This window comes from Crinia signifera, chromosome 7 (assembly GCF_055691185.1).
Source record: "Crinia signifera chromosome 7, ASM5569118v1, whole genome shotgun sequence".
In the NCBI taxonomy this organism is placed as follows: Eukaryota; Metazoa; Chordata; class Amphibia; order Anura; family Myobatrachidae; genus Crinia; species Crinia signifera.
The window spans coordinates 89600769-89744947 of record NC_139223.1 but is presented as its reverse complement, the minus strand read 5'-3'; positions in this window follow the sequence as shown (position 1 = coordinate 89744947).

Sequence of the window (144179 nt, the reverse complement as noted above, 5' to 3'; positions counted from 1 at the left end):
ATCAGAATACGGGGACGGGGCTTCACTGGTGTCGTGGGTGGAGCTATGCTCCGTGTCCCAGGAAATAGCAAAACAAAACTAGTAGTTTGAGCTTGACATTGATTGTGTGAAACCATCTGGTTCAACCCGATCGATGTCAAAACTAAGGAACATCGACCATAACCCATCGATGGTTTATAAACATCGATGGCCGATGGCCATCCCTAATGAGAATTGCTTCAGCCAATCAGATGGTCTAATTTCCAAACTAATTTGCATAAGGAATTTATTTGCTCTCCATAACTTACTTAGGTCCTTCCTCACCCTAGTCTAAATGAAAACCTTCAAAACCAGCCAAAGATGGTTGAAAACAAAAACATTCTTGACCAATTGGCTTCCTGGTTGAAGACTATTGCATGATGGTCCCATCAAAAGTAGTAAAATAGAAAACTGTTGACTGACAGTACATAAACCAATCAGAAAGGATTGTTTTGAATGAGTATTAATGATGGCCATTGTGGCCTTTGCCATCAATGTTGTTACATATCAGTGGTCATTCATTATATTTGACTGACTGGCCTGTGGGCCAATCAGAATACGGGGGCGGGGCTTCACTGGTGTCGTGGGTGGAGCTATGCTCCGTGTCCCAGGAAATAGCAAAACAAAACTAGTAGTTTGAGCTTGACATTGATTGTGTGAAACCATCTGGTTCAACCCGATCGATGTCAAAACTAAGGAACATCGACCATAACCCATCGATAGTTTATAAACATCGATGACCGATGGCCATCCCTAATGAGAATTGCATCAGCCAATCAGATGGTCTAATTTCCAAACTAATTTGCATATGGAATTCATTTGCTCTCCATAACTTACTTACGTCCTTCCTCACCCTAGTCTAATTGAAAACCTTCAAAACCAGTCAAAGATGGTTGATAACAAGAACATTCTTGACCAATTGGATTCCTGGTTGAAGACTATTGCATGATGGTCCCATCAAAAGTAGTAAAATAGAAAACTGTTGACTGACAGTACATAAACCAATCGGAAAGGATTGTTTTGAATGAGTATTAATGATGGCCATTGTGGCCTTTGCCATCAATGTTGTTACATATAAGTGGTCATTCATTATATTTGACTGACTGGCCTGTGGGCCAATCAGAATACGGGGGCGGGGCTTCACTGGTGTCGTGGGTGGAGCTATGCTCCGTGTCCCAGGAAATAGCAAAACAAAACTAGTAGTTTGAGCTTGACATTGATTGTGTGAAACCATCTGGTTCAACCCGATCGATGTCAAAACTAAGGAACATCGACCATAACCCATCGATGGTTTATAAACATCGATGGCCGATGGCCATCCCTAATGAGAATTGCTTCAGCCAATCAGATGGTCTAATTTCCAAACTAATTTGCATAAGGAATTTATTTGCTCTCCATAACTTACTTAGGTCCTTCCTCACCCTAGTCTAATTGAAAACCTTCAAAACCAGCCAAAGATGGTTGATAACAAAAACATTCTTGACCAATTGGCTTCCTGGTTGAAGACTATTGCATGATGGTCCCATCAAAAATGGTAAAATAGAAAACTGTTGGCTGACAGTACATAAACCAATCGGAAAGGATTGTTTTGAATGAGTATTAATGATGGCCAATGTGGCCTTTGCCATTAATGTTGTTACATATCAGTGGTCATTCATTATATTTGACTGACTGGCCTGTGGGCCAATCAGAATACGGGGGCGGGGCTTCACTGGTGTTGTGGGTGGAGCTATGCTCCATGTCCCAGGAAATAGCAAAACAAAACTAGTAGTTTGAGCTTGACATTGATTGTGTGAAACCATCTGGTTCAACCCGATCGATGTCAAAACTAAGGAACATCGACCATAACCCATCGATGGTTTATAAACATCGATGGCCATCCCTAATGAGAATTGTATCAGCCAATCAGATGATCTAATTTCCAAACTAATTTGCATAAGGAATTTATTTGCTCTCCATAACTTACTTAGGTCCTTTCTCATCCTAGTCTAATTGAAAACCTTCAAAACCAGCCAAAGATGGTTGATAACAAGAACATTCTTGACCAATTGGCTTTCTTTTTGAAGACTATTGCATGATGGTCCGATCAAAAGTAGTAAAATAGAAAACTGTTGACTGACAGTTCATAAACCAATCGGAAAGGATTGTTTTGAATGAGTATTAATGATGGCCATTGTGGCCTTTGCCATCAATGTTGTTACATATCAGTGGTCATTCATTATATTTGACTGACTGGCCTGTGGGCCAATCAGAATACGGGGACGGGGCTTCACTGGTGTCGTGGGTGGAGCTATGCTCCATGTCCCAGGAAATAGCAAAACAAAACTAGTAGTTTGAGCTTGACATTGATTTTGTGAAACCATCTGGTTCAACCCGATCGATGTCAAAACTAAGGAACATCGACCATAACCCATCGATGGTTTATAAACATCGATGGCCGATGGCCGATGGCCATCCCTAATGAGAATTGCATCAGCCAATCAGATGGTCTAATTTCCAAACTAATTTGCATAAGGAATTTATTTGCTCTCCATAACTTACTTAGGTCCTTCCTCACCATAGTCTAATTGAAAACCTTCAAAACCAGCCAAAGATGGTTGATAACAAGAACATTCTTGACCAATTGGCTTCCTGGTTGAAGACTATTGCATGATGGTCCCATCAAAAGTAGTAAAATAGAAAACTGTTGACTGACAGTACATAAACCAATCGGAAAGGATTGTTTTGAATGAGTATTAATGATGGCCATTGTGGCCTTTGCCATCAATGTTGTTACATATAAGTGGTCATTCATTATATTTGACTGACTGGCCTGTGGGCCAATCAGAATACGGGGGCGGGGCTTCACTGGTGTCGTGGGTGGAGCTATGCTCCGTGTCCCAGGAAATAGCAAAACAAAACTAGTAGTTTGAGCTTGACATTGATTGTGTGAAACCATCTGGTTCAACCCGATCGATGTCAAAACTAAGGAACATCGACCATAACCCATCGATGGTTTATAAACATCGATGGCCGATGGCCATCCCTAATGAGAATTGCTTCAGCCAATCAGATGGTCTAATTTCCAAACTAATTTGCATAAGGAATTTATTTGCTCTCCATAACTTACTTACGTCCTTCCTCACCCTAGTCTAATTGAAAACCTTCAAAACCAGCCAAAGATGGTAGATAACAAGAACATTCTTGACCAATTGGCTTCCTGGTTGAAGACTATTGCATGATGGTCCCATCAAAAGTAGTAAAATAGAAAACTGTTGACTGACAGTACATAAACCAATCGGAAAGGATTGTTTTGAATGAGTATTAATGATGGCCATTGTGGCCTTTGCCATCAATGTTGTTACATATAAGTGGTCATTCATTATATTTGACTGACTGGCCTGTGGGCCAATCAGAATACGGGGGCGGGGCTTCACTGGTGTCGTGGGTGGAGCTATGCTCCGTGTCCCAGGAAATAGCAAAACAAAACTAGTAGTTTGAGCTTGACATTGATTGTGTGAAACCATCTGGTTCAACCCGATCGATGTCAAAACTAAGGAACATCGACCATAACCCATCGATGGTTTATAAACATCGATGGCCGATGGCCATCCCTAATGAGAATTGCTTCAGCCAATCAGATGGTCTAATTTCCAAACTAATTTGCATAAGGAATTTATTTGCTCTCCATAACTTACTTAGGTCCTTCCTCACCCTAGTCTAATTGAAAACCTTCAAAACCAGCCAAAGATGGTTGATAACAAAAACATTCTTGACCAATTGGCTTCCTGGTTGAAGACTATTGCATGATGGTCCCATCAAAAATGGTAAAATAGAAAACTGTTGGCTGACAGTACATAAACCAATCGGAAAGGATTGTTTTGAATGAGTATTAATGATGGCCAATGTGGCCTTTGCCATTAATGTTGTTACATATCAGTGGTCATTCATTATATTTGACTGACTGGCCTGTGGGCCAATCAGAATACGGGGGCGGGGCTTCACTGGTGTTGTGGGTGGAGCTATGCTCCATGTCCCAGGAAATAGCAAAACAAAACTAGTAGTTTGAGCTTGACATTGATTGTGTGAAACCATCTGGTTCAACCCGATCGATGTCAAAACTAAGGAACATCGACCATAACCCATCGATGGTTTATAAACATCGATGGCCATCCCTAATGAGAATTGTATCAGCCAATCAGATGATCTAATTTCCAAACTAATTTGCATAAGGAATTTATTTGCTCTCCATAACTTACTTAGGTCCTTCCTCACCCTAGTCTAATATAAAACCTTCAAAACCAGCCAAAAATGGTTGATAACCAGAACATTCTTGACCAATTGGCTTCCTGGTTGAAGACTATTGCATGATGGTCCCATCAAAAGTAGTAAAATAGAAAACTGTTGACTGACAGTTCATAAACCAATCGGAAAGGATTGTTTTTAATGATGGCCATTGTGGCCTTTGCCATCAATGTTGTTACATATCAGTGGTCATTCATTATATTTGACTGACTGGCCTGTGGGCCAATCAGAATACGGGGGCGGGGCTTCACTGGTGTCGTGGGTGGAGCTATGCTCCGTGTCCCAGGAAATAGCAAAACAAAACTAGTAGTTTGAGCTTGACATTGATTGTGAAACCATCTGGTTCAACCCGATCGATGTCAAAACTAAGGAACATCGACCATAACCCATCGATGGTTTATAAACATCGATGGCCGATGGCCATCCCTAATGAGAATTGCATCAGCCAATCAGATGGTCTAATTTCCAAACTAATTTGCATAAGGAATTTCTTTGCTCTCCATAACTTACTTAGGTCCTTCCTCACCCTAGTCTAATATAAAACCTTCAAAACCAGCCAAAAATGGTTGATAACCAGAACATTCTTGACCAATTGGCTTCCTGGTTGAAGACTATTGCATGATGGTCCCATCAAAAGTAGTAAAATAGAAAACTGTTGACTGACAGTACATAAACCAATCGGAAAGGATTGTTTTGAATGAGTATTAATGATGGCCATTGTGGCCTTTGCCATCAATGTTGTTACATATCAGTGGTCATTCATTATATTTGACTGACTGGCCTGTGGGCCAATCAGAATATGGGGGCGGGGCTTCACTGGTGTCGTGGGTGGAGCTATGCTCCGTGTCCCAGGAAATAGCAAAACAAAACTAGTAGTTTGAGCTTGACATTGATTGTGTGAAACCATCTGGTTCAACCCGATCGATGTCAAAACTAAGGAACATCGACCATAACCCATCGATGGTTTATAAACATCGATGGTCGATGGCCGATGGCCGATGTCCATCCCTAATGAGAATTGCATCAGCCAATCAGATGGTCTAATTTCCAAACTAATTTGCATAAGGAATTTATTTGCTCTCCATAACTTACTTAGGTCCTTCATCACCATAGTCTAATTGAAAACCTTCAAAACCAGCCAAAGATGGTTGATAACAAAAACATTCTTGACCAATTGGCTTCCTGGTTGAAGACTATTGCATGATGGTCCCATCAAAAATGGTAAAAAAGAAAACTGTTGGCTGACAGTACATAAACCAATCGGAAAGGATTGTTTTGAATGAGTATTAATGATGGCCAATGTGGCCTTTGCCATTAATGTTGTTACATATCAGTGGTCATTCATTATATTTGACTGACTGGCCTGTGGGCCAATCAGAATACGGGGGCGGGGCTTCACTGGTGTTGTGGGTGGAGCTATGCTCCATGTCCCAGGAAATAGCAAAACAAAACTAGTAGTTTGAGCTTGACATTGATTGTGTGAAACCATCTGGTTCAACCCGATCGATGTCAAAACTAAGGAACATCGACCATAACCCATCGATGGTTTATAAACATCGATGGCCATCCCTAATGAGAATTGTATCAGCCAATCAGATGATCTAATTTCCAAACTAATTTGCATAAGGAATTTATTTGCTCTCCATAACTTACTTAGGTCCTTTCTCATCCTAGTCTAATTGAAAACCTTCAAAACCAGCCAAAGATGGTTGATAACAAGAACATTCTTGACCAATCGGCTTTCTTTTTGAAGACTATTGCATGATGGTCCGATCAAAAGTAGTAAAATAGAAAACTGTTGACTGACAGTTCATAAACCAATCGGAAAGGATTGTTTTGAATGAGTATTAATGATGGCCATTGTGGCCTTTGCCATCAATGTTGTTACATATCAGTGGTCATTCATTATATTTGACTGACTGGCCTGTGGGCCAATCAGAATACGGGGGCGGAGCTATGCTCCGTGTCCCAGGAAATAGCAAAACAAAACTAGTAGTTTGAGCTTGACATTAATTGTGTGAAACCATCTGGTTCAACCCGATCGATGTCAAAACTAAGGAACATCAACCATAACCCATCGATGGTTTATAAACATCGATGGCCGATGGCCGATGGCCATCCCTAATGAGAATTGCATCAGCCAATCAGATGGTCTAATTTCCAAACTAATTTGCATAAGGAATTTATTTGCTCTCCATAACTTACTTAGGTCCTTCCTCACCCTAGTCTAATTGAAAACCTTCAAAACCAGCCAAAGATGGTTGATAACAAAAACATTCTTGACCAATTGGCTTCCTGGTTGAAGACTATTGCATGATGGTCCCATCAAAAGTAGTAAAATAGAAAACTGTTGACTGACAGTACATAAACCAATTGGGAAGGATTGTTTTGAATAAGTATTAATGATGGCCATTGTGGCCTTTGCCATCAATGTTGTTACATATCAGTGGTCATTCATTATATTTGACTGACTGGCCTGTGGGCCAATCAGAATATGGGGGCGGGGCTTCACTGGTGTCGTGGGTGGAGCTATGCTCCGTGTCCCAGGAAATAGCAAAACAAAACTAGTAGTTTGAGCTAGACATTGATTGTGTGAAACCATCTGGTTCAACCCGATCGATGTCAAAACTAAGGAACATCGACCATAACCCATCGATGGTTTATAAACATCGATGGCCGATGGCCATCCCTAATGAGAATTGCATCAGCCAATCAGATGGTCTAATTTCCAAACTAATTTGCATAAGGAATTTATTTGCTCTCCATAACTTACTTAGGTCCTTCCTCATCCTAATCTAATTGAAAACCTTCAAAACCAGCCAAAGATGGTTGATAACAAGAACATTCTTGACCAATTGGCTTCCTGGTTGAAGACTATTGCATGATGGTCCCATCAAAAGTAGTAAAATAGCAAACTGTTGACTGACAGTACATAAACCAATCGGAAAGGATTGTTTTGAATGAGTATTAAGGATGGCCATTGTGGCCTTTGCCATCAATGTTGTTACATATCAGTGGTCATTCATTATATTTGACTGACTTGCCTGTGGGCCAATCAGAATACGGGGGCGGGGCTTCACTGGTGTCGTGGGTGGAGCTATGCTCCGTGTCCCAGGAAATAGCAAAACAAAACTAGTAGTTTGAGCTCGACATTGATTGTGTGAAACCATCTGGTTCAACCCGATCGATGTCAAAACTAAGGAACATCGACCATAAGCCATCGATGGTTTATAAACATCGATGGCCGATGGCCATCCCTAATGAGAATTGCTTCAGCCAATCAGATGGTCTAATTTCCAAACTAATTTGCATAAGGAATTTATTTGCTCTCCATAACTTACTTAGGTCCTTCCTCACCCTAGTCTAATTGAAAACCTTCAAAACCAGCCAAAGATGGTTGAAAACAAAAACATTCTTGACCAATTGGCTTCCTGGTTGAAGACTATTGCATGATGGTCCCATCAAAAGTAGTAAAATAGAAAACTGTTGACTGACAGTACATAAACCAATCAGAAAGGATTGTTTTGAATGAGTATTAATGATGGCCATTGTGGCCTTTGCCATCAATGTTGTTACATATCAGTGGTCATTCATTATATTTGACTGACTGGCCTGTGGGCCAATCAGAATACGGGGGCGGGGCTATGCTCCGTGTCCCAGGAAATAGCAAAACAAAACTAGTAGTTTGAGCTTGACATTGATTGTGTGAAACCATCTGGTTCAACCCAATCGATGTCAAAACTAAGGAACATCGACCATAACCCATTGATGGTCTATAAACATCGATGGCCGATGGCCATCCCTAATGAGAATTGCATCAGCCAATCAGATGGTCGAATTTCCAAACTAATTTGCATAAGGAATTTATTTGCTCTCCATAACTTACTTAGGTCCTTCCTCACCCTAGTCTAATTGAAAACCTTCAAAACCAGCCAAAGATGGTTGATAACAAGAACATTCTTGACCAATTGGCTTCCTGGTTGAAGACTATTGCATGATGGTCCCATCAAAAGTAGTAAAATAGAAAACTGTTGACTGACATTACATAAACCAATCGGAAAGGATTGTTTTGAATGAGTATTAAGGATGGCCTTTGCCATCAATGTTGTTACATATCAGTGGTCATTCATTATATTTGACTGACTGGCCTGTGGGCCAATCAGAATACGGGGGCGGGGCTTCACTGGTGTCATGGGTGGAGCTATGCTCCGTGTCCCAGGAAATAGCAAAACAAAACTAGTAGTTTGAGCTTGACATTGATTGTGTGAAACCATCTGGTTCAACCCAATCGATGTCAAAACTAAGGAACATCGACCATAACCCATCGATGGTTTATAAACATCGATGGCCGATGGCCGATGGCCATCCCTAATGAGAATTGCATCAACCAATCAGATGGTCTAATTTCCAAACTAATTTGCATAAGGAATTTATTTGCTCTCCATAACTTACTTATGTCCTTCCTCACCCTAGTCTAATTGAAAACCTTCAAAACCAGCCAAAGATGGTTGATAACAAGAACGTTCTTGACCAATTGGCTTCCTGGTTGAAGACTATTGCATGATGGTCCCATCAAAAGTAGTAAAATAGAAAACTGTTGACTGACAGTACATAAACCAATCGGAAAGGATTGTTTTGAATGAGTATTAATGATGGCCATTGTGGCCTTTGCCATCAATGTTGTTACATATCAGTGGTCATTCATTATATTTGACTGACTGGCCTGTGGGCCAATCAGAATACGGGGGCGGGGCTTCACTGGTGTCGTGGGTGGAGCTATGCTCCGTGTCCCAGGAAATAGCAAAACAAAACTAGTAGTTTGAGCTTGACATTGATTGTGTGAAACCATCTGGTTCAACCCGATCGATGTCAAAACTAAGGAACATCGACCATAACCCATTGATGGTTTATAAACATCGATTGCCGATGGCCATCCCTAATGAGAATTGCATCAGCCAATCAGATGGTCTAATTTCCAAACTAATTTGCATAAGGAATTTATTTGCTCTCCATAACTTACTTAGGTCCTTCCTCACCCTAGTCTAATTGAAAACCTTCAAAACCAGCTAAAGATGGTTGATAACAAGAACATTCTTGACCAATTGGCTTCCTGGTTGAAGACTATTGCATGATGGTCCCATCAAAAGTAGTAATATAGAAAACTGTTGACTGACAGTACATAAACCAATCGGAAAGGATTGATTTGAATGAGTATTAAGGATGGCCATTGTGGCCTTTGCCATCAATGTTGTTACATATCAGTGGTCATTCATTATATTTGACTGACTGGCCTGTGGGCCAATCAGAATACGGGGGCGGAGCTATGCTCCGTGTCCCAGGAAATAGCAAAACAAAACTAGTAGTTTGAGCTTGACATTAATTGTGTGAAACCATCTGGTTCAACCCGATCGATGTCAAAACTAAGGAACATCGACCATAACCCATCGATGGTTTATAAACATCGATGGCCGATGGCCGATGGCCATCCCTAATGAGAATTGCATCAGCCAATCAGATGGTCTAATTTCCAAACTAATTTGCATAAGGAATTTATTTGCTCTCCATAACTTACTTAGGTCCTTCCTCACCCTAGTCTAATTGAAAACCTTCAAAACCAGCCAAAGATGGTTGATAACAAGAATATTCTTGACCAATTGGCTTCCTGGTTGAAGACTATTGCATGATGGTCCCATCAAAAGTAGTAAAATAGAAAACTGTTGACTGACAGTACATAAATCAATAGGAAAGGATTGTTTTGAATGAGTATTAATGATGGCCATTGTGGCCTTTGCCATCAATGTTGTTACATATCAGTGGTCATTCATTATATTTGACTGACTGGCCTGTGGGCCAATCAGAATATGGGGGCGGGGCGTCACTGGTGTCGTGGGTGGAGCTATGCTCCATGTCCCAGGAAATAGCAAAACAAAACTAGTAGTTTGAGCTTGACATTGATTGTGTGAAACCATCTGGTTCAACCCGATCGATGTCAAAACTAAGGAACATCGACCATAACCCATCGATGGTTTATAAACATCGATGGCCGATGGCCATCCCTAATGAGAATTGCATCAGCCAATCAGATGGTCTAATTTCCAAACTAATTTGCATAAGGAATTTATTTGCTCTCCATAACTTACTTAGGTCCTTCCTCACCCTAGTCTAATTGAAAACCTTCAAAACCAGCCAAAGATGGTTGATAACAAGAATATTCTTGACCAATTGGCTTCCTGGTTGAAGACTATTGCATGATGGTCCCATCAAAAGTAGTAAAATAGAAAACTGTTGACTGACAGTACATAAATCAATCGGAAAGGATTGTTTTGAATGAGTATTAATGATGGCCATTGTGGCCTTTGCCATCAATGTTGTTACATATCAGTGGTCATTCATTATATTTGACTGACTGGCCTGTGGGCCAATCAGAATACGGGGGCGGGGCTTCACTGGTGTCGTGGGTGGAGCTATGCTCCGTGTCCCAGGAAATAGCAAAACAAAACTAGTAGTTTGAGCTTGACATTGATTGTGTGAAACCATCTGGTTCAACCCGATCGATGTCAAAACTAAGGAACATCGACCATAACCCATCGATGGTTTATAAACATCGATGGCCGATGGCCATCCCTAATGAGATTTGCTTCAGCCAATCAGATGGTCTAATTTCCAAACTAATTTGCATAAGGAATTTATTTGCTCTCCATAACTTACTTAGGTCCTTCCTCACCCTAGTCTAATTGAAAACATTCAAAACCAGCCAAAGATGGTTGATAACAAAAACATTCTTGACCAATTGGCTTCCTGGTTGAAGACTATTGCATGATGGTCCCATCAAAAGTGGTAAAATAGAAAACTGTTGGCTGACAGTACATAAACCAATCGGAAAGGATTGTTTTGAATGAGTATTAATGATGGCCATTGTGGCCTTTGCCATTAATGTTGTTACATATCAGTGGTCATTCATTATATTTGACTGACTGGCCTGTGGGCCAATCAGAATACGGGGGCGGGGCTTCACTGGTGTTGTGGGTGGAGCTATGCTCCGTGTCCCAGGAAATAGCAAAACAAAACTAGTAGTTTGAGCTTGACATTGATTGTGTGAAACCATCTGGTTCAACCCGATCAATGTCAAAACTAAGGAACATCGACCATAACCCATCGATGGTTTATAAACATCGATGGCCATCCCTAATGAGAATTGTATCAGCCAATCAGATGATCTAATTTCCAAACTAATTTGCATAAGGAATTTATTTGCTCTCCATAACTTACTTAGGTCCTTCCTCACCCTAGTCTAATTGAAAACCTTCAAAACCAGCCAAAGATGGTTGATAACAAGAACATTCTTGACCAATTGGCTTCCTGGTTGAAGACTATTGCATGATGGTCCCATCAAAAGTAGTAAAATAGAAAACTGTTGACTGACATTACATAAACCAATCGGAAAGGATTGTTTTGAATGAGTATTAAGGATGGCCTTTGCCATCAATGTTGTTACATATCAGTGGTCATTCATTATATTTGACTGACTGGCCTGTGGGCCAATCAGAATACGGGGGCGGGGCTTCACTGGTGTCGTGGGTGGAGCTATGCTCCGTGTCCCAGGAAATAGCAAAACAAAACTAGTAGTTTGAGCTTGACATTGATTGTGTGAAACCATCTGGTTCAACCCAATCGATGTCAAAACTAAGGAACATCTACCATAACCCATCGATGGTTTATAAACGCCGATGGCCGATGGCCATCCCTAATGAGAATTGCATCAACCAATCAGATGGTCTAATTTCCAAACTAATTTGCATAAGGAATTTATTTGCTCTCCATAGCTTACTTATGTCCTTCCTCACCCTAGTCTAATTGAAAACCTTCAAAACCAGCCAAAGATGGTTGATAACAAGAACATTCTTGACCAATTGGCTTCCTGGTTGAAGACTATTGCATGATGGTCCCATCAAAAGTAGTAAAATAGAAAACTGTTGACTGACAGTACATAAACCAATCGGAAAGGATTGTTTTGAATGAGTATTAATGATGGCCATTGTGGCCTTTGCCATCAATGTTGTTACATATCAGTGGTCATTCATTATATTTGACTGACTGGCCTGTGGGCCAATCAGAATACGGGGGCGGAGCTATGCTCCGTGTCCCAGGAAATAGCAAAACAAAACTAGTAGTTTGAGCTTGACATTAATTGTGTGAAACCATCTGGTTCAACCCGATCGATGTCAAAACTAAGGAACATCGACCATAACCCATCGATGGTTTATAAACATCGATGGCCGATGGCCGATGGCCGATGGCCATCCCTAATGAGAATTGCATCAGCCAATCAGATGGTCTAATTTCCAAACTAATTTGCATAAGTAATTTATTTGCTCTCCATAACTTACTTAGGTCCTCCCTCACCCTAGTCTATTTGAAAACAGTCAAAACCAGCCAAAGATGGTTGTTAACAAGAACATTCTTGACCAATTGGCTTTCTAGTTGAAGACTATTGCATGATGGTCCCATCAAAAGTAGTAAAATAGAAAACTGTTGACTGACAGTACATAAACCAATTGGAAAGGATTGTTTTGAATGAGTATTAATGATGGCCATTGTGGCCTTTGCCATCAATGTTGTTACATATCAGTGGTCATTCATTATATTTGACTGACTGGCCTGTGGGCCAATCAGAATATGGGGGCGGGGCTTCACTGGTGTCGTGGGTGGAGCTATGATCCGTGTCCCAGGAAATAGCAAAACAAAACTAGTAGTTTGAGCTTGACATTGATTGTGTGAAACCATCTGGTTCAACCCGATCAATTTTAAAACTAAGGAACATCGACCATAACCCATTAATGGTTTATAAACATCGATGGCCGATGGCCATCCCTAATGAGAATTGCATCAGCCAATCAGATGGTCGAATTTCCAAACTAATTTGCATAAGGAATTTATTTGCTCTCCATAACTTACTTAGGTCCTTCCTCACCCTAGTCTAATTGAAAACCTTCAAAACCAGCCAAAGATGGTTGATAACAAGAACATTCTTGACCAATTGGCTTCCTGGTTGTAGACTATTGCATGATGGTCCCATCAAAAGTAGTAAAATAGAAAACTGTTGACTGACAGTACATAAACCAATCGGAAAGGATTGTTTTGAATGAGTATTAATGATGGCCATTGTGGCCTTTGCCATTAATGTTGTTACATATCAGTGGTCATTCATTATATTTGACTGACTGGCCTGTGGGCCAATCAGAATACGGGGGCGGGGCTTCACTGGTGTTGTGGGTGGAGCTATGCTCCATGTCCCAGGAAATAGCAAAACAAAACTAGTAGTTTGAGCTTGACATTGATTGTGTGAAACCATCTGGTTCAACCCGATCGATGTCAAAACTAAGGAACATCGACCATAACCCATCGATGGTTTATAAACATCGATGGCCATCCCTAATGAGAATTGTATCAGCCAATCAGATGATCTAATTTCCAAACTAATTTGCATAAGGAATTTATTTGCTCTCCATAACTTACTTAGGTCCTTTCTCATCCTAGTCTAATTGAAAACCTTCAAAACCAGCCAAAGATGGTTGATAACAAGAACATTCTTGACCAATTGGCTTTCTTTTTGAAGACTATTGCATGATGGTCCGATCAAAAGTAGTAAAATAGAAAACTGTTGACTGACAGTTCATAAACCAATCGGAAAGGATTGTTTTGAATGAGTATTAATGATGGCCATTGTGGCCTTTGCCATCAATGTTGTTACATATCAGTGGTCATTCATTATATTTGACTGACTGGCCTGTGGGCCAATCAGAATACGGGGGCGGGGCTTCACTGGTGTCGTGGGTGGAGCTATGCTCCGTGTCCCAGGAAATAGCAAAACAAAACTAGTAGTTTGAGCTTGACATTGATTGTGTGAAACCATCTGGTTCAACCCGATCGATGTCAAAACTAAGGAACATCGACCATAACCCATCGATGGTTTATAAACATCGATGGCCGATGGCCATCCCTAATGAGAATTGCATCAGCCAATCAGATGGTCTAATTTCCAAACTAATTTGCATAAGGAATTTATTTGCTCTCCATAACTTACTTAGGTCCTTCCTCACCCTAGTCTAATTGAAAACCTTCAAAACCAGCCAAAGATGGTTGATAACAAGAATATTCTTGACCAATTGGCTTCCTGGTTGAAGACTATTGCATGATGGTCCCATCAAAAGTAGTAAAATAGAAAACTGTTGACTGACAGTACATAAATCAATAGGAAAGGATTGTTTTGAATGAGTATTAATGATGGCCATTGTGGCCTTTGCCATCAATGTTGTTACATATCAGTGGTCATTCATTGTATTTGACTGACTGGCCTGTGGGCCAATCAGAATACGGGGGCGGGGCTTCACTGGTGTCGTGGGTGGAGCTATGCTCCGTGTCCCAGGAAATAGCAAAACAAAACTAGTAGTTTGAGCTTGACATTGATTGTGTGAAACCATCTGGTTCAACCCGATCGATGTCAAAACTAAGGAACATCGACCATAACCCATCGATGGTTTATAAACATCGATGGCCGATGGCCATCCTTAATGAGAATTGCTTCAGCCAATCAGATGGTCTAATTTCCAAACTAATTTGCATAAGGAATTTATTTGCTCTCCATAACTTACTTAGGTCCTTCCTCACCCTAGTCTAATTGAAAACATTCAAAACCAGCCAAAGATGGTTGATAACAAAAACATTCTTGACCAATTGGCTTCCTGGTTGAAGACTATTGCATGATGGTCCCATCAAAAGTGGTAAAATAGAAAACTGTTGGCTGACAGTACATAAACCAATCGGAAAGGAGTGTTTTGAATGAGTATTAATGATGGCCATTGTGGCCTTTGCCATTAATGTTGTTACATATCAGTGGTCATTCATTATATTTGACTGACTGGCCTGTGGGCCAATCAGAATACGGGGGCGGGGCTTCACTGGTGTTGTGGGTGGAGCTATGCTCCGTGTCCCAGGAAATAGCAAAACAAAACTAGTAGTTTGAGCTTGACATTGATTGTGTGAAACCATCTGGTTCAACCCGATCGATGTCAAAACTAAGGAACATCGACCATAACCCATCGATGGTTTATAAACATCGATGGCCATCCCTAATGAGAATTGTATCAGCCAATCAGATGATCTAATTTCCAAACTAATTTGCATAAGGAATTTATTTGCTCTCCATAACTTACTTAGGTCCTTCCTCACCCTAGTCTAATTGAAAACCTTCAAAACCAGCCAAAGATGGTTGATAACAAGAACATTCTTGACCAATTGGCTTCCTGGTTGAAGACTATTGCATGATGGTCCCATCAAAAGTAGTAAAATAGAAAACTGTTGACTGACATTACATAAACCAATCGGAAAGGATTGTTTTGAATGAGTATTAATTATGGCCATTGTGGCCTTTGCCATCAATGTTGTTACATATCAGTGGTCATTCATTATATTTGACTGACTGGCCTGTGGGCCAATCAGAATACGGGGGCGGGGCTTCACTGGTGTCGTGGGTGGAGCTATGCTCCGTGTCCCAGGAAATAGCAAAACAAAACTAGTAGTTTGAGCTTGACATTGATTGTGTGAAACCATCTGGTTCAACCCGATCGATGTCAAAACTAAGGAACATCGACCATAACCCATCGATGGTTTATAAACATCGATGGCCGATGGCCATCCCTAATGAGAATTGCATCAGCCAATCAGATGGTCTAATTTCCAAACTAATTTGCATAAGGAATTTATTTGCTCTCCATAACTTACTTAGGTCCTTCCTCACCCTAGTCTAATTGAAAACCTTCAAAACCAGCTAAAGATGGTTGATAACAAGAACATTCTTGACCAATTGGCTTCCTGGTTGAAGACTATTGCATGATGGTCCCATCAAAAGTAGTAATATAGAAAACTGTTGACTGACAGTACATAAACCAATCGGAAAGGATTGATTTGAATGAGTATTAAGGATGGCCATTGTGGCCTTTGCCATCAATGTTGTTACATATCAGTGGTCATTCATTATATTTGACTGACTGGCCTGTGGGCCAATCAGAATACGGGGGCGGAGCTATGCTCCGTGTCCCAGGAAATAGTAAAACAAAACTAGTAGTTTGAGCTTGACATTAATTGTGTGAAACCATCTGGTTCAACCTGATCGATGTCAAAACTAAGGAACATCGACCATAACCCATCGATGGTTTATAAACATCGATGGCCGATGGCCGATGGCCATCCCTAATGAGAATTGCATCAGCCAATCAGATGGTCTAATTTCCAAACTAATTTGCATAAGGAATTTATTTGCTCTCCATAACTTACTTAGGTCCTTCCTCACCCTAGTCTATTTGAAAACAGTCAAAACCAGCCAAAGATGGTTGGTAACAAGAACATTCTTGACCAATTGGCTTCCTAGTTGAAGACTATTGCATGATGGTCCCATCAAAAGTAGTAAAATAGAAAACTGTTGACTGACAATACATAAACCAATTGGAAAGGATTGTTTTAAATGAGTATTAATGATGGCCATTGTGGCCTTTGCCATCAATGTTGTTACATATCAGTGGTCATTCATTATATTTGACTGACTGGCCTGTGGGCCAATCAGAATATGGGGGCGGGGCTTCACTGGTGTCGTGGGTGGAGCTATGCTCCGTGTCCCAGGAAATAGCAAAACAAAACTAGTAGTTTGAGCTTGACATTGATTGTGTGAAACCATCTGGTTCAACCCGATCAATGTCAAAACTAAGGAACATCGACCATAACCCATCGATGGTTTATAAACATCGATGGCCGATGGCCGATGGCCATCCCTAATGAGAATTGCATCAGCCAATCAGATGGTCTAATTTCCAAACTAATTTGCATAAGGAATTTATTTGCTCTCCATAACTTACTTAGGTCCTTCCTCACCCTAGTCTAATTGAAAACCTTCAAAACCAGCCATAGATGGTTGATAACAAGAATATTCTTGACCAATTGGCTTCCTGGTTGAAGACTATTGCATGATGGTCCCATCAAAAGTAGTAAAATAGAAAACTGTTGACTGACAGTACATAAATCAATCGGAAAGGATTGTTTTGAATGAGTATTAATGATGGCCATTGTGGCCTTTGCCATCAATGTTGTTACATATCAGTGGTCATTCATTATATTTGACTGACTGGCCTGTGGGCCAATCAGAATATGGGGGCGGGGCTTCACTGGTGTCGTGGGTGGAGCTATGCTCCATGTCCCAGGAAATAGCAAAACAAAACTAGTAGTTTAAGCTTGACATTGATTGTGTGAAACCATCTGGTTCAACCCGATCGATGTCAAAACTAAGGAACATCGACCATAACCCATCGATGGTTTATAAACATCGATGGCCGATGGCCATCCCTAATGAGAATTGCATCAGCCAATCAGATGGTCTAATTTCCAAACTAATTTGCATAAGGAATTTATTTGCTCTCCATAACTTACTTAGGTCCTTCCTCACCCTAGTCTAATTGAAAACCTTCAAAACCAGCCAAAGATGGTTGATAACAAGAATATTCTTGACCAATTGGCTTCCTGGTTGAAAACTATTGCATGATGGTCCCATCAAAAGTAGTAAAATAGAAAACTGTTGACTGACAGTACATAAATCAATCGGAAAGGATTGTTTTGAATGAGTATTAATGATGGCCATTGTGGCCTTTGCCATCAATGTTGTTACATATCAGTGGTCATTCATTATATTTGACTGACTGGCCTGTGGGCCAATCAGAATACGGGGGCGGGGCTTCACTGGTGTCGTGGGTGGAGCTATGCTCCGTGTCCCAGGAAATAGCAAAACAAAACTAGTAGTTTGAGCTTGACATTGATTGTGTGAAACCATCTGGTTCAACCCGATCGATGTCAAAACTAAGGAACATCGACCATAACCCATCGATGGTTTATAAACATCGATGGCCGATGGCCATCCCTAATGAGAATTGCTTCAGCCAATCAGATGGTCTAATTTCCAAACTAATTTGCATAAGGAATTTATTTGCTCTCCATAACTTACTTAGGTCCTTCCTCACCCTAGTCTAATTGAAAACATTCAAAACCAGCCAAAGATGGTTGATAACAAAAACATTCTTGACCAATTGGCTTCTTGGTTGAAGACTATTGCATGATGGTCCCATCAAAAGTGGTAAAATAGAAAACTGTTGGCTGACAGTACATAAACCAATCGGAAAGGATTGTTTTGAATGAGTATTAATGATGGCCATTGTGGCCTTTGCCATTAATGTTGTTACATATCAGTGGTCATTCATTATATTTGACTGACTGGCCTGTGGGCCAATCAGAATACGGGGGCGGGGCTTCACTGGTGTTGTGGGTGGAGCTATGCTCCGTGTCCCAGGAAATAGCAAAACAAAACTAGTAGTTTGAGCTTGACATTGATTGTGTGAAACCATCTGGTTCAACCCGATCGATGTCAAAACTAAGGAACATCGACCATAACCCATCGATGGTTTATAAACATCGATGGCCATCCCTAATGAGAATTGCATCAGCCAATCAGATGGTCTAATTTCCAAACTAATTTGCATAAGGAATTTATTTGCTCTCCATAACTTACTTAGGTCCTTCCTCACCCTAGTCTAATATAAAACCTTCAAAACCAGCCAAAAATGGTTGATAACAAGAACATTCTTGACCAATTGGCTTCCTGGTTGAAGACTATTGCATGATGGTACCATCAAAAGTAGTAAAATAGAAAACTGTTGACTGACAGTACATAAACCAATCGGAAAGGATTGTTTTGAATGAGTATTAATGATGGCCATTGTGGCCTTTGCCATCAATGTTGTTACATATCAGTGGTCATTCATTATATTTGACTGACTGGCCTGTGGGCCAATCAGAATACGGGGACGGGGCTTCACTGGTGTCGTGGGTGGAGCTATGCTCCGTGTCCCAGGAAATAGCAAAACAAAACTAGTAGTTTGAGCTTGACATTGATTTTGTGAAACCATCTGGTTCAACCCGATCGATGTCAAAACTAAGGAACATCGACCATAACCCATCGATTGCTTATAAACATTGATGGCCGATGGCCGATGGCCATCCCTAATGAGAATTGCATCAGATAATCAGATGGTCTAATTTCCAAACTAATTTGCATAAGGAATTTATTTGCTCTCCATAACTTACTTAGGTCCTTCCTCACCATAGTCTAATTGAAAACCTTCAAAACCAGCCAAAGATGGTTGATAACAAGAACATTCTTGACCAATTGGCTTCCTTTTTGAAGATTATTGCATGATGGTCCGATCAAAAGTAGTAAAATAGAAAACTGTTGGCTGACAGTACATAAACCAATCGGAAAGGATTGTTTTGAATGAGTATTAATGATGGCCATTGTGGCCTTTGCCATCAATGTTGTTACATATCAGTGGTCATTCATTATATTTGACTGACTGGCCTGTGGGCCAATCAGAATATGGGGGCGGGGCTTCACTGGTGTCGTGGGTGGAGCTATGCTCCGTGTCCCAGGAAATAGCAAAACAAAACTAGTAGTTTGAGCTTGACATTGACTGTGTGAAACCATCTGGTTCAACCCTATCAATTTTAAAACTAAGGAACATCGACCATAACCCATTGATGGTTTATAAACATCGATGGCCGATGGCCATCCCTAATGAGAATTGCATCAGCCAATCAGATGGTCGAATTTCCAAACTAATTTGCATAAGGAATTTATTTGCTCTCCATAACTTACTTAGGTCCTTCCTCACCCTAGTCTAATTGAAAACCTTCAAAACCAGCCAAAGATGGTTGATAACAAGAACATTCTTGACCAATTGGCTTCCTGGTTGTAGACTATTGCATGATGGTCCCATCAAAAGTAGTAAAATAGAAAACTGTTGATTGACAGTACATAAACCAATCGGAAAGGATTGTTTTGAATGAGTATTAATGATGGCCATTGTGGCCTTTGCCATTAATGTTGTTACATATCAGTGGTCATTCATTATATTTGACTGACTGGCCTGTGGGCCAATCAGAATACGGGGGCGGGGCTTCACTGGTGTTGTGGGTGGAGCTATGCTCCATGTCCCAGGAAATAGCAAAACAAAACTAGTAGTTTGAGCTTGACATTGATTGTGTGAAACCATCTGGTTCAACCCGATCGATGTCAAAACTAAGGAACATCGACCATAACCCATCGATGGTTTATAAACATCGATGGCCATCCCTAATGAGAATTGTATCAGCCAATCAGATGATCTAATTTCCAAACTAATTTGCATAAGGAATTTATTTGCTCTCCATAACTTACTTAGGTCCTTTCTCATCCTAGTCTAATTGAAAACCTTCAAAACCAGCCAAAGATGGTTGATAACAAGAACATTCTTGACCAATTGGCTTTCTTTTTGAAGACTATTGCATGATGGTCCGATCAAAAGTAGTAAAATAGAAAACTGTTGACTGACAGTTCATAAACCAATCGGAAAGGATTGTTTTGAATGAGTATTAATGATGGCCATTGTGGCCTTTGCCATCAATGTTGTTACATATCAGTGGTCATTCATTATATTTGACTGACTGGCCTGTGGGCCAATCAGAATACGGGGGCGGGGCTTCACTGGGGTCGTGGGTGGAGCTATGCTCCGTGTCCCAGGAAATAGCAAAACAAAACTAGTAGTTTGAGCTTGACATTGATTGTGTGAAACCATCTGGTTCAACCCGATCGATGTCAAAACTAAGGAACATCGACCATAACCCATCGATGGTTTATAAACATCGATGGCCGATGGCCATCCCTAATGAGAATTGCATCAGCCAATCAGATGGTCTAATTTCCAAACTAATTTGCATAAGGAATTTATTTGCTCTCCATAACTTACTTAGGTCCTTCCTCACCCTAGTCTAATTGAAAACCTTCAAAACCAGCCAAAGATGGTTGATAACAAGAATATTCTTGACCAATTGGCTTCCTGGTTGAAGACTATTGCATGATGGTCCCATCAAAAGTAGTAAAATAGAAAACTGTTGACTGACAGTACATAAATCAATCGGAAAGGATTGTTTTGAATGAGTATTAATGATGGCCATTGTGGCCTTTGCCATCAATGTTGTTACATATCAGTGGTCATTCATTATATTTGACTGACTGGCCTGTGGGCCAATCAGAATATGGGGGCGGGGCTTCACTGGTGTCGTGGGTGGAGCTATGCTCCATGTCCCAGGAAATAGCAAAACAAAACTAGTAGTTTGAGCTTGACATTGATTGTGTGAAACCATCTGGTTCAACCCGATCGATGTCAAAACTAAGGAACATCGACCATAACCCATCGATGGTTTATAAACATCGATGGCCGATGGCCATCCCTAATGAGAATTGCATCAGCCAATCAGATGGTCTAATTTCCAAACTAATTTGCATAAGGAATTTATTTGCTCTCCATAACTTACTTAGGTCCTTCCTCACCCTAGTCTAATTGAAAACCTTCAAAACCAGCCAAAGATGGTTGATAACAAGAATATTCTTGACCAATTGGCTTCCTGGTTGAAAACTATTGCATGATGGTCCCATCAAAAGTAGTAAAATAGAAAACTGTTGACTGACAGTACATAAATCAATCGGAAAGGATTGTTTTGAATGAGTATTAATGATGGCCATTGTGGTCTTTGCCATCAATGTTGTTACATATCAGTGGTCATTCATTATATTTGACTGACTGGCCTGTGGGCCAATCAGAATACGGGGGCGGGGCTTCACTGGTGTCGTGGGTGGAGCTATGCTCCGTGTCCCAGGAAATAGCAAAACAAAACTAGTAGTTTGAGCTTGACATTGATTGTGTGAAACCATCTGGTTCAACCCGATCGATGTCAAAACTAAGGAACATCGACCATAACCCATCGATGGTTTATAAACATCGATGGCCGATGGCCATCCCTAATGAGAATTGCTTCAGCCAATCAGATGGTCTAATTTCCAAACTAATTTGCATAAGGAATTTATTTGCTCTCCATAACTTACTTAGGTCCTTCCTCACCCTAGTCTAATTGAAAACATTCAAAACCAGCCAAAGATGGTTGATAACAAAAACATTCTTGACCAATTGGCTTCCTGGTTGAAGACTATTGCATGATGGTCCCATCAAAAGTGGTAAAATAGAAAACTGTTGGCTGACAGTACATAAACCAATCGGAAAGGATTGTTTTGAATGAGTATTAATGATGGCCATTGTGGCCTTTGCCATTAATGTTGTTACATATCAGTGGTCATTCATTATATTTGACTGACTGGCCTGTGGGCCAATCAGAATACGGGGGCGGGGCTTCACTGGTGTTGTGGGTGGAGCTATGCTCCGTGTCCCAGGAAATAGCAAAACAAAACTAGTAGTTTGAGCTTGACATTGATTGTGTGAAACCATCTGGTTCAACCCGATCGATGTCAAAACTAAGGAACATCGACCATAACCCATCGATGGTTTATAAACATCGATGGCCATCCCTAATGAGAATTGCATCAGCCAATCAGATGGTCTAATTTCCAAACTAATTTGCATAAGGAATTTATTTGCTCTCCATAACTTACTTAGGTCCTTCCTCACCCTAGTCTAATATAAAACCTTCAAAACCAGCCAAAAATGGTTGATAACAAGAACATTCTTGACCAATTGGCTTCCTGGTTGAAGACTATTGCATGATGGTACCATCAAAAGTAGTAAAATAGAAAACTGTTGACTGACAGTACATAAACCAATCGGAAAGGATTGTTTTGAATGAGTATTAATGATGGCCATTGTGGCCTTTGCCATCAATGTTGTTACATATCAGTGGTCATTCATTATATTTGACTGACTGGCCTGTGGGCCAATCAGAATACGGGGACGGGGCTTCACTGGTGTCGTGGGTGGAGCTATGCTCCGTGTCCCAGGAAATAGCAAAACAAAACTAGTAGTTTGAGCTTGACATTGATTTTGTGAAACCATCTGGTTCAACCCGATCGATGTCAAAACTAAGGAACATCGACCATAACCCATCGATTGCTTATAAACATCGATGGCCGATGGCCGATGGCCATCCCTAATGAGAATTGCATCAGATAATCAGATGGTCTAATTTCCAAACTAATTTGCATAAGGAATTTATTTGCTCTCCATAACTTACTTAGGTCCTTCCTCACCATAGTCTAATTGAAAACCTTCAAAACCAGCCAAAGATGGTTGATAACAAGAACATTCTTGACCAATTGGCTTCCTTTTTGAAGATTATTGCATGATGGTCCGATCAAAAGTAGTAAAATAGAAAACTGTTGGCTGACAGTACATAAACCAATCGGAAAGGATTGTTTTGAATGAGTATTAATGATGGCCATTGTGGCCTTTGCCATCAATGTTGTTACATATCAGTGGTCATTCATTATATTTGACTGACTGGCCTGTGGGCCAATCAGAATATGGGGGCGGGGCTTCACTGGTGTCGTGGGTGGAGCTATGCTCCGTGTCCCAGGAAATAGCAAAACAAAACTAGTAGTTTGAGCTTGACATTGATTGTGTGAAACCATCTGGTTCAACCCTATCAATTTTAAAACTAAGGAACATCGACCATAACCCATTGATGGTTTATAAACATCGATGGCCGATGGCCATCCCTAATGAGAATTGCATCAGCCAATCAGATGGTCGAATTTCCAAACTAATTTGCATAAGGAATTTATTTGCTCTCCATAACTTACTTAGGTCCTTCCTCACCCTAGTCTAATTGAAAACCTTCAAAACCAGCCAAAGATGGTTGATAACAAGAACATTCTTGACCAATTGGCTTCCTGGTTGTAGACTATTGCATGATGGTCCCATCAAAAGTAGTAAAATAGAAAACTGTTGATTGATAGTACATAAACCAATCGGAAAGGATTGTTTTGAATGAGTATTAATGATGGCCATTGTGGCCTTTGCCATTAATGTTGTTACATATCAGTGGTCATTCATTATATTTGACTGACTGGCCTGTGGGCCAATCAGAATACGGGGGCGGGGCTTCACTGGTGTTGTGGGTGGAGCTATGCTCCATGTCCCAGGAAATAGCAAAACAAAACTAGTAGTTTGAGCTTGACATTGATTGTGTGAAACCATCTGGTTCAACCCGATCGATGTCAAAACTAAGGAACATCGACCATAACCCATCGATGGTTTATAAACATCGATGGCCATCCCTAATGAGAATTGTATCAGCCAATCAGATGATCTAATTTCCAAACTAATTTGCATAAGGAATTTATTTGCTCTCCATAACTTACTTAGGTCCTTTCTCATCCTAGTCTAATTGAAAACCTTCAAAACCAGCCAAAGATGGTTGATAACAAGAACATTCTTGACCAATTGGCTTTCTTTTTGAAGACTATTGCATGATGGTCCGATCAAAAGTAGTAAAATAGAAAACTGTTGACTGACAGTTCATAAACCAATCGGAAAGGATTGTTTTGAATGAGTATTAATGATGGCCATTGTGGCCTTTGCCATCAATGTTGTTACATATCAGTGGTCATTCATTATATTTGACTGACTGGCCTGTGGGCCAATCAGAATACGGGGGCGGGGCTTCACTGGTGTCATGGGTGGAGCTATGCTCCGTGTCCCAGGAAATAGCAAAACAAAACTAGTAGTTTGAGCTTGACATTGATTGTGTGAAACCATCTGGTTCAACCCGATCGATGTCAAAACTAAGGAACATCGACCATAACCCATCGATGGTTTATAAACATCGATGGCCAATGGCCATCCCTAATGAGAATTGCATCAGCCAATCAGATGGTCTAATTTCCAAACTAATTTGCATAAGGAATTTATTTGCTCTCCATAACTTACTTAGGTCCTTCCTCACCCTAGTCTAATTGAAAACCTTCAAAACCAGCCAAAGATGGTTGATAACAAAAATATTCTTGACCAATTGGCTTTCTGGTTGAAGACTATTGCATGATGGTCCCATCAAAAGTAGTAAAATAGAAAACTGTTGACTGACAGTACATAAATCAATCGGAAAGGATTGTTTTGAATGAGTATTAATGATGGCCATTGTGGCCTTTGCCATCAATGTTGTTACATATCAGTGGTCATTCATTATATTTGACTGACTGGCCTGTGGGCCAATCAGAATATGGGGGCGGGGCTTCACTGGTGTCGTGGGTGGAGCTATGCTCCATGTCCCAGGAAATAGCAAAACAAAACTAGTAGTTTGAGCTTGACATTGATTGTGTGAAACCATCTGGTTCAACCCGATCGATGTCAAAACTAAGGAACATCGACCATAACCCATCGATGGTTTATAAACATCGATGGCCGATGGCCATCCCTAATGAGAATTGCATCAGCCAATCAGATGGTCTAATTTCCAAACTAATTTGCATAAGGAATTTATTTGCTCTCCATAACTTACTTAGGTCCTTCCTCACCCTAGTCTAATTGAAAACCTTCAAAACCAGCCAAAGATGGTTGATAACAAGAATATTCTTGACCAATTGGCTTCCTGGTTGAAGACTATTGCATGATGGTCCCATCAAAAGTAGTAAAATAGAAAACTGTTGACTGACAGTACATAAATCAATCGGAAAGGATTGTTTTGAATGAGTATTAATGATGGCCATTGTGGCCTTTGCCATCAATGTTGTTACATATCAGTGGTCATTCATTGTATTTGACTGACTGGCCTGTGGGCCAATCAGAATACGGGGGCGGGGCTTCACTGGTGTCGTGGGTGGAGCTATGCTCCGTGTCCCAGGAAATAGCAAAACAAAACTAGTAGTTTGAGCTTGACATTGATTGTGTGAAACCATCTGGTTCAACCCGATCGATGTCAAAACTAAGGAACATCGACCATAACCCATCGATGGTTTATAAACATCGATGGCCGATGGCCATCCCTAATGAGAATTGCTTCAGCCAATCAGATGGTCTAATTTCCAAACTAATTTGCATAAGGAATTTATTTGCTCTCCATAACTTACTTAGGTCCTTCCTCACCCTAGTCTAATTGAAAACATTCAAAACCAGCCAAAGATGGTTGATAACAAAAACATTCTTGACCAATTGGCTTCCTGGTTGAAGACTATTGCATGATGGTCCCATCAAAAGTGGTAAAATAGAAAACTGTTGGCTGACAGTACATAAACCAATCGGAAAGGAGTGTTTTGAATGAGTATTAATGATGGCCATTGTGGCCTTTGCCATTAATGTTGTTACATATCAGTGGTCATTCATTATATTTGACTGACTGGCCTGTGGGCCAATCAGAATACGGGGGCGGGGCTTCACTGGTGTTGTGGGTGGAGCTATGCTCCGTGTCCCAGGAAATAGCAAAACAAAACTAGTAGTTTGAGCTTGACATTGATTGTGTGAAACCATCTGGTTCAACCCGATCGATGTCAAAACTAAGGAACATCGACCATAACCCATCGATGGTTTATAAACATCGATGGCCATCCCTAATGAGAATTGTATCAGCCAATCAGATGATCTAATTTCCAAACTAATTTGCATAAGGAATTTATTTGCTCTCCATAACTTACTTAGGTCCTTCCTCACCCTAGTCTAATTGAAAACCTTCAAAACCAGCCAAAGATGGTTGATAACAAGAACATTCTTGACCAATTGGCTTCCTGGTTGAAGACTATTGCATGATGGTCCCATCAAAAGTAGTAAAATAGAAAACTGTTGACTGACATTACATAAACCAATCGGAAAGGATTGTTTTGAATGAGTATTAAGGATGGCCTTTGCCATCAATGTTGTTACATATCAGTGGTCATTCATTATATTTGACTGACTGGCCTGTGGGCCAATCAGAATACGGGGGCGGGGCTTCACTGGTGTCGTGGGTGGAGCTATGCTCCGTGTCCCAGGAAATAGCAAAACAAAACTAGTAGTTTGAGCTTGACATTGATTGTGTGAAACCATCTGGTTCAACCCAATCGATGTCAAAACTAAGGAACATCGACCATAACCCATCGATGGTTTATAAACATCGATGGCCGATGGCCGATGGCCATCCCTAATGAGAATTGCATCAACCAATCAGATGGTCTAATTTCCAAACTAATTTGCATAAGGAATTTATTTGCTCTCCATAACTTACTTATGTCCTTCCTCACCCTAGTCTAATTGAAAACCTTCAAAACCAGCCAAAGATGGTTGATAACAAGAACATTCTTGACCAATTGGCTGCCTGGTTGAAGACTATTGCATGATGGTCCCATCAAAAGTAGTAAAATAGAAAACTGTTGACTGACAGTACATAAACCAATCGGAAAGGATTGTTTTGAATGAGTATTAATGATGGCCATTGTGGCCTTTGCCATCAATGTTGTTACATATCAGTGGTCATTCATTATATTTGACTGACTGGCCTGTGGGCCAATCAGAATACGGGGGCGGGGCTTCACTGGTGTCGTGGGTGGAGCTATGCTCCATGTCCCAGGAAATAGCAAAACAAAACTAGTAGTTTGAGCTTGACATTGATTGTGTGAAACCATCTGGTTCAACCCGATCGATGTCAAAACTAAGGAACATCGACCATAACCCATCGATGGTTTATAAACATCGATGGCCGATGGCCATCCCTAATGAGAATTGCATCAGCCAATCAGATGGTCTAATTTCCAAACTAATTTGCATAAGGAATTTATTTGCTCTCCATAACTTACTTAGGTCCTTCCTCACCCTAGTCTAATTGAAAACCTTCAAAACCAGCTAAAGATTGTTGATAACAAGAACATTCTTGACCAATTGGCTTCCTGGTTGAAGACTATTGCATGATGGTCCCATCAAAAGTAGTAATATAGAAAACTGTTGACTGACAGTACATAAACCAATCGGAAAGGATTGATTTGAATGAGTATTAAGGATGGCCATTGTGGCCTTTGCCATCAATGTTGTTACATATCAGTGGTCATTCATTATATTTGACTGACTGGCCTGTGGGCCAATCAGAATACGGGGGCGGAGCTATGCTCCGTGTCCCAGGAAATAGCAAAACAAAACTAGTAGTTTGAGCTTGACATTAATTGTGTGAAACCATCTGGTTCAACCTGATCGATGTCAAAACTAAGGAACATCGACCATAACCCATCGATGGTTTATAAACATCGATGGCCGATGGCCGATGGCCATCCCTAATGAGAATTGCATCAGCCAATCAGATGGTCTAATTTCCAAACTAATTTGCATAAGGAATTTATTTGCTCTCCATAACTTACTTAGGTCCTTCCTCACCCTAGTCTATTTGAAAACAGTCAAAACCAGCCAAAGATGGTTGGTAACAAGAACATTCTTGACCAATTGGCTTCCTAGTTGAAGACTATTGCATGATGGTCCCATCAAAAGTAGTAAAATAGAAAACTGTTGACTGACAATACATAAACCAATTGGAAAGGATTGTTTTGAATGAGTATTAATGATGGCCATTGTGGCCTTTGCCATCAATGTTGTTACATATCAGTGGTCATTCATTATATTTGACTGACTGGCCTGTGGGCCAATCAGAATATGGGGGCGGGGCTTCACTGATGTCGTGGGTGGAGCTATGCTCCGTGTCCCAGGAAATAGCAAAACAAAACTAGTAGTTTGAGCTTGACATTGATTGTGTGAAACCATCTGGTTCAACCCGATCGATGTCAAAACTAAGGAACATCGACCATAACCCATCGATGGTTTATAAACATCGATGGCCGATGGCCGATGGCCATCCCTAATGAGAATTGCATCAGCCAATCAGATGGTCTAATTTCCAAACTAATTTGCATAAGGAACTTATTTGCTCTCCATAACTTACTTAGGTCCTTCCTCACCCTAGTCTTATTGAAAACCTTCAAAACCAGCCAAAGATGGTTGATAACAAGAACATTCTTGACCAATTGGCTTCCTGGTTGAAGACTATTGCATGATGGTCCAATCAAAAGAAGTAAAATAGAAAACTGTTGACTGACAGTACATAAACCAATCGGAAAGGATTGTTTTGAATGAGTATTAATGATGGCCATTTTGGCCTTTGCCATCAATGTTGTTACATATCAGTGGTCATTCATTATATTTGACTGACTGGCCTGTGGGCCAATTAGAATACGGGGGCGTGGCTTCACTGGTGTCGTGGCTGGAGCTATGCTCCATGTCCCAGGAAATAGCAAAACAAAACTAGTAGTTTGAGCTTGACATTGATTGTGTGAAACCATCTGGTTCAACCCGATCGATGTCAAAACTAAGGAACATCGACCATAACCCATCGATGGTTTATAAACATCGATGGCCATCCCTAATGAGAATTGTATCAGCCAATCAGATGATCTAATTTCCAAACTAATTTGCATAAGGAATTTATTTGCTCTCCATAACTTACTTAGGTCCTTTCTCATCCTAGTCTAATTGAAAACCTTCAAAACCAGCCAAAGATGGTTGATAATAAGAACATTCTTGACCAATTGGCTTTCTTTTTGAAGACTATTGCATGATGGTCCGATCAAAAGTAGTAAAATAGAAAACTGTTGACTGACAGTTCATAAACCAATCGGAAAGGATTGTTTTGAATGAGTATTAATGATGGCCATTGTGGCCTTTGCCATCAATGTTGTTACATATCAGTGGTCATTCATTATATTTGACTGACTGGCCTGTTGGCCAATCAGAATACGGGGGCGGGGCTTCACTGGTGTCGTGGGTGGAGCTATGCTCCGTGTCCCAGGAAATAGCAAAACAAAACTAGTAGTTTGAGCTTGACATTGATTGTGTGAAACCATCTGGTTCAACCCGATCGATGTCAAAACTAAGGAACATCGACCATAACCCATCGATGGTTTATAAACATCGATGGCCGATGGCCATCCCTAATGAGAATTGCATCAGCCAATCAGATGGTCTAATTTCCAAACTAATTTGCATAAGGAATTTATTTGCTCTCCATAACTTACTTAGGTCCTTCCTCACCCTAGTCTAATATAAAACCTTCAAAACCAGCCAAAAATGGTTGATAACAAGAACATTCTTGACCAATTGGCTTCCTGATTGAAGACTATTGCATGATGGTCCCATCAAAAGTAGTAAAATAGAAAACTGTTGGCTGACAGTACATAAACCAATCGGAAAGGATTGTTTTGAATGAGTATTAATGATGGCTATTGTGGCCTTTGCCATCAATGTTGTTACATATCAGTGGTCATTCATTATATTTGACTGACTGGCCTGTGGGCCAATCAGAATATGGGGGCGGGGCTTCACTGGTGTCGTGGGTGGAGCTATGCTCCGTGTCCCAGGAAATAGCAAAACAAAACTAGTAGTTTGAGCTTGACATTGATTGTGTGAAACCATCTGGTTCAACCCTATCAATTTTAAAACTAAGGAACATCGACCATAACCCATTGATGGTTTATAAACATCGATGGCCGATGGCCATCCCTAATGAGAATTGCATCAGCCAATCAGATGGTCGAATTTCCAAACTAATTTGCATAAGGAATTTATTTGCTCTCCATAACTTACTTAGGTCCTTCCTCACCCTAGTCTAATTGAAAACCTTCAAAACCAGCCAAAGATGGTTGATAACAAGAACATTCTTGACCAATTGGCTTCCTGGTTGTAGACTATTGCATGATGGTCCCATCAAAAGTAGTAAAATAGAAAACTGTTGACTGACAGTACATAAACCAATCGGAAAGGATTGTTTTGAATGAGTATTAATGATGGCCATTGTGGCCTTTGCCATTAATGTTGTTACATATCAGTGGTCATTCATTATATTTGACTGACTGGCCTGTGGGCCAATCAGAATACGGGGGCGGGGCTTCACTGGTGTTGTGGGTGGAGCTATGCTCCATGTCCCAGGAAATAGCAAAACAAAACTAGTAGTTTGAGCTTGACATTGATTGTGTGAAACCATCTGGTTCAACCCGATCGATGTCAAAACTAAGGAACATCGACCATAACCCATCGATGGTTTATAAACATCGATGGCCATCCCTAATGAGAATTGTATCAGCCAATCAGATGATCTAATTTCCAAACTAATTTGCATAAGGAATTTATTTGCTCTCCATAACTTACTTAGGTCCTTTCTCATCCTAGTCTAATTGAAAACCTTCAAAACCAGCCAAAGATGGTTGATAACAAGAACATTCTTGACCAATTGGCTTTCTTTTTGAAGACTATTGCATGATGGTCCGATCAAAAGTAGTAAAATAGAAAACTGTTGACTGACAGTTCATAAACCAATCGGAAAGGATTGTTTTGAATGAGTATTAATGATGGCCATTGTGGCCTTTGCCATCAATGTTGTTACATATCAGTGGTCATTCATTATATTTGACTGACTGGCCTGTGGGCCAATCAGAATATGGGGGCGGGGCTTCACTGGTGTCGTGGGTGGAGCTATGCTCCGTGTCCCAGGAAATAGCAAAACAAAACTAGTAGTTTGAGCTTGACATTGATTGTGTGAAACCATCTGGTTCAACCCTATCAATTTTAAAACTAAGGAACATCGACCATAACCCATTGATGGTTTATAAACATCGATGGCCGATGGCCATCCCTAATGAGAATTGCATCAGCCAATCAGATGGTCTAATTTCCAAACTAATTTGCATAAGGAATTTATTAGCTCTCCATAACTTACTTAGGTCCTTCCTCACCCTAGTCTATTTGAAAACAGTCAAAACCAGCCAAAGATGGTTGATAACAAGTACATTCTTGACCAATTGGCTTCCTAGTTGAAAACTATTGCATGATGGTCCCATCAAAAGTAGTAAAATAGAAAACTGTTGACTGACAGTACATAAACCAATTGGAAAGGATTGTTTTGAATGAGTATTAATGATGGCCATTGTGGCCTTTGCCATCAATGTTGTTACATATCAGTGGTCATTCATTATATTTGACTGACTGGCCTGTGGGCCAATCAGAATATGGGGGTGGGGCTTCACTGGTGTCGTGGGTGGAGCTATGCTCCGTGTCCCAGGAAATAGCAAAACAAAACTAGTAGTTTGAACTAGACATTGATTGTGTGAAACCATCCGGTTCAACCCGATCGATGTCAAAACTAAGGAACATCGACCATAACCCATCGATGGTTTATAAACATCGATGGCCGATGGCCATCCCTAATGAGAATTGCATCAGCCAATCAGATGGTCTAATTTCCAAACTAATTTGCATAAGGAATTTATTTGCTCTCCATAACTTACTTAGGTCCTTCCTCACCCTAGTCTAATTGAAAACCTTCAAAACCAGCCAAAGATGGTTGATAACAAGAATATTCTTGACCAATTGGCTTCCTGGTTGAAGACTATTGCATGATGGTCCCATCAAAAGTAGTAAAATAGAAAACTGTTGACTGACAGTACATAAACCAATCGGAAAGGATTGTTTTGAATGAGTATTAAGGATGGCCATTGTGGCCTTTGCCATCAATGTTGTTACATATCAGTGGTCATTCATTATATTTGACTGACTGGCCTGTGGGCCAATCAGAATACGGGGGCGGGGCTTCACTGGTGTCGTGGGTGGAGCTATGCTCCGTGTCCCAGGAAATAGCAAAACAAAACTAGTAGTTTGAGCTTGACATTGATTGTGTGAAACCATCTGGTTCAACCCGATCGATGTCAAAACTAAGGAACATCGACCATAAGCCATCAATGGTTTATAAACATCGATGGCCGATGGCCATCCCTAATGAGAATTGCTTCAGCCAATCAGATGATCTAATTTCCAAACTAATTTGCATAAGGAATTTATTTGCTCTCCATAACTTACTTAGGTCCTTCCTCACCCTAGTCTAATTGAAAACCTTCAAAACCAGCCAAAGATGGTTGATAACAAGAACATTCTTGACCAATTGGCTTCCTGGTTGAAGACTATTGCATGGTGGTCCCATCAAAAGTAGTAAAATAGAAAACTGTTGACTGACAGTACATAAACCAATCGGAAAGGATTGTTTTAAATGAGTATTAATGATGGCCATTGTGGCCTTTGCCATCAATGTTGTTACATATCAGTGGTCATTCATTATATTTGACTGACTGGCCTGTGGGCCAATCAGAATACGGGGGCGGGGCTTCACTGGTGTCGTGGGTGGAGCTATGCTCCGTGTCCCAGGAAATAGCAAAACAAAACTAGTAGTTTGAGCTTGACATTGAGTGTGAAACCATCTGGTTCAACCCGATCGATGTCAAAACTAAGGAACATCGACCATAACCCATCGATGGTTTATAAACATCGATGGCCGATCACCATCCCTAATGAGAATTGCATCAGCAAATCAGATGGTCTAATTTCCAAACTAATTTGCATAAGGAATTTATTTGCTCTCCATAACTTACTTAGGTCCTTCCTCAGCCTAGTCTAATTGAAAACCTTCAAAACCAGCCAAAGATGGTTGATGAGAACATTCTTGACCAATTGGCTTCCTGGTTGAAGACTATTGCATGATGGTCCCATCAAAAGTAGTAAAATAGAAAACTGTTGACTGACAGTACATAAACCAATTGGAAAGGATTGTTTTGAATGAGTATTAATGATGGCCATTGTGGCCTTTGCCATCAATGTTGTTACATATCAGTGGTCATTCATTATATTTGACTGACTGGCCTGTGGGCCAATCAGAATACGGGGGCGGGGCTTCACTGGTGTCGTGGGTCGGAGCTATGCTCCGTGTCCCAGGAAATAGCAAAACAAAACTAGTAGTTTGAGCTTGACATTGATTTTGTGAAACCATCTGGTTCAACCAGATCGATGTCAAAACTAAGGAACATCGACCATAAGCCATCAATGGTTTATAAACATCGATGGCCGATGGCCATCCCTAATGAGAATTGCTTCAGCCAATCAGATGGTCTAATTTCCAAACTAATTTGCATAAGGAATTTATTTGCTCTCCATAACTTATTAGGTTCTTCCTCACCCTAGTCTAATTGAAAACCTTCAAAACCAGCCAAAGATGGTTGATAACAAGAACATTCTTGACCAATTGGCTTCCTGGTTGAAGACTATTGCATGGTGGTCCCATCAAAAGTAGTAAAATAGAAAACTGTTGACTGACAGTACATAAACCAATCGGAAAGGATTGTTTTAAATGAGTATTAATGATGGCCATTGTGGCCTTTGCCATCAATGTTGTTACATATCAGTGGTCATTCATTATATTTGACTGACTGGCCTGTGGGCCAATCAGAATACGGGGGCGGGGCTTCACTGGTGTCGTGGGTGGAGCTATGCTCCGTGTCCCAGGAAATAGCAAAACAAAACTAGTAGTTTGAGCTTGACATTGATTCTGTGAAACCATCTGGTTCAACCCGATCGATGTCAAAACTAAGGAACATCGACCATAACCCATCGATGGTTTATAAACATCGATGGCCGATGGCCGATGGCCATCCCTAATCAGAATTGCATCAGCCAATCAGATGGTCTAATTTCCACACTAATTTGCATAAGGAATTTATTTGCTCTCCATAACTTACTTAGGTCCTTCCTCACCCTAGTCTAATTGAAAACCTTCAAAACCAGCCAAAGATGATTGATAATCGGAGGGAGAGGTGAGGGGAAGTTGCATGAGGGCCCCAGTGGTAGGCCCCACTGCTCAGTGCTGGCAGGATCATGTGCTCCAGCTCTCATCCCCAGGAGAGAGACTTCAGTCTCGGCCCAGGGCCCAACTTCATCTCCCAGGCCTCACTGACCCTGCCCAGGCCCCACTGACTCTCTCTCCCCCCCCCCCTCCAACTCCAGCCCCAGTCCTGACTGACTCTGCCCAGGCTTCAGTGACTCTCTCTCTCTCTTCCCCCATCGCCGCCACCACCAGCACACGGCTCTCCCTACAGGAAGATTCAAGATGGCGCCGCAATGGCTGCCTAGGAACTGTGCACTCAGCCATATGTATCCCGTGTCCCCTGTGTGATAACTGTACTGTCTCTGTTACAACTGTGCTGTCTTTGCTCATACTGTTACCTCATACAGTTACCCACCTGGCTGCTGCAACGACCAGCGGCGCCGCTGATGGCTGCCTAGGCGCTGTGCAGCTCGGCGGGTATGTGTTCCCATGTGATAACTGTACTGTCCCTGCTTATACTGCTACCTGGCTGCTGCAACGACCAGTGGCGCCGCTGATGGCTGCCTAGGCGCTGTGCAGCTCGGCAGGTATGTGTTCCCTGTGTGATAACTGTACAGTCCCTGCTTATATTGCTACCTACCTGGCTGCTGCAACGACCAGTGGCGCCGCTGATGGCTGCCTAGGCGCTGTGCAGCTTGACGGGCATGTGTTCCCCGCAAGTGATGTCTTAATGCTCTCAATGTTATGCGTTTAATGTCTCAATGGAATGTGTAAAATGTCTCAATGGTATGCATGTAATGTGTCGTCGTCCCCCCCATTTCATCCCCGCTGATGCTGCACTGTAATCCACAAAAAATTCCTAGTGTGCGCAATCACACATGGCCAATAAAGTTGATTCTATTCTATTCTATTCTATAAGAAGAACATTCTTGACCAATTGGCTTCCTGGTTGAAGACTATTGCATGATGGTCCCATCAAAAGTAGTAAAATAGAAAACTGTTGATTGACAGTACATAAACCAATCGGAAAGGATTGTTTTGAATGAGTATTAATGATGGCCTTTGCCATCAATGTTGTTACATATCAGTGGTCATTCATTATATTTGACTGACTGGCCTGTGGGCCAATCAGAATACGGGGGCGGGGCTTCACTGGTGTCGTGGGTGGAGCTATGCTCCGTGTCCCAGGAAATAGCAAAACAAAACTAGTAGTTTGAGCTTGACATTGAGTGTGAAACCATCTGGTTCAACCCGATCGATGTCAAAACTAAGGAACATCGACCATAACCCATCGATGGTTTATAAACATCGATGGCCGATGACCATCCCTAATGAGAATTGCATCAGCCAATCAGATGGTCTAATTTCCAACTAATTTGCATAAGGAATTTGTTTGCTCTCCATAACTTACTTAGGTTCTTCCTCAGCCTAGTCTAATTGAAAACCTTCAAAACCAGCCAAAGATGGTAATAACAAGAACATTCTTGACCAATTGGCTTCCTGGTTGAAGACTATTGCATGATGGTCCCATCAAAAGTAGTAAAATAGAAAACTGTTGACTGACAGTACATAAACCAATCGGAAAGGATTGTTTTGAATGAGTATTAATGATGGCCATTGTGGCCTTTGCCATCAATGTTGTTACATATCAGTGGTCATTCATTATATTTGACTGACTGGCCTGTGGGCCAATCAGAATACGGGGGCGGGGCTTCACTGGTGTCGTGGGTGGAGCTATGCTCGACGTCCCAGGAAATAGCAAAACAAAACTAGTAGTTTTAGCTTGACATTGATTCTGTGAAACCATCTGGTTCAACCCGATCGATGTCAAAACTAAGGAACATCGACCATAACCCATCGATGGTTTATAAACATCGATGGCCGATGGCCATCCATAATGAGAATTGCATCAGCCAATCAGATGGTCTAATTTCCAAACTAATTTGCATAAGGAATTTATTTGCTCTCCATAACTTACTTAGGTCCTTCCTCACCCTAGTCTAATTGAAAACCTTCAAAACCAGCCAAAGATGGTTGATGAGAACATTCTTGACCAATTGGCTTCCTGGTTGAAGACTATTGCATGATGGTCCCATCAAAAGTAGTAAAATAGAAAACTGTTGACTGACAGTACATAAACCAATTGGAAAGGATTGTTTTGAATGAGTATTAATGATGGCCATTGTGGCCTTTGCCATCAATGTTGTTACATATCAGTGGTCATTCATTATATTTGACTGACTGGCCTGTGGGCCAATCAGAATACGGGGGCGGGGCTTCACTGGTGTCGTGGGTGGAGCTATGCTCCGTGTCCCAGGAAATAGCAAAACAAAACTAGTAGTTTGAGCTTGAAATTGATTGTGTGAAACCATCTGGTTCAACCTGATCGATGTCAAAACTAAGGAACATCGACCTTAACCCATTGATGGCCAATGGCCATCCCCAATGAGAATTGCATTAGCCAATCAGATGGTCTAATTTTCAAACTAATTTGCATAAGGAATTTATTTGCTCTCCATAACTTACTTAGGTCCTTCCTCAGCCTAGTCTAATTGAAAACCTTCAAAACCAGCCAAAGATGGTTGATGAGAACATTCTTGACCAATGGGCTTCCTGGTTGAAGACTATTGCATGATGGTCCCATCAAAAGTAGTAAAATAGAAAACTGTTGACTGACAGTACATAAACCAATCGGAAAGGATTGTTTTGAATGAGTATTAATGATGGCCATTGTGGCCTTTGCCATCAATGTTGTTACATATCAGTGGTCATTCATTATATTTGACTGACTGGCCTGTGGGCCAATCAGAATACGGGGGCGGGGCTTCACTGGTGTCGTGGGTGGAGCTATGCTCCGTGTCCCAGGAAATAGCAAAACAAAACTAGTAGTTTGAGCTTGACATTGATTTTGTGAAACCATCTGGTTCAACCAGATCGATGTCAAAACTAAGGAACATCGACCATAACCCATCGATGGTTTATAAACATCGATGGCCGATGGCCATCCCTAATGAGAATTGCATCAGCCAATCAGATGGTCTAATTTCCAAACTAATTTGCATAAGGAATTTGTTTGCTCTCCATAACTTACTTAGGTCCTTCCTCAGCCTAGTCTAATTGAAAACCTTCAAAACCAGTCAAAGATGGTTTATAACAAGAACATTCTTGACCAATTGGCTTCCTGGTTGAAGACTATTGCATGATGGTCCCATCAAAAGTGGTAAAATAGAAAACTGTTGGCTGACAGTACATAAACCAATCGGAAAGTATTGTTTTGAATGAGTATTAATGATGGCCATTGTGGCCTTTGCCATTAATGTTGTTACATATCAGTGGTCATTCATTATATTTGACTGACTGGCCTGTGGGCCAATCAGAATACGGGGGCGGGGCTTCACTGGTGTCGTGGTGGAGCTATGCTCCGTGTCCCAGGAAATAGCAAAACAAAACTAGTAGTTTGAGCTTGACATTGATTGTGTGAAACCATCTGGTTCAACCCGATCGATGTCAAAACTAAGGAACATCGACCATAACCCATCGATGGTTTATAAACATCGATGACCGATGGCCATCCCTAATGAGAATTGCATCAGACAATCAGATGGTCTAATTTCCAAACTAATTTGCATAAGGAATTTATTTGCTCTCCATAACTTACTTAGGTCCTTTCTCACCCTAGTCTAATTGAAAACCTTCAAAACCAGCCAAAGATGGTTGATAACAAGAACATTCTTGACCAATTGGCTTCCTGGTTGAAGACTATTGCATGATGGTCCCATCAAAAGTAGTAAAATAGAAAAATGTTGACTGACAGTACATAAACAAATCGGAAAGGATTGTTTTGAACGAGTATTAATGATGGCCATTGTGGCCTTTGCCATCAATGTTGTTACATATCAGTGGTCATTCATTTTATTTGACTGACTGGCCTGTGGGCCAATCAGAATACGGGGGCGGGGCTTAGTGTCCCAGGAAATAGCAAAACAAAACTAGTAGTTTGAGCTTGACATTGATTGTGTGAAACCGTCTGGTTCAACCCGATCGATGTAAAAACTAAGGAACATCGACCATAACCCATCGATGGTTTATAAACATCGATGGCCGATGGCCATCCCTAATGAGAATTGCATCAGCCAATCAGATGGTCTAATTCCCAAACCAATTTGCATAAGGCATTTATTTGCTCTCCATAACTTACTTAGGTCCTTCCTCATCCTAGTCTAATTGAAAACCTTCAAAACCAGCCAAAGATGGTTGATAACAAGAACATTCTTGACCAATTGGCTTCCTGGTTGAAGACTATTGCATGATGGTTCCATCAAAAGTAGTAAAATAGAAAACTGTTGACTGACAGTACATAAACCAATCGGAAAGGATTGTTTTGAATGAGTATTAATGATGGCCATTGTGGCCTTTGCCATCAATGTTGTTACATATCAGTGGTCATTTATTATATTTGACTGATTGGCCTGTGGGCCAATCAGAATACGGGGGCGGGGCTTCACTGGTGTCGTGGGTGGAGCTATGCTCCGTGTCCCAGGAAATAGCAAAACAAAACTAGTAGTTTGAGCTTGACATTGATTGTGTGAAACCATCTGGTTCAACCCGATCGATGTCAAAACTAAGGAACATCGACCTTAACCCATCGATGGTTTATAAACATTGATGGCCAATGGCCATCCCCAATGAGAATTGCATTAGCCAATCAGATGGTCTAATTTTCAAACTAATTTGCATAAGGAATTTATTTGCTCTCCATAACTTACTTAGGTCCTTCCTCACCCTAGTCTAATTGAAAACCTTCAAAACCAGCCAAAGATGGTTGATAAAAAGAGCATTCTTGACAAATTGGCTTCCTGATTGAAGACTATTGCATGATGGTCCCATCAAAAGTGGTAAAATAGAAAACTGTTGGCTGACAGTACATAAACCAATCGGAAAGGATTGTTTTGAATGAGTATTAATGATGGCCATTGTGGCCTTTGCCATTAATGTTGTTACATATCAGTGGTCATTCATTATATTTGACTGACTGGCCTGTGGGCCAATCAGAATACGGGGGCGGGGCTTCACTGGTGTCATGGGTGGAGCTATGCTCCGTGTCCCAGGAAATAGCAAAACAAAACTAGTAGTTTGAGCTTGAAATTGATTTTGTGAAACCATCTGGTTCAACCCGATCGATGTCAAAACTAAGGAACATCGACCATAACCCATCGATGGTTTATAAACATCGATGGCCATCCCTAATGAGAATTGCATCAGCCAATCAGATGGTCTAATTTCCAAACTAATTTGCATAAGGAATTTATTTGCTCTCCATAACTTACTTAGGTCCTTCCTCACCCTAGTCTAATTGAAAACCTTCAAAACCAGCCAAAGATGGTTGATAACAAGAACATTCTTGACCAATTGGCTTCCTGGTTGAAGACTATTGCATGATGGTCCCATCAAAAGTAGTAAAATAGAAAACTGTTGACTGACACTACATAAACCAATCGGAAAGGATTGTTTTGAATGAGTATTAATGATGGCCATTGTGGCCTTTGCCATCAATGTTGTTACATATCAGTGGTCATTTTTTATATTTGACTGACTGGCCTGTGGGCCAATCAGAATACGGGGGCGGGGCTTCACTGGTGTCGTGGGTGGAGCTATGCTCCGTGTCCCAGGAAATAGCAAAACAAAACTAGTAGTTTGAGCTTGACATTGATTGTGTGAAACCATCTGGTTCAACCCGATCGATGTCAAAACTAAGGAACATCGACCATAACCCATCGATGGTTTATAAACATCGATGGCCGATGGCCATCCCCAATGAGAATTGCATTAGACAATCAGATGGTCTAATTTCCAAACTAATTTGCATAAGGAATTTATTTGCTCTCCATAACTTACTTAGGTCCTTCCTCACCCTAGTCTAATTGAAAACCTTCAAAACCAGCCAAAGATGGTTGATAACAAGAACATTCTTGACCAATTGGCTTCCTGGTTGAAGACTATTGCATGATGGTCCCATCAAAAGTAGTAAAATAGAAAACTGTTGACTGACAATACATAAACAAATCGGAAAGGATTGTTTTGAATGAGTATTAATGATGGCTATTGTGGCCTTTGCCATCAATGTTGTTACATATCAGTGGTCATTCATTTTATTTGACTGACTGGCCTGTGGGCCAATCAGAATACGGGGGCAGGGCTTCACTGGTGTCATGGGTGGAGCTATGCTCCGTGTCCCAGGAAATAGCAAAACAAAACTAGTAGTTTGAGCTTGACATTGATTGTGTGAAACCATCTGGTTCAACCCGATCGATGTAAAAACTAAGGAACATCAACCATAACCCATCGATGGTTTATAAACATCGATGGCCGATGGCCATCCCTAATGAGAATTGCATCAGCCAATCAGATGGTCTAATTTCCAAACCAATTTGCATAAGGAATTTATTTGCTCTCCATAACTTACTTAGGTCCTTCCTCATCCTTGTCTAATTGAAAACCTCAAAACCAGCCAAAGATGGTTGATAACAAGAACATTCTTGACCAATTGGCTTCCTGGTTGAAGACTATTGCATGATGGTCCCATCAAAAGTAGTAAAATAGAAAACTGTTGACTGACAGTACATAAACCAATCGGAAAGGATTGTTTTGAATGAGTATTAATGATGGCCATTGTGGCCTTTGCCATCAATGTTGTTACATATCAGTGGCCATTCATTATATTTGACTGACTGGCCTGTGGGCCAATCAGAATACGGGGGCGGGGCTTCACTGGTGTCGTGGGTGGAGCTATGCTCCGTGTCCCAGGAAATAGCAAAACAAAACTAGTAGTTTGAGCTTGACATTGATTGTGTGAAACCATCTGGTTCAACCCGATCGATTCAACCCGATCGATGTCAAAACTAAGGAACATCGACCATAACCCATCGATGGTTTATAAACATCGATGGCCGATGGCCATCCCTAATGAGAATTGCATCAGCCAATCAGATGGTCTAATTTCCAAACTATTTTGCATAAGGAATTTATTTGCTCTCCATAACTTACTTAGGTCCTTCCTCACCCTAGTCTAATTGAAAAACCTTCAAAACCAGCCAAAGATGGTTGATAACAAGAACATTCTTGACCAATTGGCTTCCTGGTTGAAGACTATTGCATGATGGTCCCATCAAAAGTAGTAAAATAGAAAACTGTTGACTGACAGCACATAAACCAATCGGAAAGGATTGTTTTGAATGAGTATTAATGATGGCCATTGTGGCCTTTGCCATCAATGTTGTTACATATCAGTGGTCATTCATTTTATTTGACTGACTGGCCTGTGGGCCAATCAGAATACGGGGGCGGGGCTTCACTGGTGTCGTGGGTGGAGCTATGCTCCGTGTCCCAGGAAATAGCAAAACAAAACTAGTAGTTTGAGCTTGACATTGATTGTGTGAAACCATCTGGTTCAACCCGATCGATGTCAAAACTAAGGAACATCGACCATAACCCATCGATGGTTTATAAACATCGATGGCCGATGGCCATCCCTAATGAGAATTGCATCAGCCAATCAGATGGTCTAATTTCCAAACTAATTTGCATAAGGAATTTATTTGCTCTCCATAACTTACTTAGGTCCTTCCTCACCCTAGTCTAATTGAAAACCTTCAAAACCAGCCAAAGATGGTTGATAACAAGAACATTCTTGACCAATTGGCTTCCTGGTTGAAGACTATTGCATGATGGTCCCATCAAAAGTGGTAAAATAGAAAACTGTTGGCTGACAGTACATAAACCAATCGGAAATGATTGTTTTGAATGAGTATTAATGATGGCCATTGTGTCCTTTGCCATTAATGTTGTTACATATCAGTGGTCATTCATTATATTTGACTGAATGGCTTGTGGGCCAATCAGAATACGAGGGCGGGGCTTCACTGGTGTCATGGGTGTAGCTATGCTCCATGTCCCAGGAAATAGCAAAACAAAACTAGTAGTTTGAGCTTGACATTGATTGTGTGAAACCATCTGGTTCAACCCGATCGATGTCAAAACTAAGGAACATCGACCATAACCCATCGATGGTTTATAAACATCGATGGCCGATGGCCATCCCTAATGAGAATTGCTTCAGCCAATCAGATGGTCTAATTTCCAAACTAATTTGCATAAGGAATTTATTTGCTCTCCATAACTTACTTAGGTCCTTCCTCACCCTAGTCTAATTGAAAACCTTCAAAACCAGCCAAAGATGGTTGATAACAAGAACATTCTTGACCAATTGGCTTCCTGGTTGAAGACTATTGCATGATGGTCCCATCAAAAGTAGTAAAATAGAAAACTGTTGACTGACAGCACATAAAACAATTGGAAAGGATTGTTTTGAATGAGTATTAATGATGGCCATTGTGGCCTTTGCCATCAATGTTGTTACATATCAGTGTTCATTCATTTTATTTGACTGACTGGCCTGTGGGCCAATCAGAATACGGGGGCGGGGCTTCACTGGTGTCGTGGGTGGAGCTATGCTCCGTGTCCCAGGAAATAGCAAAACAAAACTAGTAGTTTGAGCTTGACATTGATTTTGTGAAACCATCTGGTTCAACCCGATCAATGTCAAAAATAAGGAACATCTACCATAACCCATCGATGGTTTATAAACATCGATGGCCGATTTCCATCCCTAATGAGAATTGCATCAGCCAATCAGATGGTCTAATTTTCAAACTATTTTGCATAAGGAATTTATTTGCTCTCCATAACTTACTTAGGTCCTTCCTCACCCTAGTCTAATTGAAAACCTTCAAAACCAGCCAAAGATGGTTGATAACAAGAACATTCTTGACCAATTGGCTTCCTTTTTGAAGACTATTGCTTGATGGTCCCATCAAAAGTGGTAAAATAGAAAACTGTTGGCTGACAGTACATAAACCAATCGGAAAGGATTGTTTTGAATGAGTATTAATGATGGCCATTGTGGCCTTTGCCATTAATGTTGTTACATATCAGTGGTCATTCATTATATTTGACTGACTGGCCTGTGGGCCAATCAGAATACGGGGGCGGGGCTTCACTGGTGTTGTGGGTGGAGCTATGCTCCATGTCCCAGGAAATAGCAAAACAAAACTAGTAGTTTGAGCTTGACATTGATTGTGTGAAACCATCTGGTTCAACCCGATCGATGTCAAAACTAAGGAACATCGACCGTAACCCATTGATGGTTTATAAACATTGATGGCCATCCCTAATGAGAATTGTATCAGCCAATCAGATGATCTAATTTCCAAACTAATTTGCATAAGGAATTTATTTGCTCTCCATAACTTACTTAGGTCCTTCCTCACCCTAGTCTAATATAAAACCTTCAAAACCAGCCAAAAATGGTTGATAACAAGAACATTCTTGACCAATTGGCTTCCTGGTTGAAGACTATTGCATGATGGTCCCATCAAAAGTAGTAAAATAGAAAACTGTTGACTGACAGTACATAAACCAATCGGAAAGGATTGTTTTGAATGAGTATTAATGATGGCCATTGTGGCCTTTGCCATCAATGTTGTTACATATCAGTGGTCATTCATTATATTTGACTGACTGGCCTGTGGGCCAATCAGAATACGGGGACGGGGCTTCACTGGTGTCATGGGTGGAGCTATGCTCCGTGTCCCAGGAAATAGCAAAACGAAACTAGTAGTTTGAGCTTGACATTGATTTTGTGAAACCATCTGGTTCAACCCGATCGATGTCAAAACTAAGGAACATCGACCATAACCCATCGATGGTTTATAAACATCGATGGCCGATGGCCATCCCTAATGAGAATTGCATCAGCCAATCAGATGGTCTAATTTCCAAACTAATTTGCATAAGGAATTTATTTGCTCTCCATAACTTACTTAGGTCCTTCCTCACCATAGTCTAATTGAAAACCTTCAAAACCAGCCAAAGATGGTTGATAACAAGAACATTCTTGACCAATTGGCTTCCTTTTTGAAGACTATTGCATGATGGTCCGATCAAAAGTAGTAAAATAGAAAACTGTTGGCTGACAGTACATAAACCAATCGGAAAGGATTATTTTGAATGAGTATTAATGATGGCCATTGTGGCCTTTGCCATCAATGTTGTTACATATCAGTGGTCATTCATTATATTTGACTGACTGGCCTGTGGGCCAATCAGAATATGGGGGCGGGGCTTCACTGGTGTCGTGGGTGGAGCTATGCTCCGTGTCCCAGGAAATAGCAAAACAAAACTAGTAGTTTGAGCTTGACATTGATTGTGTGAAACCATCTGGTTCAACCCGATCAATTTTAAAACTAAGGAACATAGACCATAACCCATTGATGGTTTATAAACATCGATGGCCGATGGCCGATGGCCATACCTAATGAGAATTGAATCAGCCAATCAGATGGTCGAATTTCCAAACTAATTTGCATAAGGAATTTATTTGCTCTCCATAACTTACTTAGGTCCTTCCTCACCCTAGTCTAATTGAAAACCTTCAAAACCAGCCAAAGATGGTTGATAACAAGAACATTCTTGACCAATTGGTTTCCTGGTTGAAGACTATTGCATGATGGTCCCATCAAAAGTAGTAAAATAGAAAACTGTTGACTGACAGTACATAAAGCAATCGGAAAGGATTGATTTGAATGAGTATTAAGGATGGCCATTGTGGCCTTTGCCATCAATGTTGTTACATATCAGTGGTCATTCATTATATTTGACTGACTGGCCTGTGGGCCAATCAGAATACGGGGGCGGAGCTATGCTCCGTGTCCCAGGAAATAGCAAAACAAAACTAGTAGTTTGAGCTTGACATTGATTGTGTGAAACCATCTCGTTCAACCCGATCGATGTCAAAACTAAGGAACATCGACCATAAGCCATCGATGGTTTATAAACATCGATGGCCGATGGCCATCCCTAATGAGAATTGCATCAGCCAATCAGATGGTCTAATTTCCAAACTAATTTGCATAAGGAATTTATTTGCTCTCCATAACTTACTTAGGTCCTTCCTCACTCTAGTCTAATTGAAAACCTTCAAAACCAGCCAAAGATGGTTGATAACAAGAATATTCTTGACCAATTGGCTTCCTGGTTGAAGACTATTGCATGATGGTCCCATCAAAAGTAGTAAAATAGAAAACTGTTGACTGACAGTACATAAACCAATCGGAAAGGATTGTTTTGAATGAGTATTAAGGATGGCCTTTGCCATCAATGTTGTTACATATCAGTGGTCATTCATTATATTTGACTGACTGGCCTGTGGGCCAATCAGAATACGGGGCGGGGCTTCACTGGTGTCGTGGGTGGAGCTATGCTCCGTATCCCAGGAAATAGCAAAACAAAACTAGTAGTTTGAGCTTGACATTGATTGTGTGAAACCATCTGGTTCAACCCGATCGATGTCAAAACTAAGGAACATTGACCATAACCCATCGATGGTTTATAAACATCGATGGCCGATGGCCATCCCTAATGAGAATTGCATCAGCCAATCAGATGGTCTAATTTCCAAACTAATTTGCATAAGAAATTTATTTGCTCTCCATAACTTACTCAGGTCCTTCCTCACCCTAGTCTAATTGAAAACCTTCAAAACCAGCCAAAAATGGTTGATAACAAGAACATTCTTGACCAATTGGCTTCCTTTTTGAAGTCTATTGCATGATGGTCCGATCAAAAGTAGTAAAATAGAAAACTGTTGGCTGACAGTACATAAACCAATCGGAAAGGATTATTTTGAATGAGTATTAATGATGGCCATTGTGGCCTTTGCCATCAATGTTGTTACATATCAGTGGTCATTCATTATATTTGACTGACTGGCCTGTGGGCCAATCAGAATATGGGGGCGGGGCTTCACTGGTGTCGTGGGTGGAGCTATGCTCCGTGTCCCAGGAAATAGCAAAACAAAACTAGTAGTTTGAGCTTGACATTGATTGTGTGAAACCATCTGGTTCAACCCGATCAATTTTAAAACTAAGGAACATAGACCATAACCCATTGATGGTTTATAAACATCGATGGCCGATGGCCATACCTAATGAGAATTGAATCAGCCAATCAGATGGTCGAATTTCCAAACTAATTTGCATAAGGAATTTATTTGCTCTCCATAACTTACTTAGGTCCTTCCTCACCCTAGTCTAATTGAAAACCTTCAAAACCAGCCAAAGATGGTTGATAACAAGAACATTCTTGACCAATTGGTTTCCTGGTTGAAGACTATTGCATGATGGTCCCATCAAAAGTAGTAAAATAGAAAACTGTTGACTGACAGTACATAAAGCAATCGGAAAGGATTGATTTGAATGAGTATTAAGGATGGCCATTGTGGCCTTTGCCATCAATGTTGTTACATATCAGTGGTCATTCATTATATTTGACTGACTGGCCTGTGGGCCAATCAGAATACGGGGGCGGAGCTATGCTCCGTGTCCCAGGAAATAGCAAAACAAAACTAGTAGTTTGAGCTTGACATTGATTGTGTGAAACCATCTCGTTCAACCCGATCGATGTCAAAACTAAGGAACATCGACCATAAGCCATCGATGGTTTATAAACATCGATGGCCGATGGCCATCCCTAATGAGAATTGCATCAGCCAATCAGATGGTCTAATTTCCAAACTAATTTGCATAAGGAATTTATTTGCTCTCCATAACTTACTTAGGTCCTTCCTCACTCTAGTCTAATTGAAAACCTTCAAAACCAGCCAAAGATGGTTGATAACAAGAATATTCTTGACCAATTGGCTTCCTGGTTGAAGACTATTGCATGATGGTCCCATCAAAAGTAGTAAAATAGAAAACTGTTGACTGACAGTACATAAACCAATCGGAAAGGATTGTTTTGAATGAGTATTAAGGATGGCCTTTGCCATCAATGTTGTTACATATCAGTGGTCATTCATTATATTTGACTGACTGGCCTGTGGGCCAATCAGAATACGGGGCGGGGCTTCACTGGTGTCGTGGGTGGAGCTATGCTCCGTATCCCAGGAAATAGCAAAACAAAACTAGTAGTTTGAGCTTGACATTGATTGTGTGAAACCATCTGGTTCAACCCGATCGATGTCAAAACTAAGGAACATTGACCATAACCCATCGATGGTTTATAAACATCGATGGCCGATGGCCATCCCTAATGAGAATTGCATCAGCCAATCAGATGGTCTAATTTCCAAACTAATTTGCATAAGAAATTTATTTGCTCTCCATAACTTACTCAGGTCCTTCCTCACCCTAGTCTAATTGAAAACCTTCAAAACCAGCCAAAAATGGTTGATAACAAGAACATTCTTGACCAATTGGCTTCATGATTGAAGACTATTGCATGATGGTCCCATCAAAAGTAGTAAAATAGAAAACTGTTGACTGACAGTACATAAACCAATCGGAAAGGATTGTTTTGAATGAGTATTAATGATGGCCATTGTGGCCTTTGCCATCAATGTTGTTACATATCAGTGGTCATTCATTATATTTGACTGACTGGCCTGTGGGCCAAACAGAATACAATGGCGGGGCTTCACTGGTGTCGTGGGTGGAGCTATGCTCCGTGTCCCAGGAAATAGCAAAACAAAGCTAGTAGTTTGAGCTTGACATTGATTGTGTGAAACCATCTGGTTCAACCCGATCGATGTCAAAACTAAGGAACATCGACCATAACCCATCGATGGTTTATAAACATCGATGGCCGATGGCCATCCCTAATGAGAATTGCTTCAGCCAATCAGATGGTCTAATTTCCAAACTAATTTGCATAAGGAATTTATTTGCTCTCCATAACTTACTTAGGTCCTTCCTCACCCTACTCTAATTGAAAACCTTCAAAACCAGCCAAAGATGGTTGATAACAAAAACATTCTTGACCAATTGGCTTCCTGGTTGAAGACTATTGCATGATGGTCCCATCAAAAGTAGTAAAATAGAAAACTGTTGACTGACAGTACATAAACCAATCAGAAAGGATTGTTCTGAGTGAGTATTAATGATGGCCATTGTGGCCTTTGCCATCAATGTTGTTACTTATCAGTGGTCATTCATTATATTTGACTGACTGGCCTGTGGGCCAATCAGAATACGGGGGCGGGGCTTCACTGGTGTCGTGGGTGGAGCTATGCTCCGTGTCCCAGGAAATAGCAAAACAAAACTAGTAGTTTGAGCTTGACATTGATTGTGTGAAACCATCTGGTTCAATCCGATCGATGTCAAAACTAAGGAACATCGACCATAACCCATCGATGGTTTATAAACATCGATGGCCGAAGGCCATCCCTAATGAGAATTGCTTCAGCCAATCAGATGGTCTAATTTCCAAACTAATTTGCATAAGGAATTTATTTGCTCTCCATAACTTACTTAGGTCCTTCCTCACCCTAGTCTAATTGAAAACCTTCAAAACCAGAAAAAGATGGTTGAAAACAAAAACATTCTTGACCAATTGGCTTCCTGGTTGAAGACTATTGCATGATGGTCCCATCAAAAGTAGTAAAATAGAAAACTGTTGACTGACAGTACATAAACCAATCAGAAAGGATTGTTTTGAATGAGTATTAATAATGGCCATTGTGGCCTTTGCCATCAATGTTGTTACATATCAGTGGTCATTCATTATATTTGACTGACTGGCCTGTGGGCCAATCAGAATACGGGGGCGGGGCTTCACTGGTGTTGTGGGTGGAGCTATGCTCCGTGTCCCAGGAAATAGCAAAACAAAACTAGTAGTTTGAGCTTGACATTGATTGTGTGAAACCATCTGGTTCAACCCGATCGATGTCAAAACTAAGGAACATCGACCATAACCCATCGATGGTTTATAAACATCGATGGCCGATGGCCATCCCTAATGAGAATTGCATCAGCCAATCAGATGGTCTAATTTCCAAACTAATTTGCATAAGGAATTTATTTGCTCTCCATAACTTACTTAGGTCCTTCCTCACTCTAGTCTAATTGAAAACCTTCAAAACCAGCCAAAGATGGTTGATAACAAGAATATTCTTGACCAATTGGCTTCCTGGTTGAAGACTATTGCATGATGGTCCCATCAAAAGTAGTAAAATAGAAAACTGTTGACTGACAGTACATAAACCAATCGGAAAGGATTGTTTTGATTGAGTATTAAGGATGGCCTTTGCCATCAATGTTGTTACATATCAGTGGTCATTCATTATATTTGACTGACTGGCCTGTGGGCCAATCAGAATACGGGGGCGGGGCTTCACTGGTGTCGTGGGTGGAGCTATGCTCCGTGTCCCAGGAAATAGCAAAACAAAACTAGTAGTTTGAGCTTGACATTGATTGTGTGAAACCATCTGGTTCAAACCGATCGATGTCAAAACTAAGGAACATCGACCATAACCCATCGATGGTTTATAAACATCGATGGCCGATGGCCATCCCTAATGAGAATTGCTTCAGCCAATCAGATGGTCTAATTTCCAAACTAATTTGCATAAGGAATTTATTTGCTCTCCATAACTTACTTAGGTCCTTCCTCACCCTAGTCTAATTGAAAACCTTCAAAACCAGCCAAAGATGGTTGATAACAAAAACATTCTTGACCAATTGGCTGCCTGGTTGAAGACTATTGCATGATGGTCCCATCAAAAGTAGTAAAATAGAAAACTGTTGACTGACAGTACATAAACCAATCAGAAAGGATTGTTTTGAATGAGTATTAATGATGGCCATTGTGGCCTTTGCCATCAATGTTGTTACATATCAGTGGTCATTCATTATATTTGACTGACTGGCCTGTGGGCCAATCAGAATACGGGGGCGGGGCTTCACTGGTGTCGTGGGTGGAGCTATGCTCCGTGTCCCAGGAAATAGCAAAACAAAACTAGTAGTTTGAGCTTGACATTGATTGTGTGAAACCATCTGGTTCAACCCGATCGATGTCAAAACTAAGGAACATCGACCATAACCCATCGATGGTTTATAAACATCGATGGCCGATGGCCATCCCTAATGAGAATTGCTTCAGCCAATCAGATGGTCTAATTTCCAAACTAATTTGCATAAGGAATTTATTTGCTCTCCATAACTTACTTAGGTCCTTCCTCACCCTAGTCTAATTGAAAACCTTCAAAACCAGCCAAAGATGGTTGATAACAAAAACATTCTTGACCAATTGGCTTCCTGGTTGAAGACTATTGCATGATGGTCCCATCAAAAGTGGTAAAATAGAAAACTGTTGGCTGACAGTACATAAACCAATCGGAAAGGATTGTTTTGAATGAGTATTAATGATGGCCATTGTGGCCTTTGCCATCAATGTTGTTACTTATCAGTGGTCATTCATTATATTTGACTGACTGGCCTGTGGGCCAATCAGAATACGGGGGCGGGGCTTCACTGGTGTCGTGGGTGGAGCTATGCTCCGTGTCCCAGGAAATAGCAAAACAAAACTAGTAGTTTGAGCTTGACATTGATTTTGTGAAACCATCTGGTTCAACCCGATCGATGTCAAAACTAAGGAACATCGACCATAACCCATCGATGGTTTATAAACATCGATGGCCGATGGCCATCCCTAATGAGAATTGCATCAGCCAATCAGATGGTCTAATTTCCAAACTAATTTGCATAAGGAATTTATTTGCTCTCCATAACTTACTTAGGTCCTTCCTCACCATAGTCTAATTGAAAACCTTCAAAACCAGCCAAAGATGGTTGATAACAAGAACATTCTTGACCAATTGGCTTCCTTTTTGAAGACTATTGCATGATGGTCCGATCAAAAGTAGTAAAATAGAAAACTGTTGGCTGACAGTACATAAACCAATCGGAAAGGATTATTTTGAATGAGTATTAATGATGGCCATTGTGGCCTTTGCTATCAATGTTGTTACATATCAGTGGTCATTCATTATATTTGACTGACTGGCCTGTGGGCCAATCAGAATATGGGGGCGGGGCTTCACTGGTGTCGTGGGTGGAGCTATGCTCCGTGTCCCAGGAAATAGCAAAACAAAACTAGTAGTTTGAGCTTGACATTGATTGTGTGAAACCATCTGGTTCAACCCGATCAATTTTAAAACTAAGGAACATAGACCATAACCCATTGATGGTTTATAAACATCGATGGCCGATGGCCATACCTAATGAGAATTGAATCAGCCAATCAGATGGTCGAATTTCCAAACTAATTTGCATAAGGAATTTATTTGCTCTCCATAACTTACTTAGGTCCTTCCTCACCCTAGTCTAATTGAAAACCTTCAAAACCAGCCAAAGATGGTTGATAACAAGAACATTCTTGACCAATTGGTTTCCTGGTTGAAGACTATTGCATGATGGTCCCATCAAAAGTAGTAAAATAGAAAACTGTTGACTGACAGTACATAAAGCAATCGGAAAGGATTGATTTGAATGAGTATTAAGGATGGCCATTGTGGCCTTTGCCATCAATGTTGTTACATATCAGTGGTCATTCATTATATTTGACTGACTGGCCTGTGGGCCAATCAGAATACGGGGGCGGAGCTATGCTCCGTGTCCCAGGAAATAGCAAAACAAAACTAGTAGTTTGAGCTTGACATTGATTGTGTGAAACCATCTCGTTCAACCCGATCGATGTCAAAACTAAGGAACATCGACCATAAGCCATCGATGGTTTATAAACATCGATGGCCGATGGCCATCCCTAATGAGAATTGCATCAGCCAATCAGATGGTCTAATTTCCAAACTAATTTGCATAAGGAATTTATTTGCTCTCCATAACTTACTTAGGTCCTTCCTCACTCTAGTCTAATTGAAAACCTTCAAAACCAGCCAAAGATGGTTGATAACAAGAATATTCTTGACCAATTGGCTTCCTGGTTGAAGACTATTGCATGATGGTCCCATCAAAAGTAGTAAAATAGAAAACTGTTGACTGACAGTACATAAACCAATCGGAAAGGATTGTTTTGAATGAGTATTAAGGATGGCCTTTGCCATCAATGTTGTTACATATCAGTGGTCATTCATTATATTTGACTGACTGGCCTGTGGGCCAATCAGAATACGGGGCGGGGCTTCACTGGTGTCGTGGGTGGAGCTATGCTCCGTATCCCAGGAAATAGCAAAACAAAACTAGTAGTTTGAGCTTGACATTGATTGTGTGAAACCATCTGGTTCAACCCGATCGATGTCAAAACTAAGGAACATTGACCATAACCCATCGATGGTTTATAAACATCGATGGCCGATGGCCATCCCTAATGAGAATTGCATCAGCCAATCAGATGGTCTAATTTCCAAACTAATTTGCATAAGAAATTTATTTGCTCTCCATAACTTACTTAGGTCCTTCCTCACCCTAGTCTAATTGAAAACCTTCAAAACCAGCCAAAAATGGTTGATAACAAGAACATTCTTGACCAATTGGCTTCCTGGTTGAAGACTATTGCATGATGGTCCCATCAAAAGTAGTAAAATAGAAAACTGTTGACTGACAGTACATAAACCAATCGGAAAGGATTGTTTTGAATGAGTATTAATGATGGCCATTGTGGCCTTTGCCATCAATGTTGTTACATATCAGTGGTCATTCATTATATTTGACTGACTGGCCTGTGGGCCAATCAGAATACGGGGGCGGGGCTTCACTGGTGTCGTGGGTGGAGCTATGCTCCGTGTCCCAGGAAATAGCAAAACAAAACTAGTAGTTTGAGCTTGACATTGATTGTGTGAAACCATCTGGTTCAACCCGATCGATGTCAAAACTAAGGAACATCGACAATAACCCATCGATGTTTTATAAACATCGATGGCCGATGGCCATCCCTAATGAGAATTGCTTCAGCCAATCAGATGGTCTAATTTCCAAACTAATTTGCATAAGGAATTTATTTGCTCTCCATAACTTACTTAGGTCCTTCCTCACCCTAGTCTAATTGAAAACCTTCAAAACCAGCCAAAGATGGTTGATAACAAAAACATTCTTGACCAATTGGCTGCCTGGTTGAAGACTATTGCATGATGGTCCCATCAAAAGTAGTAAAATAGAAAACTGTTGACTGACAGTACATAAACCAATCGGAAAGGATTGTTTTGAATGAGTATTAATGATGGCCATTGTGGCCTTTGCCATCAATGTTGTTACATATCAGTGGTCATTCATTATATTAGACTGACTGGCCTGTGGGCCAATCAGAATACGGGGGCGGGGCTTCACTGGTGTCGTGGGTGGAGCTATGCTCCGTGTCCCAGGAAATAGCAAAACAAAACTAGTAGTTTGAGCTTGACATTGATTGTGTGAAACCATCTGGTTCAACCCGATCGATGTCAAAACTAAGGAACATCGACCATAACCCATCGATGGTTTATAAACATCGATGGCCGATGGCCATCCCTAATGAGAATTGCTTCAGCCAATCAGATGGTCTAATTTCCAAACTAATTTGCATAAGGAATTTATTTGCTCTCCATAACTTACTTAGGTCCTTCCTCACCCTAGTCTAATTGAAAACCTTCAAAACCAGCCAAAGATGGTTGATAACAAAAACATTCTTGACCAATTGGCTGCCTGGTTGAAGACTATTGCATGATGGTCCCATCAAAAGTAGTAAAATAGAAAACTGTTGACTGACAGTACATAAACCAATCAGAAAGGATTGTTTTGAATGAGTATTAATGATGGCCATTGTGGCCTTTGCCATCAATGTTGTTACATATCAGTGGTCATTCATTATATTTGACTGACTGGCCTGTGGGCCAATCAGAATACGGGGGCGGGGCTTCACTGGTGTCGTGGGTGGAGCTATGCTCCGTGTCCCAGGAAATAGCAAAACAAAACTAGTAGTTTGAGCTTGACATTGATTGTGTGAAACCATCTGGTTCAACCCGATCGATGTCAAAACTAAGGAACATCGACCATAACCCATCGATGGTTTATAAACATCGATGGCCGATGGCCATCCCTAATGAGAATTGCTTCAGCCAATCAGATGGTCTAATTTCCAAACTAATTTGCATAAGGAATTTATTTGCTCTCCATAACTTACTTAGGTCCTTCCTCACCCTAGTCTAATTGAAAACCTTCAAAACCAGCCAAAGATGGTTGATAACAAAAACATTCTTGACCAATTGGCTTCCTGGTTGAAGACTATTGCATGATGGTCCCATCAAAAGTGGTAAAATAGAAAACTGTTGGCTGACAGTACATAAACCAATCGGAAAGGATTGTTTTGAATGAGTATTAATGATGGCCATTGTGGCCTTTGCCATCAATGTTGTTACTTATCAGTGGTCATTCATTATATTTGACTGACTGGCCTGTGGGCCAATCAGAATACGGGGGCGGGGCTTCACTGGTGTCGTGGGTGGAGCTATGCTCCGTGTCCCAGGAAATAGCAAAACAAAACTAGTAGTTTGAGCTTGACATTGATTTTGTGAAACCATCTGGTTCAACCCGATCGATGTCAAAACTAAGGAACATCGACCATAACCCATGGATGGTTTATAAACATCGATGGCCGATGGCCATCCCTAATGAGAATTGCATCAGCCAATCAGATGGTCTAATTTCCAAACTAATTTGCATAAGGAATTTATTTGCTCTCCATAACTTACTTAGGTCCTTCCTCACCCTAGTCTAATTGAAAACCTTCAAAACCAGCCAAAGATGGTTGATAACAAGAACATTCTTGACCAATTGGTTTCCTGGTTGAAGACTATTGCATGATGGTCCCATCAAAAGTAGTAAAATAGAAAACTGTTGACTGACAGTACATAAAGCAATCGGAAAGGATTGATTTGAATGAGTATTAAGGATGGCCATTGTGGCCTTTGCCATCAATGTTGTTACATATCAGTGGTCATTCATTATATTTGACTGACTGGCCTGTGGGCCAATCAGAATACGGGGGCGAAACTATGCTCCGTGTCCCAGGAAATAGCAAAACAAAACTAGTAGTTTGAGCTTGACATTGATTGTGTGAAACCATCTCGTTCAACCCGATCGATGTCAAAACTAAGGAACATCGACCATAAGCCATCGATGGTTTATAAACATCGATGGCCGATGGCCATCCCTAATGAGAATTGCATCAGCCAATCAGATGGTCTAATTTCCAAACTAATTTGCATAAGGAATTTATTTGCTCTCCATAACTTACTTAGGTCCTTCCTCACTCTAGTCTAATTGAAAACCTTCAAAACCAGCCAAAGATGGTTGATAACAAGAATATTCTTGACCAATTGGCTTCCTGGTTGAAGACTATTGCATGATGGTCCCATCAAAAGTAGTAAAATAGAAAACTGTTGACTGACAGTACATAAACCAATCGGAAAGGATTGTTTTGAATGAGTATTAAGGATGGCCTTTGCCATCAATGTTGTTACATATCAGTGGTCATTCATTATATTTGACTGACTGGCCTGTGGGCCAATCAGAATACGGGGCGGGGCTTCACTGGTGTCGTGGGTGGAGCTATGCTCCGTATCCCAGGAAATAGCAAAACAAAACTAGTAGTTTGAGCTTGACATTGATTGTGTGAAACCATCTGGTTCAACCCGATCGATGTCAAAACTAAGGAACATTGACCATAACCCATCGATGGTTTATAAACATCGATGGCCGATGGCCATCCCTAATGAGAATTGCATCAGCCAATCAGATGGTCTAATTTCCAAACTAATTTGCATAAGAAATTTATTTGCTCTCCATAACTTACTCAGGTCCTTCCTCACCCTAGTCTAATTGAAAACCTTCAAAACCAGCCAAAAATGGTTGATAACAAGAACATTCTTGACCAATTGGCTTCCTGATTGAAGACTATTGCATGATGGTCCCATCAAAAGTAGTAAAATAGAAAACTGTTGACTGACAGTACATAAACCAATCGGAAAGGATTGTTTTGAATGAGTATTAATGATGGCCATTGTGGCCTTTGCCATCAATGTTGTTACATATCAGTGGTCATTCATTATATTTGACTGACTGGCCTGTGGGCCAAACAGAATACAATGGCGGGGCTTCACTGGTGTCGTGGGTGGAGCTATGCTCCGTGTACCAGGAAATAGCAAAACAAAGCTAGTAGTTTGAGCTTGACATTGATTGTGTGAAACCATCTGGTTCAACCCGATCGATGTCAAAACTAAGGAACATCGACCATAACCCATCGATGGTTTATAAACATCGATGGCCGATGGCCATCCCTAATGAGAATTGCTTCAGCCAATCAGATGGTCTAATTTCCAAACTAATTTGCATAAGGAATTTATTTGCTCTCCATAACTTACTTAGGTCCTTCCTCACCCTACTCTAATTGAAAACCTTCAAAACCAGCCAAAGATGGTTGATAACAAAAACATTCTTGACCAATTGGCTTCCTGGTTGAAGACTATTGCATGATGGTCCCATCAAAAGTAGTAAAATAGAAAACTGTTGACTGACAGTACATAAACCAATCAGAAAGGATTGTTCTGAGTGAGTATTAATGATGGCCATTGTGGCCTTTGCCATCAATGTTGTTACTTATCAGTGGTCATTCATTATATTTGACTGACTGGCCTGTGGGCCAATCAGAATACGGGGGCGGGGCTTCACTGGTGTCGTGGGTGGAGCTATGCTCCGTGTCCCAGGAAATAGCAAAACAAAACTAGTAGTTTGAGCTTGACATTGATTGTGTGAAACCATCGGGTTCAATCCGATCGATGTCAAAACTAAGGAACATCGACCATAACCCATCGATGGTTTATAAACATCGATGGCCGAAGGCCATCCCTAATGAGAATTGCTTCAGCCAATCAGATGGTCTAATTTCCAAACTAATTTGCATAAGGAATTTATTTGCTCTCCATAACTTACTTAGGTCCTTCCTCACCCTAGTCTAATTGAAAACCTTCAAAACCAGAAAAAGATGGTTGAAAACAAAAACATTCTTGACCAATTGGCTTCCTGGTTGAAGACTATTGCATGATGGTCCCATCAAAAGTAGTAAAATAGAAAACTGTTGACTGACAGTACATAAACCAATCAGAAAGGATTGTTTTGAATGAGTATTAATGATGGCCATTGTGGCCTTTGCCATCAATGTTGTTACATATCAGTGGTCATTCATTATATTTGACTGACTGGCCTGTGGGCCAATCAGAATACGGGGGCGGGGCTTCACTGGTGTTGTGGGTGGAGCTATGCTCCGTGTCCCAGGAAATAGCAAAACAAAACTAGTAGTTTGAGCTTGACATTGATTGTGTGAAACCATCTGGTTCAACCCGATCGATGTCAAAACTAAGGAACATCGACCATAACCCATCGATGGTTTATAAACATCGATGGCCGATGGCCATCCCTAATGAGAATTGCATCAGCCAATCAGATGGTCTAATTTCCAAACTAATTTGCATAAGGAATTTATTTGCTCTCCATAACTTACTTAGGTCCTTCCTCACTCTAGTCTAATTGAAAACCTTCAAAACCAGCCAAAGATGGTTGATAACAAGAATATTCTTGACCAATTGGCTTCCTGGTTGAAGACTATTGCATGATGGTCCCATCAAAAGTAGTAAAATAGAAAACTGTTGACTGACAGTACATAAACCAATCGGAAAGGATTGTTTTGATTGAGTATTAAGGATGGCCTTTGCCATCAATGTTGTTACATATCAGTGGTCATTCATTATATTTGACTGACTGGCCTGTGGGCCAATCAGAATGCGGGGCGGGGCTTCACTGGTGTCGTGGGTGGAGCTATGCTCCGTGTCCCAGGAAATAGCAAAACAAAACTAGTAGTTTGAGCTTGACATTGATTGTGTGAAACCATCTGGTTCAACCCGATCGATGTCAAAACTAAGGAACATTGACCATAACCCATTGATGGTTTATAAACATCGATGGCCGATGGCCATCCCTAATGAGAATTGCATCAGCCAATCAGATGGTCTAATTTCCAAACTAATTTGCATAAGAAATTTATTTGCTCTCCATAACTTACTTAGGTCCTTCCTCACCCTAGTCTAATTGAAAACCTTCAAAACCAGCCAAAAATGGTTGATAACAAGAACATTCTTGACCAATTGGCTTCCTGGTTGAAGACTATTGCATGATGGTCCCATCAAAAGTAGTAAAATAGAAAACTGTTGACTGACAGTACATAAACCAATCGGAAAGGATTGTTTTGAATGAGTATTAATGATGGCCATTGTGGCCTTTGCCATCAATGTTGTTACTTATCAGTGGTCATTCATTATATTTGACTGACTGGCCTGTGGGCCAATCAGAATACGGGGGCGGGGCTTCACTGGTGTCGTGGGTGGAGCTATGCTCCGTGTCCCAGGAAATAGCAAAACAAAACTAGTAGTTTGAGCTTGACATTGATTGTGTGAAACCATCTGGTTCAACCCGATCGATGTCAAAACTAAGGAACATCGACCATAACCCATCGATGGTTTATAAACATCGATGGCCGATGGCCATCCCTAATGAGAATTGCTTCAGCCAATCAGATGGTCTAATTTCCAAACTAATTTGCATAAGGAATTTATTTGCTCTCCATAACTTACTTAGGTCCTTCCTCACCCTAGTCTAATTGAAAACCTTCAAAACCAGCCAAAGATGGTTGATAACAAAAACATTCTTGACCAATTGGCTTCCTGGTTGAAGACTATTGCATGATGGTCCCATCAAAAGTGGTAAAATAGAAAACTGTTGGCTGACAGTACATAAACCAATCGGAAAGGATTGTTTTGAATGAGTATTAATGATGGCCATTGTGGCCTTTGCCATCAATGTTGTTACTTATCAGTGGTCATTCATTATATTTGACTGACTGGCCTGTGGGCCAATCAGAATACGGGGGCGGGGCTTCACTGGTGTCGTGGGTGGAGCTATGCTCCGTGTCCCAGGAAATAGCAAAACAAAACTAGTAGTTTGAGCTTGACATTGATTGTGTGAAACCATCTGGTTCAATCCGATCGATGTCAAAACTAAGGAACATCGACCATAACCCATCGATGGTTTATAAACATCGATGGCCGATGGCCATCCCTATTGAGAATTGCTTCAGCCAATCAGATGGTCTAATTTCCAAACTAATTTGCATAAGGAATTTATTTGCTCTCCATAACTTACTTAGGTCCTTCCTCACCCTAGTCTAATTGAAAACCTTCAAATCCAGCCAAAGATGGTTGATAACAAAAACATTCTTGACCAATTGGCTTCCTGGTTGAAGACTATTGCATGATGCTCCCATCAAAAGTGGTAAAATAGAAAACTGTTGGCTGACAGTACATAAACCAATCGGAAAGGATTGTTTTGAATGAGTATTAATGATGGCCATTGTGGCCTTTGCCATTAATGTTGTTACATATCAGTGGTCATTCATTATATTTGACTGACTGGCCTGTGGGCCAATCAGAATACGGGGGCGGGGCTTCACTGGTGTCGTGGGTGGAGCTATGCTCCGTGTCCCAGGAAATAGCAAAACAAAACTAGTAGTTTGAGCTTGACATTGATTGTGTGAAACCATCTGGTTCAACCCGATCAATGTCAAAACTAAGGAACATCGACCATAACCCATCGATGGTTTATAAACATCGATGGCCGATGGCCATCCCTAATGAGAATTGCATCAGCCAATCAGATGGTCTAATTTCCAAACTAATTTGCATAAGGAATTTATTTGCTCTCCATAACTTACTTAGGTCCTTCCTCACTCTAGTCTAATTGAAAACCTTCAAAACCAGCCAAAAATGGTTGATAACAAGAACATTCTTGACCAATTGGCTTCCTGGTTGAAGACTATTGCATGATGGTCCCATCAAAAGTAGTAAAATAGAAAATTGTTGACTGACAGTACATAAACCAATCGGAAAGGATTGTTTTGAATGAGTATTAAGGATGGCCTTTGCCATCAATGTTGTTACATATCAGTGGTCATTCATTATATTTGACTGACTGGCCTGTGGGCCAATCAGAATACGGGGGCGGGGCTTCACTGGTGTTGTGGGTGGAGCTATGCTCCATGTCCCAGGAAATAGCAAAACAAAACTAGTAGTTTGAGCTTGACATTGATTGTGTGAAACCATCTGGTTCAACCCGATCGATGTCAAAACTAAGGAACATCGACCATAACCCATCGATGGTTTATAAACATCGATGGCCATCCCTAATGAGAATTGTATCAGCCAATCAGATGATCTAATTTCCAAACTAATTTGCATAAGGAATTTATTTGCTCTCCATAACTTACTTAGGTCCTTCCTCACCCTAGTCTAATATAAAACCTTCAAAACCAGCCAAAAATGGTTGATAACAAGAACATTATTGACCAATTGGCTTCCTGGTTGAAGACTATTGCATGATGGTCCCATCAAAAGTAGTAAAATAGAAAACTGTTGACTGACAGTACATAAACCAATCGGAAAGGATTGTTTTGAATGAGTATTAATGATGGCCATTGCGGCCTTTGCCATCAATGTTGTTACATATCAGTGGTCATTCATTATATTTGACTGACTGGCCTGTGGGCCAATCAGAATACGGGGGCGGGGCTTCACTGGTGTCGTGGGTGGAGCTATGCTCCGTGTCCCAGGAAATAGCAAAACAAAACTAGTAGTTTGAGCTTGACATTGATTGTGTGAAACCATCTGGTTCAACCCGATCAATGTCAAAACTAAGGAACATCGACCATAACCCATCGATGGTTTATAAACATCGATGGCCGATGGCCGATGGCCGATGGCCATCCCTAATGAGAATTGCATCAGCCAATCAGATGGTCTAATTTCCAAACTAATTTGCATAAGGAATTTATTTGCTCTCCATAACTTACTTAGGTCCTTCCTCACTCTAGTCTAATTGAAAACCTTCAAAACCAGCCAAAAATGGTTGATAACAAGAACATTCTTGACCAATTGGCTTCCTGGTTGAAGACTATTGCATGATGGTCCCATCAAAAGTAGTAAAATAGAAAATTGTTGACTGACAGTACATAAACCAATCGGAAAGGATTGTTTTGAATGAGTATTAAGGATGGCCTTTGCCATCAATGTTGTTACATATCAGTGGTCATTCATTATATTTGACTGACTGGCCTGTGGGCCAATCAGAATACGGGGCGGGGCTATGCTCCGTGTCCCAGGAAATAGCAAAACAAAACTAGTAGTTTGAGCTTGACATTGATTGTGTGAAACCATCTGGTTCAACCCGATCGATGTCAAAACTAAGGAACATTGACCATAACCCATTGATGGTTTATAAACATCGATGGCCGATGGCCATCCCTAATGAGAATTGCATCAGCCAATCAGATGGTCTAATTTCCAAACTAATTTGCATTAGAAATTTATTTGCTCTCCATAACTTACTTAGGTCCTTCCTCACCCTAGTCTAATTGAAAACTTTCAAAACCAGCCAAAAATGGTTGATAACAAGAACATTCTTGACCAATTGGCTTCCTGGTTGAAGACTATTGCATGATGGTCCCATCAAAAGTAGTAAAATAGAAAACTGTTGACTGACAGTACATAAACCAATCGGAAAGGATTGTTTTGAATGAGTATTAATGATGGCCATTGTGGCCTTTGCCATCAATGTTGTTACATATCAGTGGTCATTCATTATATTTGACTGACTGGCCTGTGGGCCAATCAGAATACGGGGGCGGGGCTTCACTGGTGTCGTGGGTGGAGCTATGCTCCGTGTCCCAGGAAATAGCAAAACAAAACTAGTAGTTTGAGCTTGACATTGATTGTGTGAAACCATCTGGTTCAACCCGATCGATGTCAAAACTAAGGAACATCGACCATAACCCATCGATGGTTTATAAACATCGATGGCCGATGGCCATCCCTAATGAGAATTGCTTCAGCCAATCAGATGGTCTAATTTCCAAACTAATTTGCATAAGGAATTTATTTGCTCTCCATAACTTACTTAGGTCCTTCCTCACCCTAGTCTAATTGAAAACCTTCAAAACCAGCCAAAGATGGTTGATAACAAAAACATTCTTGACCAATTGGCTGCCTGGTTGAAGACTATTGCATGATGGTCCCATCAAAAGTAGTAAAATAGAAAACTGTTGACTGACAGTACATAAACCAATAAGAAAGGATTGTTTTGAATGAGTATTAATGATGGCCATTGTGGCCTTTGCCATCAATGTTGTTACATATCAGTGGTCATTCATTATATTTGACTGACTGGCCTGTGGGCCAATCAGAATACGGGGGCGGGGCTTCACTGGTGTCGTGGGTGGAGCTATGCTCCGTGTCCCAGGAAATAGCAAAACAAAACTAGTAGTTTGAGCTTGACATTGATTGTGTGAAACCATCTGGTTCAACCCGATCGATGTCAAAACTAAGGAACATCGACCATAACCCATCGATGGTTTATAAACATCGATGGCCGATGGCCATCCCTAATGAGAATTGCTTCAGCCAATCAGATGGTCTAATTTCCAAACTAATTTGCATAAGGAATTTATTTGCTCTCCATAACTTACTTAGGTCCTTCCTCACCCTAGTCTAATTGAAAACCTTCAAAACCAGCCAAAGATGGTTGATAACAAAAACATTCTTGACCAATTGGCTTCCTGGTTGAAGACTATTGCATGATGGTCCCATCAAAAGTGGTAAAATAGAAAACTGTTGGCTGACAGTACATAAACCAATCGGAAAGGATTGTTTTGAATGAGTATTAATGATGGCCATTGTGGCCTTTGCCATCAATGTTGTTACTTATCAGTGGTCATTCATTATATTTGACTGACTGGCCTGTGGGCCAATCAGAATACGGGGGCGGGGCTTCACTGGTGTCGTGGGTGGAGCTATGCTCCGTGTCCCAGGAAATAGCAAAACAAAACTAGTAGTTTGAGCTTGACATTGATTGTGTGAAACCATCTGGTTCAATCCGATCGATGTCAAAACTAAGGAACATCGACCATAACCCATCGATGGTTTATAAACATCGATGGCCGATGGCCATCCCTAATGAGAATTGCTTCAGCCAATCAGATGGTCTAATTTCCAAACTAATTTGCATAAGGAATTTATTTGCTCTCCATAACTTACTTAGGTCCTTCCTCACCCTAGTCTAATTGAAAACCTTCAAAACCAGCCAAAGATGGTTGATAACAAAAACATTCTTGACCAATTGGCTTCCTGGTTGAAGACTATTGCATGATGCTCCCATCAAAAGTGGTAAAATAGAAAACTGTTGGCTGACAGTACATAAACCAATCGGAAAGGATTGTTTTTAATGAGTATTAATGATGGCCATTGTGGCCTTTGCCATTAATGTTGTTACATATCAGTGGTCATTCATTATATTTGACTGACTGGCCTGTGGGCCAATCAGAATACGGGGCGGGGCTTCACTGGTGTCGTGGGTGGAGCTATGCTCCGTGTCCCAGGAAATAGCAAAACAAAACTAGTAGTTTGAGCTTGACATTGATTGTGTGAAACCATCTGGTTCAACCCGATCGATGTCAAAACTAAGGAACATTGACCATAACCCATTGATGGTTTATAAACATCGATGGCCGATGGCCATCCCTAATGAGAATTGCATCAGCCAATCAGATGGTCTAATTTCCAAACTAATTTGCATAAGAAATTTATTTGCTCTCCATAACTTACTTAGGTCCTTCCTCACCCTAGTCTAATTGAAAACCTTCAAAACCAGCCAAAAATGGTTGATAACAAGAACATTCTTGACCAATTGGCTTCCTGGTTGAAGACTATTGCATGATGGTCCCATCAAAAGTAGTAAAATAGAAAACTGTTGACTGACAGTACATAAACCAATCGGAAAGGATTGTTTTGAATGAGTATTAATGATGGCCATTGTGGCCTTTGCCATCAATGTTGTTACATATCAGTGGTCATTCATTATATTTGACTGACTGGCCTGTGGGCCAATCAGAATACGGGGGCGGGGCTTCACTGGTGTCGTGGGTGGAGCTATGCTCCGTGTCCCAGGAAATAGCAAAACAAAACTAGTAGTTTGAGCTTGACATTGATTGTGTGAAACCATCTGGTTCAACCCGATCGATGTCAAAACTAAGGAACATCGACCATAACCCATCGATGGTTTATAAACATCGATGGCCGATGGCCATCCCTAATGAGAATTGCTTCAGCCAATCAGATGGTCTAATTTCCAAACTAATTTGCATAAGGAATTTATTTGCTCTCCATAACTTACTTAGGTCCTTCCTCACCCTAGTCTAATTGAAAACCTTCAAAACCAGCCAAAGATGGTTGATAACAAAAACATTCTTGACCAATTGGCTGCCTGGTTGAAGACTATTGCATGATGGTCCCATCAAAAGTAGTAAAATAGAAAACTGTTGACTGACAGTACATAAACCAATCAGAAAGGATTGTTTTGAATGAGTATTAATGATGGCCATTGCCATCAATGTTGTTACATATCAGTGGTCATTCATTATATTTGACTGACTGGCCTGTGGGCCAATCAGAATACGGGGGCGGGGCTTCACTGGTGTCGTGGGTGGAGCTATGCTCCGTGTCCCAGGAAATAGCAAAACAAAACTAGTAGTTTGAGCTTGACATTGATTGTGTGAAACCATCTGGTTCAACCCGATCGATGTCAAAACTAAGGAACATCGACCATAACCCATCGATGGTTTATAAACATCGATGGCCGATGGCCATCCCTAATGAGAATTGCTTCAGCCAATCAGATGGTCTAATTTCCAAACTAATTTGCATAAGGAATTTATTTGCTCTCCATAACTTACTTAGGTCCTTCCTCACCCTAGTCTAATTGAAAACCTTCAAAACCAGCCAAAGATGGTTGATAACAAAAACATTCTTGACCAATTGGCTTCCTGGTTGAAGACTATTGCATGATGGTCCCATCAAAAGTGGTAAAATAGAAAACTGTTGGCTGACAGTACATAAACCAATCGGAAAGGATTGTTTTGAATGAGTATTAATGATGGCCATTGTGGCCTTTGCCATCAATGTTGTTACTTATCAGTGGTCATTCATTATATTTGACTGACTGGCCTGTGGGCCAATCAGAATACGGGGGCGGGGCTTCACTGGTGTCGTGGGTGGAGCTATGCTCCGTGTCCCAGGAAATAGCAAAACAAAACTAGTAGTTTGAGCTTGACATTGATTGTGTGAAACCATCTGGTTCAATCCGATCGATGTCAAAACTAAGGAACATCGACCATAACCCATCGATGGTTTATAAACATCGATGGCCGATGGCCATCCCTAATGAGAATTGCTTCAGCCAATCAGATGGTCTAATTTCCAAACTAATTTGCATAAGGAATTTATTTGCTCTCCATAACTTACTTAGGTCCTTCCTCACCCTAGTCTAATTGAAAACCTTCAAAACCAGCCAAAGATGGTTGATAACAAAAACATTCTTGACCAATTGGCTTCCTGGTTGAAGACTATTGCATGATGCTCCCATCAAAAGTGGTAAAATAGAAAACTGTTGGCTGACAGTACATAAACCAATCGGAAAGGATTGTTTTGAATGAGTATTAATGATGGCCATTGTGGCCTTTGCCATTAATGTTGTTACATATCAGTGGTCATTCATTATATTTGACTGACTGGCCTGTGGGCCAATCAGAATACGGGGCGGGGCTTCACTGGTGTCGTGGGTGGAGCTATGCTCCGTGTCCCAGGAAATAGCAAAACAAAACTAGTAGTTTGAGCTTGACATTGATTGTGTGAAACCATCTGGTTCAACCCGATCGATGTCAAAACTAAGGAACATTGACCATAACCCATTGATGGTTTATAAACATCGATGGCCGATGGCCATCCCTAATGAGAATTGCATCAGCCAATCAGATGGTCTAATTTCCAAACTAATTTGCATAAGAAATTTATTTGCTCTCCATAACTTACTTAGGTCCTTCCTCACCCTAGTCTAATTGAAAACCTTCAAAACCAGCCAAAGATGGTTGATAACAAAAACATTCTTGACCAATTGGCTTCCTGGTTGAAGACTATTGCATGATGGTCCCATCAAAAGTGGTAAAATAGAAAACTGTTGGCTGACAGTACATAAACCAATCGGAAAGGATTGTTTTGAATGAGTATTAATGATGGCCATTGTGGCCTTTGCCATCAATGTTGTTACTTATCAGTGGTCATTCATTATATTTGACTGACTGGCCTGTGGGCCAATCAGAATACGGGGGCGGGGCTTCACTGGTGTCGTGGGTGGAGCTATGCTCCGTGTCCCAGGAAATAGCAAAACAAAACTAGTAGTTTGAGCTTGACATTGATTGTGTGAAACCATCTGGTTCAATCCGATCGATGTCAAAACTAAGGAACATCGACCATAACCCATCGATGGTTTATAAACATCGATGGCCGATGGCCATCCCTAATGAGAATTGCTTCAGCCAATCAGATGGTCTAATTTCCAAACTAATTTGCATAAGGAATTTATTTGCTCTCCATAACTTACTTAGGTCCTTCCTTACCCTAGTCTAATTGAAAACCTTCAAAACCAGCCAAAGATGGTTGATAACAAAAACATTCTTGACCAATTGGCTTCCTGGTTGAAGACTATTGCATGATGCTCCCATCAAAAGTGGTAAAATAGAAAACTGTTGGCTGACAGTACATAAACCAATCGGAAAGGATTGTTTTGAATGAGTATTAATGATGGCCATTGTGGCCTTTGCCATTAATGTTGTTACATATCAGTGGTCATTCATTATATTTGACTGACTGGCCTGTGGGCCAATCAGAATACGGGGGCGGAGCTATGCTCCGTGTCCCAGGAAATAGCAAAACAAAACTAGTAGTTTGAGCTTGACATTGATTGTGTGAAACCATCTGGTTCAACCCGATCAATGTCAAAACTAAGGAACATCGACCATAACCCATCGATGGTTTATAAACATCGATGGCCGATGGCCATCCCTAATGAGAATTGCATCAGCCAATCAGATGGTCTAATTTCCAAACTAATTTGCATAAGGAATTTATTTGCTCTCCATAACTTACTTAGGTCCTTCCTCACTCTAGTCTAATTGAAAACCTTCAAAACCAGCCAAAAATGGTTGATAACAAGAACATTCTTGACCAATTGGCTTCCTGGTTGAAGACTATTGCATGATGGTCCCATCAAAAGTAGTAAAATAGAAAATTGTTGACTGACAGTACATAAACCAATCGGAAAGGATTGTTTTGAATGAGTATTAAGGATGGCCTTTGCCATCAATGTTGTTACATATCAGTGGTCATTCATTATATTTGACTGACTGGCCTGTGGGCCAATCAGAATACGGGGGCGGGGCTTCACTGGTGTTGTGGGTGGAGCTATGCTCCATGTCCCAGGAAATAGCAAAACAAAACTAGTAGTTTGAGCTTGACATTGATTGTGTGAAACCATCTGGTTCAACCCGATCGATGTCAAAACTAAGGAACATCGACCATAACCCATCGATGGTTTATAAACATCGATGGCCATCCCTAATGAGAATTGTATCAGCCAATCAGATGATCTAATTTCCAAACTAATTTGCATAAGGAATTTATTTGCTCTCCATAACTTACTTAGGTCCTTCCTCACCCTAGTCTAATATAAAACCTTCAAAACCAGCCAAAAATGGTTGATAACAAGAACATTATTGACCAATTGGCTTCCTGGTTGAAGACTATTGCATGATGGTCCCATCAAAAGTAGTAAAATAGAAAACTGTTGACTGACAGTACATAAACCAATCGGAAAGGATTGTTTTGAATGAGTATTAATGATGGCCATTGTGGCCTTTGCCATCAATGTTGTTACATATCAGTGGTCATTCATTATATTTGACTGACTGGCCTGTGGGCCAATCAGAATACGGGGGCGGGGCTTCACTGGTGTCGTGGGTGGAGCTATGCTCCGTGTCCCAGGAAATAGCAAAACAAAACTAGTAGTTTGAGCTTGACATTGATTGTGTGAAACCATCTGGTTCAACCCGATCAATGTCAAAACTAAGGAACATCGACCATAACCCATCGATGGTTTATAAACATCGATGGCCGATGGCCATCCCTAATGAGAATTGCATCAGCCAATCAGATGGTCTAATTTCCAAACTAATTTGCATAAGGAATTTATTTGCTCTCCATAACTTACTTAGGTCCTTCCTCACTCTAGTCTAATTGAAAACCTTCAAAACCAGCCAAAAATGGTTGATAACAAGAACATTCTTGACCAATTGGCTTCCTGGTTGAAGACTATTGCATGATGGTCCCATCAAAAGTAGTAAAATAGAAAATTGTTGATTGACAGTACATAAACCAATCGGAAAGGATTGTTTTGAATGAGTATTAAGGATGGCCTTTGCCATCAATGTTGTTACATATCAGTGGTCATTCATTATATTTGACTGACTGGCCTGTGGGCCAATCAGAATACGGGGCGGGGCTATGCTCCGTGTCCCAGGAAATAGCAAAACAAAACTAGTAGTTTGAGCTTGACATTGATTGTGTGAAACCATCTGGTTCAACCCGATCGATGTCAAAACTAAGGAACATTGACCATAACCCATTGATGGTTTATAAACATCGATGGCCGATGGCCATCCCTAATGAGAATTGCATCAGCCAATCAGATGGTCTAATTTCCAAACTAATTTGCATAAGAAATTTATTTGCTCTCCATAACTTACTTAGGTCCTTCCTCACCCTAGTCTAATTGAAAACCTTCAAAACCAGCCAAAAATGGTTGATAACAAGAACATTCTTGACCAATTGGCTTCCTGGTTGAAGACTATTGCATGATGGTCCCATCAAAAGTAGTAAAATAGAAAACTGTTGACTGACAGTACATAAACCAATCGGAAAGGATTGTTTTGAATGAGTATTAATGATGGCCATTGTGGCCTTTGCCATCAATGTTGTTACATATCAGTGGTCATTCATTATATTTGACTGACTGGCCTGTGGGCCAATCAGAATACGGGGGCGGGGCTTCACTGGTGTCGTGGGTGGAGCTATGCTCCGTGTCCCAGGAAATAGCAAAACAAAACTAGTAGTTTGAGCTTGACATTGATTGTGTGAAACCATCTGGTTCAACCCGATCGATGTCAAAACTAAGGAACATCGACCATAACCCATCGATGGTTTATAAACATCGATGGCCGATGGCCATCCCTAATGAGAATTGCTTCAGCCAATCAGATGGTCTAATTTCCAAACTAATTTGCATAAGGAATTTATTTGCTCTCCATAACTTACTTAGGTCCTTCCTCACCCTAGTCTAATTGAAAACCTTCAAAACCAGCCAAAGATGGTTGATAACAAAAACATTCTTGACCAATTGGCTGCCTGGTTGAAGACTATTGCATGATGGTCCCATCAAAAGTAGTAAAATAGAAAACTGTTGACTGACAGTACATAAACCAATCAGAAAGGATTGTTTTGAATGAGTATTAATGATGGCCATTGTGGCCTTTGCCATCAATGTTGTTACATATCAGTGGTCATTCATTATATTTGACTGACTGGCCTGTGGGCCAATCAGAATACGGGGGCGGGGCTTCACTGGTGTCGTGGGTGGAGCTATGCTCCGTGTCCCAGGAAATAGCAAAACAAAACTAGTAGTTTGAGCTTGACATTGATTGTGTGAAACCATCTGGTTCAACCCGATCGATGTCAAAACTAAGGAACATCGACCATAACCCATCGATGGTTTATAAACATCGATGGCCGATGGCCATCCCTAATGAGAATTGCTTCAGCCAATCAGATGGTCTAATTTCCAAACTAATTTGCATAAGGAATTTATTTGCTCTCCATAACTTACTTAGGTCCTTCCTCACCCTAGTCTAATTGAAAACCTTCAAAACCAGCCAAAGATGGTTGATAACAAAAACATTCTTGACCAATTGGCTTCCTGGTTGAAGACTATTGCATGATGGTCCCATCAAAAGTGGTAAAATAGAAAACTGTTGGCTGACAGTACATAAACCAATCGGAAAGGATTGTTTTGAATGAGTATTAATGATGGCCATTGTGGCCTTTGCCATCAATGTTGTTACTTATCAGTGGTCATTCATTATATTTGACTGACTGGCCTGTGGGCCAATCAGAATACGGGGGCGGGGCTTCACTGGTGTCGTGGGTGGAGCTATGCTCCGTGTCCCAGGAAATAGCAAAACAAAACTAGTAGTTTGAGCTTGACATTGATTGTGTGAAACCATCTGGTTCAATCCGATCGATGTCAAAACTAAGGAACATCGACCATAACCCATCGATGGTTATAAACATCGATGGCCGATGGCCATCCCTAATGAGAATTGCTTCAGCCAATCAGATGGTCTAATTTCCAAACTAATTTGCATAAGGAATTTATTTGCTCTCCATAACTTACTTAGGTCCTTCCTCACCCTAGTCTAATTGAAAACCTTCAAAACCAGCCAAAGATGGTTGATAACAAAAACATTCTTGACCAATTGGCTTCCTGGTTGAAGACTATTGCATGATGCTCCCATCAAAAGTGGTAAAATAGAAAACTGTTGGCTGACAGTACATAAACCAATCGGAAAGGATTGTTTTGAATGAGTATTAATGATGGCCATTGTGGCCTTTGCCATTAATGTTGTTACATATCAGTGGTCATTCATTATATTTGACTGACTGGCCTGTGGGCCAATCAGAATACGGGGGCGGGGCTTCACTGGTGTCGTGGGTGGAGCTATGCTCCGTGTCCCAGGAAATAGCAAAACAAAACTAGTAGTTTGAGCTTGACATTGATTGTGTGAAACCATCTGGTTCAACCCGATCAATGTCAAAACTAAGGAACATCGACCATAACCCATCGATGGTTTATAAACATCGATGGCCATCCCTAATGAGAATTGTATCAGCCAATCAGATGATCTAATTTCCAAACTAATTTGCATAAGGAATTTATTTGCTCTCCATAACTTACTTAGGTCCTTCCTCACCCTAGTCTAATATAAAACCTTCAAAACCAGCCAAAAATGGTTGATAACAAGAACATTATTGACCAATTGGCTTCCTGGTTGAAGACTATTGCATGATGGTCCCATCAAAAGTAGTAAAATAGAAAACTGTTGACTGACAGTACATAAACCAATCGGAAAGGATTGTTTTGAATGAGTATTAATGATGGCCATTGTGGCCTTTGCCATCAATGTTGTTACATATCAGTGGTCATTCATTATATTTGACTGACTGGCCTGTGGGCCAATCAGAATACGGGGGCGGGGCTTCACTGGTGTCGTGGGTGGAGCTATGCTCCGTGTCCCAGGAAATAGCAAAACAAAACTAGTAGTTTGAGCTTGACATTGATTGTGTGAAACCATCTGGTTCAACCCGATCAATGTCAAAACTAAGGAACATCGACCATAACCCATCGATGGTTTATAAACATCGATGGCCGATGGCCATCCCTAATGAGAATTGCATCAGCCAATCAGATGGTCTAATTTCCAAACTAATTTGCATAAGGAATTTATTTGCTCTCCATAACTTACTTAGGTCCTTCCTCACTCTAGTCTAATTGAAAACCTTCAAAACCAGCCAAAAATGGTTGATAACAAGAACATTCTTGACCAATTGGCTTCCTGGTTGAAGACTATTGCATGATGGTCCCATCAAAAGTAGTAAAATAGAAAATTGTTGACTGACAGTACATAAACCAATCGGAAAGGATTGTTTTGAATGAGTATTAAGGATGGCCTTTGCCATCAATGTTGTTACATATCAGTGGTCATTCATTATATTTGACTGACTGGCCTGTGGGCCAATCAGAATACGGGGCGGGGCTATGCTCCGTGTCCCAGGAAATAGCAAAACAAAACTAGTAGTTTGAGCTTGACATTGATTGTGTGAAACCATCTGGTTCAACCCGATCGATGTCAAAACTAAGGAACATTGACCATAACCCATTGATGGTTTATAAACATCGATGGCCGATGGCCATCCCTAATGAGAATTGCATCAGCCAATCAGATGGTCTAATTTCCAAACTAATTTGCATAAGAAATTTATTTGCTCTCCATAACTTACTTAGGTCCTTCCTCACCCTAGTCTAATTGAAAACCTTCAAAACCAGCCAAAAATGGTTGATAACAAGAACATTCTTGACCAATTGGCTTCCTGGTTGAAGACTATTGCATGATGGTCCCATCAAAAGTAGTAAAATAGAAAACTGTTGACTGACAGTACATAAACCAATCGGAAAGGATTGTTTTGAATGAGTATTAATGATGGCCATTGTGGCCTTTGCCATCAATGTTGTTACATATCAGTGGTCATTCATTATATTTGACTGACTGGCCTGTGGGCCAATCAGAATACGGGGGCGGGGCTTCACTGGTGTCGTGGGTGGAGCTATGCTCCGTGTCCCAGGAAATAGCAAAACAAAACTAGTAGTTTGAGCTTGACATTGATTGTGTGAAACCATCTGGTTCAACCCGATCGATGTCAAAACTAAGGAACATCGACCATAACCCATCGATGGTTTATAAACATCGATGGCCGATGGCCATCCCTAATGAGAATTGCTTCAGCCAATCAGATGGTCTAATTTCCAAACTAATTTGCATAAGGAATTTATTTGCTCTCCATAACTTACTTAGGTCCTTCCTCACCCTAGTCTAATTGAAAACCTTCAAAACCAGCCAAAGATGGTTGATAACAAAAACATTCTTGACCAATTGGCTTCCTGGTTGAAGACTATTGCATGATGGTCCCATCAAAAGTGGTAAAATAGAAAACTGTTGGCTGACAGTACATAAACCAATCGGAAAGGATTGTTTTGAATGAGTATTAATGATGGCCATTGTGGCCTTTGCCATCAATGTTGTTACTTATCAGTGGTCATTCATTATATTTGACTGACTGGCCTGTGGGCCAATCAGAATACGGGGGCGGGGCTTCACTGGTGTCGTGGGTGGAGCTATGCTCCGTGTCCCAGGAAATAGCAAAACAAAACTAGTAGTTTGAGCTTGACATTGATTGTGTGAAACCATCTGGTTCAATCCGATCGATGTCAAAACTAAGGAACATCGACCATAACCCATCGATGGTTTATAAACATCGATGGCCGATGGCCATCCCTAATGAGAATTGCTTCAGCCAATCAGATGGTCTAATTTCCAAACTAATTTGCATAAGGAATTTATTTGCTCTCCATAACTTACTTAGGTCCTTCCTCACCCTAGTCTAATTGAAAACCTTCAAAACCAGCCAAAGATGGTTGATAACAAAAACATTCTTGACCAATTGGCTTCCTGGTTGAAGACTATTGCATGATGCTCCCATCAAAAGTGGTAAAATAGAAAACTGTTGGCTGACAGTACATAAACCAATCGGAAAGGATTGTTTTGAATGAGTATTAATGATGGCCATTGTGGCCTTTGCCATTAATGTTGTTACATATCAGTGGTCATTCATTATATTTGACTGACTGGCCTGTGGGCCAATCAGAATACGGGGCGGGGCTTCACTGGTGTCGTGGGTGGAGCTATGCTCCGTGTCCCAGGAAATAGCAAAACAAAACTAGTAGTTTGAGCTTGACATTGATTGTGTGAAACCATCTGGTTCAACCCGATCGATGTCAAAACTAAGGAACATTGACCATAACCCATTGATGGTTTATAAACATCGATGGCCGATGGCCATCCCTAATGAGAATTGCATCAGCCAATCAGATGGTCTAATTTCCAAACTAATTTGCATAAGAAATTTATTTGCTCTCCATAACTTACTTAGGTCCTTCCTCACCCTAGTCTAATTGAAAACCTTCAAAACCAGCCAAAGATGGTTGATAACAAAAACATTCTTGACCAATTGGCTTCCTGGTTGAAGACTATTGCATGATGGTCCCATCAAAAGTGGTAAAATAGAAAACTGTTGGCTGACAGTACATAAACCAATCGGAAAGGATTGTTTTGAATGAGTATTAATGATGGCCATTGTGGCCTTTGCCATCAATGTTGTTACTTATCAGTGGTCATTCATTATATTTGACTGACTGGCCTGTGGGCCAATCAGAATACGGGGGCGGGGCTTCACTGGTGTCGTGGGTGGAGCTATGCTCCGTGTCCCAGGAAATAGCAAAACAAAACTAGTAGTTTGAGCTTGACATTGATTGTGTGAAACCATCTGGTTCAATCCGATCGATGTCAAAACTAAGGAACATCGACCATAACCCATCGATGGTTTATAAACATCGATGGCCGATGGCCATCCCTAATGAGAATTGCTTCAGCCAATCAGATGGTCTAATTTCCAAACTAATTTGCATAAGGAATTTATTTGCTCTCCATAACTTACTTAGGTCCTTCCTTACCCTAGTCTAATTGAAAACCTTCAAAACCAGCCAAAGATGGTTGATAACAAAAACATTCTTGACCAATTGGCTTCCTGGTTGAAGACTATTGCATGATGCTCCCATCAAAAGTGGTAAAATAGAAAACTGTTGGCTGACAGTACATAAACCAATCGGAAAGGATTGTTTTGAATGAGTATTAATGATGGCCATTGTGGCCTTTGCCATTAATGTTGTTACATATCAGTGGTCATTCATTATATTTGACTGACTGGCCTGTGGGCCAATCAGAATACGGGGGCGGAGCTATGCTCCGTGTCCCAGGAAATAGCAAAACAAAACTAGTAGTTTGAGCTTGACATTGATTGTGTGAAACCATCTGGTTCAACCCGATCAATGTCAAAACTAAGGAACATCGACCATAACCCATCGATGGTTTATAAACATCGATGGCCGATGGCCATCCCTAATGAGAATTGCATCAGCCAATCAGATGGTCTAATTTCCAAACTAATTTGCATAAGGAATTTATTTGCTCTCCATAACTTACTTAGGTCCTTCCTCACTCTAGTCTAATTGAAAACCTTCAAAACCAGCCAAAAATGGTTGATAACAAGAACATTCTTGACCAATTGGCTTCCTGGTTGAAGACTATTGCATGATGGTCCCATCAAAAGTAGTAAAATAGAAAATTGTTGACTGACAGTACATAAACCAATCGGAAAGGATTGTTTTGAATGAGTATTAAGGATGGCCTTTGCCATCAATGTTGTTACATATCAGTGGTCATTCATTATATTTGACTGACTGGCCTGTGGGCCAATCAGAATACGGGGGCGGGGCTTCACTGGTGTTGTGGGTGGAGCTATGCTCCATGTCCCAGGAAATAGCAAAACAAAACTAGTAGTTTGAGCTTGACATTGATTGTGTGAAACCATCTGGTTCAACCCGATCGATGTCAAAACTAAGGAACATCGACCATAACCCATCGATGGTTTATAAACATCGATGGCCATCCCTAATGAGAATTGTATCAGCCAATCAGATGATCTAATTTCCAAACTAATTTGCATAAGGAATTTATTTGCTCTCCATAACTTACTTAGGTCCTTCCTCACCCTAGTCTAATATAAAACCTTCAAAACCAGCCAAAAATGGTTGATAACAAGAACATTATTGACCAATTGGCTTCCTGGTTGAAGACTATTGCATGATGGTCCCATCAAAAGTAGTAAAATAGAAAACTGTTGACTGACAGTACATAAACCAATCGGAAAGGATTGTTTTGAATGAGTATTAATGATGGCCATTGTGGCCTTTGCCATCAATGTTGTTACATATCAGTGGTCATTCATTATATTTGACTGACTGGCCTGTGGGCCAATCAGAATACGGGGGCGGGGCTTCACTGGTGTCGTGGGTGGAGCTATGCTCCGTGTCCCAGGAAATAGCAAAACAAAACTAGTAGTTTGAGCTTGACATTGATTGTGTGAAACCATCTGGTTCAACCCGATCAATGTCAAAACTAAGGAACATCGACCATAACCCATCGATGGTTTATAAACATCGATGGCCGATGGCCATCCCTAATGAGAATTGCATCAGCCAATCAGATGGTCTAATTTCCAAACTAATTTGCATAAGGAATTTATTTGCTCTCCATAACTTACTTAGGTCCTTCCTCACTCTAGTCTAATTGAAAACCTTCAAAACCAGCCAAAAATGGTTGATAACAAGAACATTCTTGACCAATTGGCTTCCTGGTTGAAGACTATTGCATGATGGTCCCATCAAAAGTAGTAAAATAGAAAATTGTTGATTGACAGTACATAAACCAATCGGAAAGGATTGTTTTGAATGAGTATTAAGGATGGCCTTTGCCATCAATGTTGTTACATATCAGTGGTCATTCATTATATTTGACTGACTGGCCTGTGGGCCAATCAGAATACGGGGCGGGGCTATGCTCCGTGTCCCAGGAAATAGCAAAACAAAACTAGTAGTTTGAGCTTGACATTGATTGTGTGAAACCATCTGGTTCAACCCGATCGATGTCAAAACTAAGGAACATTGACCATAACCCATTGATGGTTTATAAACATCGATGGCCGATGGCCATCCCTAATGAGAATTGCATCAGCCAATCAGATGGTCTAATTTCCAAACTAATTTGCATAAGAAATTTATTTGCTCTCCATAACTTACTTAGGTCCTTCCTCACCCTAGTCTAATTGAAAACCTTCAAAACCAGCCAAAAATGGTTGATAACAAGAACATTCTTGACCAATTGGCTTCCTGGTTGAAGACTATTGCATGATGGTCCCATCAAAAGTAGTAAAATAGAAAACTGTTGACTGACAGTACATAAACCAATCGGAAAGGATTGTTTTGAATGAGTATTAATGATGGCCATTGTGGCCTTTGCCATCAATGTTGTTACATATCAGTGGTCATTCATTATATTTGACTGACTGGCCTGTGGGCCAATCAGAATACGGGGGCGGGGCTTCACTGGTGTCGTGGGTGGAGCTATGCTCCGTGTCCCAGGAAATAGCAAAACAAAACTAGTAGTTTGAGCTTGACATTGATTGTGTGAAACCATCTGGTTCAACCCGATCGATGTCAAAACTAAGGAACATCGACCATAACCCATCGATGGTTTATAAACATCGATGGCCGATGGCCATCCCTAATGAGAATTGCTTCAGCCAATCAGATGGTCTAATTTCCAAACTAATTTGCATAAGGAATTTATTTGCTCTCCATAACTTACTTAGGTCCTTCCTCACCCTAGTCTAATTGAAAACCTTCAAAACCAGCCAAAGATGGTTGATAACAAAAACATTCTTGACCAATTGGCTGCCTGGTTGAAGACTATTGCATGATGGTCCCATCAAAAGTAGTAAAATAGAAAACTGTTGACTGACAGTACATAAACCAATCAGAAAGGATTGTTTTGAATGAGTATTAATGATGGCCATTGTGGCCTTTGCCATCAATGTTGTTACATATCAGTGGTCATTCATTATATTTGACTGACTGGCCTGTGGGCCAATCAGAATACGGGGGCGGGGCTTCACTGGTGTCGTGGGTGGAGCTATGCTCCGTGTCCCAGGAAATAGCAAAACAAAACTAGTAGTTTGAGCTTGACATTGATTGTGTGAAACCATCTGGTTCAACCCGATCGATGTCAAAACTAAGGAACATCGACCATAACCCATCGATGGTTTATAAACATCGATGGCCGATGGCCATCCCTAATGAGAATTGCTTCAGCCAATCAGATGGTCTAATTTCCAAACTAATTTGCATAAGGAATTTATTTGCTCTCCATAACTTACTTAGGTCCTTCCTCACCCTAGTCTAATTGAAAACCTTCAAAACCAGCCAAAGATGGTTGATAACAAAAACATTCTTGACCAATTGGCTTCCTGGTTGAAGACTATTGCATGATGGTCCCATCAAAAGTGGTAAAATAGAAAACTGTTGGCTGACAGTACATAAACCAATCGGAAAGGATTGTTTTGAATGAGTATTAATGATGGCCATTGTGGCCTTTGCCATCAATGTTGTTACTTATCAGTGGTCATTCATTATATTTGACTGACTGGCCTGTGGGCCAATCAGAATACGGGGGCGGGGCTTCACTGGTGTCGTGGGTGGAGCTATGCTCCGTGTCCCAGGAAATAGCAAAACAAAACTAGTAGTTTGAGCTTGACATTGATTGTGTGAAACCATCTGGTTCAATCCGATCGATGTCAAAACTAAGGAACATCGACCATAACCCATCGATGGTTATAAACATCGATGGCCGATGGCCATCCCTAATGAGAATTGCTTCAGCCAATCAGATGGTCTAATTTCCAAACTAATTTGCATAAGGAATTTATTTGCTCTCCATAACTTACTTAGGTCCTTCCTCACCCTAGTCTAATTGAAAACCTTCAAAACCAGCCAAAGATGGTTGATAACAAAAACATTCTTGACCAATTGGCTTCCTGGTTGAAGACTATTGCATGATGCTCCCATCAAAAGTGGTAAAATAGAAAACTGTTGGCTGACAGTACATAAACCAATCGGAAAGGATTGTTTTGAATGAGTATTAATGATGGCCATTGTGGCCTTTGCCATTAATGTTGTTACATATCAGTGGTCATTCATTATATTTGACTGACTGGCCTGTGGGCCAATCAGAATACGGGGGCGGGGCTTCACTGGTGTCGTGGGTGGAGCTATGCTCCGTGTCCCAGGAAATAGCAAAACAAAACTAGTAGTTTGAGCTTGACATTGATTGTGTGAAACCATCTGGTTCAACCCGATCAATGTCAAAACTAAGGAACATCGACCATAACCCATCGATGGTTTATAAACATCGATGGCCATCCCTAATGAGAATTGTATCAGCCAATCAGATGATCTAATTTCCAAACTAATTTGCATAAGGAATTTATTTGCTCTCCATAACTTACTTAGGTCCTTCCTCACCCTAGTCTAATATAAAACCTTCAAAACCAGCCAAAAATGGTTGATAACAAGAACATTATTGACCAATTGGCTTCCTGGTTGAAGACTATTGCATGATGGTCCCATCAAAAGTAGTAAAATAGAAAACTGTTGACTGACAGTACATAAACCAATCGGAAAGGATTGTTTTGAATGAGTATTAATGATGGCCATTGTGGCCTTTGCCATCAATGTTGTTACATATCAGTGGTCATTCATTATATTTGACTGACTGGCCTGTGGGCCAATCAGAATACGGGGGCGGGGCTTCACTGGTGTCGTGGGTGGAGCTATGCTCCGTGTCCCAGGAAATAGCAAAACAAAACTAGTAGTTTGAGCTTGACATTGATTGTGTGAAACCATCTGGTTCAACCCGATCAATGTCAAAACTAAGGAACATCGACCATAACCCATCGATGGTTTATAAACATCGATGGCCGATGGCCATCCCTAATGAGAATTGCATCAGCCAATCAGATGGTCTAATTTCCAAACTAATTTGCATAAGGAATTTATTTGCTCTCCATAACTTACTTAGGTCCTTCCTCACTCTAGTCTAATTGAAAACCTTCAAAACCAGCCAAAAATGGTTGATAACAAGAACATTCTTGACCAATTGGCTTCCTGGTTGAAGACTATTGCATGATGGTCCCATCAAAAGTAGTAAAATAGAAAATTGTTGACTGACAGTACATAAACCAATCGGAAAGGATTGTTTTGAATGAGTATTAAGGATGGCCTTTGCCATCAATGTTGTTACATATCAGTGGTCATTCATTATATTTGACTGACTGGCCTGTGGGCCAATCAGAATACGGGGCGGGGCTATGCTCCGTGTCCCAGGAAATAGCAAAACAAAACTAGTAGTTTGAGCTTGACATTGATTGTGTGAAACCATCTGGTTCAACCCGATCGATGTCAAAACTAAGGAACATTGACCATAACCCATTGATGGTTTATAAACATCGATGGCCGATGGCCATCCCTAATGAGAATTGCATCAGCCAATCAGATGGTCTAATTTCCAAACTAATTTGCATAAGAAATTTATTTGCTCTCCATAACTTACTTAGGTCCTTCCTCACCCTAGTCTAATTGAAAACCTTCAAAACCAGCCAAAAATGGTTGATAACAAGAACATTCTTGACCAATTGGCTTCCTGGTTGAAGACTATTGCATGATGGTCCCATCAAAAGTAGTAAAATAGAAAACTGTTGACTGACAGTACATAAACCAATCGGAAAGGATTGTTTTGAATGAGTATTAATGATGGCCATTGTGGCCTTTGCCATCAATGTTGTTACATATCAGTGGTCATTCATTATATTTGACTGACTGGCCTGTGGGCCAATCAGAATACGGGGGCGGGGCTTCACTGGTGTCGTGGGTGGAGCTATGCTCCGTGTCCCAGGAAATAGCAAAACAAAACTAGTAGTTTGAGCTTGACATTGATTGTGTGAAACCATCTGGTTCAACCCGATCGATGTCAAAACTAAGGAACATCGACCATAACCCATCGATGGTTTATAAACATCGATGGCCGATGGCCATCCCTAATGAGAATTGCTTCAGCCAATCAGATGGTCTAATTTCCAAACTAATTTGCATAAGGAATTTATTTGCTCTCCATAACTTACTTAGGTCCTTCCTCACCCTAGTCTAATTGAAAACCTTCAAAACCAGCCAAAGATGGTTGATAACAAAAACATTCTTGACCAATTGGCTGCCTGGTTCAAGACTATTGCATGATGGTCCCATCAAAAGTAGTAAAATAGAAAACTGTTGACTGACAGTACATAAACCAATCAGAAAGGATTGTTTTGAATGAGTATTAATGATGGCCATTGTGGCCTTTGCCATCAATGTTGTTACATATCAGTGGTCATTCATTATATTTGACTGACTGGCCTGTGGGCCAATCAGAATACGGGGGCGGGGCTTCACTGGTGTCGTGGGTGGAGCTATGCTCCGTGTCCCAGGAAATAGCAAAACAAAACTAGTAGTTTAAGCTTGACATTGATTGTGTGAAACCATCTGGTTCAACCCGATCGATGTCAAAACTAAGGAACATCGACCATAACCCATCGATGGTTTATAAACATCGATGGCCGATGGCCATCCCTAATGAGAATTGCATCAGCCAATCAGATGGTCTAATTTCCAAACTAATTTGCATAAGGAATTTATTTGCTCTCCATAACTTACTTAGGTCCTTCCTCACTCTAGTCTAATTGAAAACCTTCAAAACCAGCCAAAGATGGTTGATAACAAGAATATTCTTGACCAATTGGCTTCCTGGTTGAAGACTATTGCATGATGGTCCCATCAAAAGTAGTAAAATAGAAAACTGTTGACTGACAGTACATAAACCAATCGGAAAGGATTGTTTTGAATGAGTATTAATGATGGCCATTGTGGCCTTTGCCATCAATGTTGTTACATATCAGTGGTCATTCATTATATTTGACTGACTGGCCTGTGGGCCAATCAGAATACGGGGCGGGGCTTCACTGGTGTCGTGGGTGGAGCTATGCTCCGTGTCCCAGGAAATAGCAAAACAAAACTAGTAGTTTGAGCTTGACATTGATTGTGTGAAATCATCTGGTTCAACCCGATCGATGTCAAAACTAAGGAACATTGACCATAACCCATTGATGGTTTATAAACATCGATGGCCGATGGCCATCCCTAATGAGAATTGCATCAGCCAATCAGATGGTCTAATTTCCAAACTAATTTGCATAAGAAATTTATTTGCTCTCCATAACTTACTTAGGTCCTTCCTCACCCTAGTCTAATTGAAAACCTTCAAAACCAGCCAAAATTGGTTGATAACAAGAACATTCTTGACCAATTGGCTTCCTGGTTGAAGACTATTGCATGATGGTCCCATCAAAAGTAGTAAAATAGAAAACTGTTGACTGACAGTACATAAACCAATCGGAAAGGATTGTTTTGAATGAGTATTAATGATGGCCATTGTGGCCTTTGCCATCAATGTTGTTACATATCAGTGGTCATTCATTATATTTGACTGACTGGCCTGTGGGCCAATCAGAATACGGGGGCGGGGCTTCACTGGTGTCGTGGGTGGAGCTATGCTCCGTGTCCCAGGAAATAGCAAAACAAAACTAGTAGTTTGAGCTTGACATTGATTGTGTGAAACCATCTGGTTCAACCCGATCGATGTCAAAACTAAGGAACATCGACCATAACCCATCGATGGTTTATAAACATCGATGGCCATCCCTAATGAGAATTGCTTCAGCCAATCAGATGGTCTAATTTCCAAACTAATTTGCATAAGGAATTTATTTGCTCTCCATAACTTACTTAGGTCCTTCCTCACCCTAGTCTAATTGAAAACCTTCAAAACCAGCCAAAGATGGTTGATAACAAAAACATTCTTGACCAATTGGCTGCCTGGTTGAAGACTATTGCATGATGGTCCCATCAAAAGTAGTAAAATAGAAAACTGTTGACTGACAGTACATAAACCAATCAGAAAGGATTGTTTTGAATGAGTATTAATGATGGCCATTGTGGCCTTTGCCATCAATGTTGTTACATATCAGTGGTCATTCATTATATTTGACTGACTGGCCTGTGGGCCAATCAGAATACGGGGGCGGGGCTTCACTGGTGTCGTGGGTGGAGCTATGCTCCGTGTCCCAGGAAATAGCAAAACAAAACTAGTAGTTTGAGCTTGACATTGATTGTGTGAAACCATCTGGTTCAACCCGATCGATGTCAAAACTAAGGAACATCGACCATAACCCATCGATGGTTTATAAACATCGATGGCCGATGGCCATCCCTAATGAGAATTGCTTCAGCCAATCAGATGGTCTAATTTCCAAACTAATTTGCATAAGGTATTTATTTGCTCTCCATAACTTACATAGGTCCTTACTCACCCTAGTCTAATTGAAAACCTTCAAAACCAGCCAAAGATGGTTGATAACAAAAACATTCTTGACCAATTGGCTTCCTGGTTGAAGACTATTGCATGATGGTCCCATCAAAAGTGGTAAAATAGAAAACTGTTGGCTGACAGTACATAAACCAATCGGAAAGGATTGTTTTGAATGAGTATTAATGATGGCCATTGTGGCCTTTGCCATTAATGTTGTTACATATCAGTGGTCATTCATTATATTTGACTGACTGGCCTGTGGGCCAATCAGAATACGGGGGCGGGGCTTCACTGGTGTCATGGGTGGAGCTATGCTCCATGTCCCAGGAAATAGCAAAACAAAACTAGTAGTTTGAGCTTGAAATTGATTTTGTGAAACCATCTGGTTCAACCCGATCGATGTCAAAACTAAGGAACATCGACCATAACCCATCGATGGTTTATAAACATCGATGGCCATCCCTAATGAGAATTGCATCAGCCAATCAGATGGTCTAATTTCCAAACTAATTTGCATAAGGAATTTATTTGCTCTCCATAACTTACTTAGGTCCTTCCTCACCCTAGTCTAATTGAAAACCTTCAAAACCAGCCAAAGATGGTTGATAACAAGAACATTCTTGACCAATTGGCTTCCTGGTTGAAGACTATTGCATGATGGTCCCATCAAAAGTAGTAAAATAGTAAACTGTTGACTGACACTACATAAACCAATCGGAAAGGATTGTTTTGAATGAGTATTAATGATGGCCATTGTGGCCTTTGCCATCAATGTTGTTACATATCAGTGGTCATTTTTTATATTTGACTGACTGGCCTGTGGGCCAATCAGAATACGGGGGCGGGGCTTCACTGGTGTCGTGGGTGGAGCTATGCTCCGTGTCCCAGGAAATAGCAAAACAAAACTAGTAGTTTGAGCTTGACATTGATTGTGTGAAACCATCTGGTTCAACCCGATCGATGTCAAAACTAAGGAACATCGACCATAACCCATCGATGGTTTATAAACATCGATGGCCGATGGCCATCCCCAATGAGAATTGCATTAGACAATCAGATGGTCTAATTTCCAAACTAATTTGCATAAGGAATTTATTTGCTCTCCATAACTTACTTAGGTCCTTCCTCACCCTAGTCTAATTGAAAACCTTCAAAACCAGCCAAAGATGGTTGATAACAAGAACATTCTTGACCAATTGGCTTCCTGGTTGAAGACTATTGCATGATGGTCCCATCAAAAGTAGTAAAATATAAAACTGTTGACTGACAATACATAAACAAATCGGAAAGGATTGTTTTGAATGAGTATTAATGATGGCCATTGTGGCCTTTGCCATCAATGTTGTTACATATCAGTGGTCATTCATTTTATTTGACTGACTGGCCTGTGGGCCAATCAGAATACGGGGGCGGGGCTTCACTGGTGTCATGGGTGGAGCTATGCTCCGTGTCCCAGGAAATAGCAAAACAAAACTAGTAGTTTGAGCTTGACATTGATTGTGTGAAACCATCTGGTTCAACCCGATCGATGTAAAAACTAAGGAACATCAACCATAACCCATCGATGGTTTATAAACATCGATGGCCGATGGCCATCCCTAATGAGAATTGCATCAGCCAATCAGATGGTCTAATTTCCAAACCAATTTGCATAAGGAATTTATTTGCTCTCCATAACTTACTTAGGTCCTTCCTCATCCTTGTCTAATTGAAAACCTCAAAACCAGCCAAAGATGGTTGATAACAAGAACATTCTTGACCAATTGGCTTCCTGGTTGAAGACTATTGCATGATGGTCCCATCAAAAGTAGTAAAATAGAAAACTGTTGACTGACAGTACATAAACCAATCGGAAAGGATTGTTTTGAATGAGTATTAATGATGGCCATTGTGGCCTTTGCCATCAATGTTGTTACATATCAGTGGTCATTCATTATATTTGACTGACTGGCCTGTGGGCCAATCAGAATACGGGGGCGGGGCTTCACTGGTGTCGTGGGTGGAGCTATGCTCCGTGTCCCAGGAAATAGCAAAACAAAACTAGTAGTTTGAGCTTGACATTGATTGTGTGAAACCATCTGGTTCAACCCGATCGATTCAACCCGATCGATGTCAAAACTAAGGAACATCGACCTTAACCCATCGATGGTTTATAAACATGGATGGCCGATGGCCATCCCCAATGAGAATTGCATTAGCCAATCAGATGGTCTAATTTCCAAACTAATTTGCATAAGGAATTTATTTGCTCTCCATAACTTACTTAGGTCCTTCCTCACCCTAGTCTAATTGAAAACCTTCAAAACCAGCCAAAGATGGTTGATAACAAGAGCATTCTTGACAAATTGGCTTCCTGGTTGAAGACTATTGCATGATGGTCCCATCAAAAGTGGTAAAATAGAAAACTGTTGGCTGACAGTACATAAACCAATCGGAAAGGATTGTTTTGAATGAGTATTAATGATGGCCATTGTGGCCTTTGCCATAAATGTTGTTACATATCAGTGGTCATTCATTATATTTGACTGACTGGCCTGTGGGCCAATCAGAATACGGGGGCGGGGCTTCACTGGTGTCGTGGGTGGAGCTATGTTCCATGTCCCAGGAAATAGCAAAACAAAACAAGTAGTTTGAGCTTGACATTGATTTTGTGAAACCATCTGGTTCAACCCGATCGATGTCAAAACTAAGGAACATCGACCATAACCCATCGATGGTTTATAAACATCGATGGCCGATGGCCATCCCTAATGAGAATTGCATCAGCCAATCAGATGATCTAATTTCCAAACTAATTTGCATAAGGAATTTATTTGCTCTCCATAACTTACTTAGGTCCTTCCTCACCCTAGTCTAATTGAAAACCTTCAAAACCAGCCAAAGATGGTTGATAACAAGAACATTCTTGACCAATTGGCTTCCTGGTTGAAGACTATTGCATGATGGTCCCATCAAAAGTAGTAAAATAGAAAACTGTTGCCTGACAGTACATAAACCAATTGTAAAGGATTGTTTTGAATGAGTATTAATGATGGCCATTGTGGCCTTTGCCATCAATGTTGTTACATATCAGTGGTCATTCATTATATTTGACTGACTGGCCTGTGGGCCAATCAGAATACGGGGGCGGGGCTTCACTGGTGTCGTGGGTGGAGCTATGTTCCATGTCCCAGGAAATAGCAAAACAAAACTAGTAGTTTGAGCTTGACATTGATTTTGTGAAACCATCTGGTTCAACCCGATCGATGTCAAAACTAAGGAACATCGACCATAACCCATCGATGGTTTATAAACATCGATGGTCGATGGCCGATGGCCATCCCTAATGAGAATTGCATCAGCCAATCAGATGGTCTAATTTCCAAACTAATTTGCATAAGGAATTTATTTGCTCTCCATAACTTACTTAGGTCCTTCCTCACCCTAGTCTAATTGAAAACCTTCAAAACCAGCCAAAGATGGTTGATAACAAGAACATTCTTGACCAATTGGCTTCCTGGTTGAAGACTATTGCATGATGGTCCCATCAAAAGTAGTAAAAAAGAAAACTGTTGACTGACAGGACATAAACCAATCGGAAAAGATTGTTTTGAATGAGTATTAATTGTGGCCTTTGCCATCAATGTTGTTACATATCAGTGGTCATTCATTATATTTGACTGACTGGCCTGTGGGTCAATCAGAATACGGGGGTGGGGCTTCACTGGTGTCGTGGGTGGAGCTATGCTCCGTTTCCCAGGAAATAGCAAAACAAAACTAGTAGTTTTAGCTTGACATTGATTGTGTGAAACCATCTGGTTCAACCCGATCGATGTCAAAACTAAGGAACATCGACCATAACCCATCGATGGTTTATAAACATCGATGGCCGATGGCCATCCCTAATGAGAATTGCATCAGCCAATCAGATGGTCTAATTTCCAAACTATTTTGCATAAGGAATTTATTTGCTCTCCATAACTTACTTAGGTCCTTCCTCACCCTAGTCTAATTGAAAAACCTTCAAAACCAGCCAAAGATGGTTGATAACAAGAACATTCTTGACCAATTGGCTTCCTGGTTGAAGACTATTGCATGATGGTCCCATCAAAAGTAGTAAAATAGAAAACTGTTGACTGACAGCACATAAACCAATCGGAAAGGATTGTTTTGAATGAGTATTAATGATGGCCATTGTGGCCTTTGCCATCAATGTTGTTACATATCAGTGGTCATTCATTTTATTTGACTGACTGGCCTGTGGGCCAATCAGAATACGGGGGCAGGGCTTCACTGGTGTCGTGGGTGGAGCTATGCTCCGTGTCCCAGGAAATAGCAAAACAAAACTAGTAGTTTGAGCTTGACATTGATTGTGTGAAACCATCTGGTTCAACCCGATCGATGTCAAAACTAAGGAACATCGACCATAACCCATCGATGGTTTATAAACATCGATGGCCGATGGCCATCCCTAATGAGAATTGCATCAGCCAATCAGATGGTCTAATTTCCAAACTAATTTGCATAAGGAATTTATTTGCTCTCCATAACTTACTTAGGTCCTTCCTCACCCTAGTCTAATTGAAAACCTTCAAAACCAGCCAAAGATGGTTGATAACAAGAACATTCTTGACCAATTGGCTTCCTGGTTGAAGACTATTGCATGATGGTCCCATCAAAAGTGGTAAAATAGAAAACTGTTGGCTGACAGTACATAAACCAATCGGAAAAGATTGTTTTGAATGAGTATTAATGATGGCCATTGTGTCCTTTGCCATTAATGTTGTTACATATCAGTGGTCATTCATTATATTTGACTGAATGGCTTGTGGGCCAATCAGAATACGAGGGCGGGGCTTCACTGGTGTCATGGGTGTAGCTATGCTCCATGTCCCAGGAAATAGCAAAACAAAACTAGTAGTTTGAGCTTGACATTGATTGTGTGAAACCATCTGGTTCAACCCGATCGATGTCAAAACTAAGGAACATCGACCATAACCCATCGATGGTTTATAAACATCGATGGCCATCCCTAATGAGAATTGCATCAGCCAATCAGATGATCTAATTTCCAAACTAATTTGCATAAGGAATTTATTTGCTCTCCATAACTTACTTAGGTACTTTCTCATCCTAGTCTAATTGAAAACCTTCAAAACCAGCCAAAGATGGTTGATAACAAGAACATTCTTGACCAATTGGCTTCCTTTTTGAAGACTATTGCATGATGGTCCGATCAAAAGTAGTAAAATAGAAAACTGTTGACTGACAGTACATAAACCAATCGGAAAGGATTGTTTTGAATGAGTATTAATGATGGTCATTGTGGCCTTTGCCATCAATGTTGTTACATATCAGTGGTCATTCATTATATTTGACTTACTGGCCTGTGGGCCAATCAGAATACGGGGGCGGGGCTTCACTGGTGTCGTGGGTGGAGCTATGCTCCGTGTCCCAGGAAATAGCAAAACAAAACTAGTAGTTTGAGCTTGACATTGATTGTGTGAAACCATCTGGTTCAACCCGATCGATGTCAAAACTAAGGAACATCGACCATAACCCATCGATGGTTTATAAACATCGATGGCCGATGGCTGAAGGCCGATGGCCATCCCTAATGAGAATTGCATCAGCCAATCAGATGGTCTAATTTCCAAACTATTTTGCATAAGGAATTTATTTGCTCTCCATAACTTACTTAGGTCCTTCCTCACCCTAGTCTAATTGAAAACCTTCAAAACCAGCCAAAGATGGTTGATAACAAGAACATTCTTGACCAATTGGCTTCCTGGTTGAAGACTATTGCATGATGGTCCCATCAAAAGTAGTAAAATAGAAAACTGTTGACTGACAGCACATAAAACAATTGGAAAGGATTGTTTTGAATGAGTATTAATGATGGCCATTGTGGCCTTTGCCATCAATGTTGTTACATATCAGTGTTCATTCATTTTATTTGACTGACTGGCCTGTGGGCCAATCAGAATACGGGGGCGGGGCTTCACTGGTGTCGTGGGTGGAGCTATGCTCCGTGTCCCAGGAAATAGCAAAACAAAACTAGTAGTTTGAGCTTGACATTGATTTTGTGAAACCATCTGGTTCAACCCGATCAATGTCAAAAATAAGGAACATCTAGCATAACCCATCGATGGTTTATAAACATCGATGGCCGATTTCCATCCCTAATGAGAATTGCATCAGCCAATCAGATGGTCTAATTTTCAAACTATTTTGCATAAGGAATTTATTTGCTCTCCATAACTTACTTAGGTCCTTCCTCACCCTAGTCTAATTGAAAACCTTCAAAACCAGCCAAAGATGGTTGATAACAAGAACATTCTTGACCAATTGGCTTCCTTTTTGAAGACTATTGCTTGATGGTCCCATCAAAAGTGGTAAAATAGAAAACTGTTGGCTGACAGTACATAAACCAATCGGAAAGGATTGTTTTGAATGAGTATTAATGATGGCCATTGTGGCCTTTGCCATTAATGTTGTTACATATCAGTGGTCATTCATTATATTTGACTGACTGGCCTGTGGGCCAATCAGAATACGGGGGCGGGGCTTCACTGGTGTTGTGGGTGGAGCTATGCTCCATGTCCCAGGAAATAGCAAAACAAAACTAGTAGTTTGAGCTTGACATTGATTGTGTGAAACCATCTGGTTCAACCCGATCGATGTCAAAACTAAGGAACATCGACCGTAACCCATCGATGGTTTATAAACATTGATGGCCATCCCTAATGAGAATTGTATCAGCCAATCAGATGATCTAATTTCCAAACTAATTTGCATAAGGAATTTATTTGCTCTCCATAACTTACTTAGGTCCTTCCTCACCCTAGTCTAATATAAAACCTTCAAAACCAGCCAAAAATGGTTGATAACAAGAACATTCTTGACCAATTGGCTTCCTGGTTGAAGACTATTGCATGATGGTCCCATCAAAAGTAGTAAAATAGAAAACTGTTGACTGACAGTACATAAACCAATCGGAAAGGATTGTTTTGAATGAGTATTAATGATGGCCATTGTGGCCTTTGCCATCAATGTTGTTACATATCAGTGGTCATTCATTATATTTGACTGACTGGCCTGTGGGCCAATCAGAATACGGGGACGGGGCTTCACTGGTGTCGTGGGTGGAGCTATGCTCCGTGTCCCAGGAAATAGCAAAACGAAACTAGTAGTTTGAGCTTGACATTGATTTTGTGAAACCATCTGGTTCAACCCGATCGATGTCAAAACTAAGGAACATCGACCATAACCCATCGATGGTTTATAAACATCGATGGCCGATGGCCATCCCTAATGAGAATTGCATCAGCCAATCAGATGGTCTAATTTCCAAACTAATTTGCATAAGGAATTTATTTGCTCTCCATAACTTACTTAGGTCCTTCCTCACCATAGTCTAATTGAAAACCTTCAAAACCAGCCAAAGATGGTTGATAACAAGAACATTCTTGACCAATTGGCTTCCTTTTTGAAGACTATTGCATGATGGTCCGATCAAAAGTAGTAAAATAGAAAACTGTTGGCTGACAGTACATAAACCAATCGGAAAGGATTATTTTGAATGAGTATTAATGATGGCCATTGTGGCCTTTGCCATCAATGTTGTTACATATCAGTGGTCATTCATTATATTTGACTGACTGGCCTGTGGGCCAATCAGAATATGGGGGCGGGGCTTCACTGGTGTCGTGGGTGGAGCTATGCTCCGTGTCCCAGGAAATAGCAAAACAAAACTAGTAGTTTGAGCTTGACATTGATTGTGTGAAACCATCTGGTTCAACCCGATCAATTTTAAAACTAAGGAACATAGACCATAAACCATTGATGGTTTATAAACATCGATGGCCGATGGCCATACCTAATGAGAATTGAATCAGCCAATCAGATGGTCGAATTTCCAAACTAATTTGCATAAGGAATTTATTTGCTCTCCATAACTTACTTAGGTCCTTCCTCACCCTAGTCTAATTGAAAACCTTCAAAACCAGCCAAAGATGGTTGATAACAAGAACATTCTTGACCAATTGGTTTCCTGGTTGAAGACTATTGCATGATGGTCCCATCAAAAGTAGTAAAATAGAAAACTGTTGACTGACAGTACATAAAGCAATCGGAAAGGATTGATTTGAATGAGTATTAAGGATGGCCATTGTGGCCTTTGCCATCAATGTTGTTACATATCAGTGGTCATTCATTATATTTGACTGACTGGCCTGTGGGCCAATCAGAATACGGGGGCGGAGCTATGCTCCGTGTCCCAGGAAATAGCAAAACAAAACTAGTAGTTTGAGCTTGACATTGATTGTGTGAAACCATCTCGTTCAACCCGATCGATGTCAAAACTAAGGAACATCGACCATAAGCCATCGATGGTTTATAAACATCGATGGCCGATGGCCATCCCTAATGAGAATTGCATCAGCCAATCAGATGGTCTAATTTCCAAACTAATTTGCATAAGGAATTTATTTGCTCTCCATAACTTACTTAGGTCCTTCCTCACTCTAGTCTTATTGAAAACCTTCAAAACCAGCCAAAGATGGTTGATAACAAGAATATTCTTGACCAATTGGCTTCCTGGTTGAAGACTATTGCATGATGGTCCCATCAAAAGTAGTAAAATAGAAAACTGTTGACTGACAGTACATAAACCAATCGGAAAGGATTGTTTTGAATGAGTATTAAGGATGGCCTTTGCCATCAATGTTGTTACATATCAGTGGTCATTCATTATATTTGACTGACTGGTCTGTGGGCCAATCAGAATACGGGGCGGGGCTTCACTGGTGTCGTGGGTGGAGCTATGCTCCGTATCCCAGGAAATAGCAAAACAAAACTAGTAGTTTGAGCTTGACATTGATTGTGTGAAACCATCTGGTTCAACCCGATCGATGTCAAAACTAAGGAACATTGACCATAACCCATCGATGGTTTATAAACATCGATGGCCGATGGCCATCCCTAATGAGAATTGCATCAGCCAATCAGATGGTCTAATTTCCAAACTAATTTGCATAAGAAATTTATTTGCTCTCCATAACTTACTCAGGTCCTTCCTCACCCTAGTCTAATTGAAAACCTTCAAAACCAGCCAAAGATGGTTGATAACAAAAACATTCTTGACCAATTGGCTTCCTGGTTGAAGACTATTGCATGATGGTCCCATCAAAAGTAGTAAAATAGAAAACTGTTGACTGACAGTACATAAACCAATCAGAAAGGATTGTTCTGAATGAGTATTAATGATGGCCATTGTGGCCTTTGCCATCAATGTTGTTACTTATCAGTGGTCATTCATTATATTTGACTGACTGGCCTGTGGGCCAATCAGAATACGGGGGCGGGGCTTCACTGGTGTCGTGGGTGGAGCTATGCTCCGTGTCCCAGGAAATAGCAAAACAAAACTAGTAGTTTGAGCTTGACATTGATTGTGTGAAACCATCTGGTTCAATCCGATCGATGTCAAAACTAAGGAACATCGACCATAACCCATCGATGGTTTATAAACATCGATGGCCGAAGGCCATCCCTAATGAGAATTGCTTCAGCCAATCAGATGGTCTAATTTCCAAACTAATTTGCATAAGGAATTTATTTGCTCTCCATAACTTACTTAGGTCCTTCCTCACCCTAGTCTAATTGAAAACCTTCAAAACCAGAAAAAGATGGTTGAAAACAAAAACATTCTTGACCAATTGGCTTCCTGGTTGAAGACTATTGCATGATGGTCCCATCAAAAGTAGTAAAATAGAAAACTGTTGACTGACAGTACATAAACCAATCAGAAAGGATTGTTTTGAATGAGTATTAATGATGGCCATTGTGGCCTTTGCCATCAATGTTGTTACATATCAGTGGTCATTCATTATATTTGACTGACTGGCCTGTGGGCCAATCAGAATACGGGGGCGGGGCTTCACTGGTGTTGTGGGTGGAGCTATGCTCCGTGTCCCAGGAAATAGCAAAACAAAACTAGTAGTTTGAGCTTGACATTGATTGTGTGAAACCATCTGGTTCAACCCGATCGATGTCAAAACTAAGGAACATCGACCATAACCCATCGATGGTTTATAAACATCGATGGTCGATGGCCATCCCTAATGAGAATTGCATCAGCCAATCAGATGGTCTAATTTCCAAACTAATTTGCATAAGGAATTTATTTGCTCTCCATAACTTACTTAGGTCCTTCCTCACTCTAGTCTAATTGAAAACCTTCAAAACCAGCCAAAGATGGTTGATAACAAGAATATTCTTGACCAATTGGCTTCCTGGTTGAAGACTATTGCATGATGGTCCCATCAGAAGTAGTAAAATAGAAAACTGTTGACTGACAGTACATAAACCAATCGGAAAGGATTGTTTTGATTGAGTATTAAGGATGGCCTTTGCCATCAATGTTGTTACATATCAGTGGTCATTCATTATATTTGACTGACTGGCCTGTGGGCCAATCAGAATACGAGGCGGGGCTTCACTGGTGTCGTGGGTGGAGCTATGCTCCGTGTCCCAGGAAATAGCAAAACAAAACTAGTAGTTTGAGCTTGACATTGATTGTGTGAAACCATCTGGTTCAACCCGATCGATGTCAAAACTAAGGAACATTGACCATAACCCATTGATGGTTTATAAACATCGATGGCCGATGGCCATCCCTAATGAGAATTGCATCAGCCAATCAGATGGTCTAATTTCCAAACTAATTTGCATAAGAAATTTATTTGCTCTCCATAACTTACTTAGGTCCTTCCTCACCCTAGTCTAATTGAAAACCTTCAAAACCAGCCAAAAATGGTTGATAACAAGAACATTCTTGACCAATTGGCTTCCTGGTTGAAGACTATTGCATGATGGTCCCATCAAAAGTAGTAAAATAGAAAACTGTTGACTGACAGTACATAAACCAATCGGAAAGGATTGTTTTGAATGAGTATTAATGATGGCCATTGTGGCCTTTGCCATCAATGTTGTTACATATCAGTGGTCATTCATTATATTTGACTGACTGGCCTGTGGGCCAATCAGAATACGGGGGCGGGGCTTCACTGGTGTCGTGGGTGGAGCTATGCTCCATGTCCCAGGAAATAGCAAAACAAAACTAGTAGTTTGAGCTTGACATTGATTGTGTGAAACCATCTGGTTCAACCCGATCGATGTCAAAACTAAGGAACATCGACCATAACCCATCGATGGTTTATAAACATCGATGGCCGATGGCCATCCCTAATGAGAATTGCTTCAGCCAATCAGATGGTCTAATTTCCAAACTAATTTGCATAAGGAATTTATTTGCTCTCCATAACTTACTTAGGTCCTTCCTCACCCTAGTCTAATTGAAAACCTTCAAAACCAGCCAAAGATGGTTGATAACAAAAACATTCTTGACCAATTGGCTGCCTGGTTGAAGACTATTGCATGATGGTCCCATCAAAAGTAGTAAAATAGAAAACTGTTGACTGACAGTACATAAACCAATCAGAAAGGATTGTTTTGAATGAGTATTAATGATGGCCATTGTGGCCTTTGCCATCAATGTTGTTACATATCAGTGGTCATTCATTATATTTGACTGACTGGCCTGTGGGCCAATCAGAATACGGGGGCGGGGCTTCACTGGTGTCGTGGGTGGAGCTATGCTCCGTGTCCCAGGAAATAGCAAAACAAAACTAGTAGTTTGAGCTTGACATTGATTGTGTGAAACCATCTGGTTCAACCCGATCGATGTCAAAACTAAGGAACATCGACCATAACCCATCGATGGTTTATAAACATCGATGGCCGATGGCCATCCCTAATGAGAATTGCTTCAGCCAATCAGATGGTCTAATTTCCAAACTAATTTGCATAAGGAATTTATTTGCTCTCCATAACTTACTTAGGTCCTTCCTCACCCTAGTCTAATTGAAAACCTTCAAAACCAGCCAAAGATGGTTGATAACAAAAACATTCTTGACCAATTGGCTTCCTGGTTGAAGACTATTGCATGATGGTCCCATCAAAAGTGGTAAAATAGAAAACTGTTGGCTGACAGTACATAAACCAATCGGAAAGGATTGTTTTGAATGAGTATTAATGATGGCCATTGTGGCCTTTGCCATCAATGTTGTTACTTATCAGTGGTCATTCATTATATTTGACTGACTGGCCTGTGGGCCAATCAGAATACGGGGGCGGGGCTTCACTGGTGTCGTGGGTGGAGCTATGCTCCGTGTCCCAGGAAATAGCAAAACAAAACTAGTAGTTTGAGCTTGACATTGATTGTGTGAAACCATCTGGTTCAATCCGATCGATGTCAAAACTAAGGAACATCGACCATAACCCATCGATGGTTTATAAACATCGATGGCCGATGGCCATCCCTAATGAGAATTGCTTCAGCCAATCAGATGGTCTAATTTCCAAACTAATTTGCATAAGGAATTTATTTGCTCTCCATAACTTACTTAGGTCCTTCCTCACCCTAGTCTAATTGAAAACCTTCAAAACCAGCCAAAGATGGTTGATAACAAAAACATTCTTGACCAATTGGCTTCCTGGTTGAAGACTATTGCATGATGCTCCCATCAAAAGTGGTAAAATAGAAAACTGTTGGCTGACAGTACATAAACCAATCGGAAAGGATTGTTTTGAATGAGTATTAATGATGGCCATTGTGGCCTTTGCCATTAATGTTGTTACATATCAGTGGTCATTCATTATATTTGACTGACTGGCCTGTGGGCCAATCAGAATACGGGGGCGGGGCTTCACTGGTGTTGTGGGTGGAGCTATGCTCCATGTCCCAGGAAATAGCAAAACAAAACTAGTAGTTTGAGCTTGACATTGATTGTGTGAAACCATCTGGTTCAACCCGATCGATGTCAAAACTAAGGAACATCGACCATAACCCATCGATGGTTTATAAACATCGATGGCCATCCCTAATGAGAATTGTATCAGCCAATCAGATGATCTAATTTCCAAACTAATTTGCATAAGGAATTTATTTGCTCTCCATAACTTACTTAGGTCCTTCCTCACCCTAGTCTAATATAAAACCTTCAAAACCAGCCAAAAATGGTTGATAACAAGAACATTATTGACCAATTGGCTTCCTGGTTGAAGACTATTGCATGATGGTCCCATCAAAAGTAGTAAAATAGAAAACTGTTGACTGACAGTACATAAACCAATCGGAAAGGATTGTTTTGAATGAGTATTAATGATGGCCATTGTGGCCTTTGCCATCAATGTTGTTACATATCAGTGGTCATTCATTATATTTGACTGACTGGCCTGTGGGCCAATCAGAATACGGGGGCGGGGCTTCACTGGTGTCGTGGGTGGAGCTATGCTCCGTGTCCCAGGAAATAGCAAAACAAAACTAGTAGTTTGAGCTTGACATTGATTGTGTGAAACCATCTGGTTCAACCCGATCAATGTCAAAACTAAGGAACATCGACCATAACCCATCGATGGTTTATAAACATCGATGGCCGATGGCCATCCCTAATGAGAATTGCATCAGCCAATCAGATGGTCTAATTTCCAAACTAATTTGCATAAGGAATTTATTTGCTCTCCATAACTTACTTAGGTCCTTCCTCACTCTAGTCTAATTGAAAACCTTCAAAACCAGCCAAAAATGGTTGATAACAAGAACATTCTTGACCAATTGGCTTCCTGGTTGAAGACTATTGCATGATGGTCCCATCAAAAGTAGTAAAATAGAAAATTGTTGACTGACAGTACATAAACCAATCGGAAAGGATTGTTTTGAATGAGTATTAAGGATGGCCTTTGCCATCAATGTTGTTACATATCAGTGGTCATTCATTATATTTGACTGACTGGCCTGTGGGCCAATCAGAATACGGGGCGGGGCTATGCTCCGTGTCCCAGGAAATAGCAAAACAAAACTAGTAGTTTGAGCTTGACATTGATTGTGTGAAACCATCTGGTTCAACCCGATCGATGTCAAAACTAAGGAACATTGACCATAACCCATTGATGGTTTATAAACATCGATGGCCGATGGCCATCCCTAATGAGAATTGCATCAGCCAATCAGATGGTCTAATTTCCAAACTAATTTGCATAAGAAATTTATTTGCTCTCCATAACTTACTTAGGTCCTTCCTCACCCTAGTCTAATTGAAAACCTTCAAAACCAGCCAAAAATGGTTGATAACAAGAACATTCTTGACCAATTGGCTTCCTGGTTGAAGACTATTGCATGATGGTCCCATCAAAAGTAGTAAAATAGAAAACTGTTGACTGACAGTACATAAACCAATCGGAAAGGATTGTTTTGAATGAGTATTAATGATGGCCATTGTGGCCTTTGCCATCAATGTTGTTACATATCAGTGGTCATTCATTATATTTGACTGACTGGCCTGTGGGCCAATCAGAATACGGGGGCGGGGCTTCACTGGTGTCGTGGGTGGAGCTATGCTCCGTGTCCCAGGAAATAGCAAAACAAAACTAGTAGTTTGAGCTTGACATTGATTGTGTGAAACCATCTGGTTCAACCCGATCGATGTCAAAACTAAGGAACATCGACCATAACCCATCGATGGTTTATAAACATCGATGGCCGATGGCCATCCCTAATGAGAATTGCTTCAGCCAATCAGATGGTCTAATTTCCAAACTAATTTGCATAAGGAATTTATTTGCTCTCCATAACTTACTTAGGTCCTTCCTCACCCTAGTCTAATTGAAAACCTTCAAAACCAGCCAAAGATGGTTGATAACAAAAACATTCTTGACCAATTGGCTGCCTGGTTCAAGACTATTGCATGATGGTCCCATCAAAAGTAGTAAAATAGAAAACTGTTGACTGACAGTACATAAACCAATCAGAAAGGATTGTTTTGAATGAGTATTAATGATGGCCATTGTGGCCTTTGCCATCAATGTTGTTACATATCAGTGGTCATTCATTATATTTGACTGACTGGCCTGTGGGCCAATCAGAATACGGGGGCGGGGCTTCACTGGTGTCGTGGGTGGAGCTATGCTCCGTGTCCCAGGAAATAGCAAAACAAAACTAGTAGTTTAAGCTTGACATTGATTGTGTGAAACCATCTGGTTCAACCCGATCGATGTCAAAACTAAGGAACATCGACCATAACCCATCGATGGTTTATAAACATCGATGGCCGATGGCCATCCCTAATGAGAATTGCATCAGCCAATCAGATGGTCTAATTTCCAAACTAATTTGCATAAGGAATTTATTTGCTCTCCATAACTTACTTAGGTCCTTCCTCACTCTAGTCTAATTGAAAACCTTCAAAACCAGCCAAAGATGGTTGATAACAAGAATATTCTTGACCAATTGGCTTCCTGGTTGAAGACTATTGCATGATGGTCCCATCAAAAGTAGTAAAATAGAAAACTGTTGACTGACAGTACATAAACCAATCGGAAAGGATTGTTTTGAATGAGTATTAAGGATGGCCTTTGCCATCAATGTTGTTACATATCAGTGGTCATTCATTATATTTGACTGACTGGCCTGTGGGCCAATCAGAATACGGGGCGGGGCTTCACTGGTGTCGTGGGTGGAGCTATGCTCCGTGTCCCAGGAAATAGCAAAACAAAACTAGTAGTTTGAGCTTGACATTGATTGTGTGAAACCATCTGGTTCAACCCGATCGATGTCAAAACTAAGGAACATTGACCATAACCCATTGATGGTTTATAAACATCGATGGCCGATGGCCATCCCTAATGAGAATTGCATCAGCCAATCAGATGGTCTAATTTCCAAACTAATTTGCATAAGAAATTTATTTGCTCTCCATAACTTACTTAGGTCCTTCCTCACCCTAGTCTAATTGAAAACCTTCAAAACCAGCCAAAAATGGTTGATAACAAGAACATTCTTGACCAATTGGCTTCCTGGTTGAAGACTATTGCATGATGGTCCCATCAAAAGTAGTAAAATAGAAAACTGTTGACTGACAGTACATAAACCAATCGGAAAGGATTGTTTTGAATGAGTATTAATGATGGCCATTGTGGCCTTTGCCATCAATGTTGTTACATATCAGTGGTCATTCATTATATTTGACTGACTGGCCTGTGGGCCAATCAGAATACGGGGGCGGGGCTTCACTGGTGTCGTGGGTGGAGCTATGCTCCGTGTCCCAGGAAATAGCAAAACAAAACTAGTAGTTTGAGCTTGACATTGATTGTGTGAAACCATCTGGTTCAACCCGATCGATGTCAAAACTAAGGAACATCGACCATAACCCATCGATGGTTTATAAACATCGATGGTCATCCCTAATGAGAATTGCTTCAGCCAATCAGATGGTCTAATTTCCAAACTAATTTGCATAAGGAATTTATTTGCTCTCCATAACTTACTTAGGTCCTTCCTCACCCTAGTCTAATTGAAAACCTTCAAAACCAGCCAAAGATGGTTGATAACAAAAACATTCTTGACCAATTGGCTGCCTGGTTGAAGACTATTGCATGATGGTCCCATCAAAAGTAGTAAAATAGAAAACTGTTGACTGACAGTACATAAACCAATCAGAAAGGATTGTTTTGAATGAGTATTAATGATGGCCATTGTGGCCTTTGCCATCAATGTTGTTACATATCAGTGGTCATTCATTATATTTGACTGACTGGCCTGTGGGCCAATCAGAATACGGGGGCGGGGCTTCACTGGTGTCGTGGGTGGAGCTATGCTCCGTGTCCCAGGAAATAGCAAAACAAAACTAGTAGTTTGAGCTTGACATTGATTGTGTGAAACCATCTGGTTCAACCCGATCGATGTCAAAACTAAGGAACATCGACCATAACCCATCGATGGTTTATAAACATCGATGGCCGATGGCCATTACTAATGAGAATTGCATCAGCCAATCAGATGGTCTAATTTCCAAACAAATTTGCATAAGGAATTTATTTGCTCTCCATAACTTACTTAGGTCCTTCCTCACCCTAGTCTAATATAAAACCTTCAAAACCAGCCAAAAATGGTTGATAACAAGAACATTCTTGACCAATTGGCTTCCTGGTTGAAGACTATTGCATGATGGTCCCATCAAAAGTAGTAAAATAGAAAACTGTTGACTGACAGTACATAAACCAATCGGAAAGGATTGTTTTGAATGAGTATTAATGATGGCCATTGTGGCCTTTGCCATCAATGTTGTTACATATCAGTGGTCATTCATTATATTTGACTGACTGGCCTGTGGGCCAATCAGAATACGGGGACGGGGCTTCACTGGTGTCGTGGGTGGAGCTATGCTCCGTGTTCCAGGAAATAGCAAAACAAAACTAGTAGTTTGAGCTTGACATTGATTTTGTGAAACCATCTGGTTCAACCCGATCGATGTCAAAACTAAGGAACATCGACCATAACCCATCGATGGTTTATAAACATCGATGGCCGATGGCCATCCCTAATGAGAATTGCATCAGCCAATCAGATGGTCTAATTTCCAAACTAATTTGCATAATTTATTTATTTGCTCTCCATAACTTACTTAGGTCCTTCCTCACCCTAGTCTAATTGAAAACCTTCAAAACCAGCCAAAGATGGTTGATAACAAGAATATTCTTGACCAATTGGCTTCCTGGTTGAAGACTATTGCATGATGGTCCCATCAAAAGTAGTAAAATAGAAAACTGTTGACTGACAGTACATAAACCAATCGGAAAGGATTGTTTTGAATGAGTATTAAGGATGGCCTTTGCCATTAATGTTGTTACATATCAGTGGTCATTCATTATATTTGACTGACTGGCCTGTGGGCAAATCAGAATACGGGGGCGGGGCTTCACTGGTGTCGTGGGTGGAGCTATGCTCCGTGTCCCAGGAAATAGCAAAACAAAACTAGAAGTTTGAGCTTGACATTGATTGTGTGAAACCATCTGGTTCAACCCGATCGATGTCAAAACTAAGGAACATTGACCATAACCCATCGATGGTTTATAAACATCGATGGCCGATGGCCATCCCTAATGAGAATTGCATCAGCCAATCAGATGGTCTAATTTCCAAACTAATTTGCATAAGAAATTTATTTGCTCTCCATAACTTACTTAGGTCCTTCCTCACCCTAGTCTAATTGAAAACCTTCAAAACCAGCCAAAAATGGTTGATAACAAGAACATTCTTGACCAATTGGCTTCCTGGTTGAAGACTATTGCATGATGGTCCCATCAAAAGTGGTAAAATAGAAAACTGTTGGCTGACAGTACATAAACCAATCAATAAGGATTGTTTTGAATGAGTATTAATGATGGCCATTGTGGCCTTTGCCATCAATGTTGTTACATATCAGTGGTCATTCATTATATTTGACTGACTGGCCTGTGGGCCAATCAGAATACGGGGGCGGGGCTTCACTGGTGTTGTGGGTGGAGCTATGCTCCATGTCCCAGGAAATAGCAAAACAAAACTAGTAGTTTGAGCTTGACATTGATTGTGTGAAACCATCTGGTTCAACCCGATCGATGTCAAAACTAAGGAACATCGACCATAACCCATCGATGGTTTATAAACATCGATGGCCATCCCTAATGAGAATTGTATCAGCCAATCAGATGATCTAATTTCCAAACTAATTTGCATAAGGAATTTATTTGCTCTCCATAACTTACTTAGGTCCTTTCTCATCCTAGTCTAATTGAAAACCTTCAAAACCAGCCAAAGATGGTTGATAACAAAAACATTCTTGACCAATTGGCTTTCTTTTTGAAGACTATTGCATGATGGTCCGATCAAAAGTAGTAAAATAGAAAACTGTTGACTGACAGTACATAAAGCAATCGGAAAGGATTGTTTTGAATGAGTATTAATGATGGCCATTGTGGCCTTTGCCATCAATGTTGTTACATATCAGTGGTCACTCATTATATTTGACTGACTGGCCTGTGGGCCAATCAGAATACGGGGGCGGGGCTTCACTGGTGTCGTGGGTGGAGCTATGCTCCGTGTCCCAGGAAATAGCAAAACAAAACTAGTAGTTTGAGCTTGACATTGATTGTGTGAAACCATCTGGTTCAACCCGATCGATGTCAAAACTAAGGAACATCGACCATAACCCATCGATGGTTTATAAACATCGATGGCCGATGGCCATCCCTAATGAGAATTGCATCAGCCAATCAGATGGTCTAATTTCCAAACTAATTTGCATAAGGAATTTATTTGCTCTCCATAACTTACTTAGGTCCTTCCTCACCCTAGTCTAATATAAAACCTTCAAAACAAGCCAAAAATGGTTGATAACAAGAACATTCTTGACCAATTGGCTTCCTGGTTGAAGACTATTGCATGATGGTCCCATCAAAAGTAGTAAAATAGAAAACTGTTGACTGACAGTACATAAACCAATCGGAAAGGATTGTTTTGAATGAGTATTAATGATGGCCATTGTGGCCTTTGCCATCAATGTTGTTACATATCAGTGGTCATTCATTATATTTGACTGACTGGCCTGTGGGCCAATCAGAATACGGGGACGGGGCTTCACTGGTGTCGTGGGTGGAGCTATGCTCCGTGTCCCAGGAAATAGCAAAACAAAACTAGTAGTTTGAGCTTGACATTGATTTTGTGAAACCATCTGGTTCAACCCGATCGATGTCAAAACTAAGGAACATCGACCATAACCCATCGATGGTTCATAAACATCGATGGCCGATGGCCGATGGCCATCCCTAATGAGAATTGCATCAGCCAATCAGATGGTCTAATTTCCAAACTAATTTGCATAAGGAATTTATTTGCTCTCCATAACTTACTTAGGTCCTTCCTCACCCTAGTCTAATTGAAAACCTTCAAAACCAGCCAAAGATTGTTGATAACAAGAACATTCTTGACCAATTGGCTTCCTGGTTGAAGACTATTGCATGATGGTCCCATCAAAAGTAGTAAAATAGAAAACTGTTGACTGACAGTACATAAACCAATCGGAAAGGATTGTTTTGAATGAGTATTAATGATGGCCATTGTGGCCTTTGCCATCAATGTTGTTACATATAAGTGGTCATTCATTATATTTGACTGACTGGCCTGTGGGCCAATCAGAATACGGGGGCGGGGCTTCACTGTTGTCGTGGGTGGAGCTATGCTCCGTGTCCCAGGAAATAGCAAAACAAAACTAGTAGTTTGAGCTTGACATTGATTGTGTGAAACCATCTGGTTCAACCCGATCGATGTCAAAACTAAGGAACATCGACCATAACCCATCGATGGTTTATAAACATCGATGGCCGATGGCCATCCCTAATGAGAATTGCTTCAGCCAATCAGATGGTCTAATTTCCAAACTAATTTGCATAAGGAATTTATTTGCTCTCCATAACTTACTTAGGTCCTTCCTCACCCTAGTCTAATTGAAAACCTTCAAAACCAGCCAAAGATGGTTGATAACAAAAACATTATTGACCAATTGGGTTTCTGGTTGAAGACTATAGCATGATGGTCCATTCAAAAGTGGTAAAATAGAAAACTGTTGGCTGACAGTACATAAACCAATCGGAAAGGATTGTTTTGAATGCGTATTAATGATGGCCATTGTGGCCTTTGCCATTAATGTTGTTACATATCAGTGGTCATTCATTATATTTGACTGACTGGCCTGTGGGCCAATCAGAATACGGGGGCGGGGCTTCACTGGTGTTGTGGGTGGAGCTATGCTCCATGTCCCAGGAAATAGCAAAACAAAACTAGTAGTTTGAGCTTGACATTGATTGTGTGAAACCATCTGGTTCAACCCGATCGATGTCAAAACTAAGGAACATCGACCATAACCCATCGATGGTTTATAAACATCGATGGCCGATGGCCATCTCTAATGAGAATTGCATCAGCCAATTAGATGGTCTAATTTCCAAACTAATTTGCATAAGGAATTTATTTGCTCTCCATAACTTACTTAGGTCCTTCCTCACCCTAGTCTAATATAAAACCTTCAAAACCAGCCAAAGATGGTTGATAACAAAAACATTCTTGACCAATTGGCTTCCTGGTTGAAGACTATTGCGTGATGGTCCCATCAAAAGTGGTAAAATAGAAAACTGTTGGCTGACAGTACATAAACCAATCGGAAAGGATTGTTTTGAATGAGTATTAATGATGGCCATTGTGGCCTTTGCCATCAATGTTGTTACATATCAGTGGTCATTCATTATATTTGACTGATTGGCCTGTGGGCCAATCAGAATACGGGGACGGGGCTTCACTGGTGTCGTGGGTGGAGCTATGCTCCGTGTCCCAGGAAATAGCAAAACAAAACTTGTAGTTTGAGCTTGACATTGATTTTGTGAAACCATCTGGTTCAACCCGATCGATGTCAAAACTAAGGAACATCGACCATAACCCATCGATGGTTTATAAACATCGATGGCCGATGGCCGATGGCCATCCCTAATGAGAATTGCATCAGCCAATCAGATGGTCTAATTTCCAAACTAATTTGCATAAGGAATTTATTTGCTCTCCATAACTTACTTAGGTCCTTCCTCACCATAGTCTAATTGAAAACCTTCAAAACCAGCCAAAGATGGTTGATAACAAGAACATTCTTGACCAATTGGCTTCCTTTTTGAAGACTATTGCATGATGGTCCGATCAAAAGTAGTAAAATAGAAAACTGTTGGCTGACAGTACATAAACCAATCAGAAAGGATTGTTTTGAATGAGTATTAATGATGGCCATTGTGGCCTTTGCCATCAATGTTGTTACATATCAGTGGTCATTCATTATATTTGACTGACTGGCCTGTGGGCCAATCAGAATACGGGGACGGGGCTTCACTGGTGTCGTGGGTGGAGCTATGCTCCGTGTCCCAGGAAATAGCAAAACAAAACTAGTAGTTTGAGCTTGACATTGATTGTGTGAAACCATCTGGTTCAACCCGATCGATGTCAAAACTAAGGAACATCGACCATAACCCATCGATGGTTTATAAACATCGATGGCCGATGGCCATCCCTAATGAGAATTGCATCAGCCAATCAGATGGTCTAATTTCCAAACTAATTTGCATAAGGAATTTATTTGCTCTCCATAACTTACTTAGGTCCTTCCTCACCCTAGTCTAATTGAAAACCTTCAAAACCAGCCAAAGATGGTTGATAACAAGAATATTCTTGACCAATTGGCTTCCTGGTTGAAGACTATTGCATGATGGTCCCATTAAAAGTAGTAAAATAGAAAACTGTTGACTGACAGTACATAAACCAATCGGAAAGGATTGTTTTGAATGAGTATTAAGGATGGCCATTGTGGCCTTTGCCATCAATGTTGTTACATATCAGTGGTCATTCATTATATTTGACTGACTGGCCTGTGGGCCAATCAGAATACGGGGGCGGGGCTTCACTGGTGTCGTGGGTGGAACTATGCTCCGTGTCCCAGGAAATAGCAAAACAAAACTAGTAGTTTGAGCTTGACGTTGATTGTGTGAAACCATCTGGTTCAACCCGATCGATGTCAAAACTAAGGAACATCGACCATAACCCATCGATGGTTTATAAACATCGATGGCCGATGGCCATCCCTAATGAGAATTGCTTCAGCCAATCAGATGGTCTAATTTCCAAACTAATTTGCATAAGGAATTTATTTGCTCTCCATAACTTACTTAGGTCCTTCCTCACCCTAGTCTAATTGAAAACCTTCAAAACCAGGAAAAGATGGTTGAAAACAAAAACATTCTTGACCAATTGGCTTTCTGGTTGAAGACTATTGCATGATGGTCCCATCAAAAGTAGTAAAATAGAAAACTGTTGACTGACAGTACATAAACCAATCAGAAAGGATTGTTTTGAATGAGTATTAATGATGGCCATTGTGGCCTTTGCAATCAATGTTGTTACATATCAGTGGTCATTCATTATATTTGACTGACTGGCCTGTGGGCCAATCAGAATACGGGGGCGGGGCTTCACTGGTGTCGTGGGTGGAGCTATGCTCCGTGTCCCAGGAAATAGCAAAACAAAACTAGTAGTTTGAGCTTGACATTGATTGTGTGAAACCATCTGGTTCAACCCGATCGATGTCAAAACTAAGGAACATCGACCATAACCCATCGATGGTTTATAAACATCGATGGCCGATGGCCATCCCTAATGAGAATTGCATCAGCCAATCAGATGGTCTAATTTCCAAACTAATTTGCATAAGGAATTTATTTGCTCTCCATAACTTACTTAGGTCCTTCGTCACTCTAGTCTAATTGAAAACCTTCAAAACCAGCCAAAGATGGTTGATAACAAGAATATTCTTGACCAATTGGCTTCCTGGTTGAAGACTATTGCATGATGGTCCCATCAAAAGTAGTAAAATAGAAAACTGTTGACTGACAGTACATAAACCAATCGGAAAGGATTGTTTTGAATGAGTATTAAGGATGGCCTTTGCCATCAATGTTGTTACATATCAGTGGTCATTCATTATATTTGACTGACTGGCCTGTGGGCCAATCAGAATACGGGGGCGGGGCTTCACTGGTGTCCTGGGTGGAGCTATGCTCCGTGTCCCAGGAAATAGCAAAACAAAACTAGTAGTTTGAGCTTGACATTGATTGTGTGAAACCATCTGGTTCAACCCGATCGATGTCAAAACTAAGGAACATTGACCATAACCCATCGATGGTTTATAAACATCGATGGCCGATGGCCGATGGCCGATGGCCATCCCTAATGAGAATTGCATCAGCCAATCAGATGGTCTAATTTCCAAACTAATTTGCATAAGGAATTTATTTGCTCTCCATAACTTACTTAGGTCCTTCCTCACCCTAGTCTAATTGAAAACCTTCAAAACCAGCCAAAGATGGTTGATAACAAGAACATTCTTGACCAATTGGCTTCCTGGTTGAAGACTATTGCATGATGGTCCCATCAAAAGTAGTAAAATAGAAAACTGTTGACTGACAGTACATAAACCAATCGGAAAGGATTGTTTTGAATGAGTATTAATGATGGCCATTGTGGCCTTTGCCATCAATGTTGTTACATATAAGTGGTCATTCATTATATTTGACTGACTGGCCTGTGGGCCAATCAGAATATGGGGGCGGGGCTTCACTGGTGTCGTGGGTGGAGCTATGCTCCGTGTCCCAGGAAATAGCAAAACAAAACTAGTAGTTTGAGCTTGACATTGATTGTGTGAAACCATCTGGTTCAACCCGATCGATGTAAAAAAAAAGGAACATCGACCATAACCCATCGATGGTTTATAAACATCGATGGTCGATGGCCGATGTCCATCCCTAATGAGAATTGCTTCAGCCAATCAGATGGTCTAATTTCCAAACTAATTTGCATAAGGAATTTATTTGCTCTCCATAACTTACTTAGGTCCTTCCTCACCCTAGTCTAATTGAAAACCTTCAAAACCAGCCAAAGATGGTTGATAACAAAAACATTCTTGACCAATTGGCTTCCTGGTTGAAGACTATTGCATGATGGTCCCATCAAAAACAGTAAAATAGAAAACTGTTGACTGACAGTACATAAACCAATCAGAAAGGATTGTTTTGAATGAGTATTAATGATGGCCATTGTGGCCTTTGCCATCAATGTTGTTACATATCAGTGGTCATTCATTATATTTGACTGACTGGCCTGTGGGCCAATCAGAATATGGGGGCGGGGCTTCACTGGTGTCGTGGGTGGAGCTATGCTCCGTGTCCCACGAAATAGCAAAACAAAACTAGTAGTTTGAGCTTGACATTGATTGTGTGAAACCATCTGGTTCAACCCGATCAATGTCAAAACTAAGGAACATCGACCATAACCCATCGATGGTTCATAAACATCGATGGCCGATGGCCGATGGCCATCCCTAATGAGAATTGCATCAGCCAATCAGATGGTCTAATTTCCAAACTAATTTGCATAAGGAATTTATTTGCTCTCCATAACTTACTTAGGTCCTTCCTCACCATAGTCTAATTGAAAACCTTCAAAACCAGCCAAAGATGGTTGATAACAAGAACATTCTTGACCAATTGGCTTCCTGGTTGAAGACTATTGCATGATGGTCCCATCAAAAGTAGTAAAATAGAAAACTGTTGACTGACAGTACATAAACCAATCGGAAAGGATTGTTTTGAATGAGTATTAATGATGGCCATTGTGGCCTTTGCCATCAATGTTGTTACATATCAGTGGTCATTCATTATATTTGACTGACTGGCCTGTGGGCCAATCAGAATACGGGGGCGGGGCTTCACTGGTGTCGTGGGTGGAGCTATGCTCCGTGTCCCAGGAAATAGCAAAACAAAACTAGTAGTTTGAGCTTGACATTGATTGTGTGAAACCATCTGGTTCAACCCGATCGATGTCAAAACTAAGGAACATCGACCATAACCCATCGATAGTTTATAAACATCGATGGCCGATGGCCATCCCTAATGAGAATTGCATCAGCCAATCAGATGGTCTAATTTCCAAACTAATTTGCATAAGGAATTTATTTGCTCTCCATAACTTACTTAGGTCCTTCCTCACCCTAGTCTAATTGAAAACCTTCAAAACCAGCCAAAGATTGTTGATAACAAGAACATTCTTGACCAATTGGCTTCCTGGTTGAAGACTATTGCATGATGGTCCCATCAAAAGTAGTAAAATAGAAAACTGTTGACTGACAGTACATAAACCAATCGGAAAGGATTGTGGCCTTTGCCATCAATGTTGTTACATATAAGTGGTCATTCATTATATTTGACTGACTGGCCTGTGGGCCAATCAGAATACGGGGGCGGGGCTTCACTGTTGTCGTGGGTGGAGCTATGCTCCGTGTCCCAGGAAATAGCAAAACAAAACTAGTAGTTTGAGCTTGACATTGATTGTGTGAAACCATCTGGTTCAACCCGATCGATGTAATAACTAAGGAACATCGACCATAACCCATCGATGGTTTATAAACATCGATGGCCGATGGCCATCCCTAATGAGAATTGCTTCAGCCAATCAGATGGTCTAATTTCCAAACTAATTTGCATAAGGAATTTATTTGCTCTCCATAACTTACTTAGGTCCTTCCTCACCCTAGTCTAATTGAAAACCTTCAAAACCAGCCAAAGATGGTTGATAACAAAAACATTATTGACCAATTGGGTTTCTGGTTGAAGACTATAGCATGATGGTCCCATCAAAAGTGGTAAAATAGAAAACTGTTGGCTGACAGTACATAAACCAATCGGAAAGGATTGTTTTGAATGCGTATTAATGATGGCCATTGTGGCCTTTGCCATTAATGTTGTTACATATCAGTGGTCATTCATTATATTTGACTGACTGGCCTGTGGGCCAATCAGAATACGGGGGCGGGGCTTCACTGGTGTTGTGGGTGGAGCTATGCTCCATGTCCCAGGAAATAGCAAAACAAAACTAGTAGTTTGAGCTTGACATTGATTGTGTGAAACCATCTGTTTCAACCCGATCGATGTCAAAACTAAGGAACATCGACCATAACCCATCGATGGTTTATAAACAGCGATGGCCGATGGCCATCTCTAATGAGAATTGCATCAGCCAATTAGATGGTCTAATTTCCAAACTAATTTGCATAAGGCATTTATTTGCTCTCCATAACTTACTTAGGTCCTTCCTCACCCTAGTCTAATATAAAACCTTCAAAACCAGCCAAAGATGGTTGATAACAAAAACATTCTTGACCAATTGGCTTCCTGGTTGAAGACTATTGCGTGATGGTCCCATCAAAAGTGGTAAAATAGAAAACTGTTGGCTGACAGTACATAAACCAATCGGAAAGGATTGTTTTGAATGAGTATTAATGATGGCCATTGTGGCCTTTGCCATCAATGTTGTTACATATCAGTGGTCATTCATTATATTTGACTGACTGGCCTGTGGGCCAATCAGAATACGGGGGCGGGGCTTCACTGGTGTCGTGGGTGGAGCTATGCTCCGTGTCCCAGGAAATAGCAAAACAAAACTAGTAGTTTGAGCTTGACATTGATTTTGTGAAACCATCTGGTTCAACCCGATCGATGTCAAAACTAAGGAACATCGACCATAACCCATCGATGGTTTATAAACATCGATGGCCGATGGCCGATGGCCGATGGCCATCCCTAATGAGAATTGCATCAGCCAATCAGATGGTCTAATTTCCAAACTAATTTGCATAAGGAATTTATTTGCTCTCCATAACTTACTTAGGTCCTTCCTCACCCTAGTCTAATTGAAAACCTTCAAAACCAGCCAAAGATGGTTGATAACAAGAATATTCTTGACCAATTGGCTTCCTGGTTGAAGACTATTGCATGATGGTCCCATCAAAAGTAGTAAAATAGAAAACTGTTGACTGACAGTACATAAACCAATCGGAAAGGATTGTTTTGAATGAGTATTAAGGATGGCCATTGTGGCCTTTGCCATCAATGTTGTTACATATCAGTGGTCATTCATTATATTTGACTGACTGGCCTGTGGGCCAATCAGAATACGGGGGCGGGGCTTCACTGGTGTTGTGGGTGGAACTATGCTCCGTGTCCCAGGAAATAGCAAAACAAAACTAGTAGTTTGAGCTTGACATTGATTGTGTGAAACCATCTGGTTCAACCCGATCGATGTCAAAACTAAGGAACATCGACCATAACCCATCGATGGTTTATAAACATCGATGGCCGATGGCCATCCCTAATGAGAATTGCTTCAGCCAATCAGATGGTCTAATTTCCAAACTAATTTGCATAAGGAATTTATTTGCTCTCCATAACTTACTTAGGTCCTTCCTCACCCTAGTCTAATTGAAAACCTTCAAAACCAGGAAAAGATGGTTGAAAACAAAAACATTCTTGACCAATTGGCTTTCTGGTTGAAGACTATTGCATGATGGTCCCATCAAAAGTAGTAAAATAGAAAACTGTTGACTGACAGTACATAAACCAATCAGAAAGGATTGTTTTGAATGAGTATTAATGATGGCCATTGTGGCCTTTGCAATCAATGTTGTTACATATCAGTGGTCATTCATTATATTTGACTGACTGGCCTGTGGGCCAATCAGAATACGGGGGCGGGGCTTCACTGGTGTCGTGGGTGGAGCTATGCTCCGTGTCCCAGGAAATAGCAAAACAAAACTAGTAGTTTGAGCTTGACATTGATTGTGTGAAACCATCTGGTTCAACCCGATCGATGTCAAAACTAAGGAACATCGACCATAACCCATCGATGGTTTATAAACATCGATGGCCGATGGCCATCCCTAATGAGAATTGCATCAGCCAATCAGATGGTCTAATTTCCAAACTAATTTGCATAAGGAATTTATTTGCTCTCCATAACTTACTTAGGTCCTTCCTCACTCTAGTCTAATTGAAAACCTTCAAAACCAGCCAAAGATGGTTGATAACAAGAATATTCTTGACCAATTGGCTTCCTGGTTGAAGACTATTGCATGATGGTCCCATCAAAAGTAGTAAAATAGAAAACTGTTGACTGACAGTACATAAACCAATCGGAAAGGATTGTTTTGAATGAGTATTAAGGATGGCCTTTGCCATCAATGTTGTTACATATCAGTGGTCATTCATTATATTTGACTGACTGGCCTGTGGGCCAATCAGAATACGGGGGCGGGGCTTCACTGGTGTCGTGGGTGGAGCTATGCTCCGTGTCCCAGGAAATAGCAAAACAAAACTAGTAGTTTGAGCTTGACATTGATTGTGTGAAACCATCTGGTTCAACCCGATCGATGTAAAAAAAAAGGAACATCGACCATAACCCATCGATGGTTTATAAACATCGATGGTCGATGGCCGATGTCCATCCCTAATGAGAATTGCTTCAGCCAATCAGATGGTCTAATTTCCAAACTAATTTGCATAAGGAATTTATTTGCTCTCCATAACTTACTTAGGTCCTTCCTCACCCTAGTCTAATTGAAAACCTTCAAAACCAGCCAAAGATGGTTGATAACAAAAACATTCTTGACCAATTGGCTTCCTGGTTGAAGACTATTGCATGATGGTCCCATCAAAAACAGTAAAATAGAAAACTGTTGACTGACAGTACATAAACCAATCAGAAAGGATTGTTTTGAATGAGTATTAATGATGGCCATTGTGGCCTTTGCCATCAATGTTGTTACATATCAGTGGTCATTCATTATATTTGACTGACTGGCCTGTGGGCCAATCAGAATATGGGGGCGGGGCTTCACTGGTGTCGTGGGTGGAGCTATGCTCCGTGTCCCACGAAATAGCAAAACAAAACTAGTAGTTTGAGCTTGACATTGATTGTGTGAAACCATCTGGTTCAACCCGATCAATGTCAAAACTAAGGAACATCGACCATAACCCATCGATGGTTTATAAACATCGATGGCCGATGGCCATCCCTAATGAGAATTGAATACAGCCAATCAGATGATCTAATTTCCAAACTAATTTGCATAAGGAATTTATTTGCTCTCCATAACTTACTTAGGTCCTTCCTCACTCTAGTCTAATTGAAAACCTTCAAAACCAGCCAAAGATGGTTGATAACAAAAACATTCTTGACCAATTGGTTTCCTGGTTGAAGACTATTGCATGATGGTCCCATCAAAAGTGGTATAATAGAAAACTGTTGGCTGACAGTACATAACCCAATCGGAAAGGATTGTTTTGAATGAGTATTAATGATGGCCATTGTGGCCTTTGCCATTAATGTTGTTACATATCAGTGGTCATTCATTATATTTGACTGACTGGCCTGTGGGCCAATCAGAATACGGGGGCGGGGCTTCACTGGTGTTGTGGGTGGAGCTATGCTCCATGTCCCAGGAAATAGCAAAACAAAACTAGTAGTTTGAGCTTGACATTGATTGTGTGAAACCATCTGGTTCAACCCGATCGATGTCAAAACTAAGGAACATCGACCATAAACCATCGATGGTTTATAAACATCGATGGCCATCCCTAATGAGAATTGTATCAGCCAATCAGATGATCTAATTTCCAAACTAATTTGCATAAGGAATGTATTTGCTCTCCATAACTTACTTAGGTCCTTTCTCATCCTAGTCTAATTGAAAACCTTCAAAACCAGCCAAAGATGGTTGATAACAAGAACATTCTTGACCAATTGGCTTTCTTTTTGAAGACTATTGCATGATGGTCCGATCAAAAGTAGTAAAATAGAAAACTGTTGACTGACAGTACATAAACCAATCGGAAAGGATTGTTTTGAATGAGTATTAATGATGGCCATTGTGGCCTTTGCCATCAATGTTGTTACATATCAGTGGTCATTCATTATATTTGACTGACTGGCCTGTGGGCCAATCAGAATACGGGGGCGGGGCTTCACTGGTGTCGTGGGTGGAGCTATGCTCCGTGTCCCAGGAAATAGCAAAACAAAACTAGTAGTTTGAGCTTGACATTGATTGTGTGAAACCATCTGGTTCAACCCGATCGATGTCAAAACTAAGGAACATCGACCATAACCCATCGATGGTTTATAAACATCGATGGCCGATGGCCATCCCTAATGAGAATTGCTTCAGCCAATCAGATGGTCTAATTTCCAAACTAATTTGCATAAGGAATTTATTTGCTCTCCATAACTTACTTAGGTCCTTCCTCACCCTAGTCTAATTGAAAACCTTCAAAACCAGGAAAAGATGGTTGAAAACAAAAACATTCTTGACCAATTGGCTTTCTGGTTGAAGACTATTGCATGATGGTCCCATCAAAAGTAGTAAAATAGAAAACTGTTGACTGACAGTACATAAACCAATCGGAAAGGATTGTTTTGAATGAGTATTAAGGATGGCCTTTGCCATCAATGTTGTTACATATCAGTGGTCATTCATTATATTTAACTGACTGGCCTGTGGGCCAATCAGAATACGGGGGCGGGGCTTCACTGGTGTCGTGGGTGGAGCTATGCTCCGTGTCCCAGGAAATAGCAAAACAAAACTAGTAGTTTGAGCTTGACATTGATTGTGTGAAACCATCTGGTTCAACCCGATCGATGTCAAAACTAAGGAACATTGACCATAACCCATCGATGGTTTATAAACATCGATGGTTTATAAACATCGATGGCCTATGGCCATCCCTAATGAGAATTGCATCAGCCAATCAGATGGTCTAATTTCCAAACTAATTTGCATAAGAAATTTATTTGCTCTCCATAACTTACTTAGGTCCTTCCTCACCCTAGTCTAATTGAAAACCTTCAAAACCAGCCAAAAATGGTTGATAACAAGAACATTCTTGACCAATTGGCTTCCTGGTTGAAGACTATTGCATGATGGTCCCATCAAAAGTAGTAAAATAGAAAACTGTTGACTGACAGTACATAAACCAATCGGAAAGGATTGTTTTGAATGAGTATTAATGATGGCCATTGTGGCCTTTGCCATCAATGTTGTTACATATCAGTGGTCATTCATTATATTTGACTGACTGGCCTGTGGGCCAATCAGAATACGGGGGCGGGGCTTCACTGGTGTCGTGGGTGGAGCTATGCTCCGTGTCCCAGGAAATAGCAAAACAAAACTAGTAGTTTGAGCTTGACATTGATTGTGTGAAACCATCTGGTTCAACCCGATCGATGTCAAAACTAAGGAACATCGACCATAACCCATCGATAGTTTATAAACATCGATGGCCGATGGCCATCCCTAATGAGAATTGCATCAGCCAATCAGATGGTCTAATTTCCAAACTAATTTGCATAAGGAATTTATTTGCTCTCCATAACTTACTTAGGTCCTTCCTCACCCTAGTCTAATTGAAAACCTTCAAAACCAGCCAAAGATTGTTGATAACAAGAACATTCTTGACCAATTGGCTTCCTGGTTGAAGACTATTGCATTATGGTCCCATCAAAAGTAGTAAAATAGAAAACTGTTGACTGACAGTACATAAACCAATCGGAAAGGATTTTTTGAATGAGTATTAATGATGGCCATTGTGGCCTTTGCCATCAATGTTGTTACATATAAGTGGTCATTCATTATATTTGACTGACTGGCCTGTGGGCCAATCAGAATACGGGGGCGGGGCTTCACTGGTGTTGTGGGTGGAGCTATGCTCCGTGTCCCAGGAAATAGCAAAACAAAACTAGTAGTTTGAGCTTGACATTGATTTTGTGAAACCATCTGGTTCAACCCGATCGATGTCAAAACTAAGGAACATCGACCATAACCCATCGATGGTTTATAAACATCGATGGCCGATGGCCATCCCTAATGAGAATTGCATCAGCCAATCAGATGGTCTAATTTCCAAACTAATTTGCATAAGAAATTTATTTGCTCTCCATAACTTACTTAGGTCCTTCCTCACCCTAGTCTAATTGAAAACCTTCAAAACCAGCCAAAGATGGTTGATAACAAGAATATTCTTGACCAATTGGCTTCCTGGTTGAAGACTATTGCATGATGGTCCCATCAAAAGTAGTAAAATAGAAAACTGTTGACTGACAGTACATAAATCAATCGGAAAGGATTGTTTTGAATGAGTATTAAGGATGGCCATTGTGGCCTTTGCCATCAATGTTGTTACATATCAGTGGTCATTCATTATATTTGACTGACTGGCCTGTGGGCCAATCAGAATACGGGGGCGGGGCTTCACTGGTGTCGTGGGTGGAACTATGCTCCGTGTCCCAGGAAATAGCAAAACAAAACTAGTAGTTTGAGCTTGACATTGATTGTGTGAAACCATCTGGTTCAACCCGATCGATGTCAAAACTAAGGAACATCGACCATAACCCATCGATGGTTTATAAACATCGATGGGCGATGGCCATCCCTAATGAGAATTGCTTCAGCCAATCAGATGGTCTAATTTCCAAACTAATTTGCATAAGAAATTTATTTGCTCTCCATAACTTACTTAGGTCCTTCCTCACCCTAGTCTAATTGAAAACCTTCAAAACCAGCCAAAGATGGTTGATAACAAGAAAATTCTTGACCAATTGGCTTCCTGGTTGAAGACTATTGCATGATGGTCCCATCAAAAGTAGTAAAATAGAAAACTTTTGACTGACAGTACATAAACCAATCGGAAAGGATTGTTTTGAATGAGTATTAATGATGGCCATTGTGGCCTTTGCCATCAATGTTGTTACATATAAGTGGTCATTCATTATATTTGACTGACTGGCCTGTGGGCCAATCAGAATACGGGGGCGGGGCTTCACTGGTGTCGTGGGTGGAGCTATGCTCCGTGTCCCAGGAAATAGCAAAACAAAACTAGTAGTTTGAGCTTGACATTGATTGTGTGAAACCATCTGGTTCAACCCGATCGATGTCAAAACTAAGGAACATCGACCATAACCCATCGATGGTTTATAAACATCGATGGCCATCCCTAATGAGAATTGTATCAGCCAATCAGATGATCTAATTTCCAAACTAATTTGCATAAGGAATTTATTTGCTCTCCATAACTTACTTAGGTCCTTTCTCATCCTAGTCTAATTGAAAACCTTCAAAACCAGCCAAAGATGGTTGATAACAAGAACATTCTTGACCAATTGGCTTTCTTTTTGAAGACTATTGCATGATGGTCCGATCAAAAGTAGTAAAATAGAAAACTGTTGACTGACAGTACATAAACCAATCGGAAAGGATTGTTTTGAATGAGTATTAATGATGGCCATTGTGGCCTTTGCCATCAATGCTGTTACATATCAGTGGTCATTCATTATATTTGACTGACTGGCCTGTGGGCCAATCAGAATACGGGGACGGGGCTTCACTGGTGTCGTGGGTGGAGCTATGCTCCGTGTCCCAGGAAATAGCAAAACAAAACTAGTAGTTTGAGCTTGACATTGATTTTGTGAAACCATCTGGTTCAACCCGATCGATGTCAAAACTAAGGAACATCGACCATAACCCATCGATGGTTCATAAACATCGATGGCCGATGGCCATCCCTAATGAGAATTGCATCAGCCAATCAGATGGTCTAATTTCCAAACTAATTTGCATAAGGAATTTATTTGCTCTCCATAACTTACTTAGGTCCTTCCTCACCATAGTCTAATTGAATACCTTCAAAACCAGCTAAAGATGGTTGATAACAAGAACATTCTTGACCAATTGGCTTCCTGGTTGAAGACTATTGCATGATGGTCCCATCAAAAGTAGTAAAATAGAAAACTGTTGACTGACAGTACATAAACCAATCGGAAAGGATTGTTTTGAATGAGTATTAATGATGGCCATTGTGGCCTTTGCCATCAATGTTGTTACATATCAGTGGTCATTCATTATATTTGACTGACTGGCCTGTGGGCCAATCAGAATACGGGAGTGGGGCTTCACTGGTGTCGTGGGTGGAGCTATGCTCCGTGTCCCAGGAAATAGCAAAACAAAACTAGTAGTTTGAGCTTGACATTGATTGTGTGAAACCATCTGGTTCAACCCGATCGATGTCAAAACTAAGGAACATCGACCATAACCCATCGATGGTTTATAAACATCGATGGCCGATCGCCCTCCCTAATGAAAATTGCTTCAGCCAATCAGATGGTCTAATTTTCAAACTAATTTGCATAAGGAATTTATTTGCTCTCCATAACTTACTTAGTTCCTTCCTCACCCTAGTCTAATTGAAAACTTTCAAAACCAGCCAAAGATGGTTGATAACAAAAACATTCTTGACCAATTGGCTTCCTGGTTGAAGACTATTGCATGATGGTCCCATCAAAAGTAGTAAAATAGAAAACTGTTGACTGACAGTACATAAACCAATCAGAAAGGATTGTTTTGAATGAGTATTAATGATGACCATTGTGGCCTTTGCCATCAATGTTGTTACATATCAGTGGTCATTCATTATATTTGACTGACTGGCCTGTGGGCCAATCAGAATACGGGGGCGGGGCTTCACTGGTGTCGTGGGTGGAGCTATGCTCCGTGTCCCAGGAAATAGCAAAACAAAACTAGTAGTTTGAGCTTGACATTGATTGTGTGAAACCATCTGGTTCAACCCGATCGATGTCAAAACTAAGGAACATCGACCATAACCCATCGATAGTTTATAAACATCGATGGCCGATGGCCATCCCTAATGAGAATTGCATCAGCCAATCAGATGGTCTAATTTCCAAACTAATTTGCATAAGGAATTTATTTGCTCTCCATAACTTACTTAGGTCCTTCCTCACCCTAGTCTAATTGAAAACCTTCAAAACCAGCCAAAGATTGTTGATAACAAGAACATTCTTGACCAATTGGCTTCCTGGTTGAAGACTATTGCATGATGGTCCCATCAAAAGTAGTAAAATAGAAAACTGTTGACTGACAGTACATAAACCAATCGGAAAGGATTGTTTTGAATGAGTATTAATGATGGCCATTGTGGCCTTTGCCATCAATGTTGTTACATATAAGTGGTCATTCATTATATTTGACTGACTGGCCTGTGGGCCAATCAGAATACGGGGGCGGGGCTTCACTGGTGTTGTGGGTGGAGCTATGCTCCGTGTCCCAGGAAATAGCAAAACAAAACTAGTAGTTTGAGCTTGACATTGATTTTGTGAAACCATCTGGTTCAACCCGATCGATGTCAAAACTAAGGAACATCGACCATAACCCATCGATGGTTTATAAACATCGATGGCCGATGGCCATCCCTAATGAGAATTGCATCAGCCAATCAGATGGTCTAATTTCCAAACTAATTTGCATAAGAAATTTATTTGCTCTCCATAACTTACTTAGGTCCTTCCTCACCCTAGTCTAATTGAAAACCTTCAAAACCAGCCAAAGATGGTTGATAACAAGAATATTCTTGACCAATTGGCTTCCTGGTTGAAGACTATTGCATGATGGTCCCATCAAAAGTAGTAAAATAGAAAACTGTTGACTGACAGTACATAAACCAATCGGAAAGGATTGTTTTGAATGAGTATTAAGGATGGCCATTGTGGCCTTTGCCATCAATGTTGTTACATATCAGTGGTCATTCATTATATTTGACTGACTGGCCTGTGGGCCAATCAGAATACGGGGGCGGGGCTTCACTGGTGTCGTGGGTGGAACTATGCTCCGTGTCCCAGGAAATAGCAAAACAAAACTAGTAGTTTGAGCTTGACATTGATTGTGTGAAACCATCTGGTTCAACCCGATCGATGTCAAAACTAAGGAACATCGACCATAACCCATCGATGGTTTATAAACATCGATGGCCGATGGCCATCCCTAATGAGAATTGCTTCAGCCAATCAGATGGTCTAATTTCCAAACTAATTTGCATAAGAAATTTATTTGCTCTCCATAACTTACTTAGGTCCTTCCTCACCCTAGTCTAATTGAAAACCTTCAAAACCAGCCAAAGATGGTTGATAACAAGAATATTCTTGACCAATTGGCTTCCTGGTTGAAGACTATTGCATGATGGTCCCATCAAAAGTAGTAAAATAGAAAACTGTTGACTGACAGTACATAAACCAATCGGAAAGGATTGTTTTGAATGAGTATTAAGGATGGCCATTGTGGCCTTTGCCATCAATGTTGTTACATATCAGTGGTCATTCATTATATTTGACTGACTGGCCTGTGGGCCAATCAGAATACGGGGGCGGGGCTTCACTGGTGTCGTGGGTGGAGCTATGCTCCGTGTCCCAGGAAATAGCAAAACAAAACTAGTAGTTTGAGCTTGACATTGATTGTGTGAAACCATCTGGTTCAACCCGATCGATGTCAAAACTAAGGAACATCGACCATAACCCATCGATGGTTTATAAACATCGATGGCCGATGGCCATCCCTAATGAGAATTGCTTCAGCCAATCAGATGGTCTAATTTCCAAACTAATTTGCATAAGGAATTTATTTGCTCTCCATAACTTACTTAGGTCCTTCCTCACCCTAGTCTAATTGAAAACCTTCAAAACCAGCCAAAGATGGTTGATAACAAAAACATTCTTGACCAATTGGCTTCCTGGTTGAAGACTATTGCATGATGGTCCCATCAAAAGTAGTAAAATAGAAAACTGTTGACTGACTGTACATAAACCAATCAGAAAGGATTGTTTTGAATGAGTATTAATGATGGCCATTGTGGCCTTTGCCATCAATGTTGTTACATATCAGTGGTCATTCATTATATTTGACTGACTGGCCTGTGGGCCAATCAGAATACGGGGGCGGGGCTTCACTGGTGTCGTGGGTGGAGCTATGCTCCGTGTCCCAGGAAATAGCAAAACAAAACTAGTAGTTTGAGCTTGACATTGATTGTGTGAAACCATCTGGTTCAACCCGATCGATGTCAAAACTAAGGAACATCGACCATAACCCATCGATAGTTTATAAACATCGATGGCCGATGGCCGATGGCCATCTCTAATGAGAATTGCATCAGCCAATCAGATGGTCTAATTTCCAAACTAATTTGCATAAGGAATTTATTTGCTCTCCATAACTTACTTAGGTCCTTCCTCACCCTAGTCTAATTGAAAACCTTCAAAACCAGCCAAAGATGGTTGATAACAAGAACATTCTTGACCAATTGGCTTCCTGGTTGAAGACTATTGCATGATGGTCCCATCAAAAGTAGTAAAATAGAAAACTGTTGACTGACAGTACATAAACCAATCGGAAAGGATTGTTTTGAATGAGTATTAATGATGGCCATTGTGGCCTTTGCCATCAATGTTGTTACATATCAGTGGTCATTCATTATATTTGACTGACTGGCCTGTGGGCCAATCAGAATACGGGGGCGGGGCTTCACTGGTGTCGTGGGTGGAGCTATGCTCCGTGTCCCAGGAAATAGCAAAACAAAACTAGTAGTTTGAGCTTGACATTGATTGTGTGAAACCATCTGGTTCAACCCGATCGATGTCAAAACTAAGGAACATCGACCATAACCCATCGATAGTTTATAAACATCGATGGCCGATGGCCATCCCTAATGAGAATTGCATCAGCCAATCAGATGGTCTAATTTCCAAACTAATTTGCATAAGGAATTTATTTGCTCTCCATAACTTACTTAGGTCCTTCCTCACCCTAGTCTAATTGAAAACCTTCAAAACCAGCCAAAGATGGTTGATAACAAGAACATTCTTGACCAATTGTCTTCCTGGTTGAAGACTATTGCATGATGGTCCCATCAAAAGTAGTGAAATAGAAAACTGTTGACTGACAGTACATAAACCAATCGGAAAGGATTGTTTTGAATGAGTATTAATGATGGCCATTGTGGCCTTTGCCATCAATGTTGTTACATATAAGTGGTCATTCATTATATTTGACTGACTGGCCTGTGGGCCAATCAGAATATGGGGGCGGGGCTTCACTGGTGTCGTGGGTGGAGCTATGCTCCGTGTCCCAGGAAATAGCAAAACAAAACTAGTAGTTTGAGCTTGACATTGATTGTGTGAAACCATCTGGTTCAACCCGATCGATGTCAAAACTAAGGAACATCGACCATAACCCATCGATGGTTTATAAACATCGATGGCCGATGGCCGATGGCCATCCCTAATGAGAATTGCTTCAGCCAATCAGATGGTCTAATTTCCAAACTAATTTGCATAAGGAATTTATTTGCTCTCCATAACTTACTTAGGTCCTTCCTCACCCTAGTCTAATTGAAAACCTTCAAAACCAGCCAAAGATGGTTGATAACAAGAACATTCTTGACCAATTGGCTTCCTGGTTGAAGACTATTGCATGATGGTCCCATCAAAAGTAGTAAAATAGAAAACTGTTGACTGACAGTACATAAACCAATCGGAAAGGATTGTTTTGAATGAGTATTAATGATGGCCATTGTGGCCTTTGCCATCAATGCTGTTACATATCAGTGGTCATTCATTATATTTGACTGACTGGCCTGTGGGCCAATCAGAATACGGGGACGGGGCTTCACTGGTGTCGTGGGTGGAGCTATGCTCCGTGTCCCAGGAAATAGCAAAACAAAACTAGTAGTTTGAGCTTGACATTGATTTTGTGAAACCATCTGGTTCAACCCGATCGATGTCAAAACTAAGGAACATCGACCATAACCCATCGATGGTTCATAAACATCGATGGCCGATGGCCATCCCTAATGAGAATTGCATCAGCCAATCAGATGGTCTAATTTCCAAACTAATTTGCATAAGGAATTTATTTGCTCTCCATAACTTACTTAGGTCCTTCCTCACCATAGTCTAATTGAATACCTTCAAAACCAGCTAAAGATGGTTGATAACAAGAACATTCTTGACCAATTGGCTTCCTGGTTGAAGACTATTGCATGATGGTCCCATCAAAAGTAGTAAAATAGAAAACTGTTGACTGACAGTACATAAACCAATCGGAAAGGATTGTTTTGAATGAGTATTAATGATGGCCATTGTGGCCTTTGCCATCAATGTTGTTACATATCAGTGGTCATTCATTATATTTGACTGACTGGCCTGTGGGCCAATCAGAATACGGGAGTGGGGCTTCACTGGTGTCGTGGGTGGAGCTATGCTCCGTGTCCCAGGAAATAGCAAAACAAAACTAGTAGTTTGAGCTTGACATTGATTGTGTGAAACCATCTGGTTCAACCCGATCGATGTCAAAACTAAGGAACATCGACCATAACCCATCGATGGTTTATAAACATCGATGGCCGATCGCCCTCCCTAATGAAAATTGCTTCAGCCAATCAGATGGTCTAATTTCCAAACTAATTTGCATAAGGAATTTATTTGCTCTCCATAACTTACTTAGTTCCTTCCTCACCCTAGTCTAATTGAAAACTTTCAAAACCAGCCAAAGATGGTTGATAACAAAAACATTCTTGACCAATTGGCTTCCTGGTTGAAGACTATTGCATGATGGTCCCATCAAAAGTAGTAAAATAGAAAACTGTTGACTGACAGTACATAAACCAATCAGAAAGGATTGTTTTGAATGAGTATTAATGATGACCATTGTGGCCTTTGCCATCAATGTTGTTACATATCAGTGGTCATTCATTATATTTGACTGACTGGCCTGTGGGCCAATCAGAATACGGGGGCGGGGCTTCACTGGTGTCGTGGGTGGAGCTATGCTCCGTGTCCCAGGAAATAGCAAAACAAAACTAGTAGTTTGAGCTTGACATTGATTGTGTGAAACCATCTGGTTCAACCCGATCGATGTCAAAACTAAGGAACATCGACCATAACCCATCGATAGTTTATAAACATCGATGGCCGATGGCCATCCCTAATGAGAATTGCATCAGCCAATCAGATGGTCTAATTTCCAAACTAATTTGCATAAGGAATTTATTTGCTCTCCATAACTTACTTAGGTCCTTCCTCACCCTAGTCTAATTGAAAACCTTCAAAACCAGCCAAAGATTGTTGATAACAAGAACATTCTTGACCAATTGGCTTCCTGGTTGAAGACTATTGCATGATGGTCCCATCAAAAGTAGTAAAATAGAAAACTGTTGACTGACAGTACATAAACCAATCGGAAAGGATTGTTTTGAATGAGTATTAATGATGGCCATTGTGGCCTTTGCCATCAATGTTGTTACATATAAGTGGTCATTCATTATATTTGACTGACTGGCCTGTGGGCCAATCAGAATACGGGGGCGGGGCTTCACTGGTGTTGTGGGTGGAGCTATGCTCCGTGTCCCAGGAAATAGCAAAACAAAACTAGTAGTTTGAGCTTGACATTGATTTTGTGAAACCATCTGGTTCAACCCGATCGATGTCAAAACTAAGGAACATCGACCATAACCCATCGATGGTTTATAAACATCGATGGCCGATGGCCATCCCTAATGAGAATTGCATCAGCCAATCAGATGGTCTAATTTCCAAACTAATTTGCATAAGAAATTTATTTGCTCTCCATAACTTACTTAGGTCCTTCCTCACCCTAGTCTAATTGAAAACCTTCAAAACCAGCCAAAGATGGTTGATAACAAGAATATTCTTGACCAATTGGCTTCCTGGTTGAAGACTATTGCATGATGGTCCCATCAAAAGTAGTAAAATAGAAAACTGTTGACTGACAGTACATAAACCAATCGGAAAGGATTGTTTTGAATGAGTATTAAGGATGGCCATTGTGGCCTTTGCCATCAATGTTGTTACATATCAGTGGTCATTCATTATATTTGACTGACTGGCCTGTGGGCCAATCAGAATACGGGGGCGGGGCTTCACTGGTGTCGTGGGTGGAACTATGCTCCGTGTCCCAGGAAATAGCAAAACAAAACTAGTAGTTTGAGCTTGACATTGATTGTGTGAAACCATCTGGTTCAACCCGATCGATGTCAAAACTAAGGAACATCGACCATAACCCATCGATGGTTTATAAACATCGATGGCCGATGGCCATCCCTAATGAGAATTGCTTCAGCCAATCAGATGGTCTAATTTCCAAACTAATTTGCATAAGAAATTTATTTGCTCTCCATAACTTACTTAGGTCCTTCCTCACCCTAGTCTAATTGAAAACCTTCAAAACCAGCCAAAGATGGTTGATAACAAGAATATTCTTGACCAATTGGCTTCCTGGTTGAAGACTATTGCATGATGGTCCCATCAAAAGTAGTAAAATAGAAAACTGTTGACTGACAGTACATAAACCAATCGGAAAGGATTGTTTTGAATGAGTATTAAGGATGGCCATTGTGGCCTTTGCCATCAATGTTGTTACATATCAGTGGTCATTCATTATATTTGACTGACTGGCCTGTGGGCCAATCAGAATACGGGGGCGGGGCTTCACTGGTGTCGTGGGTGGAGCTATGCTCCGTGTCCCAGGAAATAGCAAAACAAAACTAGTAGTTTGAGCTTGACATTGATTGTGTGAAACCATCTGGTTCAACCCGATCGATGTCAAAACTAAGGAACATCGACCATAACCCATCGATGGTTTATAAACATCGATGGCCGATGGCCATCCCTAATGAGAATTGCTTCAGCCAATCAGATGGTCTAATTTCCAAACTAATTTGCATAAGGAATTTATTTGCTCTCCATAACTTACTTAGGTCCTTCCTCACCCTAGTCTAATTGAAAACCTTCAAAACCAGCCAAAGATGGTTGATAACAAAAACATTCTTGACCAATTGGCTTCCTGGTTGAAGACTATTGCATGATGGTCCCATCAAAAGTAGTAAAATAGAAAACTGTTGACTGACTGTACATAAACCAATCAGAAAGGATTGTTTTGAATGAGTATTAATGATGGCCATTGTGGCCTTTGCCATCAATGTTGTTACATATCAGTGGTCATTCATTATATTTGACTGACTGGCCTGTGGGCCAATCAGAATACGGGGGCGGGGCTTCACTGGTGTCGTGGGTGGAGCTATGCTCCGTGTCCCAGGAAATAGCAAAACAAAACTAGTAGTTTGAGCTTGACATTGATTGTGTGAAACCATCTGGTTCAACCCGATCGATGTCAAAACTAAGGAACATCGACCATAACCCATTGATAGTTTATAAACATCGATGGCCGATGGCCGATGGCCATCTCTAATGAGAATTGCATCAGCCAATCAGATGGTCTAATTTCCAAACTAATTTGCATAAGGAATTTATTTGCTCTCCATAACTTACTTAGGTCCTTCCTCACCCTAGTCTAATTGAAAACCTTCAAAACCAGCCAAAGATGGTTGATAACAAGAACATTCTTGACCAATTGGCTTCCTGGTTGAAGACTATTGCATGATGGTCCCATCAAAAGTAGTAAAATAGAAAACTGTTGACTGACAGTACATAAACCAATCGGAAAGGATTGTTTTGAATGAGTATTAATGATGGCCATTGTGGCCTTTGCCATCAATGTTGTTACATATCAGTGGTCATTCATTATATTTGACTGACTGGCCTGTGGGCCAATCAGAATACGGGGGCGGGGCTTCACTGGTGTCGTGGGTGGAGCTATGCTCCGTGTCCCAGGAAATAGCAAAACAAAACTAGTAGTTTGAGCTTGACATTGATTGTGTGAAACCATCTGGTTCAACCCGATCGATGTCAAAACTAAGGAACATCGACCATAACCCATCGATAGTTTATAAACATCGATGGCCGATGGCCATCCCTAATGAGAATTGCATCAGCCAATCAGATGGTCTAATTTCCAAACTAATTTGCATAAGGAATTTATTTGCTCTCCATAACTTACTTAGGTCCTTCCTCACCCTAGTCTAATTGAAAACCTTCAAAACCAGCCAAAGATGGTTGATAACAAGAACATTCTTGACCAATTGTCTTCCTGGTTGAAGACTATTGCATGATGGTCCCATCAAAAGTAGTGAAATAGAAAACTGTTGACTGACAGTACATAAACCAATCGGAAAGGATTGTTTTGAATGAGTATTAATGATGGCCATTGTGGCCTTTGCCATCAATGTTGTTACATATAAGTGGTCATTCATTATATTTGACTGACTGGCCTGTGGGCCAATCAGAATATGGGGGCGGGGCTTCACTGGTGTCGTGGGTGGAGCTATGCTCCGTGTCCCAGGAAATAGCAAAACAAAACTAGTAGTTTGAGCTTGACATTGATTGTGTGAAACCATCTGGTTCAACCCGATCGATGTCAAAACTAAGGAACATCGACCATAACCCATCGATGGTTTATAAACATCGATGGCCGATGGCCGATGGCCATCCCTAATGAGAATTGCTTCAGCCAATCAGATGGTCTAATTTCCAAACTAATTTGCATAAGGAATTTATTTGCTCTCCATAACTTACTTAGGTCCTTCCTCACCCTAGTCTAATTGAAAACCTTCAAAACCAGCCAAAGATGGTTGATAACAAGAACATTCTTGACCAATTGGCTTCCTGGTTGAAGACTATTGCATGATGGTCCCATCAAAAGTAGTAAAATAGAAAACTGTTGACTGACAGTACATAAACCAATCGGAAAGGATTGTTTTGAATGAGTATTAATGATGGCCATTGTGGCCTTTGCCATCAATGTTGTTACATATCAGTGGTCATTCATTATATTTGACTGACTGGCCTGTGGGCCAATCAGAATACGGGGGCGGGGCTTCACTGGTGTCGTGGGTGGAGCTATGCTCCGTGTCCCAGGAAATAGCAAAACAAAACTAGTAGTTTGAGCTTGACATTGATTGTGTGAAACCATCTGGTTCAACCCGATCGATGTCAAAACTAAGGAACATCGACCATAACCCATCGATAGTTTATAAACATCGATGGCCGATGGCCATCCCTAATGAGAATTGCATCAGCCAATCAGATGGTCTAATTTCCAAACTAATTTGCATAAGGAATTTATTTGCTCTCCATAACTTACTTAGGTCCTTCCTCACCCTAGTCTAATTGAAAACCTTCAAAACCAGCCAAAGATGGTTGATAACAAGAACATTCTTGACCAATTGGCTTCCTGGTTGAAGACTATTGCATGATGGTCCCATCAAAAGTAGTGAAATAGAAAACTGTTGACTGACAGTACATAAACCAATCGGAAAGGATTGTTTTGAATGAGTATTAATGATGGCCATTGTGGCCTTTGCCATCAATGTTGTTACATATAAGTGGTCATTCATTATATTTGACTGACTGGCCTGTGGGCCAATCAGAATATGGGGGCGGGGCTTCACTGGTGTCGTGGGTGGAGCTATGCTCCGTGTCCCAGGAAATAGCAAAACAAAACTAGTAGTTTGAGCTTGACATTGATTGTGTGAAACCATCTGGTTCAACCCGATCGATGTCAAAACTAAGGAACATCGACCATAACCCATCGATGGTTTATAAACATCGATGGCCGATGGCCATCCCTAATGAGAATTGCTTCAGCCAATCAGATGGTCTAATTTCCAAACTAATTTGCATAAGGAATTTATTTGCTCTCCATAACTTATTTAGGTCCTTCCTCACCCTAGTCTAATTGAAAACCTTCAAAACCAGCCAAAGATGGTTGATAACAAAAACATTCTTGACCAATTGGCTTCCTGGTTGAAGACTATTGCATGATAGTCCCATCAAAAGAAGTAAAATAGAAAACTGTTGACTGACTGTACATAAACCAATCAGAAAGGATTGTTTTGAATGAGTATTAATGATGGCCATTGTGGCCTTTGCCATCAATGTTGTTACATATCAGTGGTCATTCATTATATTTGACTGACTGGCCTGTGGGCCAATCATAATACGGGGGCGGGGCTTCTCTGGTGTCGTGGGTGGAGCTATGCTCCGTGTCCCAGGAAATAGCAAAACAAAACTAGTAGTTTGAGCTTGACATTGATTGTGTGAAACCATCTGGTTCAACCCGATCGATGTCAAAACTAAGGAACATCGACCATAACCCATCGATGGTTTATAAACATCGATGGCCGATGGCCATCCCTAATGAGAATTGCTTCAGCCAATCAGATGGTCTAATTTCCAAACTAATTTGCATAAGGAATTTATTTGCTCTCCATAACTTACTTAGGTCCTTCCTCACCCTAGTCTAATTGAAAACCTTCAAAACCAGCCAAAGATGGTTGATAACAAAAACATTCTTGACCAATTGGCTTCCTGGTTGAAGACTATTGCATGATGGTCCCATCAAAAGTGGTAAAATAGAAAACTGTTGGCTGACAGTACATAAACCAATCGGAAAGGATTGTTTTGAATGAGTATTAATGATGGCCATTGTGGCCTTTGCCATCAATGTTGTTACATATCAGTGGTCATTCATTATATTTGACTGACTGGCCTCGGGCCAATCAGAATACGGGGGCGGGGCTTCACTGGTGTCGTGGGTGGAGCTATGCTCCGTGTCCCAGGAAATAGCAAAACAAAACTAGTAGTTTGAGCTTGACATTGATTGTGTGAAACCATCTGGTTCAACCCGATCGATGTCAAAACTAAGGAACATCGACCATAACCCATCGATGGTTTATAAACATCGATGGCCGATGGCCATCCCTAATGAGAATTGCATCAGCCAATCAGATGGTCTAATTTCCAAACTAATTTGCATAAGGAATTTATTTGCTCTCCATAACTTACTTAGGTCCTTCCTCACCCTAGTCTAATATAAAACCTTCAAAACCAGCCAAAAATGGTTGATAACAAGAACATTCTTGACCAATTGGCTTCCTGGTTGAAGACTATTGCATGATGGTCCTATCAAAAGTAGTAAAATAGAAAACTGTTGACTGACAGTACATAAACCAATCGGAAAGGATTGTTTTGAATGAGTATTAATGATGGCCATTGTGGCCTTTGCCATCAATGTTGTTACATATCAGTGGTCATTCATTATATTTGACTGACTGGCCTGTGGGCCAATCAGAATACGGGGACGGGGCTTCACTGGTGTCGTGGGTGGAGCTATGCTCCGTGTCCCAGGAAATAGCAAAACAAAACTAGTAGTTTGAGCTTGACATTGATTTTGTGAAACCATCTGGTTCAACCCGATCAATGTCAAAACTAAAGAACATCGACCATAACCCATCGATGGTTTATAAACATCGATGGCCGATGGCCATCCCTAATGAGAATTGCATCAGCCAATCAGATGGTCTAATTTCCAAACTAATTTGCATAAGGAATTTATTTGCTCTCCATAACTTACTTAGGTCCTTCCTCACCCTAGTCTAATTGAAAACCTTCAAAACCAGCCAAAGATGGTTGATAACAAGAATATTCTTGACCAATTGGCTTCCTGGTTGAAGACTATTGCATGATGGTCCCATCAAAAGTAGTAAAATAGAAAACTGTTGACTGACAGTACATAAACCAATCGGAAAGGATTGTTTTGAATGAGTATTAAGGATGGCCTTTGCCATCAATGTTGTTACATATCAGTGGTCATTCATTATATTTAACTGACTGGCCTGTGGGCCAATCAGAATACGGGGGCGGGGCTTCACTGGTGTCGTGGGTGGAGCTATGCTCCGTGTCCCAGGAAATAGCAAAACAAAACTAGTAGTTTGAGCTTGACATTGATTGTGTGAAACCATCTGGTTCAACCCGATCGATGTCAAAACTAAGGAACATTGACCATAACCCATCGATGGTTTATAAACATCGATGGTTTATAAACATCGATGGCCGATGGCCATCCCTAATGAGAATTGCATCAGCCAATCAGATGGTCTAATTTCCAAACTAATTTGCATAAGAAATTTATTTGCTCTCCATAACTTACTTAGGTCCTTCCTCACCCTAGTCTAATTGAAAACCTTCAAAACCAGCCAAAAATTGTTGATAACAAGAACATTCTTGACCAATTGGCTTCCTGGTTGAAGACTATTGCATGATGGTCCCATCAAAAGTAGTAAAATAGAAAACTGTTGACTGACAGTACATAAACCAATCGGAAAGGATTGTTTTGAATGAGTATTAATGATGGCCATTGTGGCCTTTGCCATCAATGTTGTTACATATCAGTGGTCATTCATTATATTTGACTGACTGGCCTGTGGGCCAATCAGAATACGGGGGCGGGGCTTCACTGGTGTCGTGGGTGGAGCTATGCTCCGTGTCCCAGGAAATAGCAAAACAAAACTAGTAGTTTGAGCTTGACATTGATTGTGTGAAACCATCTGGTTCAACCCGATCGATGTCAAAACTAAGGAACATCGACCATAACCCATCGATAGTTTATAAACATCGATGGCCGATGGCCATCCCTAATGAGAATTGCATCAGCCAATCAGATGGTCTAATTTCCAAACTAATTTGCATAAGGAATTTATTTGCTCTCCATAACTTACTTAGGTCCTCCCTCACCCTAGTCTAATTGAAAACCTTCAAAACCAGCCAAAGATTGTTGATAACAAGAACATTCTTGACCAATTGGCTTCCTGGTTGAAGACTATTGCATGATGGTCCCATCAAAAGTAGTAAAATAGAAAACTGTTGACTGACAGTACATAAATCAATCGGAAAGGATTGTTTTGAATGAGTATTAAGGATGGCCATTGTGGCCTTTGCCATCAATGTTGTTACATATCAGTGGTCATTCATTATATTTGACTGACTGGCCTGTGGGCCAATCAGAATACGGGGGCGGGGCTTCACTGGTGTCGTGGGTGGAACTATGCTCCGTGTCCCAGGAAATAGCAAAACAAAACTAGTAGTTTGAGCTTGACATTGATTGTGTGAAACCATCTGGTTCAACCCGATCGATGTCAAAACTAAGGAACATCGACCATAACCCATCGATGGTTTATAAACATCGATGGGCGATGGCCATCCCTAATGAGAATTGCTTCAGCCAATCAGATGGTCTAATTTCCAAACTAATTTGCATAAGAAATTTATTTGCTCTCCATAACTTACTTAGGTCCTTCCTCACCCTAGTCTAATTGAAAACCTTCAAAACCAGCCAAAGATGGTTGATAACAAGAAAATTCTTGACCAATTGGCTTCCTGGTTGAAGACTATTGCATGATGGTCCCATCAAAAGTAGTAAAATAGAAAACTTTTGACTGACAGTACATAAACCAATCGGAAAGGATTGTTTTGAATGAGTATTAATGATGGCCATTGTGGCCTTTGCCATCAATGTTGTTACATATAAGTGGTCATTCATTATATTTGACTGACTGGCCTGTGGTCCAATCAGAATACGGGGGCGGGGCTTCACTGGTGTCGTGGGTGGAGCTATGCTCCGTGTCCCAGGAAATAGCAAAACAAAACTAGTAGTTTGAGCTTGACATTGATTGTGTGAAACCATCTGGTTCAACCCGATCGATGTCAAAACTAAGGAACATCGACCATAACCCATCGATGGTTTATAAACATCGATGGCCGATGGCCATCCCTAATGAGAATTGCTTCAGCCAATCAGATGGTCTAATTTCCAAACTAATTTGCATAAGGAATTTATTTGCTCTCCATAACTTACTTAGGTCCTTCCTCACCCTAGTCTAATTGAAAACCTTCAAAACCAGCCAAAGATGGTTGATAACAAAAACATTCTTAACCAATTGGCTTCCTGGTTGAAGACTATTGCATGATGGTCCCATCAAAAGTGGTAAAATAGAAAACTGTTGGCTGACAGTACATAAACCAATCGGAAAGGATTGTTTTGAATGAGTATTAATGATGGCCATTGTGGCCTTTGCCATTAATGTTGTTACATATCAGTGGTCATTCATTATATTTGACTGACTGGCCTGTGGGCCAATCAGAATACGGGGGCGGGGCTTCACTGGTGTTGTGGGTGGAGCTATGCTCCATGTCCCAGGAAATAGCAAAACAAAACTAGTAGTTTGAGCTTGACATTGATTGTGTGAAACCATCTGGTTCAACCCGATCGATGTCAAAACTAAGGAACATCGACCATAACCCATCGATGGTTTATAAACATCGATGGCCATCCCTAATGAGAATTGTATCAGCCAATCAGATGATCTAATTTCCAAACTAATTTGCATAAGGAATTTATTTGCTCTCCATAACTTACTTAGGTCCTTTCTCATCCTAGTCTAATTGAAAACCTTCAAAACCAGCCAAAGATGGTTGATAACAAGAACATTCTTGACCAATTGGCTTTCTTTTTGAAGACTATTGCATGATGGTCCGATCAAAAGTAGTAAAATAGAAAACTGTTGACTGACAGTACATAAACCAATCGGAAAGGATTGTTTTGAATGAGTATTAATGATGGCCATTGTGGCCTTTGCCATCAATGTTGTTACATATCAGTGGTCATTCATTATATTTGACTGACTGGCCTGTGGGCCAATCAGAATACGGGGACGGGGCTTCACTGGTGTCGTGGGTGGAGCTATGCTCCGTGTCCCAGGAAATAGCAAAACAAAACTAGTAGTTTGAGCTTGACATTGATTTTGTGAAACCATCTGGTTCAACCCGATCGATGTCAAAACTAAGGAACATCGACCATAACCCATCGATGGTTCATAAACATCGATGGCCGATGGCCATCCCTAATGAGAATTGCATCAGCCAATCAGATGGTCTAATTTCCAAACTAATTTGCATAAGGAATTTATTTGCTCTCCATAACTTACTTAGGTCCTTCCTCACCATAGTCTAATTGAATACCTTCAAAACCAGCTAAAGATGGTTGATAACAAGAACATTCTTGACCAATTGGCTTCCTGGTTGAAGACTATTGCATGATGGTCCCATCAAAAGTAGTAAAATAGAAAACTGTTGACTGACAGTACATAAACCAATCGGAAAGGATTGTTTTGAATGAGTATTAATGATGGCCATTGTGGCCTTTGCCATCAATGTTGTTACATATCAGTGGTCATTCATTATATTTGACTGACTGGCCTGTGGGCCAATCAGAATACGGGAGTGGGGCTTCACTGGTGTCGTGGGTGGAGCTATGCTCCGTGTCCCAGGAAATAGCAAAACAAAACTAGTAGTTTGAGCTTGACATTGATTGTGTGAAACCATCTGGTTCAACCCGATCGATGTCAAAACTAAGGAACATCGACCATAACCCATCGATGGTTTATAAACATCGATGGCCGATCGCCCTCCCTAATGAAAATTGCTTCAGCCAATCAGATGGTCTAATTTCCAAACTAATTTGCATAAGGAATTTATTTGCTCTCCATAACTTACTTAGTTCCTTCCTCACCCTAGTCTAATTGAAAACTTTCAAAACCAGCCAAAGATGGTTGATAACAAAAACATTCTTGACCAATTGGCTTCCTGGTTGAAGACTATTGCATGATGGTCCCATCAAAAGTAGTAAAATAGAAAACTGTTGACTGACAGTACATAAACCAATCAGAAAGGATTGTTTTGAATGAGTATTAATGATGACCATTGTGGCCTTTGCCATCAATGTTGTTACATATCAGTGGTCATTCATTATATTTGACTGACTGGCCTGTGGGCCAATCAGAATACGGGGGCGGGGCTTCACTGGTGTCGTGGGTGGAGCTATGCTCCGTGTCCCAGGAAATAGCAAAACAAAACTAGTAGTTTGAGCTTGACATTGATTGTGTGAAACCATCTGGTTCAACCCGATCGATGTCAAAACTAAGGAACATCGACCATAACCCATCGATAGTTTATAAACATCGATGGCCGATGGCCATCCCTAATGAGAATTGCATCAGCCAATCAGATGGTCTAATTTCCAAACTAATTTGCATAAGGAATTTATTTGCTCTCCATAACTTACTTAGGTCCTTCCTCACCCTAGTCTAATTGAAAACCTTCAAAACCAGCCAAAGATTGTTGATAACAAGAACATTCTTGACCAATTGGCTTCCTGGTTGAAGACTATTGCATGATGGTCCCATCAAAAGTAGTAAAATAGAAAACTGTTGACTGACAGTACATAAACCAATCGGAAAGGATTGTTTTGAATGAGTATTAATGATGGCCATTGTGGCCTTTGCCATCAATGTTGTTACATATAAGTGGTCATTCATTATATTTGACTGACTGGCCTGTGGGCCAATCAGAATACGGGGGCGGGGCTTCACTGGTGTTGTGGGTGGAGCTATGCTCCGTGTCCCAGGAAATAGCAAAACAAAACTAGTAGTTTGAGCTTGACATTGATTTTGTGAAACCATCTGGTTCAACCCGATCGATGTCAAAACTAAGGAACATCGACCATAACCCATCGATGGTTTATAAACATCGATGGCCGATGGCCATCCCTAATGAGAATTGCATCAGCCAATCAGATGGTCTAATTTCCAAACTAATTTGCATAAGAAATTTATTTGCTCTCCATAACTTACTTAGGTCCTTCCTCACCCTAGTCTAATTGAAAACCTTCAAAACCAGCCAAAGATGGTTGATAACAAGAATATTCTTGACCAATTGGCTTCCTGGTTGAAGACTATTGCATGATGGTCCCATCAAAAGTAGTAAAATAGAAAACTGTTGACTGACAGTACATAAACCAATCGGAAAGGATTGTTTTGAATGAGTATTAAGGATGGCCATTGTGGCCTTTGCCATCAATGTTGTTACATATCAGTGGTCATTCATTATATTTGACTGACTGGCCTGTGGGCCAATCAGAATACGGGGGCGGGGCTTCACTGGTGTCGTGGGTGGAACTATGCTCCGTGTCCCAGGAAATAGCAAAACAAAACTAGTAGTTTGAGCTTGACATTGATTGTGTGAAACCATCTGGTTCAACCCGATCGATGTCAAAACTAAGGAACATCGACCATAACCCATCGATGGTTTATAAACATCGATGGCCGATGGCCATCCCTAATGAGAATTGCTTCAGCCAATCAGATGGTCTAATTTCCAAACTAATTTGCATAAGAAATTTATTTGCTCTCCATAACTTACTTAGGTCCTTCCTCACCCTAGTCTAATTGAAAACCTTCAAAACCAGCCAAAGATGGTTGATAACAAGAATATTCTTGACCAATTGGCTTCCTGGTTGAAGACTATTGCATGATGGTCCCATCAAAAGTAGTAAAATAGAAAACTGTTGACTGACAGTACATAAACCAATCGGAAAGGATTGTTTTGAATGAGTATTAAGGATGGCCATTGTGGCCTTTGCCATCAATGTTGTTACATATCAGTGGTCATTCATTATATTTGACTGACTGGCCTGTGGGCCAATCAGAATACTGGGGCGGGGCTTCACTGGTGTCGTGGGTGGAGCTATGCTCCGTGTCCCAGGAAATAGCAAAACAAAACTAGTAGTTTGAGCTTGACATTGATTGTGTGAAACCATCTGGTTCAACCCGATCGATGTCAAAACTAAGGAACATCGACCATAACCCATCGATAGTTTATAAACATCGATGGCCGATGGCCATCCCTAATGAGAATTGCATCAGCCAATCAGATGGTCTAATTTCCAAACTAATTTGCATAAGGAATTTATTTGCTCTCCATAACTTACTTAGGTCCTTCCTCACCCTAGTCTAATTGAAAACCTTCAAAACCAGCCAAAGATGGTTGATAACAAGAACATTCTTGACCAATTGGCTTCCTGGTTGAAGACTATTGCATGATGGTCCCATCAAAAGTAGTAAAATAGAAAACTGTTGACTGACAGTACATAAACCAATCGGAAAGGATTGTTTTGAATGAGTATTAATGATGGCCATTGTGGCCTTTGCCATCAATGTTGTTACATATAAGTGGTCATTCATTATATTTGACTGACTGGCCTGTGGGCCAATCAGAATACGGGGGCGGGGCTTCACTGGTGTCGTGGGTGGAGCTATGCTCCGTGTCCCAGGAAATAGCAAAACAAAACTAGTAGTTTGAGCTTGACATTGATTGTGTGAAACCATCTGGTTCAACCCGATCGATGTCAAAACTAAGGAACATCGACCATAACCCATCGATGGTTTATAAACATCGATGGCCGATGGCCATCCCTAATGAGAATTGCTTCAGCCAATCAGATGGTCTAATTTCCAAACTAATTTGCATAAGGAATTTATTTGCTCTCCATAACTTACTTAGGTCCTTCCTCACCCTAGTCTAATTGAAAACCTTCAAAACCAGCCAAAGATGGTTGATAACAAAAACATTCTTGACCAATTGGCTTCCTGGTTGAAGACTATTGCATGATGGTCCCATCAAAAGTAGTAAAATAGAAAACTGTTGACTGACAGTACATAAACCAATCAGAAAGGATTGTTTTGAATGAGTATTAATGATGACCATTGTGGCCTTTGCCATCAATGTTGTTACATATCAGTGGTCATTCATTATATTTGACTGACTGGCCTGTGGGCCAATCAGAATACGGGGGCGGGGCTTCACTGGTGTCGTGGGTGGAGCTATGCTCCGTGTCCCAGGAAATAGCAAAACAAAACTAGTAGTTTGAGCTTGACATTGATTGTGTGAAACCATCTGGTTCAACCCGATCGATGTCAAAACTAAGGAACATCGACCATAACCCATCGATAGTTTATAAACATCGATGGCCGATGGCCATCCCTAATGAGAATTGCATCAGCCAATCAGATGGTCTAATTTCCAAACTAATTTGCATAAGGAATTTATTTGCTCTCCATAACTTACTTAGGTCCTTCCTCACCCTAGTCTAATTGAAAACCTTCAAAACCAGCCAAAGATTGTTGATAACAAGAACATTCTTGACCAATTGGCTTCCTGGTTGAAGACTATTGCATGATGGTCCCATCAAAAGTAGTAAAATAGAAAACTGTTGACTGACAGTACATAAACCAATCGGAAAGGATTGTTTTGAATGAGTATTAATGATGGCCATTGTGGCCTTTGCCATCAATGTTGTTACATATAAGTGGTCATTCATTATATTTGACTGACTGGCCTGTGGGCCAATCAGAATACGGGGGCGGGGCTTCACTGGTGTTGTGGGTGGAGCTATGCTCCGTGTCCCAGGAAATAGCAAAACAAAACTAGTAGTTTGAGCTTGACATTGATTTTGTGAAACCATCTGGTTCAACCCGATCGATGTCAAAACTAAGGAACATCGACCATAACCCATCGATGGTTTATAAACATCGATGGCCGATGGCCATCCCTAATGAGAATTGCATCAGCCAATCAGATGGTCTAATTTCCAAACTAATTTGCATAAGAAATTTATTTGCTCTCCATAACTTACTTAGGTCCTTCCTCACCCTAGTCTAATTGAAAACCTTCAAAACCAGCCAAAGATGGTTGATAACAAGAATATTCTTGACCAATTGGCTTCCTGGTTGAAGATTATTGCATGATGGTCCCATCAAAAGTAGTAAAATAGAAAACTGTTGACTGACAGTACATAAACCAATCGGAAAGGATTGTTTTGAATGAGTATTAAGGATGGCCATTGTGGCCTTTGCCATCAATGTTGTTACATATCAGTGGTCATTCATTATATTTGACTGACTGGCCTGTGGGCCAATCAGAATACGGGGGCGGGGCTTCACTGGTGTCGTGGGTGGAGCTATGCTCCGTGTCCCAGGAAATAGCAAAACAAAACTAGTAGTTTGAGCTTGACATTGATTGTGTGAAACCATCTGGTTCAACCCGATCGATGTCAAAACTAAGGAACATCGACCATAACCCATCGATAGTTTATAAACATCGATGGCCGATGGCCATCCCTAATGAGAATTGCATCAGCCAATCAGATGGTCTAATTTCCAAACTAATTTGCATAAGGAATTTATTTGCTCTCCATAACTTACTTAGGTCCTTCCTCACCCTAGTCTAATTGAAAACCTTCAAAACCAGCCAAAGATGGTTGATAACAAGAACATTCTTGACCAATTGGCTTCCTGGTTGAAGACTATTGCATGATGGTCCCATCAAAAGTAGTAAAATAGAAAACTGTTGACTGACAGTACATAAACCAATCGGAAAGGATTGTTTTGAATGAGTATTAATGATGGCCATTGTGGCCTTTGCCATCAATGTTGTTACATATAAGTGGTCATTCATTATATTTGACTGACTGGCCTGTGGGCCAATCAGAATACGGGGGCGGGGCTTCACTGGTGTCGTGGGTGGAGCTATGCTCCGTGTCCCAGGAAATAGCAAAACAAAACTAGTAGTTTGAGCTTGACATTGATTGTGTGAAACCATCTGGTTCAACCCGATCGATGTCAAAACTAAGGAACATCGACCATAACCCATCGATGGTTTATAAACATCGATGGCCGATGGCCATCCCTAATGAGAATTGCTTCAGCCAATCAGATGGTCTAATTTCCAAACTAATTTGCATAAGGAATTTATTTGCTCTCCATAACTTACTTAGGTCCTTCCTCACTCTAGTCTAATTGAAAACCTTCAAAACCAGCCAAAGTTGGTTGATAACAAAAACATTCTTGACCAATTGGCTTCCTGGTTGAAGACTATTGCATGATGGTCCCATCAAAAGTAGTAAAATAGAAAACTGTTGACTGACTGTACATAAACCAATCAGAAAGGATTGTTTTGAATGAGTATTAATGATGGCCATTGTGGCCTTTGCCATCAATGTTGTTACATATCAGTGGTCATTCATTATATTTGACTGACTGGCCTGTGGGCCAATCAGAATACGGGGGCGGGGCTTCACTGGTGTCGTGGGTGGAGCTATGCTCCGTGTCCCAGGAAATAGCAAAACAAAACTAGTAGTTTGAGCTTGACATTGATTGTGTGAAACCATCTGGTTCAACCCGATCGATGTCAAAACTAAGGAACATCGACCATAACCCATCGATAGTTTATAAACATCGATGGCCGATGGCCGATGGCCATCTCTAATGAGAATTGCATCAGCCAATCAGATGGTCTAATTTCCAAACTAATTTGCATAAGGAATTTATTTGCTCTCCATAACTTACTTAGGTCCTTCCTCACCCTAGTCTAATTGAAAACCTTCAAAACCAGCCAAAGATGGTTGATAACAAGAACATTCTTGACCAATTGGCCTCCTGGTTGAAGACTATTGCATGATGGTCCCATCAAAAGTAGTAAAATAGAAAACTGTTGACTGACAGTACATAAACCAATCGGAAAGGATTGTTTTGAATGAGTATTAATGATGGCCATTGTGGCCTTTGCCATCAATGTTGTTACATATAAGTGGTCATTCATTATATTTGACTGACTGGCCTGTGGGCCAATCAGAATACGGGGGCGGGGCTTCACTGGTGTCGTGGGTGGAGCTATACTCCGTGTCCCAGGAAATAGCAAAACAAAACTAGTAGTTTGAGCTTGACATTGATTGTGTGAAACCATCTGGTTCAACCCGATCGATGTCAAAACTAAGGAACATCGACCATAACCCATCGATGGTTTATAAACATCGATGGCCGATGGCCGATGGCCATCCCTAATGAGAATTGCTTCAGCCAATCAGATGGTCTAATTTCCAAACTAATTTGCATAAGGAATTTATTTGCTCTCCATAACTTACTTAGGTCCTTCCTCACCCTAGTCTAATTGAAAACCTTCAAAACCAGCCAAAGATGATTGATAACAAAAACATTCTTGACCAATTGGCTTCCTGGTTGAAGACTATTGCATGATGGTCCCATCAAAAGTGGTAAAATAGAAAACTGTTGGCTGACAGTACATAAACCAATCGGAAAGGATTGTTTTGAATGAGTATTAATGATGGCCATTGTGGCCTTTGCCATTAATGTTGTTACATATCAGTGGTCATTCATTGTATTTGACTGACTGGCCTGTGGGCCAATCAGAATACGGGGGCGGGGCTTCACTGGTGTTGTGGGTGGAGCTATGCTCCATGTCCCAGGAAATAGCAAAACAAAACTAGTAGTTTGAGCTTGACATTGATTGTGTGAAACCATCTGGTTCAACCCGATCGATGTCAAAACTAAGGAACATCGACCATAACCCATCGATGGTTTATAAACATCGATGGCCATCCCTAATGAGAATTGTATCAGCCAATCAGATGATCTAATTTCCAAACTAATTTGCATAAGGAATTTATTTGCTCTCCATAACTTACTTAGGTCCTTTCTCATCCTAGTCTAATTGAAAACCTTCAAAACCAGCCAAAGATGGTTGATAACAAGAACATTCTTGACCAATTGGCTTTCTTTTTGAAGACTATTGCATGATGGTCCGATCAAAAGTAGTAAAATAGAAAACTGTTGACTGACAGTACATAAACCAATCAGAAAGGATTGTTTTGAATGAGTATTAATGATGGCCATTGTGGCCTTTGCCATCAATGTTGTTACATATCAGTGGTCATTCATTATATTTGACTGACTGGCCTGTGGGCCAATCAGAATACGGGGGCGGGGCTTCACTGGTGTCGTGGGTGGAGCTATGCTCCGTGTCCCAGGAAATAGCAAAACAAAACTAGTAGTTTGAGCTTGACATTGATTGTGTGAAACCATCTGGTTCAACCCGATCGATGTCAAAACTAAGGAACATCGACCATAACCCATCGATGGTTTATAAACATCGATGGCCGATGGCCATCCCTAATGAGAATTGCATCAGCCAATCAGATGGTCTAATTTCCAAACTAATTTGCATAAGGAATTTATTTGCTCTCCATAACTTACTTAGGTCCTTCCTCACCCTAGTCTAATATAAAACCTTCAAAACAAGCCAAAAATGGTTGATAACAAGAACATTCTTGACCAATTGGCTTCCTGGTTGAAGACTATTGCATGATGGTCCCATCAAAAGTAGTAAAATAGAAAACTGTTGACTGACAGTACATAAACCAATCGGAAAGGATTGTTTTGAATGAGTATTAATGATGGCCATTGTGGCCTTTGCCATCAATGTTGTTACATATCAGTGGTCATTCATTATATTTGACTGACTGGCCTGTGGGCCAATCAGAATACGGGGGTGGGGCTTCACTGGTGTCGTGGGTGGAGCTTTGCTCCGTGTCCCAGGAAATAGCAAAACAAAACTAGTAGTTTGAGCTTGACATTGATTGTGTGAAACCATCTGGTTCAACCCGATCGATGTCAAAACTAAGGAACATCGACCATAACCCATCGATAGTTTATAAACATCGATGGCCGATGGCCATCCCTAATGAGAATTGCATCAGCCAATCAGATGGTCTAATTTCCAAACTAATTTGCATAAGGAATTTATTTGCTCTCCATAACTTACTTAGGTCCTTCCTCACCCTAGTCTAATTGAAAACCTTCAAAACCAGCCAAAGATTGTTGATAACAAGAACATTCTTGACCAATTGGCTTCCTGGTTGAAGACTATTGCATGATGGTCCCATCAAAAGTAGTAAAATAGAAAACTGTTGACTGACAGTACATAAACCAATCGGAAAGGATTGTTTTGAATGAGTATTAATGATGGCCATTGTGGCCTTTGCCATCAATGTTGTTACATATAAGTGGTCATTCATTATATTTGACTGACTGGCCTGTGGGCCAATCAGAATACGGGGGCGGGGCTTCACTGGTGTCGTGGGTGGAGCTATGCTCCGTGTCCCAGGAAATAGCAAAACAAAACTAGTAGTTTGAGCTTGACATTGATTGTATGAAACCATCTGGTTCAACCCGATCGATGTCAAAACTAAGGAACATCGACCATAACCCATCGATGGTTTATAAACATCGATGGCCGATGGCCATCCCTAATGAGAATTGCTTCAGCCAATCAGATGGTCTAATTTCCAAACTAATTTGCATAAGGAATTTATTTGCTCTCCATAACTTACTTAGGTCCTTCCTCACCCTAGTCTAATTGAAAACTTTCAAAACCAGCCAAAGATGGTTGATAACAAAAACATTCTTGACCAATTGGCTTCCTGGTTGAAGACTATTGCATGATGGTCCGATCAAAAGTAGTAAAATAGAAAACTGTTGACTGACAGTACATAAACCAATCAGAAAGGATTGTTTTGAATGAGTATTAATGATGGCCATTGTGGCCTTTGCCATCAATGTTGTTACATATCAGTGGTCATTCATTATATTTGACTGACTGGCCTGTGGGCCAATCAGAATACGGGGGCGGGGCTTCACTGGTGTCGTGGGTGGAGCTATGCTCCGTGTCCCAGGAAATAGCAAAACAAAACTAGTAGTTTGAGCTTGACATTGATTGTGTGAAACCATCTGGTTCAACCCGATCGATGTCAAAACTAAGGAACATCGACCATAACCCATCGATAGTTTATAAACATCGATGGCCGATGGCCATCCCTAATGAGAATTGCATCAGCCAATCAGATGGTCTAATTTCCAAACTAATTTGCATAAGGAATTTATTTGCTCTCCATAACTTACTTAGGTCCTTCCTCACCCTAGTCTAATTGAAAACCTTCAAAACCAGCCAAAGATTGTTGATAACAAGAACATTCTTGACCAATTGGCTTCCTGGTTGAAGACTACTGCATGATGGTCCCATCAAAAGTAGTAAAATAGAAAACTGTTGACTGACAGTACATAAACCAATCGGAAAGGATTTTTTGAATGAGTATTAATGATGGCCATTGTGGCCTTTGCCATCAATGTTGTTACATATAAGTGGTCATTCATTATATTTGACTGACTGGCCTGTGGGCCAATCAGAATACGGGGGCGGGGCTTCACTGGTGTTGTGGGTGGAGCTATGCTCCGTGTCCCAGGAAATAGCAAAACAAAACTAGTAGTTTGAGCTTGACATTGATTTTGTGAAACCATCTGGTTCAACCCGATCGATGTCAAAACTAAGGAACATCGACCATAACCCATCGATGGTTTATAAACATCGATGGCCGATGGCCATCCCTAATGAGAATTGCATCAGCCAATCAGATGGTCTAATTTCCAAACTAATTTGCATAAGAAATTTATTTGCTCTCCATAACTTACTTAGGTCCTTCCTCACCCTAGTCTAATTGAAAACCTTCAAAACCAGCCAAAGATGGTTGATAACAAGAATATTCTTGACCAATTGGCTTCCTGGTTGAAGACTATTGCATGATGGTCCCATCAAAAGTAGTAAAATAGAAAACTGTTGACTGACAGTACATAAATCAATCAATCGGAAAGGATTGTTTTGAATGAGTATTAAGGATGGCCATTGTGGCCTTTGCCATCAATGTTGTTACATATCAGTGGTCATTCATTATATTTGACTGACTGGCCTGTGGGCCAATCAGAATACGGGGGCGGGGCTTCACTGGTGTCGTGGGTGGAACTATGCTCCGTGTCCCAGGAAATAGCAAAACAAAACTAGTAGTTTGAGCTTGACATTGATTGTGTGAAACCATCTGGTTCAACCCGATCGATGTCAAAACTAAGGAACATCGACCATAACCCATCGATGGTTTATAAACATCGATGGGCGATGGCCATCCCTAATGAGAATTGCTTCAGCCAATCAGATGGTCTAATTTCCAAAC